Raw genomic sequence first — 144,179 nt, 5'->3', positions numbered from 1 at the left:
CAGGTGGAGGTATCCCATGGAGCAGTATCCTGGAGTGCCGCTTTGAGTTGGATTATGTGCATGGATTGCTCGTGGGCGATGTCCAGACAGGAGGTCAGCAGGGCCTGTTTATTCTGCAGCTCCTGCGAAAGTCGACGGATGTCTTCTTTGAGGTCAGTGATCTGTTTGTTTGCCTTGGTGAGAGAGGTGTTTTTGCAGGCCATGATTGTTGTGAGTGTGGGCTCCAGCTAACAGTGGAGCTAACAGCAAACAGCTAACAGCTCTCTGCTACCGGCGTTTGGTTGGAGCTTCACTGTAGTACTAACTAAGAATACAAACATAAAAGTTTGTGCTGATACATGAGGATTTAAAATATTCATGTGTCAATATCACTTCTGTGGGGTTGAAGCAGATAAAGTAGCTCTTTCTCCGGCGTGCAGCGTGAAGAGTATCGTGTGCCTCTCTCAGCCTCTCGTCACAACGTTCACCAGCAACATTCAGTGGAAAGACAATCTGCTGTAACAAATTGACTTTTCTGTCTGTTTATGTTTCCTTCTGAAAATGCTCAGGATGAACTGACAGCCAAAACAAGCTTTGCCATCATTTTCTTTATTACCATGGTGACAAGTGATGAGTTGTGACAGACTGACGCAGGGTTCAAGTTATAATCTGAGTTTTGTTGGGGTCACTAAATAACTTCTCTAACTAGTGGAGTGGTGATAGACAAAAAGATAATAGCTGAACGGGCCAGTTTACAAAATAATGAACTCACATACATCAGAAGACTGAATTTGCTTCCCCAGTTGTATTTGTGCCTATGAAGACAGTTTTGCATGGTTTCATAGAAAAATTACACTGGCACTGAGAATCAAACGCTGTGTGGACAGGGGCCTGTGTGTGTCTGTCCTGCAGGAGCAACATGCAAAGGTTTGAAACATGCAGAACATTCAGTCTGAACACACACTCATCATCACCACTCAGAAATATGATGAAGTCTGTATGATTCAGTTAAAACACTCTGATCAAGTAGTGAATACAAAGGGATGTGTTACATGTGTGACTTCTGTCTGATGTTTGCTCTGTCATGCAGCATGTTAACACCTTCTCTGCTGTTTGGTTTTGTCTTCATCACTTTGTGCAGTAAAGTGGTTAATGAACAGTGTTGTGTGCTGTAGAGACGATGTGCTGCTCTTTCTGTGGGTGCAAATATGTTTTAGTCTGAATCAGGATGCAACAGACAGGTTTTAGTTGTATCAGCCTTTATAGACTGAGCTCTTCTGGTTGTATCATGTTGTACAGGCAATGTTTTGTTCTTATTGTCTTTATGATGCAGAATGTTGCAAAGTGAAATTGTCGCAGTTTGTCCTTTTTGCTACTTCTAAGTTTTTAAAAGTCCTTTTTTGTCCTGGGAAAAGATGACCCACCCAAAGTACAGTTTCTGCTTCTCCACTGGAAGTGAAACTAAACTTGGAGGAAAGAGTCGAGTGGACTGTGAAGTTTAAAGAGTTTAAAGGTTTAAAATGTGATCTTACCTGGTGATGAAACGTGACATAAGAGAAGCAACAACAATAACATTCTCATCTTGATTTGATGAAGACGAGTGAGTGAAGGACCGAGCTGGATCAGCTGTTTACTGTTGTTTTATCCTGGCAGAGGGAGGAGAGAGTGTTTCTGTCCTAAGAAGAATAGGTCTGGCCTATTTTTGATAAGGACTTATCAACACTCCTCACATGCAATAAAATGTGAACAGTGAATAATTATTAACCCTGAGAAATCTTCAAACAGACCCGAGCCCAGAAAAGTATATTAAATATATTCAAAGTAAATTTTTTTTGGCCTTTTGGCTTAGTTGACAGAATGCTGCGTTTCACGCCTCCTCTCTATCCACCTGTTTCCTGTCATAACTTCAGCTTGGACTCAAACCCAGGGCCGCTGCAGCAAGGACAAAGCCTCTGTACATGGGAAGCCCACTCTACCAACTGAGCTAAATGGCGCCCAGGAGATAAGATTTTTCAGTGAACTCCCTCCTTTTTCACACAATAATGGTGATTGAAAAAAAAACCCCAGATCAACCAGCTTCGAGTCAGAGATTGTGTCAGACTAAAGAAGTTTATTTTCTCAGACTGTCTTTGAGTCCAAGTGAGTGACACCTGATGGTAAGACTTGCATTCATGCGCCTGTCTTGATGAACCATACATCAATAATTGTCTAATTTTACACATTAACCATGATAATAAAGATACGGAAAAATAGAGATTCATGGCACAAGAATATCACACTATCAATATTTTAGAGACTCCTCAGTTTTGCACTAATCATATTTAAGGGAAGCTCGTGTCAAGTGAAGCTCCTCCACAGGTCACACCTGAGTTTTATGGTTAAACTGTGTGATGGTAGAATCAGCTGAATCGAGACACTTTTTGGTGAATGATTCTAAAGACCATCTAAACCCACAGTGGGTCGTTTAACCTCTCACACAGACTGAGTATGTGTTCCAGATCAGATGACGACCTCTGTCAGTCCCCAATCAGCTGTTTGTATTAATGTTAAACTGCTTGATCCTCGTTCACCTGGACACAAGTGTTCCAGTTCCTGTTGAGCAACATCAGTACATTCCAGATGTTTTTATTCAAAGAGCCAGTTATCAGCAGGTCATAGAATTATGGTGCAATTACCATGTAGATGTTAATGAAGGATGATCACCAAACAGTCAGGAATCACACAGAAACAGGTGATATTGATTATATACAGTGTTATTATAACAATATTGAATCATTTTCTCTCAGGGTTCCTCTGTGTTTAAGTCAGTTTTATTATTGTATTGCTTGTACATTTCATCTATGTTAACTGTCAGCTCAGAGCTTTTGACAGTATTAGTCTCACAATGTTGCATTTAAAAGAATCAAAAAAAAAACTTTTTAACTAAATTTACATTTAACCAATTTTTCTGACTTATTTTTGCTTTGTTGATATTTTTAAGTTGATTTGTATGCATGCAGGACACATACGACTTGCAGACGTTGGCTCTGCGAATAGAATGTCTTTCCATGTGTAACCAGATGGTTTATATTGTCTATGCATTGCAGTTCTCTGGTGTCAGTCTGTTTATTTTGCAGCAGGTATGGTGATCGCGGTAGGTGGGTGACATGCCCCTTACTGGCACCTGTAGTGCAGCCGCGTCCTCGCCAATGCGGGGCGGTTCATATACCCCGCCCCCCCCTGGTCATTTAGTCTTTCTCTTTCCTCTGCCGAAGCGGGTGCTGCCGGCTCACAGCTCCACCACGCCGTAGTGTCCAGGCGTGTATGTGCCATGTGCCTTCTGCAGGTATGTAGCACAGTCTCGTGGCGTTTAGATGTGATACGATGCTGTGCTGACGTTCCTCATTTGTAGGTTGGCGCGTTGAGCCGAGATGGTGTTTGTTTGTTTGTTTGTTTCTCTGTTTATTCACCATTGCCACTTCAAACATAATATAATATAATACAGTTGGTATACAAAGTTAATTGGGTAGAGTGAATGGGTCCCCCAAAGGAAGCTAGAAAAGCTTATAGGTGGGGGCCCATAGTTCATGAGAAGGTAGTGGTACAGTCAAAAATATACACAGTTACCACCTGTAAGCAAAAATAATAAGTGAATGCACGCAAAAGCGCACCAGAACATACATAATTAATACATGACATACACATACAATCATACACATACATCCCAGTTGTCCATGAAGAAACAGTTCTATATTAGATATAGCTTGATAGGAAGTGATTTTTTAGTTGTCTTTTGAAGTTGGAGATAAAGGGCAACACCTTAAGGCCATCATCAATCCTGTTCCATATCTGCGGCCCCCTACAGACAATACTCATGCTGGTGCGTACATGTCGACAACATTTTTCTGATATACGTGATTTAATTCTCATTTGGTATGTGTGCTGGGGGCTGGAGATGGGAACAAGACTACACAGTCTAGAATTCAGCTTGTGGACAACTTGAAACATGAGGCAGGCATTATGATATTCGTTTAGCTCAGCCAGTCTTAGCAACTCAAAGCGATGGAACAGAGGGTGGGTGGGGGTATTTATCTCTGACCAGGACAAAGCCCGTATGACTTTCTTTTGCAGGGATATAAGTTTTTTAAGATGGCTGGGGAAGGTGTTGCACCATATCACATTACAGTAGTTAAGGTGTGGTTCAAAGAGAGTTTTGTACAGCGTGAGAAGGGCAGACAGAGGAAGGATATGTCTGATTTTGTAGAATAAGCCAACATATTTGGACAGTTTATGTATAAGGTGGTCGATATGACCTTTAAAGTTAAGAGAGTCGTCAATGAGGACCCCCAGAAATTTAGTGGAATACACTCTTTTTATCTCCTGCCCATTAATTTTGATCTGGCAGTAATCAGCATAATTAATTTTTTTGCTTGATTTAAAAGAGATGAAATTTGTTTTGCTGACATTTAGTGACGGTTTGTTACATTTAAACCAAGAGTCCACTTTGGATAATTCAGAATTTACTATATCTTGCAGAGTAAGTGGGTTCTTGTGAGATGTAAACAGATTCGTGTCGTCAGCAAAAATAATGTAATGAAATATTTTAGAGGAATTTATAAGATCATTTATATATAGGATAAATAAAAGTGGCCCTAAAATGGAGCCCTGGGGGACCCCAAGGATTATCGGCTGATAGTTAGAGTTATAATTATTGGCATGGACATACTGTTCTCTCTCATGGAGATAACTTCTGAACCATTTAAGTGCTATACCTCTGATACCATAGTGATGCAATTTGTACAATAGAATATCTGAGTCAATGGTATCGAAGGCTTTTGATAGGTCCAGGAAAATGCCAACACCATATTTTCCCTCTTCAGTGCAGTCATTGATTTGTTCTATTAGGTCAAGTATTGCCATACAGGTTGTGCTCTTTTTTCTAAAACCATATTGAGATGGAACAAGAATATCTAGTTTATCAAGGTAGTCACTTAGTCTCTTGTATACAACTTTCTCCATTACTTTAGAGAAAGTGGGTAGAATTGATATTTGCCGGTAATTGCTCATGTCATTACTGTCGCCGGATTTAAAAATAGGAATTATCTTAGCGATTTTTGTCATTTTAGGTACAGTGCCAGTGAGTAAAGAAAGGTTGATGCGTGTGTCCCTGTCCGGTTAGCTGCTGCTACCACCGCTAGCAGCTTCACGCACTGCCACAGGACACAGGTAACCAGTGCTATAAGCTAAATGCTATTGTGTCTGCTATTGTGGTTAGGTGTTGTCACTAACAGTTAACTTTGTTCCTTTTTAAAGGATGTCTGGCGCTAAGCTGCTGTTTGCCCTGCCTTGCCTCTAACCCAGGGGTCGGCAACCCAAAATGTTCAAAGAGCCATATTGGACCAAAAAAACAAAAAACAAATCTGTCTGGAGCCGCAAAAAATTAAAAGCCTTATATAAGCCTTATATGAAGGCAACACAGGCTGTAAGTGTATATTACAGGGTTTCCGCTGGGTCTTAAAAAGTCTAAAATTTGACGATTTCGGGGAAATATATTGGTGAGACTCACAGTCGGCTCAGTGTGTTGTACTTCTTTTTGAAGTATGAAGGAACGTAAGTGGCATTTTGCCAACAGCCCGGTCGGAATTTATCGCCGCACGCTTCACCAGTTCCGGAAAGACTTCGACTGAGGAGTCTACTACAACTATGTGAAAGTGTATATTTAACAAGTGTTGGCTTGAACATCCAGATTTCAGTTGGTTTAAAAGCCGTACTTGACAATGAGTCTGAAGCGCAGTGCACGCTCTGCAAGAGGACCTTCAAATTGGGCACACTCGGTGTGAAAGCGCTGGTGTCACACACAAAATCGGAAAAACACCGGTTAGCTTCTAAAAGTCTCCAGTGAAGTCATGCTATCACACACTGCTGTATGCCTTTGTCACCAATTCCCGGTCTAAGTTCGTCCACTTCTGCTCGACCCGCATTCTGACGTCTCATAGTCAAGCGACACTCAAACCTTCTTCAGCTCAACTCTGACGTTGAAATCGGAGGTGCTTTGGATTTTGAACACCGTGTGTGTGTACAGTTTGTGTGTGTGTGTGTGTGTGTGTGTGTGCGTGCTTGTGCGCGCGCACAAGTATTACAATCCTGGTGTTTGTGTACAAAATAAATGATTAATAAATATATAAAGAAAAACCCAGGGCTATTATAAAAAATAAAATAAAAACTACTGAAATTTTAAAACTATAATAACTGTGTAATTGCTCTGTGAATGGCAATATATTTAGTTATTTTTTAAAGTAATTCGGGGACTTTATTTTTCCTTGCTTTTTCGTACTTCGTGTAGGTCTTAAATTTCGTTGAAAGTGGTCTTAAAAAGGTCTTAAAAAGTCTTAAATTTGACTTGTTCAAGCCTGCAGAAACCCTGTATTAGCTATATTAGCCTACTATCAAAATGACTAAGTAGGCTACAAATACATAATGAGCATTCATGATTAAATGTTTAATTTCCCTGCAGCGCATCCTGGAGAGAATGACACACCATGTGACTACTCTGCTGTATGATATTTGGTGCTTTAAGTTTAACTTCCATTACAATATTAATGTATTATTTTTTGTTGCATTGATGAAATTATAGAAATACAGTAAAGAAATCCGTGTTTGGCCTTTCAGTGGTATTAATTCGATCATTTCTTCTTGCGGCCCATCAGAGTTCACATATCTGCATAACAGCGCTGTCTGTTCGATATCGATCACATCACACGACTCATCACAGGCAATTGAGTACGCTGGAGCTGAATTAATGTCCTTGATTTGCCGATTGGTGATGTCGCCTGCCATTTTAATGGCCCTTTCTTTCACCGTCTTTGCGGAGAGAGGCATGTCTTTAATTTTCTGGATTATCTCGGTTTTGTTTTTGAAGTCTGAAAATAGGTGCTCTGATATTTTGATGAATGAATCCTTCATGTAATCACCTTCCGTGAACGGTTTTCCACGCTTTATTATCTCTCGGGTTGCAACAAAACTTGCAGCAGTAGTGGAGTTTGGAGATGCAATCCACTTCTTAAATCTACCTTTGCGCTCCTCTAATTTCTCCAGAAGTACTGCAATCGCACGTTTTCTCTCACTCCCAACTGGGTAGTCGGCTGCAAATTTAGCATGCCTTCCCTGGAAATGTCTTTCCAAATTACTCTTTTTGTTGTTCGACAACTTCTCATTACAAAGCAAACATGCAGGCAATCCTTCCGCATTGGCAATGAAAGCAAATGATTTGGTCCATTCTTCCTTGAATCCTCTGTTCTCATCAGCTATCTTTCTCTTTTTCCCTTTGGGATCCATGGCCCTTGACACACCCACCGGTTTGTTTACAACAGCCACCTGCCTGGCACGGCGCCACGGTGAAACGTGTGTCGCAGGCTATGACGCAAATATTCGTTGACAGAAATGTTGAAATTTAATATTTATTATGCACATTTGTACAGCATTGGAAAACGTTAAGAATGTTTGTCCTCCTACAGAAACCATATTAAAAAAATATATATATCCCCCCATCCATTTTCATACATTCTCTAGATCTGCCACTCGCAGTTCAACTGGTATTGCCACACATGCATAGTTAATTTAGCGTACGACGTTAATGAAGAAACGCTCCTACCAAAATGATGTGCACATTTGTTTATTTGCTGTTGGTATTCAAATAGTATCCAGAGATGAAGATTATTGGCACACTTTACAGGGTGAGGGTTAGCAATTCTTTAAAAAGTCTGCAAATTAGGTGAAAATACAGATTTAAGGACAACTATATTATTGCAAAATCTGTTTCTGTTTCGAATAAAAAACATTTAGATTCAACCTTTACAATGGAGTGTCCTTTGATGTCCTTGATGCTCCCTGCTGTTCTTTGATGTTCTGAAATGTTCTAGAATATTCTAGAATGTTCCAACACTAAGCAGTACTCGGTGGTTGAGAGTGGGCGAGTTGCACTATTTACAGGGAAAATTAGGAAGACCACATAAGACATTCAAATATGTCCTATGGGGTCTTCAGACTGAGAGCAGAGGATTTAATTCACGGGGAAAAGAGACTTGTGTTAGAGTGTTAGAGGTTTGAAGAGTCGATGTTTTTGATGAATGAATGAGACTTAGAGCTATGATAGCAGAGGATGAAAACACAACGATACATGTCCTTCAATCAGAGACACAGCCGGTGAGAAGAACCAGTAGTTTGAGATCATTGTGGAAAAGATTCACCAAGCTCTTCAAAACCTGACGAGTGGAGGACAGTGCCTCTGACGATGCTGTTGCAGCTGATAACTACGACTCAGTGGTTCTAACTGTCACCTGAGTGGAGCGACCATGTTCTCTGGGTTTCTGTACGGGTTTTCACTGGGTGCTCCAGTTGTTTCTGGGCTGTCTTCCTCAAATGTGTCAGCGTGCAGTTTGTTATAAAGAATTCTGTGGAGGCAAGGCTGGGTGGAATGATAGAGCAATCTTTAAAGAAACAGATCTCAAGCCTACGTCTGAACCAGTGTGGCCACACCCAGTGTTCCCAAACCTATGGCAAAGTCTTGCCCTCTGCTCTACCAGAAATACTCTCGAACCTTCGGCCTAGGACTTCTACAAGTAACCACCCCACTTTCTCTGCCTGTGAAGTCCCTTCGCCCACACCTATCAAAAGGTAGTCACTTTGGTGGATTGAGGGTCCATCTATCCAATAGGCGAGAGAGGAATTGATCTGCCTCCACTCCATCTGGAAGCACTCATCTTCTGTACCTAACTCTACTGATGAAAGATTTAGAGCTTACAGCCTTAAGTTTGACCGGATTGTCTCTCTATACTTATATGGACATGTATACGTTAAGTCAGCTCAGAACCTCTGGAGTGAGAGCTGAACTCAGTTTCAGTTCCCTGTAGGGGCCTCGTCCTCTAGCTAACCTTTAACGGTCCCACAGAGCTGATTAATGGCTCCGGGGGCCCCTGGATATGTAGACCCCACACCGGCCACATTTCTTAACTCCTAGAAGCAGAAGCAAGCTGTCACCGTTAAATCATAGCTAAGAATGTGTAGGCCCAGATACCTCACTCCAGTTCACCCAACTAGCATTCGCTGTAAAAAAAAAAAGAATACATTAATAACAATCTGGAGATGTAAACAGTTAGACAGTTGGACGCCCAGCCATCCGTTGAGTTGGGTGGGAGTATTTCTCTTTGAATTGAGTGACCATGTTCTTCGGGTTTCTGTATGGGTTTTTCACTGGGTGCTCCAGTTCACGTACAACCATTTGCTGTAAAAGAATACTAGTGGGTACCTCTGCCATACAATATCTTTCACAACTGTGAAAATCAAAATAAACAAAGTTTCCCACCTCTTTCTATATTTGTCTGTCATTGAGGGAGCTTCAGAGCCATAGTCTGCTCGGTGTCCCTATTCGTAGATTTCACCACCATTCAAAAGCAGTTCCATGTCAGAACTTCCACATCTCGCAAGATGAACTGGACACACTCAATTACATTTTTCTTTTTCCTATTAAAAAGCAGAAGAACAAGAGCAATGGGACAGTGCAAAAATGATTCAGAGATTCAATCTTTTCAGCATTTACAAAAACAGAGAGGAAAACATATTCTTTAAAGTTACTCTAAAAATGTAAAGTCTTAACGTATTTATTTTTTAAACATACTGTGAAGTAAACATGGTGCTGGTAGGTGTGGCTTGTCTACATGGACATACACAAAAATAGCTCCATAACTATCAGGTGAATTTACATGATCTTGGTCTCAGTGGATAGTTAAGATCTCAGAGAATGTGTCCCCATGTACATTTGTATCACCACCTATAACTTATTCTAGATCAGACAGTAGATAACACCATGATAACAATGATCCTTTGCACAGAGATGCCACTGAAATCATTCAGCAGCTCCTCGACTTCAACTGAACCAAAGTAGATAGAAATACCACAGAGCACATATATTCTACAAAGGTTTCAGTTTGGACAGAACCAGTCAAACCTGGATTCCTTAAAGTACCCAGTGTGTGTGAGATATTTATTTTATCCACTTGAAAGGGAATCAGGCTCCACAATACAATCTGTAACAGTCTGTCAGATGTAATGTGGGTGCTAACTACAAACAAAAGTCATCATGTCAGAACAATGTTGTGTGTTGAAAACTTGCATGTTAAAGTAAACGTGTATACAACGCTGTGATCCGACACTCTCACTGAAGTTACATCATGCAGAAACAAGTGACAGAGACACCATTCATCTGTTACAAGACACTGTACCATCAAACTGATTCTGAAGCTGTTCTTTTAAGGTGAAAAAGTTCAGTTCAAACAACTTCAGTGTTCATGCTAAGCTAAGCTAACTTTGTCTGGGAGCTAACTCTGCTCAGAGTGAACACTGATATCAATCTCCTCATTCAAATCCTGAGAATTCTGAATGTTCAGGTAATATAATTAATGCAACTACAGTCACAAAGGAGCATGTGGACGTAGAAAAAGAGCCAAACTTTTTAACTTTGAGGATTTTATTGAATAAACAAACATCAGCACAGAAAGAAAGAACAATACATTTGACTTTGACATTCATTCATGTTCATCCCTGTAAAGGATTTTGGTATATTTAGATAAACATCCTCCACTCTGCTCACCCAGGAGGTACAGTCACCCTGAGGTCATGCTTGGGGTCAAAGGCTTCTGTGTGTGCAGAGGTTCCTTTTCCTCTTCCTACACCAGATCTCGTTGGTAGTGGAACAAACGGTTGTATTAAGCAGCTGGTCAGATAAGGTGCTGCCTCCCAAACAGGCCACATTCTGCTCCTCCAACATCCAACCTTCAATACATCTCAGAAGAGAGACGCACTGGCTCAAACTCCATATTCTCCCAACAATAACAACGTGACTCAGGTAAGCACATTTCCACAGAGTATTCTGTTGCAGGTTAAATAATCACAGACAGGAAGTTTGTCTCTGCAGAACTGGCACAGAACAACATTGTTACCACATGTACTGTCGAACCTGTTCTCCTCCATTGAGCTTCATTAAATACTTCAGCGTAAGCAATCACGTCTCCTGAATCTCCTTCCTCACCTGGTTAATCAGATGAACAGAAGCTCATCAACAATCAATACACAGTAAAATGTGCCAACAGTTGGTTTCACAGTATTCATGTTAAATGATGTTTGGACCATCATTGAACTGCAGTGGGTATCAGACTGGTCCACTACAAATCTACTGAGCCCTCTGACAGGAGACACTATTCTCTAACCCTGACCTCAACGTCTTTAAGCTGCCTTTAAAAAAGCCAAACAAACAACAAACGGCAGAAACTCTGCAGTATAATTTATCTCCAAGTTAAGGTTTTTAAGGTTTTTAAGGTGCAACGAGTAAGATTTGTTGTTGGAAACATTTTTAAAAACACAAGTAAATACAATTAACAACAGGATGTAAAGAAATGACAGATTTGACATTTCTTAACATTCATTAGTTTTTTCTGTTGCTAGTCACAAAATACTTCATTTCAAAGTTTAAACTCTGTTTAAGCAGAGGGAGTTTTGCAGAGTCAAACTGACAACCTACTTCTAAGATTAAAAAACAGGTGCAGTGATTTTTCCTGTACTTTTGGAAGCGTGTTTCTTTTTCTTTTTGCTAACAAACAAAGTGGAGAAAAAAAACATTAAAAGTGCATTTTTTTAACACCATAACATTCAGAACAGGTCAGACACCGGAAACATAAAAGTCCGGCCTTATATCTACACTGGAACTGCTCAGTTGAAACAACATTGCCTGGCCAAACTGGTTCAACTGGTTTCATTGGCAACTTCACATGAATGCGCGCTGATCAGTTCAACCACAATCACTGTCTGTCTGGTTTAACTAGTCTTACCATAGTAAGCAGCCCTGGTGTTATGGGCTGCTATCATACCTGGTGGTATGAGGAACCTTTCATGATAATCCATGAAAGGTTCCTCATACCACCAGGGTCCAAGTTAAATGTGCAATGTGTAAGAATTGTTGTTAGAAACATTTTTTTAAAAGACACCTAAATAAAATTTCCAATGGGATGTAAAGAAATCAAAGATTTGACATCATGATCTCTTTGTTCAGTTAGCTCACTAACCAGAAAGCCCAAGTTAGCAGCAGTTATCAGTTTCTCTGGTCATATGCTGTCCCCTGATTGTTATGGCAGATGGTCAGTTCTTCACACAGCACCTTGAAGTTTTCAATAATGGCCTCGGGTGTCGCTCATACAACTACCTCATGTCTTAAGCAATGTGTAGACAAACATGGAGTCTGTCTGATCATTTCATATGAGTTGAGTGAAACGGTTGGATTGTCATCTCTTTTTAGCTTAAATTTTAGTCAGTAGTCATTAACAACTCCTTAGGGGGCGGCTGTAGTTCAGTGGGTAGAGCTGGTGGACCAGTGATCGGAAGGTCGCTGGTTCGAGTCCCTGGCTCCCCTGGGCTGGGACTGAGCTACATGCCAAAGTATCCTAGAGCAAGATTCTGAACCCCAGATAGTAGAGGACTTGGCCCCAGTAAGCCCCGGAACCCCTCAGGGGGATAAAGAGCAGCAACATCCCGCAACCCTCGCGGAAAAGAAAACAAACAAACAACTCCTTAGAAACAAACTATTTGTTACACACAGAATGAGTCAGTACTTCCATTTAGTCTACACAGACAACTGACAGTACACCAACAAATAAGGTATTAGGGTAAGGGGTTAGTAAGTCCCCGAACCAAACTATCTTACTTTACTGTCTCTTCACATGGTGAGGTGTAGTGCTTTGCTAACTCTCTCTTATCTAATGATAATTAGAGCTGCATCATCTGGCATCACCTCAGCTGTACATCATTAGAGGAAGAAAACAACAATCAATTGAACAACCAATCAGAGCCCTGGAGCATAGAGCAGTCACACCTTTTCACCTAGTCCTTTTTTATATGTAACTTTGCTGTTATTACAAGAAGCTATTGCTAAATAAAGTGTCACCAGGAGAGTCACTGAGTGTGTTTGTCATTCAGGTCTCTGGATTCAGCTGCTCAGAGAGCTCTGTGCTGTTGTCAGGAGCTGCAGGTCAGAAACAAACATCCTGTATTGAACTTTTATAAACAATAAATACAGGAAACAGTGTTGAAAAGGTTCATCTGAACAATAATGTGAAACATGTTTTAATCTAAAACATAAAGTGTGAACCAAAGTAGGTTTTACTTACAAGATGGAGGGCTGATGGCTGAAATCAGAACAAGACAAATAATTTCAGTCACAGTTGTTAATGCCAGATTATCTTTAGTCACTTTATTCCTCTCTTCTACTCACTCAGACTGAGTATCTGTTTATACTCAGTCTGTTCAGTGCTGACTGTATTTACTTTCTCTGATGTTAATTTTAATTTTGCAACCTGAATTAAAGAAATCAACTCAAAGACTGAAATCAAAGTAGTGAAATCTTTCCTTTTTCTCTCTCACCTTTCTTCTTTTTGTAAACGATGAATCCAGCAGCACCGACGAGAATGAGAACAAGAGCAACCACTGCAGCAGTGACGAGGACGGTCATGTTACTGGGCTTCACTGTTGAACACAATAAATTAAGACTGGTGCAGATGAAGCAGGTTAGAAAAAATAAAAACAATAAGTTTATTATTATTGGGTTTTCCTCAGATGAATTCCCATGCACTCCCCTTCAGCACCCTCTGATCTCACTCTTACCTTCGTTGGTTCTGATCCGATCTTTCTCCAGTCTGGTGATGATTTCCTCGTTCACACCAGAGAGCTGAAACACACAGTCGTACCTCGTCCAGTCTTCAGGTGTGACTGATGAAAGGTTCAGGTCAACACTCATCTGGAAGGTTCCATCGTGGTTGGGGAGGATCTCTCCGTGGTCCACCTCCTCATGAAGCTCCTCTCCATCTTTCCTCCAGACGAGTGAGGCTCTGTGAGGGTAGAAACCTGTAGAGAGGCAGCTGACTGGAGAGGAGGGAGTCTTCTGGAGGAGAGACACTGAGGGAAGCTCTGGAGAGATTCAGTGAAATTATTTCTAGTTTGAAACACTGAGACAACAAACTTACTTAACTCATGCTAATTGAACTCTGGCAATCACAGTCTGAGCATCGATGGAAAGACATTTCAGAACAGCCAAAATGTCAGTGTCTACTTAGTCCCCCCAGGAATCTGCAGAGAAAAAGTTTAAATTCTGCGGAGAGCAATTCTTGCTTGAAAGTTAAAATTCCGCAAACATTAAAAAAAACCTACTTTTTTCATGTAATAAAGAATTAAATATTCTCTTATGAAATTAATTGCAATACCAGAACTAGGGCTTCACAATATATCGTTTGAGCATCGCCATTGCGATGTACGTGTGTGCAATAGTCACATCGCAGAGCCTGTGATGTAGGACGCAAATGAACTCATCTAATTTCAAGGGTACCTGACACACACTGTGCATGCAAACTGTGCATGCAGACACAGCATCCACCAATAACATTAGTTCTTAATCAATGTGCCGAAGCAGACCAGCCCCTGCTCATGGAGTGAGTTGCTGGTAACAACATTGAAAAATGAGCAACGAACAAGAGAAAATCGTGAAAACGAAGACTTGGTGCCAAAAAGAAAAGCAAGGTCACTTATCTGGAATTATTTTGGCTACAAGAAGGATGATATTGACCAAACACGTGTTCTGTGCCACAACGAGAAGTAACACAACTCATTTGTTTGACCATTTACGTCAGTACCACACAGCAGAGTCCTGCACAGGTCTTATTTTGAAAACTCGTCCATACACACTATACTTAAAACTGCATCCGACCCGTTTTCCTACAGTAACACAAATTACATTTCGCACCCGAGCCGATACGCCATAAATTGTTACTGACGCCCGACCCGCGCCCGAAGGAAAATTAGACGGACGTAACTTGTATAAATGAAAGTAAGCCAGCGTGGGGAACAGAAGTTCTGGGAGGGCGCAAGCACGCATGAATGAGCTCATATGAAATATAAATGCTTATCATTTTGAAATGCAGTATAACACTAAGTGCTATTCAGGTCATCTGATGAAAATTCTTTATATTTTCATATCTGAATATATATGACAGGGTTAAAAAAAATCGCAATGTCACTTTTTTCCAATATCGTGCAGCCCTAACCAGAACACTATTACTGGTTTTAAAATAATCAACATGTTGGGCAGATTTATTTACAATATAAATAGAGCAAAATTTTTCGCCAAACTATGGGTGAAGGTTTAGGAACAGAAAGTGCCTACTGCCTACTGCAGATAGTAAATGTAAACATTCAGTTAACAGCAATGAAATGCTGAAATAAAATGTGCAATCAAGTCCAAATTATAAACAGTTTTTTTCTTTTGTAAATGTTTCTCGCGTCCACCAGATGCAGTGGGTAGTGTACTTCTACTGTGAGTCTAGAGCCCAGTATATCTGACAGCGACATCTAGTGGCCGGGATGAAAACAACATGCAAAATGTGATATTCCGGGAAGGTCTTTGAATCTGCGGATGGCTGAGAAATCTGAGGTAATTTCCACAATCACGGAATCGCGGATTCCTGGGGGACTATCTACTGATTGGTTAGGACGACACTAAATCTTACAGCTACAGAAAATAAACAGAGACAACAATGTAATGTCAGACTGACTGGAGTGAAAACACAACAGCAGTTCAGTCTGAGCAGACTGTATGAACATGACTGTGTCCATTAAACTACATCAGGTCATGTGATTCTACCTGTTCTCATCTGAAAGCTCCTCCCATAGGCCAAATAGTTCTTCAGCCACTCAGGGAAAATCACTGTGAGGTAATTCTGATTGTACTTGATTCTAGCTTTGTCAGCATCCCATCTCAGTTTGGTGAGGACAGCCTGTTGTTTTGGAGCGATCCATGTCTCTGTCTTCAGGTCGATTGACAGGAAGTCTTCTCCATCATAACCATACTGATTAAAACCAATAACCTCTCCGGTCTCATCATCCCACTCACAGCCACTCAACCTCTGTAAAATGTGAACACCTGAGACAGAGACAGAGAAAGAAACACCTCACCTCATCACTTTAAGGTTTAACATGCCAACAATGAACAGTGATGCAGCGTCGCTGGTATGAGTCCAAACTATTACAGCAGGGACTAACACAAAAACAGTTTTCTCTAGTTTGAACTGTAATAGTTACATTCTTTGTGTTAAAAAATGTCAAGTCGAGCGTCAGCTCTGTGAGGCTTTGACTGGTGAAGAGATTCACCTACCTGTGTGCAGGAAGGAGTTTAGTAAGAGGAGGACATACACTACTCACAATAAGTTAGGGATAATGTTATTTACATGAGTGCTTCTCCTATTTGGTCTGCATTTTAATGAAATAAGTAAAAGTTCCCTTTGATATTGCTAATAATGAATGAGAAGAAACACCATTTTCATTAGTTTAATATTTATTACCCCAAAAATTTAGACAATAACAAGGATAGCCCCAAATAACAAAAAATGACAATGTCAGTAGCGGGTGTTTCCACCATTTGCCACAATGACAGTTTGACAGCGACGTCTCATGCTCCTCACTAGCCTCATGTTGTTCTGAGGGAATGCGTTCCACTCCTCCACAAGTGCTACACGCAGTTCTGCCAGGTCACGTGGGGGTGGGGTACGATCATCCAGTCTCTGCTTCAGCTGGTCCCAGACGTGCTCTATGGGGTTCAGGTCAGGGGACATTGCTGGCCATACCATATGAGGCACTCCGACTTCCAGAAGTCGAGCTGTGACAATTCTGGCACGATGTGGTGGAGCATTATCATCCATGAACAGAAAGTTGGGGGTGTGCTGGCGGAATTGGGGGATGATGATGGGTTCTATGATGTCTCTGAGGAAAGAACGTGCAGTGACTGAGCTATCTACAATATCCAAATCTGTTTTGTGCTTACTGGTGGTGCCTGCCCAGACTGTTGCACCTCCTCCACCAAAGGGAACCCTGGGAACCATGTTGACCTCGGCATATCACTCACCTCGCCTTCTCCAGCAACGCTGACGATCATCATTTCTGTGCAAGGTGACCCGACACTCAGCAGTGAACGGGACGGTAGACCACTGCTGCATTGTCTAGGTCACATGGTCTTGTGCCCACTGCAAACGTTCACGGCGGTGTCTTGGTGTCAGTGGAGTCACCTGCAACGGTCGTCTGGCATTCAACCCAAAGCGGTGGAGTTGGTTTCGAATGGTTTGTCTGGAAAGCCTAGTACCCCTCACATCTCGTAACTGGGCCTGCAGCTGTGTGGTAGTTGCATAACGATGTCTGAGTGCATAGGTCCTTAGGCACTGGTCATCGTTGCGGTCTGTCACTCGTGGGGCTCCACTATTGGGTCTGTCACAAACTCTGCCAGTAGTTCTGTGTCTTGATGCAAGTCTGCTGATGACACTTTGAGACACACCAAGTTCACAAGCAACATCTGACTGCCTGCCACCGACCCGAAGGCGCGCTATGGCCAGGTGGTGCTGCTCCTCCGTTAAGTGACGTTGTGTGTTCATGGCTGTTTGAATGATGAACTTGGAATGACTTACTGACAATACCAGCTTTTTATACCCACAGAATGTTGAAATTGATGCCACATTTAAAAGGGTTGTCTTTTAGTTTTTTGGTATTGGCCCCAATATGTAAGGCACACTGTACACAGTGAGACCATTACGTGGAAAACACAAAATGAGGTGTGTCTATCACCCCAATACAATTGCCTCCCTATCCCAAAACTCTCTGAAGTGAAAAAAACACCGTATGAAATCCACCGATTCTCTCACAATATCCCTTACTTATTGTGAGTAGTGTATATGCTGGGTGTGTCCTGTATGTGTCTCTGTGTAAGACCAAGCTGCCACATGCTAGTTTGTTTGAACTTATTCTGCCAATTTGTTCCTGATACAGTGTTGTTGTTGTGTCATTTAAGTTATATGTACATGCATCCAGATGACATATTGTTTATATCCTTTAAGTGATGTTTAAATGCAACCAGTATGTATAATGTGTATCTGCCTTCACACCAGACTGTGATGTATTATTTGGAGTTGTTTGATTCCTACTTCCTCTCCTGTGAGAAGTTTAACCCTGTAAATATGGTTCATGGAGTGTATTTAGATTCACAATCATTGTGTATTGTTATTCTGTATTTACTTATTGTCTTGAATAATAGAATCACAGTGAAGGATTACAGAAGACTCATCCTTCATGGATGTATTAATAATGTAAGCTACCTTTGTTCTCAATCACTTTCTGTGTTACTGAGTTTTGGCATGTATGTAAATATATTGATCTATATTTGCTGTTGTACAGAAATCATCCATCCTGTCATCCATCCATCTGATTGAGCATTCCCAACTCAATAAATGATTTAAAGATTTTTGGATCCTCGTGTTTAAATGTGCATATCAGTCAGATGTTCTGTGGTCCAGTCGTCCCCTGAAGCAGTATCAGTCAATAAAGTATTCAGTCTTTTTCACTGTGCATGATGGAAACTTTGTTTCAGCCCAGGGAGGTTGATCATATCAATCCAAATATTTCTGATACAAGTCTTACTAAAACATTTTTTTATAATTATGAAGAACAGCTCATGAAGTAAAAGGTGAAATAACATAGTACATACTGTACCTCCACTTTGGTTGAAGCGCCGTTTCAAACGATTGACTTCGGCTTTGAAATAAGGTGGCTCTTCATCAAAACATGTTATTTTGTAATACTCCAAGTGGTGAGGATCATTGTCGTATACTTTTTTCACCCAGTCATGTTTCGGTTCGATCATCTTGTTGCTGCCGTCACAGTAAAGCACCAGATCATCATCAACCACTACAACTGCAACGTACTCCGGTAAGTCTGGGAGTCCAGAAGATACAGTGGTGATATACTTCAGGGAGTGTTTCACTGCAGGACAGAAGAGGTTCATACATTCAGTAAATATAGAGTAAGATGTATACAAAATAATTTCCCATTATATTGAAATATAAAATACAATAACCCTAACTTTGTATGGCTCTCATAAAGGGGGCGTGACTGTAAAACTGAACTTTTCATCTCTCATTCTGAGATGATGTAACGGGCAATCACAGTCAGGAAACATTCAGTAGCCCTGGAGGTCCATCCATCACCAGTAAGCGCTACCTAGGCTGTCAGACAACTCTTTAACAATTACTCGTTGGGTCTCTTCATAAAGTGCAGGAATTACTGTGATTATTGTGTTTGCGGGAGGGGATTTTATATTGTGGCTCGAGTATTTAAATCATATAAGGAAATCCTGCACCCTCCACCATGGCAAAAGGCTGCATATCTTTGGCTATGAAATACCCCACTGCTTTCGTTATGCATGCTGCCCTGTCTGACTCACTGTAAGGCTGTTTAAAAGCTGCAGGGAGTAGGAGTTGTCCTGTCGACTCTCTCCCTTTTCCTCCTTGCGCTGCCAGTTGTCTCACTGGGATAATGTCTTCACAGATGAGCTGACATGTTAGTTGTGTTACTGTTAGCATAAACAACACTTGTTGCACACTGTCACACTTTTGTCGACAACTTTCTTACCACCGTCATCGTAGGACACTCTAAATGCAAAGTCGTTCCCATACAGCAGAACTATACAGGGCTGCTGGCGCATCTTCTAGCTCCAATGGCAAGCCGTTTTAACATGTAATAGCTAGACTGGATTTGTATTACAAATATCTGGAATTCAATTCTTCCTAGTCAAAAAGAACATTTCAGCTATCCACATTAACATTCTTCCTAGGACAAATTATGTCACTTTCGACATTCATGTATTGGGCTTTCAATTTCAGATATCACAATGACATTCTGGATATCTGGAATAGAATTCTTACTAGGAAAAACTGCCATTTCAGAGATCTTCAATCCAATTGTTACTAGTCATAATTGTCATTTCAGATATCCAAAATGAAAAACTGTTCCAGATATCCAGAATGTAATTTTGAATATCCAAAATACATTGTGGCTTGTAAAAATGCCATTACAGATATCCACAATTCGTATTATGACTAGTAGAAATGCAATAGTGGACATCTGTATATATATTGTGAAGATCCATAATGACATTTTTACTAGTCCCAATGTATTTTTGGATATTCAAAATTACAGTTTTTCATTTTGGATATCTGAAATGAAAATGATGACTAGTAACAATTGGATTGAAGATATCTGAAATGGGAGTTTTTCCAAGTAAGAATTCTATTGCAGATATCCAGAATGTCATTGTGGATATCTGAAATGTTCTTTCTGACTAGGAAGAATTGAATTACAGATATCTGCAATACATATCCAGTCTAGCTATTTATTTATTTATTTATTTATGTTGTTTATTTCGGGCATGTCAATTCATAAACATCACATTTCATCATTGTTCAAATAATACAATACACATGGCCGAAAGGGAAAAAAGCGGGAGAAGCCAAAGCTTATCAAGTCCCGCCCCCATTACCCACAGGATAAAATCTTCATCCTGATCTTTTCTTGTCTTTTGCATTTTACATTTTCTTTTCTTCTTTTTTTTTTTACCTAACCCAAACTAGCATATCCATCGAGTGTGCACTTAACAGGCTTAACAGGCTATTGTAAGGCTCATGGCTCATGACAGGCTGTAACATGGACATGTACATTATGAACATAAACACGAAAATGCTGGATTACGTTTCCGTCTCCGCCAGTGAGGGAGTAAATGCACGCTCGACGGATCAGCTAGTTTAGCCTAGCTACCGGAAGACGCCGATGTCAACAAACAGGTAAGTAGCTGCTTGCACAAAAACATTGTTTTAACTACTTTTTTATTCATTTTGAGTCATACACGCTACAGTGCTGTGTGCTAAGGTGTCTGCTGATGTTGCATAACTTTTGGTGTGAGATGTGGAGCATGTTAAGACGCTTAAAACACAGTCTAAAGTTCTGACCCCATGCTGTTAGCGTTCAATGCTACGTCTCCGTTCACGGAGCTCTGTAATGGCTGGACCAAATTTGTTCGCGTCTTCGGTACTGGCAAGTCAAGGGTAGCTTGAGCAATGAAGCTGCATGTTTAAATCGACCGAAGTTCTCCTTTAAGGTGATATCACCCAGCACTACCATCTTTGAGAGACACACAGAGGTCACAAACCAGTGTCCATCACCAACACTTGTTGGTGAAGTGAAGTGAGTTTACTGTTAGAAGACACACACTTAATCTGAAAGTTATAAAATGAACTGTGGTTTGTCTTTTCATACTGTATGTTTGCTATTGTGCAACGACTTTCAATAAAGTCACTCAATGACTGTTGTTTTTCAGTCCTCTACTGTTCATGACAGTTGTTCTGATCCTGTCACAGGGCAATAAAGCTAATCATCTTCTATAACTGCCTCATCATAAAGAAGCTTTTCTTCTCCCTGCTCTACATAAAAAACAAAGAACAACTCTGTGGAACAACAATGTCAGGCCACATCTACGTGAACTGTGTTGCTTCTGCCTGCCCCATCTGTTTACATGGAGTCTGTCACATATATGGTGACATAATCTGTTTTTAACCCGCTGAAAGAGCGAGGAAGCCGGAGAGTGAACAAGAGGAAGCGACAGAGACAAAGTGAAAGTAAAAAAAGGAGAGTGTCTTTCTGTCTTTGACATATTCTATACAGATATTAAAAACTGTAGTAAAATGTTGGTATGATGTCTGAAGTCCTCTGTCTTCTATGTTTCACCCCACACTTACAACATACAGCCTCCAGTAACACAGCACAGTAATACAGGCTTCAGGACTACAGTATGTTCCTGACATAGACTTTGATCTGTGCTTGTTCCAAAGTTAAACACAAATCAAAGTTATTTATGAACTATAGAGGAACATCCTAATTCATTTTCATATCATCTGAACCCTGAACTGGACAGACTGGTTGATCTGAAATATAAAGACAGGCAGCCTCCATCTTCAGGTCACTAGTTTACTGGTGAACTGTTCTATGATTCATAAATTGCTTTCAGGAAGTCATTCAAGGAAAGTTATCTTACCTGAAAATGTAAAGTGGCTCGAGACAAGCAAGAGAATGAAGATCTTCATTTTTTGATGAGAAGTAAGTTTCATCCACGTAACAGCTGAGTTGAGTCAGCTGAGTTGAGTCAGCTGAGTCTTCATGGTGTGAATAAATGGAGGAGGTGTTTTCTGTTTGGATAACACGCCTCCTTCCTTCCATCACTGTGTCTTTAGCTCCCTCCAGTGGGAATGACAGGTTTAGACAGGAGTAAAAGTTCTTCAACAGGTTTTCCTGTGGTCTTTGGTCTTTTATAAACTAAAAATAAACTGAAGTTCTTGTATTCAAATAATTTAGTTTCAGATAGAGGTGTATAGATATAGATAGAGGTGTTAAACATTATTTGATGGAGATCTGCCTCACTCCACAGTGAACAGTCCCATGTTTTACTTTATGCTGACAGAGTTTCATAACATCAAACAGCCGAACGGTGAAACAGAGAAGCATCAATGACGGTTTGGACTGGCCCGGCTTTGTCTTTGACAGGTACAGGATCAAAACACAATGTATATCTGTTTCAGTGGCTGAGGAGGACTTTAACACTGGACCAGTGTCAAACTGTAAAAGCTGTTTTCACTTTAAAGTCCAGACAAACTTTACACACACACACACACATATATATATATATATATATATATACATATATATATATATATACATATATATATACATATATATATATATATATATACACATATATATATATATATATATATATATATATATATATATATATATATATATATATATATATATATATATATATATATATATATATATATATATATATATATACATACATATATACACATTATGATTTTCATGAATACCTCTTTTATGTATCAGACTGCATGGGAGCAAATTGGTGAGAGCTACTAAAATGTATCATTGTTTTGCTTTATAATAATTTACACAAGTTGAAAATGACTCTGGCTAAATTACTAAAATATGCATACTGTTATTGAGCATTAATTTTCCCATGCAGTTTACTTTAACAGTAACTATAGATATTATTCAATATAAACATCATCAGCATGAAAAACACCTTCAAACAAGGATTTAGCAATAATAAACTGTTTTAATAAACCTTGCGGATCATATCTTTCTCCTTTGTTTTGAATCGCCTCATAACAGAAATACACACACGTTAGAAACCTTCACAATAGTAATACTCCGGGTTTTTGTACTGTTTCAGTTGGTACCACTGATGGTGCGCATGCCTGAGCTCATGTAGAAATAACCATTGAACCGCAGGTCAGGTTACTCACCCGAACCACGGAAAAGTAACCCAGCAGTTTCCTCCAAAACCTCTTTCCAGAGGCAGCGACTTCATCAGAGACCCGTTCTTAGGCTGGTTCTGTCCTGAGGCTCGGTCCATCACCGACTCCTCCGTCCTGCAGCAGCCCTGTCGACGTCCAACGTTGTCTCCTGATTAGCAGTTAGCGATGCTAACCGTTAGCAACAGTCCCATCATTGTCTTCAGTTAGCGCCAGTAACGAGCCCTCACTTCTAAAACACGCTCAGTTACACTTTTAACAAAATAAGCAAACACTCGCACTGGGGCGCCGAAAAGGGGGGAAAAGGGGAAGGATTCTAGGGGCCCATCACTGACAGGGGCCCAGAAAGGCCCCTAATAAAATTGTAATACTGACAAGAATAATATGACACTAATTTGTTATTTTATAATCATAAATATACATCATTTAATGCACTGATAATAAGTTTATTTTGGAAACATTTCACAACATTTCACAACTGCTGCGCGGTACCGTGTGTCAGTCAGTCAGTAAGGAGACCGAGAGAAGGCAAAGTGCCTCAGAAGTCGGGTAGCCAAAAAAGGAAAGACAATAAGATAAGGCAGGGGAGAGAAGTAAAGGGGCATCGGTATGTCACCCAGTTTTTCCAGAAACAAGGTGGGTTTGGTTCATGTGGTGGAAAGTTCTGGAACACATTAGTCTGTTGTTTGTCTTAACGTTAACCTTGTGGTTTTTAAGCTAGCTCACTTTTCTCACAAACTGGATTTTTAGATTTCACTGTTCACGTTTAGCAAGCTGCCCATATTTAATCAGTTGACCACCCCTCCTGTCAAAAATGATGCATGTTTGAACAGATAGTCAAGTGCAGCAGCAGCAGCTGTCTGTGAGCCCCGTGAGCCCCCTACCCCTGAACCAGCCCCAGTAGGCCTACCCACAACTGAGGATGGAGGTGAGCAGCTCTGTGTTGAATTAATCTATTAGTATGGAAAAAAAGATAAATTGAAATTAATGAATAAAGATCATTCTGAAATAAAAAAACATACTCTGTATTTATTTCAGAATGATTTAAATGGTTTAAAAAGCATATAGCCTATAACTTTATTTTGTTTTGTTTAAATTTAGCTATCACTGAAACTGAACTATAAACACACTGAAATACTGTTTGGTCAGTAGTTTGGGACTCTCACCGCTTGCTTTGCAGTAGGAAAAGAGGAGAAATTATCTGGTGCTTGCAGACTAAGTGACTGCTCTCAATCCAATCAGAGAAACGTTAACAAAATTAAATTGCAACGACCATAGAGCCTCATTTATGTATTTCTTTCCACCCCAACTCTAATTCCACCACGTACAGTTTTGGAGATAAATTATTATTATTATTATTTTTGATAGATTTTTTTTTAACAAAATATAAATGTATATAACAAACTTAATAAAAACAACAACAAAAACATAATGTAAGACAGCATACAGTTTTTACATTGAGTGCAGTGGCTGGTCTAAGTGTGTGTGTGCGGGGGGATGTGCATGTTTGAAAGAGAAATTGTGTGGTATTGCTATAATAGTAATTTTGAAGATAAATTAGACCTAAATGCAGGGCTACAAGAGGGAGACAGTGAGCAGTGGGGTACTGGTTGTGAAAATCACATTTTCTTTTGTTATTTTTGATCAAATCACTGACAGTAAAACAGAATGGTGCGAGGAAACCTGAATCTGGTGATGGTGATGCTATTTCAAATGGTATTACAGGAAATTCTATATAATTCATGTATGTCATGCATTTGTATTTTTCAGGTAATTTAATTTAAGAGAATTTTATATTTTGACCAATAAAGTTGCAGACTTGCAGACAATTAATCTAAATTCCATTGTATTCTGAGTTTTCACTGCTTCCCCTACCAAGTAACTGTTGTGTTGTTCTTTTCACACATATAGGAAATTATAGTCAAAAATATCATTAAAATGCACAGTTTTATGTAAACAGCATAACAAATTTTCGCCCACCTTATGGCCGGCTATACAGGGGCTCAGTAATATTTCTTTTCATGGGGCCCAAAATCCCTGGCAGCGCCCCTGCACTCGCACAAACTTCCGGTTTATAACGGTGAATAATAATTTTCCATAAAGTTATTCTAAAGTTTTCTCGGACTTAATGTCCTTCCGCTTCTCTCTGCAGCTCTTTCTCTCCTCATTTCCCTCGCTTTCCCTCTACTCCCGCCCCTCTAACAATCCAACTGTTAATCCCCAATAAAGACAAATGATTGACACCTGCCCAAACAAATGAGAACCCAAAGGCCTTTTAAAACATAGGACATTTTGGTATCATTTGCCACATTAACCATAGAAATACTAACAGCAGCAATACATTTAAAGGCCCACATCAGAACACTTTAACAAATGAAGTACATGTAATAAACCCATATAAACAGTTTATGCAACAGTCAGGAATCACAGAGAAACAGATAATATTGATTATTTTGTGTATTATATAGCAACATTAAATCATTTTCTCTCAGACTCTGTGTTTAATCCTGAAAAGAAAAACATCAAAGACACAAAAACAAAGAAAAATATGTTAAGAGACATTCTTTATTGTGTGTACTCAGTGATTGTGACTTTACTGCTGTTTTACTGAGGTGCAGTATTTTATGTTCACCACAGCGTGGTGCAAGTTTACAGGTTAAAGGCTCATGCAGCATCACTGAGTTCAGAGTTCATTTCTGCATTGTGAAGACAAGGTGCAAGACTGCTTTGTCTCAAATAAATACGCCAGAGAGGCTAAAGATGGTTTCTTCTTTAGTCAACTTATCCCCCTGAGTTCAACGCTGGTGATGCTGCAAAGCTCTACAGGTTATGGGCCCAGGAGCAACTCGGGGAAGAGTTTTGTGGATGTTTTACCGCTGATAGAAAGTCACGACGAACTGTGTGCTAACGGCTAATATAGCATCATGGAGCTACGGGGGACAAGCAGGTTGCCCCGACTCATGTTCGACGGAGATGACACCAAATATGAACTGTGGGAGACTAAAGTGTTGGGACATTTGCACTTATTAGGACTAAAGAATATGGTTCTGAGAGAACCCGATGGCGAAGCCAAGGTAGCAGCAGATGGTAAGAAGAACGCCGATGCGTACGCCAAGTTGATTCAAATTTTGGATGATATGAGCCTCTTGTTAATTATGAGAGATGCACCCGACAATGCAAGAAAGGCACTTAAGATATTAAGGGGGTACTATGCCGGGAAGGGGAAGCCCCACATTATCAACCTTTACACCATGCTGACATCGCTTCAGAAGACGAGCATCACCAGGGCAGAGACCGCCATTACAGCGCTACGTAACGTGGGTGAGACGTTAGGAGATGGTCTGCTGATTGCTATGATCTTAAAAGGACTGCCCGAAAGTTTCAAGCCATTTGCCATTCATGTGGCAAACAATGAGGATAATATAACATTTGCAGAATTCAAAACAAAGCTGCGTAGTTTAGAAGACATAGAGAAGTTAACCGCGGCAGAGTCCAGTGATAATGTGATGAAGACTGTGGCGGGTGGAGGCCCGCCAAGTCAAGTTCACAAAACAGAGACAATGGAGACGCTGACATTATGTGTTTCAAGTGTGGCATTAAAGGCCACTGAGCAAGAGCATGTCGACGGAAGACATGATGCAGTCACTAGCAGCCAATTTGTCCGTCCTTTTGGCGGCTCGGTTCGCGGTTTCAGACAGAGACCAGCAAATTGGGGGTCTGTTTTGGTCCGCCAATTTTCCGCCTCGGAGGGTACACTTATTTCCGCCTCGCCTGCTATCTAAAAACAAGGCGGCAATGTGCCGCCCTCTACGTGAGGTGGGCGGAGGTGTCGATGACCTGCGCTGATGTGCGACCCACAGCCGGGAAGTTTTAAAACCAGGAAACAGCTGATCACAGCAGTCAGTCCATCATTTCATCCGCGGACATTAAAATGAGCAACTGGACAGCCGCTGAGATCCAGGAGATGCTAGTGTCTCCTCGGTCTCTGTAGCTGTTTGGTTGTGTTAGCTTGTTGTCGTGTCGGCAAGCTAACACCGGTCACTACTTTCAAATTAAAAGCCCCTGGCTAAGTTCACAGTTCTAAGCTCCAATGGGGTGCAATGTAAAGCTCTTATTTTGAAGAAAAATGTGTTGTTATTGTTCACAGCCCAAGTTCGAGCTTCACGTCATGTCACATGTTTACGCCTACTTCAGAGGCGGCTTTTGGAAAAGGAGGAATATTACGCCTCCGTTTTAGAAAGACACCTTGGAGCAAATGTGCTCCCTTTTCTATCTAAAAAGGGCTATTGTAAGAGTGACACCCACAGTGATGCCACTTGTAGACGTAAAGAAAAACAAGATGGAGCGAGGAAGGTCGCAGATGAGAGCGGCAACGGATCTGGAGCGGATTATGCTTTCTGGATCAAGGACGCAGACATCAGGGTTCAGCAGCAGCCAGCGTGCAGCATCAAGGAGAAGGGCTTTGGTCAACATGGGAGCTACTTCCCACATCGTTACCAATGTGACCAAGTTTAAGAGCTTCGATGACACATTCAAGCCGGAAACACACTGCTAGGAGTTAGCGGACGGTACCCTGTGCAGATGTGTTGCTCAACGCAAAGGGAAAGCAGAGGTGTTTCTGATCGACAGCACAGGGCAGCGATGCAGAGCAATGCTGAGAGACGCGTTGTTTATACCGTCATACCCCCAAGACATTTTCTCGGTGAAGTCAGGCACCGCTTTTGGAGCAACAGTCACCTTTAAACAAGGACAAGACACCTTGACACATAAAGACGGTACCAGATTCAACATTCATGTGTACGGCAAGTTGTATTATCTGCACACTGAAGGTGAGGATAGTGATAAGTCTAACACCTGTCACGACATGCAGACATGGCATGAAATACTAGGCCACTGCAACTATGAGGATGTACTAAGATTGCAAAATGTGGTTAGTGGTATGCAGATTAAGGGCAAGACAGATAGGCCTGACCAAGAATGTGAGGTATGTATCCTGGGAAGTTTGTACAGACCCGAAATAGAGACCCTGATACAAGAGCAGTGGCTCCCTTACAGATGGTGCACACAGACCTAGCAGGTCCAGTAGCTACTGAGTCTACTGATGGATACATATGTGCAGTCCTTCACTGACGATTATTCTAATGCAATGTTTGTATACTTTCTGAAGACAAAGAGTGATATGCTGCAGTCAACGGAAAAGTTCGTGGCAGATACAGCCCCTTATAGAAAGGTGAAGTGTATCAGGTCTTACAACGGGACAGAGTTTACATGCAAGGATTTCCAGACCCTGTTAAGGAAGAATGGTATTAAGCATGAGACATCAGCCCCGTATTCACCATACCAGAACGGAACCGCAGAGAGGGGCTGGCCTACTCTTTTTGAGATGGGCAGATGTATGCTAATTGAAAGTCAACTACCCAAATGTCTATGGAACTACCCTGTCCAAACTACAGCCATGGTACAAAACAGATGCTTTAATAAGCGAACAGGGAAGACCCCTTACCAGATGCTGACAGACAAAAAGCCAAATATATCTAAAATGCAGAAGTTTGGATCTGTATGTTACACATACAAACAGGACAAGGGAAAGCTCGATTCCAGATGTGAACAGGGACTTGTGTTGGTCATGATAAGAACAGCCCCGCCTACTTGATTTATCATCCTGACACAGAGAAAGTTCAAAAACACAGACTTGTCAAATTTGTGAACGAGGTAAATGTGGAAAAACAAACACAGACAGTTGAGACAGAACCAAACGACAATTATGACACAGTGAGACAACCTGTGGCTAGCAGAGTCAAACAGGGCGTTTATGTGGAGAAGGCTTAGGGGCCAAGGGAGAGAAACAAAAATCCACAAGGTGGTACATCTGAGTGTAACCAAAAAGAGTCAAGTGTGACAAATGGTGAATCTGTCAGTGGGAGGTATCCTACTAGAGAGAGGAGAACACCTAGTCATTTAAAGGACTTTGTAACTGACAACATTGACAGTGATGAGGTCCATACTACCATTTATTACTGCTACAGAGCAGTGTGTGGCGTTCCACATACATTTAAGGAAGCCATGGACTCAGTTAACTCAAAACAGTGGGTTAAAGCAATGAACGAAGAAATCCAGTCATTAAAGGAAAACAACACTTTTACCCTGACTACTCTGCCAAAGGGCAAGAAAACAGTTGGGGGTAAGTGGGTTTATTCTGTTAAAAATTACATGGAAGGAAACGACAAATACAAAGCAGGGTTTGTAGCCCAGGGTTACAGCCAGAAGATTGGAGTTGATTATGGCGAAACCTTTTCCACAACAGCCAATTTGACCAGTGTGAGGGTATTGTTACAAAAAGCAGCACAGGAGGACCTGTTACTCCACCAGATGGATGTAAAATAGCTTACTTACATGCCCCCATTGACTATGAGATCTATACAGACCAATCCGAAGGTTATGGAGAAGGAGAAGGTCGTACCTGAGAAGGTAGCTGCCGCAGAAAGAGTCAGTTAAAGAGGAAATCCGGCTTGTGTGCTCCCATGAGATCCAGCATCCTGTCCATGAGTTCAGATGGCTTGTTGTCGCCGAGGCAATGGATGGAGAAAAGCCGGCCGGCTCGTTCTGTGTCGGAAAGCTCGAAAGCTTTCAACAGCTGAGTTTTGAATGTTTTATATTTCTCCTCAGGTGGGTTTGTGAGGAAACTCGCCACTCTCCTGGCTGTTAAATTTCCAGGTGCCGACACCACATAATAATATTTCGTGGCATCTGCGGTAATCTCCTGGAGTGCAAACTGCGCTTCTGTTCGGGCGATCCAGGCTGAGGCAGACGATTCCCAGAAGTCGGGCAGCTTAAGGGAGACGGTGTTAGTCGACATATTCATAGAGATGTCTGTGGAGGCGTCCAGCAAACATCACGTCGGGGTCACCATTGAAGAAGTCTTCTCTCTTTGACTGCCTTACAGTCGTTTATTCAACACCAGAACTCTAAACTCCAGTAATGGCTGGAAAAACGGCTGGAGAAACCACTAAAACTCACTCTTCTCCTCCGTTGCCAAGGTAACCCACTGACGCTTATGCTGAGTTACTGGGCGCCTCTGTTGCCATGGTTACTCACTGACGCTTACTAGGTGCTTAGCCTAAGAATAAACAAAAGAAGAGCAGACTCCCAGACCAACCCACCAGGGCCGTCGGAACTGGGGGTTAACCCTCTACACTAAACCAACAAAGCAACTAATCCTAATTGAAATAAAGCCACGAAAACTGAACTACCGCACCCATCAGAATAACATAAATCAAAGGCATAATCCCTCAGCCAGCCTCCTGGCTGACTGACAGCACTGCTGGTCCGGTGTGCAAGGTGAGAGAGAGAGACCAGAGCCTAGTGCCCTACCCCCTCTTATTGAATCTTCCCAATCAACCAGACTGCTATCACCTGGCAGGCAAGCCAATCACCAGCCATAGTGACACATCCTGGCCAGCAGACAGGGAGCATGTAACAGTCAGTGAGAAAGAAACTAACCAAATGGTGAATTATGTCTGCTCAATCCACTACAACATAAATAAATAACAAGAAGCAACGTCCATCCTTGATCTTCCAATTTCCGGCCCCGCCACCAACCATTCCTTTCCTCCATGTCGACTCCACCTTCAACTACTCCAGTAGCTGGAGCAAGAACATGGCGCCAATTCTGCTCTTTACAGAACATCTTGTTTCTTTTAGGACAACCAACTCTTCCCCTCATCCAATCAGATTTTACAAAAAGTCAACAGAGAGGAAAAAATATGTTCTTTAAATTCTTGAAGTTGTTCTAAAAATGTAAAGTGTAAACGTATTTACTTTTTAAACACAACTATCAGGTCAATTTACATGATCGTGGTCTTAGTGGATAGTTAAGATCTCAGAGAATGTGTCCTCATGTACATTTGTATCACCACCTATAACTTATTCTACATCAGACACTTAAAAGGGAATCAGGCTCCACAATACAAGTGTCACCGCCCTGTTTGTAATACTGTATATAATACCACTAAACAGCCGTTAGATGGCAGCAAAGACATGTATGAAATAGAGGCTGAGAGTTTCACAGCTGCCCGACCCAAAGCTCTGGTATTTAATGACCTGGGAATGAGACTCAACAATCAACTATGTTTCTCCAGAATCATGTGCTGCATGTTTGAAGTGGGCAGAGCTCTAATGGGGGAAAAACATGTGATGTCACATATTTCCATGCACCTATCAGGATCAGGCTACAGGTTTTTGGTTGCTTGGTTGCTGTCAATCATGTAACGTGCTGCTACCATAACAATATTAATTAACATTGATTTAGATGAAGCAGACAGATTTCTAAGTATTAGCATGGAGATGTTAGTGAAGGATGAGCAGCAAACAGTCAGGAATCACACAGAAACAGGTGATACTGATTATTTAGAGTATTATATAGTAACATTTAATCATTTTCTCTCAGGGTTCCTCTGTGTTTAAGTCATTTCTATTATTGTTGTATGTTTCTTGTACATTTAATTTGTGTAAACCATCAGCTCAGATCACTACTGAGAATAAACATGTTTCAACATGTATCTCACTCTGAGTCTCTCAGTCTCAGTTTGTTTCTCTTTCTTTCTAAACGTATCTTATGACCTCCTCACAGGTGAAGCGTTACAGGACATCAGTCAGTCAGCTGTTTAGTTGTCAGAAGGCTCCTTTAACAGAGATACTGGCTCTCTGTTTAATCTCTAACTTCAGTGTTCATGCTAAGCTAAGCTAACCTTGTCTGGGAGTTAACTCTGCTCAGAGTTCACATTGATATCAATCTCCTCATTCAAATCCTCTGTGAGAATACTGAATGTTCAGGTAATATATTGAAGTGTCATCACAAATGAGCATGTGGACCAAACTTGTTAAAATGTGAGGATTTTATTGAAAAGACAAACATCAGCACAAAAACAAAGAACAACTCATCTGAGTTTAACATTCATTCATGTTCATCAGTGTAAAAGAATTTACATGTTTAGTCTCATAAGTTCATAGTTGTAAATGTGTCGATATACATCTCCCACTCTGCTCACTGCTCATATGAGAGACACACTGGCTCCATGATAGACCAAACTCCATATTCTCCATCTATAGAGTGGTGCAGCAATAACATGTTTTTGGAGGCTAACCCTGAAGTTAGCATCACCCTGGTTCCCTCCAGAAGAAGTCTACATTTTTTAGTCTAAGATTTTAGAATATCGCCTAAAATAATCTGACAGACACAAGTTTATGATTCTTACATATTTCTTACATATTCTTATATATGAAGATAATCTTCACAGTGTATAATGTTAGACAGAGAACAACAATTAATGAAACAACCAATCAGAGTCATAGAACATAGAAAAGTCATTTTTATATAATGTTACTTATAATGCAAGAAGCATTTCTGTCTTTTAGTTCATCAAAGCTAAATAAAGTGTCACCAGGAGAGTCACTGAGTGTGTTTGTCATTCAGGTCTCTGGATTCAGCTGCTCAGAGAGCTCTGTGCTGTTGTCAGGAGCTGCAGGTCAGAAACAAACATCCTGTATTGAACTTTTATAAACAATAAATACAGGAAACAGTGTTGAAAAGGTTCATCTGCACAATAATGTGAAACAGGTTTTAATCTAAAACATGAAGTGTGAGTCAGATCAGCTGAAATAGAACCAAAGTAAGTTTTACTTACAAGATGGAGGGCTGATGGCTGAAATCAAAACAAGACAAATAATTTCAGTCACAGTTGTAAATGCCAGATTATCTTTAGTCACTTTATTCCTCTCTTCTAGTATTTACTTTCTCTGACACTCGTTTTAATGTTGCAACCTGAATAAAATAAATCAACTCAAATACCGAAATCAAAGTAGTGAAATCTTTCCTTTTTCTCTCTCACCTTTCTTCTTTTTATAAACGATGAATCCAACAGCACCGATGAGAATGAGAGCAAGAACAACCACTGCAGCAGTGATGAGGACGGTCATGTTACTGGGCTTCACTGTTGAACACAATAAATTAAGACTGCTGCAGATGAAGCAGGTTAGAACAAATTAAAACATTCAATTAGTTTATCATTACTGTTATTGTTGTTGTTCCCATGCACTCCCCTTCAGCACCCTCTGATCTCACTCTTACCTTCGTTGGTTCCGATCCGATCTTTCTCCAGTTTGGTGATGATGTCCTCCTTCACACCATAGAGCTGAAACATACAGTCGTACCTCGTCCAGTCTTCAGGTGTGACTGATGAAAGTTTCAGGTCAACACTCATCTGGAAGGTTCCATCGTGGTTGGGGAGGATCTCTCCGTGGTCCACCTCCTCATGAAGCTCCTCTCCATCTTTCCTCCAGACGAGTGAGGCTCTGTGAGGGTAGAAACCTGTAGCGAGGCAGCTGACTGGAGAGGAGGGAGTCTTCTGGAGGAGAGACACTGAGGGAAGCTCTGGAGAGAGATCAGTGAAACTATTTGTATTTTCAAACACTGAGACAGCAAACTTACCTAACTCATGCTAAGTGTACACTGACTATCACAGTCTGAGCAGCGATGGAAAGAAGTTTCAGAACAGCCAAAATGTCAGTGTCTACTGATTGGTTAGGACGACACTGAATCTTACAGCTACAGAAAATAAACAGAGACAACAATGTAATGTCAGACTGACTGGAGTGAAAACACAACAGCAGTTCAGTCTGAGCAGACTGTATGAACATGACTGTGTCCATTAAACTACATCAGGTCAGGTGATTCTACCTGTTCTCAGCAGAAAGCTCCTCCCATAGTCCAAAAACTTCTTCAGCCACTCAGGGAAAATCAATGTGAGGTAATTCTGATTGTACTTCATTCTAGCTTTGTCAGCATCCCATTTCAGTTTGGTGATGAAAGCCTGTGGTTTTGGAGCGATCCATGTTTCTGTCTTCAGGTCGATTGATAGGAAGTCTTCTCCATCATAACCATACTGATTAAAACCAATAACCTCTCCGGTCTCATCATCCCACTCACAGCCACTTATCCTCTGTAAAATGTGAACACCTGAAACAGAGACAGAGAAAGAAACACCTCACCTCATCACTTTAAGATCACCAATTTGTTCCTGATACATTGTTGTTGTTGTATCCTTTAAGTTATGTGTACATGCATCCAGATGACGTATTGTTTATCTTTTAAGTGATGTTTAAATGCAGCCAGTATTTATAATGTGTATCTGCCTTCACACCAGACTGTGATGTATTATTTGGAGTTGTTTGATTCCTACTTCCTCTCCTGTGTGAAGTTTAACCCTGTAAATATGGCTCATGGAGTATATTTAGATTTACAATCATTGTGTATTGTTATTCTGTATTTACTTTTAGTTTTTAATAACAGAATCACAGCGAAGGATGAATGAATATTTATCCTTCATAGATGTATTAATAATGTAAGATACCTTTGTTCTCATGCACTTTTTGTATCACTGAGTTTTGGCATGTATGTAAATATATTGATTTATATTTGCTGTTGTACAGAAATCATCCATCTGATCGAGCATTCCCAACTCAATAAATGATTTAAAGGTTTTTGGATCCTCGTGTTTAAATGTGCATATCAGTCAGATGTTCTGTGGTCCAGTCGTCCCCTGAAACAGTATTAGTCAATAAAGTATTCAGTCTTTTTCAACGTGCATGATGGAAACTTTCTTTCAGCCCAGGGAGGCTGATAAAATCAATGCCAAATATTTCTGATACAAATCCTACTAAATTATTTGTATAATTATGAAGAACAGTTCATAAAGTAAAAGGTGAAATATAACATAGTGTCAGGCGGGGGGTTAAAGGGAAGACTAAGGAAAGGGGAAGGTGGACCCAAATGCAGTTATACACGAGAGGCAAGGCTGGGGGAAACAAAAAGCGAGCTTTATTGTAAGGCTGATCATGAAAAACAGGAGCAGACAAAACGGGGGCAAGAGACAAAGTATCAAAAGAAAGCAAGGCGAAGTAGCAACAAAAACTGGGCAAAGTACAAATGAAAACCAAAGTTCAAATCAAAAAATGCAAAATGCAAAACTCAAATCCAGAACACATACCGTGGGGAACAAGGAACTGACAGGAGCAGGCACATGGACAGGAACATGGACAAGACAGAGGCTGACAATTACAATGACCAGACAGGGAGTGAAGGGAAACACACAGACTAAGTACACAGACACTGATGACGAGACGAGGAACAGGTGAGGTGGACCAACAGGTGAGGTAACGAAGGGGAGGAGCACATGAGGACATGAGGGGAACAAAACAATAGACAGAGGGAGCCAGAGGGAACATAGGAAAAGACACAGGAGAACTTAAAGGACACATGAGGGCATGGAAAAACAAGACACAAGACACGATACAAAGACATGGAAATCAAATACAAGAAGCAACAAGACAAAACCAGACAAGAACACAACAGACAGATTTACAGTCATGACACATAGCACACACTGTACCTCCACTTTGGTTGAAGCGCTGTTTCAAACTATTGATTGTGGCTTTGAAATCAGTTGACTCCCCCCGAAAACATAATCTTTTGTACAGCTCCAAGTGGTGAGGATCGTCTTCCAATAATTTTTTCACCCAGTCATGTTTTAATTTGAGTAACTTTTTGCTGTCGTCACAGTGGCCCAACAGATTTCCATCAACCACTGCAGCTGCAACGTACTCTGGGAAGTCTGGGAGTCCAGAAGATACAGTGGTGATATACTTCAGGGAGTGTTTCACTGCAGGACAGAAGAGGTTCATACATTCAGTATAAATACACATCATCATCATCACACTCATCATAAATATGATATCATCGTAACACTTTAGGTTAAGGCCTGCCATCTACAGCATGAATCATCTCATGTAACTCATCTATTACCTATTCTATCATTACAGGGTTACAGTACGGCCCACCAACTACTGAGAAGCATTTTGGTGTTTGAACAGACTTTAAAGAGAAGTTACACTCAAAGTACTTTAACTATCAGGTCCCCCTTCTAATATGAATGTGAGCATCCCTTACGGCTGCAATATATTGATATTATACTGTAACTATGATAAGAGACTATATGTCACCTTAGATTATGGATATTTTTATATCATGACATAAGTGTTGTCTTTTCCTGCTTCAAAGGTTTTACACATTCTAATACTTGTCTTCACCCATGTCATCATTATATCCACATTACTGGTGATTACTGATCACGATACTTAATTTTGTTATCAACTCCTAGCGTTGATGTGCTTTTGAGGACATATTTCAAAATGTAAAGATTTATATTATGTGTAGTAACACAGCCTACACATAGCCTATTGTGGCATTATTTTAAGGTGATATCAGCCAGCACTATCATCTTTGAGAGACACACAGAGGTCATAAACCAGAGTCCACCACCAACACTTGCTGGTGAAGTGAAGTGAGTTTACTGTTAGAAGACACTCACCGAGTCTGAAAGTTATAAAATGAACTGTGGTTTGTCTTTTCATACTGCATGTTTGCTATTGTGCAATGACTTTCAATAAAGTTTCTCAATGACTGTTGTTTTTCAGTCCTCTACTGTTCATGACAGTTGTTCTGATCCTGTGACACGGAATTAAAGTTGATCATCTTCTATAACTGCCTCATCATGAAGAAGCTTTTCTTCTGCTTGTACTCGATGAAAAACAAATTACTCTGTGTAACAACAACATCAGTCAACATCTACTTGAACCGCCAAACAGGATGGACACAGTGGATGCCTGTGTACTGTGTGGCAGCTATGTTGCTCCTGCCTGCCCCGTCTGTTTACATGGAGTTTGACTTTCTAGATAATTCTAGAAACACATGATGACGTAATTTGTTTTCACCATGCTGAAAGAGCGAGCAAGCCAAGGGGGGGGACCAGAGGGGGATACGGAGAGAAAGTGAAAGTAAAAGAGTATCTTCGTGTCTGTGACATATTCTACATATACAGATATTAAACGGTAGTAAAATGTTGGTATGAAGTCTGAAGTCCTCTGTCTCCTATGTTTCACCCCACACTTACAATATACAGCCTCCAGTAACACAGCACAGTAATACAGGCTTCAGGACTACAGTATGTTCCTGACAATATACTTTGATCGGCGCTTATTCCAAAGTTAAACAGAAATCAAAGTTATTTAGGGACTCTAGAGGAACGTCCTAATTCATTTTCATATTATCTGAACCCTGAGCTGGACAGACTGGTTGATCTGAAATATAAAGACAGGCAGCCTCCATCTTTAGGTCACTAGTTTACTGCTGAACTGTTCTGTGTTTCATAAACTGCTTTCAGGAAGTAATTCAAGGAAAGTTCTCTTACCTGAAAATGCAAAGTGGCTCGAGAGAAGCAAGAAAATGAAGATCTTCATGTTTTGATAAGTAGCAAGTTTCATCCACGTAATAGCTGAGTTGAGTCAGTGAAGTTGATTCTTCATGGTGTGAATAAATGGAGGAGGTGTTTTCTATCTGGACAACACTTCTCCTTCCTTTCCTCACTGTGTCTTTAGCGAGAGTTTGAACCCTTTTAGAGAGAGTTTCTGTTCTGAGAAGAAAAATAAGCCAAACTGCCTCTAAGTGATCCAGTCCTCACACACCTCACATTAAGTAAAGTGTTAACATTGAATACTACAGTTTATTTGGCAAAGTCCTTATCTTAAGCAACACCCGACCACACAAACGATGGTGATATCTAAACAGCTGCCATTCAGAGATTGGGTCAGACTGAGACTGTCTTTGAATACAAGTGAGCGACGCTTGATGGTAAGACTTGAATTCATGCTGGTTTCTTTTGAAAGTGAGTTGGTTATAAACCACCCTCATGAATGAACCATACATCAATAATTGTCTAATTTTACACATCATCCATGATGATAAAGATCCAGAAAAACAGAGATTCATGACAAAAAATAGCATCCTGTCAGTATTTTAGAGACTCCTCAGTTTTGCACAAATCATGTTTAAGAGACGCTCGTGTCAAGTGAAGCTCCTCCACAGGACACACCTGGGTTTTGTGGTTAAACGGTGTGATGGTAGAATCAGCTGAATCAGTCCAACAACTGATTCAGGAGAACAAGAATAAACTCAGACTGGAGTTGATGGCTCAATCCAACATGGGTTTACAGCTCAAGAGCACGTTCAGCTGCTATGACGGACTGCTTCACCTCTATGACTCAGACAACCAGGAGACTGCAGAGCTCAAAGCTGAATGTGTCCACCTGAAAGACATCGTCAAGGACGACGATGAGACGTTTGAGGAGGAATTACAGGCCATGGTGAGCGAGAGCAGAACCCTGACTGCAAACCTGAAAACACTTGAGAGGTTTGATGAGTCGATTTTGTTGAAGGAGAGTCTGGTGATGAGACTTAGAGCTCTGATAGCAGAGGAGGAGCAGAGAGTCGCTGAAGACGAGAACACAACGATACATGTCCTTCAATCAGAGACACAGCCGGTGAGAAGAACCAGTAGTTTGAGATCATTGTGGAAAAGATTCACCAAGCTCTTCAAAACCTGACGAGTGGAGGACAGTGCCTCTGATGATACTGTCGCAGCTGATAACTACGACTCAGTGGTTATAACTGTAACCTGAGTGGAGCGACCATGTTCTCTGGGTTTCTGTACGGGTTTTCACTGCCTGCTCCAGTTCACCCACTAGCATTCACTGTAAAAGAAAACATAAATAAATAAATAACAAGAAACAATGTCCATGCTTGATCTTCCAATTTCTGGCCCCGCCACCAACCATTCCCTTCCTCTGTGTCGACTCCACCTTCAACTACTCCTGTAGATGGAGCAAGAACATGGCGCCAATTCCATTCTTTATGGAACAGCATCTTACTTATTTTATATCTTGTCCCCATGTACATTTGTATCAGCACCTATAACTTATTCTACATCAGACAGTATTTAACACCCAGTGTTGGGAAGATTACTTTGGAAATGTAGTTGGTTACAATTACAAGTTACCCTGTTGAAAATGTAATAGTAGTGTAACTATTTCAATTACTTTCTCAAAGTAATGTAACTAATTACATTTGATTACATTTTGATTACTTTTCTTAATTTTGAATGAAATCTCTCAACTGCTAACCATTTTCACATTTTAAGACCTATAGTGTGATAAGCCTTTCAGTTCAAAGGTTTAACCATATATTATGAGTCTGACCTTCGGCCTGTACTAAAGGAGGCTCACTTCCTCACTAAATGGAGCGACAACGGGCTGATTTCAGCCAAGAGGAGCAGGTTGTTTTAATGGAGAGAGTATGAGCGATACAAAAAAGCCTGATCACAGCCTGAAGCAACAGTGTTGCTGCAAATATGACAAGAGGAGGCTGATTTTAATTTCTGACAGCTCTACATTGAGCTGCTTTTAAATATGAAGCTTTAGAGCAACAACAACTGTTGTTTTGAACTGTGTTTTATATTGTTTTCATATATTTCACTGATCGCATTTATAAAATGCCAGTGTGTGTTTTATTGAAAGCGAGGCTGGTGTGCGTATGAAAATAGGTTACAGTGGGTTTTTTAGGTGCTGTAGCTACAAGCAAATCTCATGTTGTCTCTGTACAAAGACCTTCTTAAATGTGAGAAAACAGAGTAGACCTACTCAAGATTTGCGTTTGGGCAACACATAACAGGCGAAACAATTAATTTATTCATCGCCACAACATTAAGTTAAAGTATCTGTCCCGCTGCGAGCGCACAACTTCTTTCAGTGGTGACTGACTGTATATAAAAGTAAATAAATGACCTTCTGACGCGAGTCGGATCAACAGCTGAGCAGCGTATCCCCTCAGCTGAACATCTGTAGGCGGAGACGCTCAGAGAGAAAGTAAACAGCAGCGGATCAGCGCGATCTCTCGCTCCCCACAAATGCTCCGTTCTGATCCAGCTCCACTGGACTTTCAAAGTAAAGGTGACGTCAGCTGTAAATGAGTTAAATAGTGAAATAGCGGCGCTTTTATAACCGATTTTATGATTAAACTCTGAACAGAACCTGGTCGGGACCAGGTTATGAGCTAAGCATAAGTTACCAATGGTGATCTAGCCGGGTAAAAAGAGAGCCACCTTTGTAATACGGGGAAGCCTGGCTTCTGTCTGTATTAAGTGTTTTTTGTATTTCCAGCCCAGGAACATCTTGTGCGCCGCCGACACTGTTGCTGCTGAGTCTGACTGCCGCCGTACGGTTTGTCGGTTGAGTCGAATGGCACATGACCAGAGAGAGTCAATCATAAGCATCAGTTTTGGAAGGAGGATGTTGATATGAAAAAAACTAAAAACAAACATGAATCCAGGGGGGCGAAAAACTATTTAATAAATCTGAGCTTTGGCGGCGATTTTTCAAATGTAACTTAAGTCGTAATCATTGAAATTTCCAAAAGCAACTGTAATTTAATTACATATTTTCTCCCAGTAATGTAACGGATTACAATTACGTACATTTTGTAATTAAATTACGTAACGTCGTTACATGTAATTCGTTACTCCCCAACACTGATAACACCATGATAACGATGATCCTTTGCACAGAGATGCCACTGAAATCATTCAGCAGCTCCTCGACTTCAACTGAACCAAAGTAGACAGAAATACCACAGAGCACATATATTCTACAAAGGTTTCAGTTTGGACAGAACCAGTCAAACCTGGATTCCTTAAAGTACCCAGTGTGTGAGAGATATTTATTTCATCCACTTGAAAGGGAATCAGGCTCCACAATACAAGTGTCACAGCCCTGTTTGTAATACTGTATATAATACCACTAAACAGCCGTTAGATGGCAGCAAAGACATGTATGAAATAGAGGCTGAGAGTTTCACAGCTGCCCGACCCAAAGCTCTGGTATTGGATGACCTGGGAATGAGACTCAACAATCAACTATGTTTCTCCAGAATCACGTGCTGCATGTTTGAAGTGGGCAGAGATCTAATGGGGGAAAAACATGTGACATCACATATTTCCATGCACCTATCAGGAACAGGCTCCAGGTTTTTGGTTGCTTGGTTGCTGTCAATCATATAACTTGCTGCTATCAATTAACAATATTAATTAACATTGGTTAAGATGAAGCAGACAGATTTCTAAGTATTACCATGTAGATGTTAGTGAAGGATGAGCAGCAAACAGTCAGGAATCACACAGAAACAGGTGATATTGATTATTTATCATATGGTAACATTTAATCATTTTCTCTCAGGGTTCCTCTGTGTTTAAGTCATTTCTATTATTGTTGTATGTTGCTTGTATATTTAATCTGTGTTAACCATCAGCTCAAATCACTACTGTGAATAAACATGTTTCAACATGTATCTCACTCTGAGTCTCTCAGTCTCAGTTTGTTTCTCTTTCTTTCTAAATGTATCTTATGACCTCTTCACAGGTGAAGCGTTACAGGACATCAGTCAGTCAGCTGTTTAGTTGCCAGAAGGCTCCTTTAACAGAGATACTGGCTCTCTGTTTAATCTTTAACTTGCCGCTGCCAATGACGACGAGGGAGAAACGCTGAGGCCTACGCGGAGCTTATTCAGTTCCTTGTTGATCAAATCCTATCGTTGGTGAGATGCGGCAGATGATGGACGCGTGGCACTGAAGACTCCACCTTCAACTACTCCTGTAGATGGAGCAAGAACATGGCGCCACTCTAAGTTCTTTACGGAACAGCATCTTGTTTCTTTTAGGACGACCAACTCTGTCCCTCATCCAATCAGATTTCACAAAAAGTCAACAGAGAGGGAAAAAATAGTTAAGATCTCAGAGAATGCGTCCCCATGTACATTTGTATCACCACCTATAACTTATTCTAGATCAGACACTTGAAAGGAAACTTATTCAGTTCCTCGATGATCAAAGCCTATTGCTGGTGATGCGCGACGCGGCAGATGATGGACGCGTGGCACTGAAGATACTATGCTGGAAAAGGAAGCCCAGGGTAATAAACTTGTACACAGAGTTGACCTCTTTGCAAAAATTGCCCACTGAGAATGTCAATGAATATGTCATCAGGGCCTAGACTGCGATCACGGCCTTACGAAGCGCCGGGGAAGAACTCAGTGACGGCCTTTTGATAGCGATGATTTTGAAAGGGTTACCAAAGACATTCAAACCGTTTGCAATACATCTGACTCAGACTGATGATAAACTGACTTTTGCTGAGCTCAGGACAAAGCTCAGGAGTTATGAAGATGTTGAAAGTATGCGCACAACAGCGTTTGAAGATAGAGGGCGAGAGGGCATTTTGGCACATAGTACGCGCCAGATGGACTAAAGGACAGTGGAGAAATGGACATTGTGTGTTACAGATGCGGCACCAGAGGCCACATAGCCAGAGTCGTCTGTGCAAACAGTGGTGCAACCACTGCAAAAGTAGCACACACAACAATGCAAGCTGCAGACAGAAGAAACAGTGGGACAACACGCGGAAAGGCTCCGACAAGACGGGGGATAGGCAATATGCATTCTAAGTGAGCGACGCGCCGGTGCGAGTGCCAGATGTTAGGAGGAGAGATCTAATGGTCGATGCGGGCGCTACATCCCACATAATCACTGACATCTCAAAGTTTAAGAAGTTTGACAGCGCTTTCCAGGCTGGGACACATTGTGTGGAGCTGGCAGACGGCTCCAGGTGCACCAGAGTGGCCAAGAGCAGAGGTGATGCAGAGGTGTGGCTACTTGACAGCAGGGGACGGCGTTTCCGAACAACACTGAGGAGCACCCTGTACATCCCAACATATCCCAAGGATATAATTTCTGTGAAAGCTGCTACCTCAAACGGAGCCACGGTGATTTTCAGTGAGAGGAAAAATGTTCTGCTCCATAAAGACGGTACTAAATTTCCCATACATGTACATAACAAACTTTATTATCTGCACACATCAGAAAATGACTGTGATGATCACTGTAAGAAAAGTCTTGATTTGCAGAGTTGGCATGAAATCCTAGGACAATGCAATTATGCTGATATAAAGAAACTGAGAAAAGTTGTTAATGGGATGGACATTAAGGAAGAGCGTAAAAACCCTATCCCATGTTGTGAAGTCTGCACTCAAGAGAAGTTTGTAGGCTATGATAAGAATAGTCCAGCCTATATGGTGTACTACCATACTACTACTACAGGAAAATACAAAAACACAGACTTGTGGAGTTTACATCTAGAATTGATAAAGAAATGCTGAATGCTGCAGATTTATGTTGATGACGTAATGTGGTCATGTGATTCACCTGTTCTGTTGATTACCTGCAGCTGTACAGAATAAAATCCATGTCTGCCATGACTTTGGTTGTTCACACAAAGAGAGCAAACGTGTGCGGTGTGATACGTTAAACGCTGTGAAGAAAACTCTGTTAACAGATTTTATTGAAAAGACAAACATCAGCACAAAAAGAAAGAACAATACATTTGAGTTTAACATTCATTCATGTTCATCAATATAAAGGAATTCACATGTTTAGTCTCATAAGTTCATAGTTATACATTAGTCGATAAACATCTCTCTCCTCCCTTCTCCAAGACATCTCACACGACATCTTGCCATTCCTCACCACCCTGGTCAACTCCTCCCTCACTTTAGACCTTATTCCATCTCCTTTCAAGACAGCTACTGTAAATTCACTCTTAAAGAAACCCACCCTACACTCATCTGACATCCGAAACTACAGACCTGTATCTCTTCTTTCATTGCTCTCTAAAACCCTGCAACGTGCCGTCTGCAACCAACTATCCTCCTTGACTCCAGTCAGTCAGGCTTCAGGACTGCTCACTCCATTGAGACGACCCTCCTCACAGTGATCGAGTCACTTCGTGCTGCCAGAGCCTTGTCCCATTCGTCTGTCCTCATTCTCCTCGACTTATCTTCTCCCTTTGACAAAATCAACCACCAAATCCTCCTCTCTGCTCTGGCTGAACTTGGCAACGCTGACTCTGCTCTAACCTGGTTCATATCATACCTGACAAATTGCACCTTTCAGCTCACATGGAATGGCTCCTTGTCCAAACCCTGCTTTCTGGAAACTGGTGTCCCTGAAGGCTCAGTACTAGGACCACTTCTGTTTTCACTATACACTAGATCACTAGGCTCTGCAATCACATCACATGGAATCTCTAACCACTGTTATACAGATGACACCCAGCTGTTCCTCTCTTTTCCCCACCCTCCTCCAACACCCAGGTTGCAATGAGCATGTCAGAATGAACTCCTCTTCATCCCTGGGAAAGACTGCCCTTGCATGGCACTGTCAGTCAGTGTCGAGGACATTAACGTATCGTCTTCATCAACTGCGAGGAATCTGGGCATAATCCTCGACAACAGAATATCTTGCAACCCCAGCATCACTGCTGTAGCCCAATCATGCAGATTTGCCCTCTACAACATCTGCAGGATCTGATCTTTCTTCAGAAAGGACGCAATGCAACTCCTGGTCCAAACACTGGTCATCTCCCGCCTGGACTACTGCAACTCACTTTTGGCTTGACTCCGCGCCTCTACGACAAAACCGTTGCAGCGTATCCAGAACACTGCAGTGCACTTTCTGTTGCAGGCTGTATCTGATTCAAGATGATGGTGCTGGCCTTCAAGGCCGTCAATGGAATTGCACCTATGGACCTCAAAACACTGGTCATAACACACACTCCAGCGCGAGCACTTTGCTCCACTACATCAGCAGGCCGGCTGGTACCACCATCACTGAGAGCAAACAAAGGTCGCGCAGCGAAGTCACGACTCTTCCTTGTTTGGGCGCCTCAGTGATGGAACAAATTCCTGACCAATGTCAGGACAGCAGAGTCACCTGCCATCTTCCAAAAAAGACTCCAGACTCACTTTTTCAGAAACAACCTCAACCCTGCATAGCCCCTGCATACCTCCCACCCCCCTACCTCCCACTCTGCTTACTGCTCATACAAGGGATGCACTGGATCCATGATAGACCAAACTCCATATTCTCCATCTATAGAGTGGTGCAGCAATAACATATTTTTGGAGGCTAAACCTGAAGGTTGCATCGCCCTGGTTCCCTCCACAAGAAGTCCATGGGATTTTTGAATTAGATTTTGGATCTGTGACAAACACAAGTTTGTGATTCTTACATGTTTTGTTTGTAACTAAAGTCTGGTCACATGCTGTCCCCTGATTGCTTTGAGTATATATTCGACAGAAAAAACAAATAAAAAAACAACCAGTCAGAGTCACAGAACATAGAACAGTCCCACTTTTTTTAATCAGTCCTTTTTTACATGTAACTTCACTGTTTTTGCAAGAAGCCATCTTTTACTCTTTTAGTCTATTTTAGTTCATCAAAACTAAATAAAGTTTCACCAGGAGAGTCACCGAGTGCGTTTGTCATTCAGGTCTCTGGATTCAGCAGCTCAGAGAGCTCTGTGCTGTTGTCAGGAGCTGCAGGTCAGAAACAAACAACCTGTATTGAACTTTTAAAAACAATATTTACAGGAAACAGTTCTAAAAAAGGTTAAAATGACTGAAAGACTTAAATCAAAGTGCTAAAAACTTTCCTTTTTCTCTCTCACCTTTCTTCTTTTTGTAAACGATGAATCCAGCAGCACCGATGAGAATGAGAGCAAGAACAACCACTGCAGCAGTGACAAGGACGGTCATGTTACTGGGCTTCACTGTTGAATACAATAATAGTTTATTATTACTGTTTTTGTTGTTGTTCCCATGCACTCCCCTTCAGCAGCCTCTGATCTCACTCTTACCTTCGTTGGTTCTGATCCGATCTTTCTCCAGTTTGGTGATGATTTCCTCCTTCACACCAGAGAGCTGAAACACACAGTTGTACTTCGTCCAGTCTTCAGGTGTGACTGATGAAAGGTTCAGGTCAACACTCATCTGGAAGGTTCCATCGTGGTTGGGGAGGATCTCTCCGTGGTCCACCTCCTCATGAAGCTCCTCTCCATCTTTCCTCCAGACGAGTGAGGCTCTGTGAGGGTAGAAACCTGTAGCGAGGCAGCTGACTGGAGAGGAGGGAGTCTTCTGGAGGAGAGACACTGAGGGAAGATCTGGAGAGGAAAGAGAGAGATATTCTGTTCTTATGATTCACAGTCAGGTCGTCAATCACAGTGTCAATGTTCAGTGGAACTATTTCTGTTGTGAAACACTGAAACTGTAAAATCACTTTCTTTAAACTAACTGTGACATCACAGTCTGAGCTTTGATGGTGAGTGATGTCACCCGAAGATGTCTGTGATTGGTCAGGACTAAAACAAATGTAAGCACTACAAAAACAGCTGATGTCAGACAGGTTGGATTAATAATACAATCAGGGTTGGGAGGGTTACTTTAAAAATGTAGTCCGATACAGTTACTAATTACCTGTTAAAAAATGGAGTCAGTAACGTAATCCAAGAACCACAATATTAAAGTAATGTAACTTGATTACTTTAAATTACTTTTGGATTACCTCAATACAAATGCAAATAAAGACTTCCTCTGAGGAACACATAAAGCAAATTAAAAATTTAATTAATTGTAGGGTATGTTAGATTCATTCAGTTTTATTCATTGACTACTAACTATTCAGCTGTATTCAAGAATTACATCACATATTATAATAATAATAATAATAATAATAATAATGGTAACAATTATTATTAGTGTTATTGTAACTACTAGGCCTATTTCTAGTAATAGCAGTAGTAAAACACCCCCACATACAGGATGTGTGTCACTTATTTGTCCCCCAAAGAATGATGTGGACTGGCAGTTGGAGAGTGCTTGTTCACATCCTGGGCATTGCCGAGGTGCCCCTGAGCAAGGCACCGACCCCTAACACTGCTCATTGGGCGCCGTAGCATGTGTGGCTGCCCCTTCGCTCATCTCCTCTACACTGCATGTGTGTGTTTGTGTGTGCGCACCTGTGTGTAATGTGAGTGGAAAAAGGAATTTCCCAATTTGGGATTATAATAGTATATAAAAAAAAAAAATAAAAAAAAAATAATAATTACCCATACAATTTCCTAATATAATCATGCTATTTTAATATCTTGTTGTGATCTAAGTGTTAGTGACCCATTTCAGTCACTGCAGGTGTTTCAGGCAATTTTGTAACGTACAAGGCTCACAAGGTGGCAGTAGCTACATTTCAATTGCCTATGGGGCCCTCGCAAGTCAACAAGTTTTCCACAATGAAGTCCGTGCAAATGTTTCACAATAAAAGCCTACTGAGCTATTTATGCTAGAGGACTTTTAATTTGAGACGGACACAGGAAGTGTTGAGTTTGTATTAACAATGTAATGTCTTTATTTTAACAGGGCAAACGGGAGCGAACCAAAACGAAACTTCAAAACTACCAAAAAACCTAAACACGTACCATCCCAGTCACCAGCAGCACCACCCACAGACCCAGTAGTAGTACCTAGTTGCAGCAGCAGCAGCAGCAGTAGTTGAAACAATCAAAGCCCGAGCCTGGTTAGCAGGCTAACTAATGTTAACTTTAGCTAGCAGAATTTCTGTGTAGCTAGCTAACGTTCGCAGTTTCGCTTACCATTAAATGTTTCTTTAAATTAGATGTGGAGTCCTTGGACGATGACAGTGTGTGCACAGCTGGGAGGCACAGCTTGCACTGTACAGTGATGTTGTTCCCCCTTACTTCTTTAGAAACCGAGTAATGGCGAAATTTCCACGCAGTGAAAGCATTTTTTCTCTAGTGCTCGAGGCCATAATGAGCCGCCTGGCTTCACTTGAGAGCAGAGCGTGGTTGTGACTGACTTGTTGTGAACTGTAGTAATGTGTGCGTGCGTGCATACGGCATTGCCGCATTGGCAAGTGTTAGATTAATTCATTCACATTTATTAATCATTCATCATTATATATTTTAATTGTAATCCAACTAATAATCCCAATTTTTTCCAGTATCTGTAATCTGATTACGTCTTTTTTTTCTGTAACTGTAACAGAATACAGTTACTGTTTCTTTGTATCCTAATTACGTAACGCCGTTACATGTAGTCCATTACTCCCCAAGCCTGAATACAATGACAGTTCAGTCTGAGCAGCCTATATGAAGATCACTGTGTCTAATAAACTACATCAGGTCAGGTGATCCTACCTGTTCTCAGCAGAAAGCTCCCCCCATACTCCACGTACGTCTTCAGCCGCTCTGGATGAATCTGAGTGAAAGCAGTCTTATAGTGTTCTCTCATATCTTTATCAGCTTCCCATATCTGTTTGGCGATGACAGCCTCAGGTCTAAGAGCGATCCATGTAAATGTATTTGGATCCAATTCCAAGAGGTCTTCTCCATCATAACCAAACTGAGCGAAACATTTGACCTCTTCAGTCTCATCATCCCACTCAACACCTCCCATCTCTTGTAAAACATGGACTCCTGAGACAGAGACAGAGACTGTAATTAACACTGATTCACAACTGAAACATTCAGTGGAAAGGTGATCTTAAAAACATTGTACATTGTGTGATGACTGCTATTTTTTTAGTTGTTTGTTCATGAATCAGATTATTATCAGTAGTTTGTGTTTAACAGCTTCAGCAACAAGTCTAACTAGCAGCTGATTAATGTTGACATGATGAATGACAGGTAGTGGCTGGACCACTGAAGACAAACTGATATGATGGTTTACTTTACATGAATCTCTATTTCAGGTTATGTGTAAAATAATGTTAGAGTTTGAACTGATTGGTATCTTAAAGGAGAACTTCGGTCGATTTAAACATGCAGCTTCATTGCTCAAGCTACCCTTGACTTGCCAGCACCGAAGACGCGAACAAATTTGGTCAAGCCATTACAGAGCTCCGTGAACGGAGACTTAGCATTGAACGCTAACAGCATGGGGTCAGAACTTTACACTGTGTTTTAAGCGTCTTAACATGCTCCACATCTCACACCAAAAGTTATGCAACATCAGCAGACACCTTAGCACACAGCACTGTAGCGTGTATGACTCAAACTGAATAAAAAAGTAGTTAAAACAGTGTGTTTGTGCAAGCAGCTACTTACCTGTTTGTTGACATCCGTGTCTTCCGGTAGCTAGACCAAACTAGTCGATCCGTCGAGCGTGCACTTACTCCCTCACTGGCGGAGACGGAAACGTAATCCAGCATTTTCGTGTTTATGTTCATAATGCACATGTCCATGTTACAGCCTGTCATGAGCCATGAGCCTTACAATAGCCTGTTAAGCCTGTTAAGTGCACACTCGATGGATATGCTAGTTTGGTCTAGCTACCGGAACACACGGATGTCAACAAACAGGTAAGTAGCTGCTTGCACAAACACACTATTTTAACTACTTTTTTATTCATTTTGAGTCATACACGCTACAGTGCTGTGTGCTAAGGTGTCTGCTGATGTTGCATAACTTTTGGTGTGAGATGTGGAGCATGTTAAGACGCTTAAAACACAGTGTAAATTTCTGACCCCATGCTGTTAGCGTTCAATACTACATCTCCATTCACGGAGCTCTGTAATGGTTGGACCAAATTTGTTCGCGTCTTCGGTACTGGCAAGTCAAGGGTAGCTTGAGCAATGAAGCTGCATGTTTAAATTGACCGAAGTTCTCCTTTAAGGCCCTGGGTCACTTTGCAACTAAGATGCAGAACAGTGAAAAGTTAAACAGACTATAACATGTTTCATACTGTACCTTCACTTTCAATGAAGTGACTCATCAAACTGTTTGTGTAAGCTTTGAGGGAGTTTGGCAAAAAGTGGATACATCTTTGTTTGTGCCACTCGAACTGCTCAGGATACTTTGTGAAGAATAATTTAGCAGTGTCATGTTTCACGTCCACCTTTTTGTTGCTGTCACAGTACCCCACCAGACGTTCATCAATCTCCAGTGTCCCCACAAATTCTGGGAGGTTTGGGATTCCAGTTGATGCAGTTAGGAAATACTTCATGGAGTGTAGCACTGCAGGACAAACAAATGGGATCATAAATAACACTAATCATAAGTATGAAGCTAAGAGAAAATATAAATATGATATGAAGTGTGTGTGTTTGCTGCAAAGGATCAAAATGCAAAAGTTTTAAATGTAACTTGCAGAACAAACAGCCTCCATTCAGTATGAACACACACTCATCATTACACTCAGAAATATGATGAAGTCAGTGTCCATCCATCCAACCATCCATTTTCGTCCGCTTATCTGAGGCCGGGTCACGGGGGCAGCTGCTTGAGCAGGGACACCCAGACTTCCATCCAGCTCTTCCGGGAGGATCCCAAGGCGTTCTCAGGCCAGCTGGGCGAATATAGTCGCTCCAGCGTGTCCTGGGTCTTCCTTGGGGTCTCCTCCCGGCGGGACATGCCAGGAACACCTCCCGAGGGAGGCGTCCCGGGGACATCCGAAACAGATGCCAGAGCAACCTCAGCTGGCTCCTCTCGATGTGAAGGAACAGCGGCTCTACTCCGAGCTCCTCCCGGGTGGTCACCCTATCTCTGAGGGAGCGCCCCGCCACCCTGCAGAGGAAACTCATTTCGGCCGCTTGTATCCGGGATCTTATTCTTTCGGTCATGAACCCAAAGTTCATGACCATAGGTCTGACTTACTGCCGGCAATGCGAACCAAGCTCCTGCTCCGGTCGTACAAGGACCGTACAGCCCTTAGCAGAGGGCCTCCAACCCCGTACTCCCGGAGCACCCCCCACAGAATACCACGAGGGACAAGGTCGAATGCTATCTCCACGTCCACAAAACACATGTGGACTGGTTGGGCAGACTCCCATGAACCCTCGAGCACTCTGCGGAGGGTATAGAGCTGGTCCAGTGTTCCACGGCCTGGACAAAAACAACATTGTTCCTCCTGAATCCGAGGTTCGACTATCGGCCGAATTCTCCTCTCCAGTACCCTGGAATAGACTTTCCCAGGAAGGCTGAGGAGTGTGATCCCCCGATAGTTGGAACAAATCACTACCACTACCCCGGTCTGTCAGTCCAGAGGCACTGTCCCCAACTGCCACGCGATGCTGCTGAGACGTGTCAACCAAGACAGCCCCACAACATCCAGAGACTTGAGGTACTCAGAGCGGATCTCATCCACTCCCGGTGCTTTGCCACTGAGGAGCTTCCGGACTACCTCAGTGACTTCAGCTTGGGTGATGGATGGGTCAACCTCTGGGTCCCCAGCTCTGCTTCCTCTATGGAAGGCGTGTCAGTGGGATTGAGGAGATCCTCGAAGTATTCCTTCCACCGCCCGACAATGTCCCCAGTCGAGGTCAACAGCTCCCCACTGTAAACAGTGTTGGTGGAGGACTGCTTCCCCTTCCTGAGGCGCCGGATGGTTTGCCAGAATTTCTTCGAGGCCGACTGGTAGTCCTCCTCCATGGCCTCCCCAAACTTTTGGCCTGCCGGTACCCGTCAGCTGCCTCAGGAGTCCCCCGGGCCAACCAGTCTCGATATGACTCCTTCTTCAGCCTGACAGCAACCCTTACTTCCGGGGTCCACCACCGGGTTCAGGGATTTCCGCCACGACAGGCACTGGAGACCTTACGGCCACAGCTCCGGACAGCCGCGTCAACAATGGAAGTGGAGAACATGGTCCATTCGGACTCAATGTCCCCAGCCTCCCTCGGGATCTGGTCAAAGCTCTCCCGGAGGTGGGAGTAAAAGACCTCCCTGACCGAGGGTTCCGCCAGACGTTCCCTTCAAACCCTCACAATACGTCTGGGTCTACCAGGTCTGTCCAGCTTCCTCCCCTGCCAGCGGATCCAACTCAGCACCAGGTGGTGATCAGTTGACAGCTCGGCCCCTCTCTTCACCCGAGTGTCCAAGACATACGGCCGGAGGTCAGATGACACGACCACAAAGTCGATCATTGACCTCCGGCCTAGGGTGTCCTGGTGCCACGTGCACATATGGACACCCTTATGCTTGAACATGGTGTTTGTTATGGACAAACCGTGACTAGCACAGAAGTCCAGTAACAAAACACCACTCGGGTTCAGATCGGGGAGGCCGTTCCTCCCAATCACACTCCTCCAGGCAACACTATCGCTGCCCACGTGGGCATTGAAGTCCCCCAGTAGAACAACGGAGTCCCCGGTTGGAGCACTCTCCAGTACTCCTCCCAGGGACTCCAAGAAGGCCGGGTACTCTACACTGCTGTTCGGCCCATAAGCCGAGACAACAGTGAGAGCCCTATCCCCGACCCGAAGGCGCAGGGAAACGACCCTCTCGTTCACCGGGGTAAACTCCAACACATGGCGGCTGAGCTGAGGGGCTATAAGCAAGCCCACACCGCCTCGCCGCCTCTCACTGCGGGCAACTCCAGAGTGGAAGAAAGTCCAGCCTCTCTCAAGGAGTTGGGTTCCAGAGCCCAGACTGTGCGTGGAGGTGAGCCCGACTATCTCTAGCCGGTACCGCTCAACCTCCCGCACCAGCTCAGGCTCTTTCCCCCCCAGCGAGGTGACATTCCATGTCCCTATGGCTAGAGTCACCATCCGGGGATTGGGTCGCCGGGGCCCCCGCCCACGACAGCCACCCAAATCGCACTGCACCAGCCCCTTCTGAACCCTCCTGCAGGTGGTGAACCCACTGGAGGGCGGGCCCATGTCGCTCGTTCGGGCTGCAACCGGCCAGGTCCCGTGGGGCAAAGACCCGTCCACCGGGCGCTCGCCTGCGAGCCCCAACCCCAGGCCTGGCTCCAGGGTGGGGCCCCGTTGACGCCATTCCGGGCAACGTACACTTCCTCGATCTTAACTTCTTCATTAGGGGCTTTTGAACCGATCTTAGTCTGACCCGTCACCTAGGACCTGTTTGCCTTGGGAGACCCTACCAGGGGCATTAAGCCCCGGACAATATAGCTCCTAGGATCATTCAGGTGCTCAAACCCCTCCACCACGATAAGGTACCGGTTCAAGGAGGAGTGAAGTCAGTGTGACTCAGTTAAATCAGTCTGATCAAGTTGAAACAGGTGTATAGTCAGTAATGGGCCAAGTTTAGACAAAATACATTTTCAGTCAATGTAACATTACTGTCACAACAATGTCTCAGACAATGAACCGTGATGCCATCAACTATTCATTTATCCAGAGGAATCAGGACCGTCTAAAAGTTATTTTGGATTTTGTACTGTTGTGTGTCAAACAAACAGAACTTTGATGAGCCCAGTTGTTCAAGATGAGCTGCTGGAGTCAGCAGCCTCTTTGCTGTTCAGGATCAAAGCTGAAGTCCTTGAACCAGGCAGCTATTATGTCCCGATGGCAGACGGGTATGAGGATGAGTCAAAGCTTGAACTCGTAGCTGTTAGTGTGAGATTTGTTCATGCAGGGAAAATAAAAGAACAGACAATCAGATTCAGGGACGAAATTATGTCAGAGCAGATATTACAGGTGATTGAACCACTGCAACTTGACCCATCTCTGTGTGTTGGATTTAGTTTAGACGGTGCCTCTGTTGTGTCAGGAAACAAGGGAGGTGTGCATGTGATTATAAAACAATCTTTTTCTCGAGACGTGAACGTCCACTGTCACTCTCACAGACTGAATTCGGTGTCTCGCAGCACATTAACACATTCTTTGATACAGTGAACAATATGCACAGTTTCATGAGAGGCAGCAGCAGACATGCAGGTTTGCGGAAGTGCAAAAAGAGCTCCATCCACGACACCATGCTCGAAACTTGAGCGATTTGTGGACACAATCTGGATTTACGAATCTGGAGCAGTGAACAGAATTTCAGAATTTTTTTTTGAAAGGGAGAATTATTGAAGTTGAATGATTTTGACACACAGGGTTTACAAAGCCCAACATGATCAATCTCTGAGTGCATTGACCTATTTGAGGGACTAAAGGAGAGCCATGCTCAGTTTAGAGATGATTCGGAGTGTGATTTTATGCCCTACATAACCAGGCCCCTTCCTACCTCACAGACTTGCTCCACCACCACACTCCATCCCGCAACCTCCGATCATCCGACGCTAACCTCCTCTCACACCCGCTCAGGACCAAGCACTGCACCTGGGGCGACAGAGCCTTTTCCATAGCCGCCCCCTCCCTCTGGAACGCCCTCCCCAAATACATCCCTGACTGTTCTAACCCATCCACCTTCAAATCATAACTCAAGACCCACCTTTTTAAATCTGCCTTTAACCTGCAATAATAGATATTTTCTCTGTGCCCCCCATCAGTTTTTGTAATCACAAACACACACAGTTATTTGCACATTGTTTGTTTGTCCTTATATGTACTTTTCATTTATTTCTCTATGTATTTTTCCTCTGTTTTTGGTTTTATGTAAAGCGTCTTTGAGAGCTGTAAAAGCGCTGTATAAATAAAATGTATTATTATTATTATTATTATTATTAACTTATGAAGCTAACAGAACAGCTGATGCAGAAAAATGAAATCAAGAGCTGGGACCAGAGAGAAACGGCTTGTTGGATCTGTGCCCACAACTGGTTTGAGAAAAGCAACAAGTGTGTGAAATAATGATGACATGACTCAAACACATCTGGAATGATATCCTGACAGACAGCTGACAGAGCTGGACTCTTGTTTCCAGGAGGATCAGTACAGTCCAAGACATTTACACAGAAGGACTCTGTGGACCTGTGTGATCACTATCTCATCTCGGTTGAGGATGCTGAATTAACAGTCACAAAGTGCAATAAAGTGGTTAATGAACAGTGTTGTGCGCTGTAGAGACGATGTACTGCTCCCCTGGAAGTGAAACTAAACTCAGAGGAAAGAGTTGAGTGGACTGTGAAATTTAAAGAGTTTAAAGGTTTAAAATGTGATCTTACCTGCTGATGAAACGTGACAGAAGAGAAGCAACAACAATAACGTTCTCATCTTGATTTGATGAAGATGAGTGAGTGAAGGACCGAGCTGGATCAACTATTTCCTGTTATTTTATCATGGCAGAGAGAGGAGAGAGAGTTTTTGTCCAGAGAACAAAAATAGTCCAAACCACCTACAAGTGATCTGGTCCTCACCAACACCCCTCACCTTAAGTAAAGTGTTAACAGTGAATAACAGTTTATTCAGCAACATGGTTACCTTAAAATAGCCCCGACCACAGAACGGGGGGATCAGCTTTTCCAGTGAACTCCCTCACTTCCTTCCTTTTTCACATAACTATGGTGATTTAAAACAAAATGATCAAAACAGCTTCGAGTCAGAGATTGGGTCAGACTGAAGAGGTTTTTTTTTCTGAGCCTGTCTTTGAGTTCAAGTGAGCGACACTTGATGGTAAGACTTGCATTCATCAGGTGGAGGGAGCGTGGGGATCCTCGTGCACAGAGATGCATCTCTTGGCCTCTCGCTTGAAATCAGACCACTTTTTTTAAACTCTTCCAAAGTCTGCGGCTCTGAACTCACAGCGCTTAAAGCTTCTGTCACTTTCTGCCATTCCAGTTAATTCACTTTGTTGCTCAGGCAAAAAAAAAAAATGAATTGGGGGAGGGTCCAAAGAACAATATTAGTAATGTCGGATGGTCTCGCTTTCTTATCACATGAAACGGTAGATTCACCCCCCTCCCACCACAGTACATTCTGAACAGTCACTCCTTCAGTGAGTCTGAACTAGAGAGAGGTGGATGAAGCCTTATGGAGCTTTTGGGCTTCAAACTCTGCAGCATATTGACATCTGGTGGCTTGTAAAGATACAGCAGCCCTTCATGACTGGAGTCTCAGCACCACAACACTCTGATCTGAACAGTTTGTGTGTTATCATCAAATCTGTCATACTGTTGCATTACATGTAGATATTATTGTGCATTATGTTACAGTAAAATAATGAATAAATGTCCAAGAAGCCTGTTATTGGTGTAGTTGAGCCTGTTGTTGGCTCATCGTGTGTTCTAGCTTCGTCTTGAGTGACCAGTGCTCATTAGAACAAACAGATACACACTTTTTACACAAAGAAAGAAAAATCTTCATGTATAACATTTGCCAAATTAACAAGCAGGCTCAAATATGAAAGAATGTGTTGTATACAGCATTTCACTAAATGCATCACATTTCAAAACTGAGCTTTTTTAAAGGGAGTCCGGAGAATTTCTCCGCTTCTGTCGCCAAGAAGTAACAGGCTTTTACAGCGATGGTGACACTTTTTACAAGGAAAGAAACACCTCAATATTTTGTACTCAATGCCGAATTTACAAGAAGGCACCAAGGATTTAAAATTTGCTGCAGCCATTTCACAGAGTTTATTAAGATTCTCCTTGTGATGCAACAACTCCTAAAATCACTGGATTTTAACGGAGTCTGGCATGTTACTAGTGATTTCACACGGTTATACACACACAAACACACACACACAGCAGCCTGTGTAAAGTAGATCACAACAACAGCTTTATAATTTGAATATGGAAAGGTATGACAGAGAGAGAGAGCGACATGGTATATATTACATATGGACATGCACAATTCTGTTCAGTCAAAATGTATTCATGTTGCACATGTCACGAATTGGCAAAATCTGACACTGCACTTCCTTAAGTCCTCAGCAACAAACCTGCCAAGTGTGAAGTAGAGTAACATATTAACAATTATAAGATTACTGTCACTTAACTAAATATTTAAATATTGTATATAATGACTGTGACATACTTAATATCTAAGTGTTATTATCTTAATTACGGGACAAACACATGTAACGGAACATTTATCAACATTCATGCTCATACGAGAGACGCATTGGCTCCATGATAGACCAAACTCCATATTCTCTATCTATAGATTGGTGCCGCAATAAACTATTTTTGGAGACTAACCCTGAAGTTAGCATCACCCTGGTTCCCTCCACAAGAAGTCTGTGAGATTTTTGAATTAGATTGTAGAAAGAAATGCAGAAAATAATCTCTGTGACAAACACAAGTTTATGATTCTTACATGTTTTGTTGATCAAGATAATCTTCACAGATGAAATCAACTTTTGTGATTTTCAAAGCATAAATTAAATCTCTATTAGTAAAAAGATAATGTTAGGCTGTAAACAGACGACATCACAGTCACATGACTTAAATGTCACCACCACTAAGTGTCTTATTATATGATTACTATACATGTTTTCTATAAACTGATCAATGAACAAGTTGTACAGTTAGAGATAGAATAGTTTGTAACTAAAGTCGGCCTGTAAAGATGGACTAGTGAGATTCATCAAACACTTCAACGTATAGCATCACATATTTTGAATCTCCTTCCTCTCCTGGGTTAATCTGATCAGATCAGATCAGAAGGAAAATTCATCAACAATCAGTACACAGTAAAATGTGGCAACAGTTGGTTTCACAGTATTCATGTTGAATGATGTTTGGACTATCATTGAACTGCAGTGGGTATCAGACTGGTCCACTACAAATGTACTGAGCCCTCTGACAGGAGACACTATTCTCTAACCCTGACCTCAACATCTTTAAGCTGCCTTTAAATCCTTCACTCAGCCAAACAAACAGCAGAAACTCTGCAGTATGACTTATCTCCAAGTTAAGGTTTTTAAGGTGCAATGTGTAAGAATTGTTGTTGGAAACATTTAAAAAAACACAAGTAAATTAAATTAACAACAGGATGTAAACACAGTAAATGACAGATTTGACATTTCTTAATATTCATTAGTTTTTTCTGTTGCTAATCACAAAATTACTTCATTTCAAAGTTTGAACTCTGTTTAAGCAGAGGGAGTCAAATTGACAACCTACCTCTAAGATTAAAAAACAGGTGCAGTGATTTTTCCTGTACTTTTGGAAGTGTCTTTCTTTTTAAAACTAACAATCTAAGTGGAGAAAAAACAACAGCATTTTCTTCTTCATTTTCACTTCCATTTACTCTACGCAGATAACTGACGGCACACCAACAAATCAGGTGCTGTATCGTTGGCAACTGGACTTGGTTCAGTACCACGTCTCACCCAAGAGGCTTCTTCAGCTCTAACTAACTGGAGGGGAGCTGCAGGCTTTTAAACTCTGTATGGGAGTGTCCTTACAGAGTCATTAAGGACACTTTTGAACTCTGAGTTTCAGAGTTCTTAGGGCCACTTGTGGTTTGTCGGTCAAACTGGCCTTCGTGTGGGTTTCTAAGACTAGGTGAGTCCAGATGTGAATGGTTGTAAAGCTGTCTGAAGAGAGAACTCAGTACAGCTTGTAGGTGGGTGATAAGGAACTTCTTAGGCCAAGATGTTTATATTGTTGTCCTTAAAGGAATGATGTTTCTCCATGAGATGTAAGTGGACAGCAGAGTCCAAACTATCTTACATTCACATGGTGAGGTGTAGTTTTTTCTAACTCTCTCTTACTTAATGATAATAAGGGCTGCATCATCTGGCATCACCTAAGTTGTACATCATTAGAGGAAGAAAACAACAATCAAACAACCAGTCAGAACCATAGAACACAGAACAGTCACACCTTTTCAATCAGTCCTTTTTATATGTTATTTTCTGCCTTTTCACCTTCATCACCAGAAGAGTCAGTGTGTTTGTCATTCGGCGTTTGATTCATCAGCTTCAATTTCTCTCTCCCTCTGTAGTAGATAAAGTGTTATCAGAAGAGTCACTGGGTGTCTTTGTTGGTAGGTGTCTGTTGTTGAGCTGCTCAAACAAGAAATACAGGAAACAGTGTTGAAAAAGTTCATCTGCACAATAATGTGACACATGTTTTAATCTAAAACATGAAGTGTGAGTCAGATCAGCTGAAATAGAACCAAAGTAAGTTTTACTTACAAGATGGAGGGCTGATGGCTGAAATCAAAACAAGACAAATAATTTCAGTCACAGCTGTAAATGCCAGATTATCTTTAGTCACTTTATTCCTCTCTTCTACTCACTCAGACTGAGTATCTGTTTATACTCAGTCTGTTTACTGCTGACTGTATTTACTTTCTCATCACTTCTGTCTTTAATTTATACTGAAATCTTTTTCTCTCTCACCTTTCTTCTTTTTGTAAACGATGAATCCAGCAGCACTGATGAGAATGAGAGCAAGAACAACCACTGCAGCAGTGATGGGGACGGTCATGTTACTGGACTTCACTGTTGAATACAATCAATTAAGACTGGTGCAGATGAAGCAGGTTAGAACAGATCAAAACAATGAAATAGTTTTTTATTTATTATTGAAGATGATCTCACTCTTACCTTTGTTGGTTCTGATCTGATCTTTCTCCAGTTTGGGGATGATGTCCTCCTTCACACCAGAGAGCTGAAACACACAGTCGTACCTCGTCCAGTCTTCAGGTGTGACTGATGAAAGGTTCAGGTCAACACTCATCTGGAAGGTTCCATCGTGGTTGGGGAGGATCTCTCCGTGGTCCACCTCCTCATGAAGCTCCTCTCCATCTTTCCTCCAGACGAGTGAGGCTCTGTGAGGGTAGAAACCTGTAGCGAGGCAGCTGACTGGAGAGGAGGGAGTCTTCTGGAGGAGAGACACTGAGGGAAGATCTGGAGAGAGTTCAATGAAACTATTTCTACTTTTAACAGAGACAACAATGTAATGTCAGACTGACTGGAGTGAAAACACAACAGCAGTTCAGTCTGAGCAGACTGTATAAACATGACTGTGTCCATTAAACTACATCAGGTAAGGTGATTCTACATCCTGTATGTGGGGGTGTTTTACTACTGCTATTACTAGAAATAGGCCTAGTAGTCACAATAACACTAATAATAATTGTTACTATTATTATTATTATTATTACTACAACTTTTATTGTAATATGTGATGTAATTCTTGAATACAGCAGAATAGTTAGTAGTCAATGAATAAAACTGAATAAATCTAACATACCCTACAATTAATTACATTTTTAGTTTGCTTTATGTGTTCCTCAGAGGAAGTCTTTATTTGCATTTGTATTGAGGTAATCCAAAAGTAACTTAAAGTAATCAAGTTAAATTACTTTAATATTGTGGTACTTGGATTACGTTACTGAGTACATTTTTTAACAGGTAATTAGTAACTGTATCGGACTACATTTTTAAAGTACCCCTCCCAACCCTGTATATATATATATATATATATATATATATATAAATATATATATATATATATATATATATACATAAATATATATATATATATATATATATATATATATATGTGTGTGTGTGTGTATAAAGTAAAGATAAGAATAAAAGTATAACATAAAATTCATGGAAAATAAAATCAAATAAGATAACTGTAGAGAACTGTAAAGAGGATGAATATAGATAAAGATAAATATATAGGACTGTATATGGCATTGTGTTTTCATACAGTGGATAAATGACATTAGCAGAAATTATCAGTTGAATTAAATTTAATTATTGCACTTAAGACTTAGACTTAGACAACTTTATTCATCCTTTTGGGAGGTACCCTCAAGGAAATTGAAGCTCCATGTCACACACAGCACTGTTACATGTAGAGGATCAAGAAAGAAGAGACACCAAGGTACCCGACACCCATATAAAGATAGAAAACCAATACAATATATTATACATAGATATATAAATATATATATATATATATATATATATATATATATATATATATATATATATATATACATAAATAAATATATACATATATAAATATGCAAGAAATATACATACATACATTTAAAATATACATGTAAATATACATATAAGTACATAAATACAAAATAACACTGTAAGAATATAAATATATATATGTACATACATATATACACACACACGTAAAACTGTACACAGGTACACAGTATCTGCTATGGTTCTGTTATTATTGCACATGGTTTTTCATGAACAGTCTGGCATATCTATAGTTTAAGTATATATATATATATATATATATATATATATGTTTAAGTATATATTATAGTTTAAGTGGTGGATCAAGTTATTGCACAGGTATGTATGAGTAGATTATTAATTTATTAATTGCACAGTGCTACCACTCCTTCCCTTCTGTCCTCTTTACCCTATTTCCTATATTTCCCCTATTTCCTCCTCCCCCGAGAGAGGAGTTGTAAAGTATAATGGCATGAGGGACAGAGGAGTTCTTGAGTCTGTTGTTCCTACACTTGGGAAGGAGCAGCCTTCCACTGAACAGGCTCCTCTGGGTGCTGATGACGGTGTGCAGGGGGTTGCTGGCATTGTCAATAATGTCCAGCAGTTTGTCCAGTGTTCTCCTCTCTGCCACCGTCACAAGTGAGTCCAGCTTCATGCTGACCACAGAGCCGGCCCGCCTGATCAGTTTATCCAGTCTGGAGGTCTCCTTCTTGGATATGCTGCCCCCCCCCCAGCACACCACAGTGTAGAAGAGGATGCTAGTAACCACAGACTGGTAAAACATCCACAGCAGTTTGCTGCAGATGTTGAAAGGCCACAATCTCCTTAGGAATTACAACCTGCTTTGTGTCTTCCTGTACAGGTGGCTGGTGTGTGTTGTCCAGTCAGGTTTATTATCCAGCCACAGCCGGAGGTCTTTGTATGATTGTACAGCCTCCACCTCAGCAGGACTGGTCGTGGTCTTGGTCTGGACCTCCCAAAATCAATGACCAGCTCCTTCGTCTGAGAGGTGTTGAGCTGTAGGCAGTTAGTGTGACACCAGAGAGCAAAGTCCTTCACCAGACTCCGATACTCCTCCTCTCTGTCACCCCGATACATCCGTATGTATCGTATTTCTATGTAACACAGCTCTGAGTTGTAACAGAAGCCGAGGTGTACAGGGTGAAGAGAAGAGAGGCCAGCACTGTGCCCTGGGGGGCTCCAGTGCTGCTGACCACAGTGTCAGACGTGGTGTCCTTCAGCCTGACGTACTGTGGCCTGTCAGTGAGGTAATCTTTGATCCAGTCCACCAGATAAGGGTCCACTCCAATCCTGTTCAGGTTGTCCTGAAGTATAGGGGGCTGGATGGTATTAAAGGCACTGGAGAAGTCCAGGAAGAGAATCCTCACTGTGCTGCTTCCCTTATCCAGATTGGAGTGGACTCGGTGTAGCATGTAGAGGATGGCATCCTCTACACCAACATCTGGCTGGTACACAAACTGCAGGCAGTCCTGGGCGTGTTGTACCTGGGGTCTTTTAGTGGTTCCCCCAGTTCTGCAGCGCAGGTCTTCAGTAGTCTCGGACACACTTTATCTGGGCCTGCTGCTTTCCTGGGCCGGAGCTTCCTCAGCTGTCACCTGACCTGGTCTGCAGTGATGTGAGGCAGGGATTGTGTTGAGGTGGGGGAGGAGGAGGGGGGTGTTGTGGTGTCAGGGGGGAGGTGTGTAGATGGAAAAGTCGAACGGCTTGAACGACTGATTCAGGACAACAAGGATAAACTCAGACTGGAGTTGATGGCTCAATCCAACATGGGTTTACAGCTCAAGAGCACGTTCAGCTGCTATGACGGACTGCTTCACCTCTATGACTCAGACAACCAGGAGACTACAGAGCTCAAAGCTGAATGTGTCCACCTGAAAGACATCGTCAAGGACGACGATGAGACGACTGAGGAGGAATTACAGGCCATGGTGAGCGAGAGCAGAACCCTGACTGCAAACCTGAAAAAACTGCAGAGGTTTGATGAGTTGATGATTTTGATGAAGGAGAGTCTGGTGATGAGACTTAGAGCTCTGATAGCAGGTGATACCTGATAAGAACCAGTAGTTTGAGATCACTGTGGAAAAGATTCACCAAGCTCTTCAAAACTTGACGAGTGGAGGACAGTGCCTCTGACGATGCTGTCACAGCTGATAACTACGACTCAGTGGTTCTAACTGTCACCTGAGTGGACCGACCATGTTCTCTGGGTTTCTGTACGGGTTTTCACTGCCTGCTCCAGTTCACCCACTAGCATTAGCTGTAAAAGAAAACATAAATAAATAACAAGAAGCAACGTCCATCTTTGATCTTCCAATTTCTGGCCCCGCCACCAACCATTCCCTTCCTCCGTGTCGACTCCACCTTCAACTACTCCTGTAGATGGAGCAAGAACATGCTGCCACTTCTGCTCTTTACGGAACAGCATCTTGTTTCTTTTAGGACGACCGACTCTCCAAAGTCAACAGAGAGGAAAAAATATGTTCTTTAAATTCGTGTTATTCTAAAAATGCAAAGTGTAAAAGTATTTATTTTTTAAACACAACTATCAGGTGAATTTACATGATCTTGGTCTCAGTGGATAGTTAAGATCTCAGAGAATGTGTCCCTATGTACATTTGTATCACCACCTATAACTTATTCTACATCAGACACTTGAAAGGGAATCAGGCTCCACAACACAAGTCACAGCCCTGTTTGTAATACTGTATATAATACCACTAAACAGCCGTTAGATGGCAGCAAAGACATGTATGAAATAGAGGCTGAGAGTTTCACAGCTGCCCGACCCAAAGCTCTGGTATTTGATGACCTGGGAATGAGACTCAACAATCAACTATGTTTCTCCAGAATCACGTGCTGCATGTTTGAAGTGGGCAGAGCTCTAATGGGGAAAACATGTGATTATTTGTATTTTTTCTTTTTACTCTTTGGTTGATTTCATTATTGTTGATTGTTGCTCGTACATTTAATGTTTTAATGTTTTACTGACTACAGTGAATGAACATGTTTCATCATGTTTTTCACTTTGAGTCTCTCAGTTTTCTACGTCATCATTTGTTTCACTTTCTTTCTAAACAGATCCTCTGACCACCTCTCAGGCAAAGAACAACAGATTTGTTTGTACAGTATTCATGTTGAATGATGTTTGGACCATCAGTGAACTGCAGTGGGTATCAGACTGGTCCACTACAAATCTACTGAGCCCTCTGACAGGAGACACTATTCTCTAACCCTGACCTCAACATCTTTAAGCTGCCTTTAAATCCTTCACTCAAACAAACAACAGACAGCAGAAACTCTGCAGTGTGACCCGGCCTGATATCTACACTGAAACTGCTTAGTCTAGATTACAGTGTCTGGCCCAACTGTTTTCATTGGTAACTTCACATGAATTCCTGCTGAGCAGTCCAAACACCATGTCTCACTGTCTGGTTGGAACAGACTCACCATAGTTAGTAGTTGTGTAAGAATTGTTGAGCACCTGAATAAAATTACCAACAGGATGTAAAGAAATGACAGATTTGACATTTTAATCTCTTTGTTTAGTCAGCTCGCTATCCAGAAAGCCCCAGATACACACCAACACTCCCCCGGTGGTCTGAGTCCGAACCGCTAGCTGCACCTTTAAGTTTTTAATATTGGCCTCAGCTGCTTCTCCTACAACTATGTCAAGTCCCGCTCACATGTAAGAAAACACTGAACATCATCAAAAGTAGATATATAAACCAGCTGTTCTGCACAGATGATCTGATAATGTGCTGCACTGAACTGCTGACAGACTCGTCAGAGCCTGTAACTACACCAGTCCAATTAAATAAAGGCCACGAGTCATACAGATGTCTTTTCAAGGTTTATTCCCTCCCTCTCTCTGTCTCAGCAGACACCCAGACACAGTGAAAACTACAACAAAAATGAAGGACATAAAAGTTTCACAAATCACATACAGATTTCCCTCACTGTCAAAGTCTCACAAGCCAGTGTTCATTAAACAGTGGGAAACATATTAGCATAACTGAAATGTGCTGAAATAAAATAAAACAACTTAAAATGCACCATTAATGTCCATACAAAGGTGTATTAACAATATTACACATAAGCATTAAACATATAATGAATATTACCATGTGTGCCTCTTGGTCCACATGAAGAATACATTTACTGTTTACATACAACTTTACATATTCATATTCATACACTGAGTCTATTTATTTTTAAACACTGTATTTAAACACTATTTATTTATGCATCCAACCTTCAACAAAGCAATACTCTGACACTTTATTTAAATGTATATAATGCACATTTTTTGCCTCCTGTATATATAATGTACATGACATCCTTTCTATATTTTATCTTTTATACTTTTTTTAGTATTTTATTTAGTGTTCTAAGTCCTGTACTCACTGTATGTCTGCATGTCTGTCAACCTGCTATTGTGACAAGTGAATTTCCCAGATGTTGGATAAATAAAATTCTAAAGTCTAAAGTTGCTTCTTCATCATCCACAGCCGGGCTGTTCTGACCCAAAATGCCACTGAAGTGACCTCATCATATGACATCACATTTCCCAAAATGCTAATCACCTAAACAGGCATTAAATTCTGCAATATACTCTTATACAGATGTTCAAGTATCTTTTGAACTGGTTATTATACATTTTTGATGACTTTATGAACTTAAATGATCATGTACTTATAACAGAAACATGTACAATAAACACATCAATTAAAGTGTCTCTGAGACAGTTACAGGGCCGCTCCCATGAGATCAAACAGGTTTTCATGTTTACTTCCTTCAGTCCTCAGCAACAAACCTGCTGAGTGTGAAGTTGATGATGTGTCTGTCTGTAGCCTACAGACATACAGAGATTGGTGGCTCTACAATTAGATGAATGTAACGTAACAAACATGGCTATTGTTGGTGCTCATCACTGTCAAACTAGCATGTTAGCATTGGGAAACTTGGCTGCACTTCCTTTGCCATTCTTGTGCATCAGCTTGCTAATAGCTTAGGCCAGGGGTTCTCAACCTTTTGCAAGCTGAGCCCCCCCAAAGCTGGTTCATTGCAGTTGCAGTTACAATACTGTCACAGTTGTAAATGCCAGATTATCTTTAGTCACTTTATTCCTCTCTTCTACTCACTCAGACTGAGTATCTGTTTATACTCAGTCTGTTTAGTGCTGACTGTATTTACTTTCTCTGATACTCTGAATAAAAGAAATCAACTGAAAGACTGAAATCAAAGTAGTGAAATCTTTCCTTTTTCTCTCTCACCTTTCTTCTTTTTGTAAACGATGAATCCAGCAGCACCGATGAGAATGAGAGCAAGAACAACCACTGCAGCAGTGACGAGGACGGTCATGTTACTGGGCTTCACTGTTGAATACAATCATAGTTTATTATTACTGTTTTTTCCCCCAGATTAATTCCCATGCACTCCCCTTCAGCACCCTCTGATCTCACTCTTACCCTCGTTGGTTCTGATCCGATCTTTCTCCAGTTTGGTGATGATTTCCTCCTTCACACCAGAGAGCTGAAACACACAGTCGTACCTCGTCCAGTCTTCAGGTGTGACTGATGAAAGGTTCAGGTCAACACTCATCTGGAAGGTTCCATCGTGGTTGGGGAGGATCTCTCCGTGGTCCACCTCCTCATGAAGCTCCTCTCCATCTTTCCTCCAGACGAGTGAGGCTCTGTGAGGGTAGAAACCTGTAGCGAGGCAGCTGACTGGAGAGGAGGGAGTCTTCTGGAGGAGAGACACTGAGGGAAGCTCTGGAGAGGAAAGAGAGAGATATTAAAGAGGAGAGAGAGGAAAAGAAACAAGGTAAAAGATAGATTAAGAAATTACATTTGGAATCAATAACAGAAGGTGTGAAAGTGCTTTTTGTGACTATTTTGTTACAATACTATGTTTGTTGGCACATCACTGCTGCAAACTGTTGATCAGGGGAATAGTGTGAAACCAGCAGCATGATGTGAATCATGTCATGTGCTTTTGACAGTTTGTAATAGTGTCGGCCGACTAAATATTGATTTTTAAAAAGCAGGAGGACAGTGTTGATGGTGGCCAAGTAATGTCCTAATGTAACCACTACAAAAAAGCTGATGTCAAACAGGTTGGATTAATTATACAATGACAGTTCAGTCTGAGCAGCCTATATGAAGATCACTGTGTCTAATAAACTACATCAGGTCAGGTGATTCTACCTGTTCTCAGCAGAGAGCTCCTCCCATACTCGACGTACTTCTTCAGCAACTCTGGATAAATCTGAGTAAAAACAAACTTATGGCCTTCTATTAAATCTTTATCAGCGTCCCATATCTGTTTGGCCGTGACAGCCTCAGGTCTTAGAGCGATCCATGTAAATGAATTTGGATCCAATTCCAAGAGGTCTTCTCCATCATAACCAAACTGAGCGAAACCTTTGACCTCTTCAGTCTCATCATCCCACTCACAGCCGCTCACTCTCTGTAAAACATGGACACCTGAGACAGAGACAGAGACTGTAATTAACACTGATTCACAGATGAAACATTCAGTGGAAAGATGATCTTAAAAACATTGTACATTGTGTGACGACTGCTGTTTTTTTAGTCGGATGTGTTCATGAATCAGATTATTATCAGTCCACTTCTTTATGCAGGCTAAGCAATGTAACACAGTAAAACGGTTGATATTCTTGGTGGCTAAATAACTTTATGTTTAACAATGCCAGCAACAACAGTCCATGTGTCATCCATCCATTTATTTATTCAATTCGAGCTGGAAAAGTATAAATTAAAAAAACAGGGAGAATCTCTTTAAATCTGATGAATAATGAAACAAACAAACAAAAAAAAATTGGCTTTATGCAGAACTGCTGTCGTAATCTACACTCAGGGCCTACGTTGTCATGAACATTTATACATGTGCAGTGGCGACGAAGAGAGGCTCTGTTAGTCAGCTATTAGTCAAACTCTCAAGTGTTACCAGGGGAACAGAGTTACTGCTTTAAACTTTAATCACAAAACACAAAAATATACTGTTTTGTAATTGTCTTTGGCAAGTGGCCACGCTTTAAGACACTGTCAGAGCACGGCTGGCATGACACATTTTTGTGTCCTAAACCAGATTAGCATTTGTTTCCCCCAAATTGCATTTCATCTCATCAGCTCACCACCATGTTGTCAGTTGGCTTTTTTTTAAACTAGTGCAGCATTCAGGGTTAGGGTTAGATGTGCCTGTGTTTTGTTTTCAGATTTGATTTGATTGGTTTTCAAAACTTTTAAATGCATTTCCATCAACCATATAACTATGATTATAACCATAACACATCAAACATTAATTTTACTCTACAATTTATCAGAAATCACGCATTTTATCGGGGACACACTGAATTTCCCTGAGACCCTCTCAAATGTCCTGAGGTTTCACTATATCAAAAATTTAGCAACATGACGTCAGAGTGTGAACTGATTGGTATCTTGAGGCCCTGGGTCACTTTACAACTAAGATGCAGAACAGTAAAAAGTTAAACAGGCTAACATGTTACATACTGTACCTCCACTTTGGTTGTAGAGACGCATCAAAGTGTTAGTGAAAGCTTTGAAGGAGTTTGGCAAACCCTGGAAACACTCTTGTCTGTACCACTCCAACTGCTCAGGATCCTTTCTTGAGAATTCTTTTGCCCAGCCTTGTTTCACTTCCACCTTTTTGTTGTTGTCACAGTAACCTGCCAGAAGTTCATCAACTTCCAGTGTTAACACAAATTCTGGGAAGTTTGGGATTCCAGTTGATGCAGTCATGTAAGTCTTCATGGAGTGTAGCACTACAGGACAAAGGAGCTTATAAATAACATTAATTATAATCAAAATTCAGTATAACTCAGTTAAAACATAGGCTGGTCTAGTCTTAGGCCCTGTCCACACCAGACCAGGTCATTTTGCAACCGAGAAGTTATGTGCGTTGTAAAGTGCATGAACTGAGCATAAGGAAACTCAGGAAAGCTGTGGCTGCCACATCTCCCCGTGGGACGTCTGCTGGAGAGGAGAGAGAAAGATTAAATGAATGACTAGTGGGTTTTATAATCTCAGGACATTGGGCCCAGGTGTTCCTGGTCAACCAAACTCCTCCCACAAACCTAAGTCACATCAGAAGGCTGCTGCCTCAACAGCAGGGGTCATCACACCCTCCCCCTTGAGACGGGGACCCGACAGGGATCGCCGCAAACCCAAAAAAACACAACTACTACCTTACAGACACCCCACCCCTCTGCAAGCGGGTACCTGTAAAGGAAGCATTTTAATAGGGAGATGAGAATAGTGGTGTGGTTTCCGGGCTTCTCTCCTTTAGGTGTCGGCGTGTAGTTTGATCATAAAAGGAGTCTGCGGAGTCAAGGCGGGTGGAGTGAAGAAGCAATCTTTATTGAAACAAAATCTAGCGCCTTGAGTCCTGATCAGAAGCGGCCGCGTTCTGATAGTTTCAAATCTGTGGACAAAACTATGCCAAAAAATGCTCTGCCCTCTGCTCCCTCAAAACCTCAGCCTGTTGCTCTTAGGAGGTTTTTCCAAGTGCCACCCCCTGTCTCTACTCGTAGGGGCCTTCTTAAAGTCCCTTGGGCTGTACCTGCCTAATCCTAATTGGTCATTGCGGTGGGTTGAGGGTCCATCTATCCAATTGACATGAAAAGGAGGTGGTCTATCTCTCTGCTCATCTCCCATAAATGGCTAAATCTGTTACTGTCCCTCCTTGGGTGTTATACTCCAAAATTACCTAAATGATCTCTCTATCCTTTTCTGGAGATGTACACGTTTAGATATCTTCCTCCACCTGACATAGGAGTCAGGCTCTGTTTTAGTCCCTATTGTGGCCTTGTCTCCTGCTAACCTTTGACCCACACACAGCTGAATGCTGCCTCCAAGGTCTCTTGGAGCTGTGAGCCCCGTATTGTCTACATTCCTTAGCTTACTCAAGGAGGAGCAGGTTAAATTTAAACTTAGTTGAATTAAAGGCCAGAATGTGTTGCAGTCCAGACACCTCAGTGGAAAGGACAATAGGATTTGCAACAATTATCACATTAACCACAGAATTTATTCTCACACTTTTATCCAACTACTATTTAGCCCACCGGGGCACGAGAAAAACATCTGCGATTAAATTGGCCTTGCCCTTAATGAGTCTGACCTCTAAATTATGGCCCTGCAAGAACAAAGTCCACCGCATCAGACGCTGGTTTGGGCAGTGCAGTGAACTCAAAAAGGTCAATGGGTTATAATCAGTATACATGACTACTGGTTCCCCCCAGTACCAAATTAAACCTCAAAGTGTTGAAGTGCCCAAATGAGGGTCAGCGCTTCCTTCTCTATTGTTGAGTAGTCCAGCTGGTATGAGTTGAATTTTTTCGAGAAGTAACAAACACTCCGCTCGAGGGATGGACGGGGGAAGATCAGGTAGAGGAATCACAGCTTTCGTCTCCTTTTGCTCTCCACTAACACCCACGTCTGAAGCAGCCCTAGCACGCTGTGCACGGGTCACGGCGCAGGATGGAAACACATCGGGATATTTCCAACCACACTCATCCGGCCCAACCGTTACTATCAGCTTAGGTGTCACTAAAGGAGACGGCAGCGGACTAGCCCACACCGCGCTCCCAGCCAGATCATTTCCCAGAATCAAGGCCACCCCATCAACTGGCAACGCTGGACACACACCAACGGCAACAACACCTTGCACCAGATCACAATCAAGCAGCATATTGTGCAGCAGTACAGGTACCAATCCCATCTCCATACCTCGCATCAGAATAAAATCCCCTGTTTCTGTTGCAGGCGAAAACAGCAATACTGATCCCAAAATGAACGAATGCTTAGCGCCTGTATCTCTCAGAAATTTTACAGGCACACACTCCTCACTGCCCACCAGAGAAACAACAGCATTCACAATGAACAACTCAAAATCACTCTTTGGACCACCACATTCAGGACCCAGCCCATGAGCACTGGAACACGACAAGGCTGGAGCAGGAGCAGTTGGATAATATTTACGTTTATTCACACTCCGCAACACCGGACATTGATCCTTCCAGTACTATCAAGCTTCGAATGAGTTTTAAGGAGTAATCAGTAATCAGATTACTTTTTCAAGGTAACGTAGGCAACACTGCGCGGGGCTAAAGCCCCGGATGTTTTGCACTCCCAGCGACACCCCTGGGTTGAAGGTAGAAATGGAGCAGCAGCAAACAGAAAAAATGAAACTGGACTTGCAGCAGTATGAACTGAAGTTGATCCATGATGGTACACTTTCAGTGTTGCCTCACTTACCTTGAAAAAGTAATCTGATAATCTGATGTGATTGGGAAGATGCTCTCCTGCAGTGTCAGGACCAACAAAACCCAAACAGCAGTCTCACAGCTCTTTGTATCCGAAGCATCTCCTGAAGCTGATACAGTAAGTTTCTTAATCACTTCTATGATGGGACATGTCGTTCTATTCAGATTATATTTAATCTCTGGCTGTATTGTTGTTTCTGGGCTTCTCTCCTAAAAGGTGTCGGCGTGTAGTTTGATCATTAAATGATCCTGTGGAGGCAAGGCTGGGTGGAATGATGAAGCAATCTTTATTAAAACAGAATCTAGCGCCTTGAGTCCGGATCGGAAGCGGCCGCGTTCTGATATTATCAAATCTGTGGACAAAACAATGCCAAAATGCTTGCCCTCTGCTCCATCAAAACCTCAGCCTTTGCTCTTAGGAGGTTTTCCAAGTGCCACCCCCCTTCTCTCTGGTGTGTCGGGCCTTATTAGAGCCTATTGTCCATAACCGCCCACTTCTCCTAATTGGTCACTTTGATATATTAATGGTACATCTATCCAATGGGAAAGAAAAGAAGGATGGGTCTGCCTCACATTCCCTATGAAATAACTCTTGTGGGGGTTACTTAACTTTGCTGATGTCAGCTAAAGTAGACAGGATGGTCTCTCTTAACAGTTTAAATGTTGAAAATAAATAATGTTTTCTCAGATATATGAAGAGGCTGTTTGTGTGACTACTTTTCAGTATTTAGGAAAGACAGCGGACAATCATTTCTGAGTGATATATCATCAACAGACATTAATAATCAGGAAATAGTTCAATATGATATTGATACTCTTATTCATGATTTCTTCAGAAAACAACAGGAAGAAATTCTTTGTTTGTTTTTTTCTCACCCAGATAATTTTGCACTGCAAAAAATGAAAGGTCAAAAAGAAGAATCAACTAAAAATACCATAAAAAACACAGTTTAGTGTAATATAGCAGGTTTTTCCAGGGCAGAGGAAGTCGTTCACTCTACAGATTGATCAATACATTTCATCCAGATTTCAATGAACAGTATGTGGTTGATTTAACAATAATAAAGCAGATTGTTGTTCTCTATTAATTCAAATAAGCATGCAAATATGTTTTAGTCTGAATCAGGATGTAACAGACAGGGTTTTGTTGTATCAGCCTTTATAGACTGAGCTCTGTTGAAACTGTTGCTGCTGCTTCTGGGTTTTTATAAGTCCTTCTTTGTTTTGGGAATAGATGGCCCACATCATTCTGCACTGACCCACACAAAGTCCAGTTTCTGCTACTCCACTGAAAGTGAAACTAAACTCGAAGAAAAGAGTCGAGTGGACTGTGAAGTTTAAAGAGTTTAAAGGTTTAAAATGTGATCTTACCTGGTGATGAAACGTGACAGAAGAGAAGCAACAACAATAACGTTCTCATCTTGATTTGATGAAGACGAGTGAGTGAAGGACCGAGCTGGATCAGCTGTTTCCTGTTGTTTATCCTGGCAGAGGGAGGAGAGAGTTTCTGTCCTGAGAACAAAAATAATCCAGACCGCCTCCAAGTGACTCTGTCCTCACCAACACCCTTCACATACAGTAACGTATTAACAAAGAATAAATACTAACTGGGAAAATCCCTTATCTTCAAAAACACCACAGAGCCCAAGGATGAGCTTCTCCAGTAAACTCCCTCACTTCATTTTTCATATAACTATGGTGATAAAAAACAAAAAAAACAAAAAACAGGACTAAACAGATTTAGAATCAGAAACTGGGTCTGACTGGAGAATTAGTTTTGTCTTATCTCTGAGTTCAAGTGAGCGACACTTGATTTCTGTCTGACTGCAGGTTGGTGGATGATTCCCACATTGTTTCTCTCCCCTGTGTAGAGCTCTGATTCAGTTCATCCTGCAGACCCAGTCATGGGCGAGAACCAGAGGACCATCCAGGAATCTGGCCCTGCCAAGAGAATTCAGCATTATTATGACTGTAATCATATCACTATCTTGCATCATTATTGTATGAAATATCACTTTATTGTGGTATGAAAGACAGAACTGGCTCCCTTTTTAATGATAATATGGTTGAAGTCCTCCCTCTGCTGGTGATTTGACAACAGTAACTTAACATTACTTCAGAAACAGCTGAAAAGCAGCATGATGTAACAAACAGTTGAGTTAATTTAATTTAAGTATTTCAAGTTCATTCTTTTAGCTTGTTTATTAATAAATACAGAGCAGCTGGAGGTTCATGTTTTTTCCTCTAATTTTTACTTACTAGATCCCAACAGCACAGAAACTGATTCTTTTTGAATTTACCAGTTGTGTTTAATGAGTATTTAGATGAAGAGCTGCAGGCGACAGGCTGAACACCTCCATCTCAGTGATGTAACCGACTCTTGTTACCTTATTAAATGTGCGTGCTTGAGATGTTCTGTGCAGGAGAAGAGAACTAACAGGATGTTTCTGACTTTTCAGCTGCTGTCAACAGACTGAATCCAGAAACATGACTGACAAACACACCGCCCTGCTCACAGAGACGTCATGAGGAACAACAGATACAACGACAAGACAACAAAAGTATTCACTCCTCTACAGCTGCTTTAATTTAGTTTAAAGTACATTTCATTTTCTGGTGTTCAAATCATAAATAGATAACAAAGTACAAAACAAACGTCTACTCAGAATAATCCAAAGTCTTTGCTGCTGATGGTTTTTTTTGGTAACTTTTTCTTCTTAATATAAAAATGATAAAACTTTATTTTGCTTGTATATTTCTTTAATCTGTGACAGCAGCTGGTGTTGAAATCACAAACAAGTTCTATATAATAATCATCACATTAAGAAAAATATAGAATTGTCTATACAACAATAATTTACAGTGATTTACTAATTGAAAATCAACAGTATAAAAGGGTATAAACAATTTTTGCACTGAGTACAAATGATTCTATATTAATCATTTATTGTCATATGTTACACTTGTTTAATTGATTATCAGGACAAAACTGTGAAGTGAAGGATTTGTCTGATGTGACGCTGATGACTAAGTGATCAAGATGATGAGTGACAACGAACACCAGAAACACTGAGCAGTTTTATACTTTGTTCCTCACTGGTAACTTTGAAAAGTCACGTATTCCTGTGCTTGTGTTGTTTGCAGCCTCCCAGAGGAAAATTTTACTGCTCTTTTTTGGTCTCAAACATTTCTCATTTGTTTCTCCTTAAATTCCTTAGGAGCAATAGGTGAGACTTGAGACTTTACCGCTTAAACCTTGCTCCTTTACAGGACTGGGGAGACATTCTGAAACTTCATTGAGAGCTTGATGAGATGTCCTTTGAAACTTACAGGGAGCCCAAGTTGAGATTTTCTGCACCTGTTTCTCAGGAGAAACAATTGAGAAACAGGAGAAATCAGCCACAGCCTCACTTTGGTCTCACATAGATCTCGTAGTTGTCTAGGAGAAATGAGTGAGACACTACTGAGATCTCTTTTCCAATTTTCGTTTCCTCTGGGCTGTCACGTGCTCCCCCGTCTGTTTTCTCCTCCCCTGTTCTCCTTCCTCCTTCTCAGGTGCTGCTCACCAGGTGATTAGCCCCGCCCCATATTAAAAGGAGGGTGGAGGAGAAGAAGCTCTCTGCTTCCACAGACCAAACAGTCCTGTTCTTAGATTGTCTCTGTGTCTGTCCTCAGTTAGTGTTTGTTTTCTGTTGAGGATGGAGGTCTATTGTCCTGTTTTCACATCTTTGTTTGTCACTTTAGTTGATGTCATCTTTTCTTAGTTTAGGGAGGGAAGTTCTGGGTCCTACAGCCAACTGTGTGGCTGGAGACCTCCTCCATCCTTCTGTTCACTTCGGCCTCCAGACTCTCATAGTTTTGGTTAATTTAATGTATTCTTTGTAAATAAACTTTCACTTTCTTTTGCAAACTTGTTCTCGGGTATGTCGTCCTGTTTTAATATGTTGCTGGTCCCAAAGTAGAGTCTAGTGTTGTGGCTGTTACGCAGCGTTTTAGATGGGCCAACACAGAAAGGGACATTCCTAGATTGGACTCAGGAAAATGTGAACGCTGCATTGTTTGCAATTTAGGGAAATGATCAGTTTTATTCTTAGCTTCACATTGGTGACTTTGTTATGTTATACAGGAAAACAAGCCCATCATCCCCTCATGAGGACATCTTTTTTTTTCTTCCTGTTCAAAGATGACACTTAGTTTTTATACAAAACTATATAAAATAGGAAATAACCACACGGAGGCTCCATTGTGGGAACAGGTGTGGGTCAACTTTTTATTCTGCTTACATGTCAAGTTCAGCACATCACCTCACATGACTTTTTTTTTATGTTGACTTCCTCTTTTTTCCCCCATGTCTTGTGATTGTTACAGAGAAACACGTGACATCTCTCAGGACTTTAACACAAAGCTACTTCACTTTGCTGTGAGAAAGTAACTTTTGCAAAGATTTTCTGGAAGTTCTGGAATTAATTTGGAAACAATTGGCTCTCTATCTTATAATGTCCATGCTGTTCACCTGGAGGTGTGAATAGGTCATGTCACAGAATTTATAGTTTTTTTCGTCTCATTTGAAGTCATCCAGATTGGGGAAAAAACATGTGACATCACATATTTCAATGCATTTATCAGGAACAGGCTACAGGTTAGTGATGGGAACGGCAGTTCTTTTTACTGTACTGAATCACTAGAATCCGTTCATTAAAATGATTCGTTCAAAAGATTCGTTCACCGAATCGTTCAGTGCTCTCCAGCTCCCTGAACTGATAAGTAGCCAAACGATCTGTCATTCAGTTCATGATTCAGCCCTGAGGTTCACGTTTACTTACTGAGGGACGGTGCGTTCACGGACTATAGTACACAATCATTCGTGGGAGACACAGTGCTGCTTTGAGTGGTACACATGCACTAAAATTATTACACAGTGAAAGTGTCCTCTGTGCACAGTAAAATCACTTAACATGATGCTACACAGATGTTAGCAACACAGCGCTAATTTTAGCAGTACGGTTACTGAACGTGAATCAACTCCTCTGCCCTGAGTGAGTGACACAGCGCCACTTTCAGCACAGTACGTGAACGAGAATCACGTTCTCAACCACGCGAATCATGAGTGAGTGACAGCGCAAACGTGATTCACGTCCTGGCGTCCCTCGTTCGTGAACGACCTGCTGAGGACGTGAATCACGTTCATGCTGTCACTGGAATCAGTGAATCAACGTGAGTGATGGCGCGAACGTGATTCACGTCTTCAGCACCTGCTGAGAATCACGTTCGCGAACGTGAGTGACTTTTACTGTGCAGTAAAATCACTTAACATGATGCTACACGGATGTTAGCAACACATCACTAATTTTAGCAGTACGGTTACTGAACGTGAATCAACTCCTCTGCCCTGAGTGAGTGAGTGACACGGCGCCACTTTCAGCACAGTACATGAACGAGAATCACGTCCACAGCGACGTGAATCATGAACGAATCACAGCACGAACGTGAATCATGTCCTCACAGTTCTCTGAGTGAGTCGCGGCAGTCCCACTCCAGCATGCTCGTGGCTGAGCTCAACTGATCTGAGAAAGGAACGAATCAGTTCATGAAGTGATTCCGTTCACTTCGTTCACTCAAAAGATTTGTTCGTTCGAACGACATGTTCGCGACCGACACAACACTACTACAGGTTTTGGGTTGCTTGGTTGATGTCAATCATGTAACAAGCTGCTACTAATTAACAATATTAATTAACATTGATTAAAATGAAGCAGACAGATTTCTAAGTATTACCATGTAGATGTTAGTGAAGGATGAGCAGCAAACAGTCAGGAATCACACAGAAACAGGTGATATTGATTATTTAGAGTATTATATAGTGACATTTAATCACAGGGTTCGTACACATTTTTAGAGGTCAAATTCAAGCACTTTTCAAGCACTTTTAAGGGTCATTTTCACATTTTTCCAGCACCTTATCGCTGGGGTAAAATACATATCTACAGGAACATATATACTCATACTTATTTTTTTTTCACTTTTTATCACAATTATGTACATTGTATTATGCTGAAAACATCTAAAATTATGTTTCATAACAGCAAAAAGTTTAGAAATTAAAGGTGAACAAAAAGTTTTATCCAAAAAAGAGGGAAGCCACTTGGCGTTCTTCAGGCACACTTGCACCGAGACAAAGAGAGACCTGAGAGCACCCAGTAATTTCCTTTTTTAACATACATTTTTATGTTCAAAATGCAGTGTTAGGAGTAACACGTTACAAAAGTAATGCAATTACTGAAGTGCATAACTTTTTGCTGTAACGCAGTAATGTAAGGCATTACAAAAAAAAAAAAAGGTAATTTTTTCCTCGGTACAAATCTCAGTAACGCACGTTACTGTGCATTTTAAACCCAAAATTAAGTGGTGTGTTGTTTTTATACAAATTTGCCAACACCGCGAGATTAGCAGGGGAGGAAAAATCTGTGCAAATGTTTACACAGTAATATTATAATGTAATAAAGTTACTGAAATGACAGTAACAAGTAATAAATAAATAATGTGATACATGTTTGGAGTAACTTGCCCAACACTGTCAAAATGTGTCACCTATTTGTAAGAAGTCTTGGCTTCCATCTAATTTTACTTTAATAGAAGTAAGTAATGAAAAGTGGAGAAAAGTGAACATTCCCTTTTCACACTTCCACTCCTTCTCCTCAGCCATACTTCTCTATTGCTACCAGGCTGCATGTGTGACGACACACAGGCCACAGACTGCATACAGACAATCAAGCACTAACCTAACGAGGTCACGTAACGTGATTAATGGTGCGTTAATTATTCTTTAGCATATTATGGTTTCCATATTAATATATTAATCACATGCGTTAACGCGTACGTTTTTTCTATAGTTTAGTAGTTTATGTCTATAATTACCAGTTAACTTTGACAACCCTACATTTTATATAATTTAGTCTGTAAAAACGCTAATTTAGCAAACGTTAGCGGTTAACATAAACAAAGTGTTAACGTGCAGCGTTGGCCTTAGCAAGACTGCCCTTGCATGGACCTGTCAGTCACTGTCAGGGACATTACAGTATGGCCCTCTTGAACTGCGAGGAACCCTGGACGTAATCCTCAACGACGGACTATCCTGCACCCCCAACATCACTGCTGTGGCCCGATCATGCAGATTTGCCATCTACAACATCCGCAGGATCCGGTCTTTCCTCGCAAAGGACACAATGCAACTCCTGGTCCAAGTGCTGGTCATCTCCCGCCTGGACTACTGCAACTCCCTCTTGGCTGGAATCGCAGCCTCTGCGACAAAACCGGTGCAGCTTATGATAAGCTGCTTATCCAGAATGCTGCAGCGCAACTTGTTTTCAAGACCAAACTCCATATTCTCCATCTATAGAGTGATGCAGCAATAACATGTTTTTGGAGGCTAACCCTGAAGGTAGCATCGCCCTGGTTCCCTCCACAAGAAGTCTAAGGGTTTTTTTTTTTTATTGGAATTTAGAATATCGCCAAAAGTAATCTGACAAACACAAGTTTATGATTCTTACATATTTTGTTCATCAGGATAATCTTAACAGATGAAAACACACAATTTTTTAAGTGTAAATTAAATCTTGATGAGTAAAAAGCTAATGTTAGGCTGTAAACAGACGACATCACGATCACATGACTTAAACGTCACCACCATGTCTTACTACAAATTTAATATATACGTTTTCTATAAACTGATCAATGTAAAAGTTGTAAAGTTATAGTTAGGAAAGTTTGTAACTAAAGTCTGGTCACACACTGTCCCCTGATTGTTTTGAGAATGAATTAGACAGAAAACAACAATCAATAAAACAACCAATCAGAGTCATAGAACATAGAACAGTCATTTTATATAATATTACTTATAATGCAAGAAGCATTACTGTCTTTTAGTTCATCAAAGCTAAATAAAGTGTCACCAGGAGAGTCACTGAGTGTGTTTGTCATTCAGGTCTCTGGATTCAGCTGCTCAGAGAGCTCTGTGCTGTTGTCAGGAGCTGCAGGTCAGAAACAAACATCCTGTATTGAACTTTTATAAACAATAAATACAGGAAACAGTGTTGAAAAGGTCAATCTGCACAATAATGTGAAACATGTTTTAATCTAAAACATGAAGTGTGAGTCAGATCAGCTGAAATAGAACCAAAGTAAGTTTTACTTACAAGATGGAGGGCTGATGGCTGAAATCAGAACAAGACAAATAATTTCAGTCAGAGTTGTAAATGCCAGATTATCTTTAGTCACTTTATTCCTCTCTTCTACTCACTCAGACTGAGTATCTGTTTATACTCAGTCTGTTTAGTGCTGACTGTATTTACTTTCTCTGATACTTGTTTTAATGTTGCAACCTGAATAAAATAAATCAACTCAAATACCAAAATCAAAGTAGTGAAATCTTTCCTTTTTCTCTCTCACCTTTCTTCTTTTTGTAAAAGATGAATCCAGCAGCACCGATGAGAATGAGAGCAAGAACAACCACTGCAGCAGTGACGAGGACGGTCATGTTACTGGACTTCACTGTTGAATACAATAAATTAAGACTGCTGCAGATGAAGCAGGTTAGAACAAATTAAAACAATCAATTAGTTTATTATTACTGTTTTGTTGTTGTTCCCATTCACTCCCCTTCAGCACCCTCTGATCTCAGTCTTACCTTCATTGGTTCTGATCCGATCTTTCTCCAGTTTGGTGATGATTTCCTCCTTCACACCAGAGAGCTGAAACACACAGTCGTACCTCGTCCAGTCTTCAGGTGTGACTGATGAAAGGTTCAGGTCAACACTCATCTGGACGGTTCCATCGTGGTTGGGGAGGATCTCTCCGTGGTCCACCTCCTCATGAAGCTCCTCTCCATCTTTCCTCCAGACGAGTGAGGCTCTGTGAGGGTAGAAACCTGTAGCGAGGCAGCTGACTGGAGAGGAGGGAGTCTTCTGGAGGAGAGACACTGAGGGAAGATCTGGAGAGTAAAGAGAGAGATATTAAAGAGGAGAGAGAGGAAAAGAAACAAGGTAAAAGAAAGAAGAAGAAATTACATTTGGGTTAGGGTAAAATATTAAAAATGATGCATCATATACATCCTTTTTTACTTGCTAGCAGACTTCGTCTGCACTATTTTGTTTCAATACTATGTTTGTTGGCACATCACTGCTGCAAACTGTTGATCAGGGGAATAGTGTGAAACCAGCAGCAGGATGTGAATCATGTCATGTGCTTGTGACAGTTTGTAATAGTGTCGGCTGACTTAATATTGAGTTTTAAAAAGCAGAAGGACAGTGTTGATGGTGGCCAAGTAATGTGCTCCATGTATCCAGACCACAGTGTAATAATGACAGGGTACATAACAACACATCTGCTACACAGCCTCCACATGATCTGTACACAGACAGAGGAGGGAACTACACCACCACTAAAGACACTCACTACAGTCAGAGAAGAACAATGTCTGTCTGTTCTTATGATTCACAGTCAGGTCGTCAATCACAGTGTCAATGTTCAGTGGAACTATTTCTATTGTGAAACACTGAAAATGTAAAATCACTTTCCTTAAACTAACTGTGACATCACAGTCTGAGCTTTGATGGTGAGTGATGTCACCCAGAGATGTCTGTGATTGGTCAGGAACTAAACAAATGTAAGCACTACAAAAAAGCTGATGGATTATTAATCCAGGTTGGATTAATAATACAATGACAGTTCAGTCTGAGCAGCCTATATGAAGATCACTGTGTCTGATAAACTACATCAGGTCAGGTGATCCTACCTGTTCTCAGCAGAAAGCTCCTCCAATATTTCACATACTTCTTCAGTTGCTCAGGAAAAGTCTGAATCAAAACAGTCTTAATTTTTATTCCTAATTCTTTATTGGCGTCCAATAATAGTTTGGCGGGGAAAGCCTCAGGTCTAAGAGCGATCCATGTAGATGTATTCGGATCAAATTCCTTAAAATCTTCTCCATCATAACCAAACTGAACGAAACCTTTGACCTCGTCAGTCTCATCATCCCACTCACAGCCTCCCACCACCTGTACAACATGGACACCTGAGACAGAGACAGAGACTGTAATTAACACTGATTCACAGATGAAACATTCATTAGAAAGATGATATTGAAAATATTGTACATTGTGTGATGACTGCTGTTTTTTTAGTCGTGTGCGTTCATGAATCATCAGATTATCATCAATAGTTTGTGTTGTGGAGGTGAGTGTGGTCGAGGCACGGCTGCGGGAGAGAGAGAGGTGGAGAGGGCTCAGGAGAGCAGCGCCAGGTGAGTGATTGGCAGAGCTGGCATCAAGTTATTAATCACTCTTTCCCTATATATGCAGTAGCGTGCTGGACCTCAGATGGAGGAGGCATGGGAGATGCTCCGGAGAGAAGATAGGAAGGACGAGGATGGGACGCATTAGCCGCGTTCGGTCCCCCAGGCAGTATTATTGTGTAGCTGGTGTTATTAATCAAATAAAAGAGGCTTAAACACCAGAACTGTGTGCTTGTGTGTGCGAGAAGAACTCACGGTAGCCTGGAAAAGGCTACATTGGCGCCCAACTCGCCTTAGTGGGCGTGCGCACGGAATGACAGAGATACAGCACCTTCAGCCAGTCACGGCACTTGGTCAGATGCTAGGGGAGATTGCCGCGATGCACTGAGAGCAGGCGGAGGTGAATAGCCGGCAGCTAGAGGCGCTCCGCGCACAGACAGAGGGGCAGACCCAGCAGCTACAGCCCGCCGGAGAGCCGTCCCACTGCCCGAGGCCCCTGGTCCATACCACGAATTCACTCGGCCCTCCCCTTCACTCCGCTATAATCCTCTCTATGCTTCCCCTCAATCCAAGGTTCCAGCCGCTACAGGCGCAGGTCTTGACCCACAGGGGGTTCCTCAAGCGCCAGGGCAGGAGTGCTGGAGGTGCGGGCAGCCCAGACACTCCCTCCGGGAGTGCCCCCTCATGGAGGTCAGCCAGGTGATCCGGGTCGCTGGCCCCCCTACACCCTCCCCCGGTCCAAGGGGGACATACAGGGTTCCAGTAAGGATTCAAGGGGAGAGAGAGATAAGCGAAACTCTGCTGGCAGCAGGAGAGCATTGATGTGTGGAGTGATTTTGGTAACACTACAGTGAATATTAGTGTAGTTAATGAATTTTATTCCCAATGATATTATTCCCGCTCGTTTTGATGAAAATACGGTTGTAGCTCGTTGTCTACCTTACTACAGCAGTTGGAAAGAGTCCTCTCTCTCTCTCTCTCTCTCTCTCTCTCTCTCTCTCTCTCTCTCTCTCTCTCTCTCTCTCTCTGTGATTTATTTTCATCACAAACACTCGGTGAGTTAAAGTTTTTTGACGGTGACGGATGCTGTTTTTTAGGCAGACGAAGAGTCGGTAGGACGGGTAGGAGGACGGATGCTTCCCCATGTATATCTGCGGTATTTTTTTCCTCATATAAGTTGCCAAAGACAGTTACAGTTACTACGTTACCTTTGTTTGGTCATGTAATGTTGCTTTGTGGGACATTTCTCTGTGTTAAGTTGAGGGAAGGACCAGTGTAGTTAACTGACCGTCCAATCGACACGCCCCCGATACGGGGACACTGAGGGAAGATCTGGAGAGTAAAGAGAGAGAGATTAAAAAGGAGAGAGAGGAAAAGTAACAAGGTAAAAGAAAGAAGAAGAAATTACATTTGGGTTAGGGTAAAATATTAAAAATGATGCATCATATACATCCTTTTTTACTTGCTAGCAGACTTCGTCTGCACTATTTTGTTTCAATACTATGTTTGTTGGCACATCACTGCTGCAAACTGTTGATCAGGGGAATAGTGTGAAACCAGCAGCAGGATGTGAATCATGTCATGTGCTTGTGACAGTTTGTAATAGTGTCGGCTGACTTAATATTGAGTTTTAAAAAGCAGAAGGACAGTGTTGATGGTGGCCAAGTAATGTGCTCCATGTATCCAGACCACAGTGTAATAATGACAGGGTACATAACAACACATCTGCTACACAGCCTCCACATGATCTGTATACAGACAGAGGAGGGAACTACACCACCACTAAAGACACTCACTACAGTCAGAGAAGAACAATGTCTGTCTGTTCTTATGATTCACAGTCAGGTCGTCAATCACAGTGTCAATGTTCAGTGGAACTATTTCTATTGTGAAACACTGAAAATGTAAAATCACTTTCCTTAAACTAACTGTGACATCACAGTCTGAGCTTTGATGGTGAGTGATGTCACCCAGAGATGTCTGTGATTGGTCAGGAACTAAACAAATGTAACCACTACACAAAAGCTGATGTCAGACAGGTTGGATTAATAATACAATGACAGTTCAGTCTGAGCAGCCTATATGAAGATCACTGTGTCTAATAAACTACATCAGGTCAGGTGATCCTACCTGTTCTCAGCAGAAAGCTCCTCCAATATTTCACATACTTCTTCAGTTGCTCAGGAAAAGTCTGAATCAAAACAGTCTTAATTTCTATTCCTAATTCTTTATTGGCGTCCAATAATAGTTTGGCGGGGAAAGCCTCAGGTCTAAGAGCGATCCATGTAGATGTATTCGGATCAAATTCCTTAAAATCTTCTCCATCATAACCAAACTGAACGAAACCTTTGACCTCGTCAGTCTCATCATCCCACTCACAGCCTCCCACCACCTGTACAACATGGACACCTGAGACAGAGACAGAGACTGTAATTAACACTGATTCACAGATGAAACATTCATTAGAAAGATGATATTGAAAATATTGTACATTGTGTGATGACTGCTGTTTTTTTAGTCGTGTGCGTTCATGAATCATCAGATTATCATCAATAGTTTGTGTTGTGGAGGTGAGTGTGGTCGAGGCACGGCTGCGGGAGAGAGAGAGGTGGAGAGGGCTCAGGAGAGCAGCGCCAGGTGAGTGATTGGCAGAGCTGGCATCAAGTTATTAATCACTCTTTCCCTATATATGCAGTAGCGTGCTGGACCTCAGATGGAGGAGGCATGGGAGATGCTCCGGAGAGAAGATAGGAAGGACGAGGATGGGACGCATTAGCCGCGTTCGGTCCCCCAGGCAGTATTATTGTGTAGCTGGTGTTATTAATCAAATAAAAGAGGCTTAAACACCAGAACTGTGTGCTTGTGTGTGCGAGAAGAACTCACGGTAGCCTGGAAAAGGCTACATTGGCGCCCAACTCGCCTTAGTGGGCGTGCGCACGGAATGACAGAGATACAGCACCTTCAGCCAGTCACGGCACTTGGTCAGATGCTAGGGGAGATCGCCGCGATGCACTGAGAGCAGGCGGAGGTGAATAGCCGGCAGCTAGAGGCGCTCCGCGCACAGACAGAGGGGCAGACCCAGCAGCTACAGCCCGCCGGAGAGCCGTCCCACTGCCCGAGGCCCCTGGTCCATACCACGAATTCACTCGGCCCTCCCCTTCACTCCGCTATAATCCTCTCTATGCTTCCCCTCAATCCAAGGTTCCAGCCGCTACAGGCGCAGGTCTTGACCCACAGGGGGTTCCTCAAGCGCCAGGGCAGGAGTGCTGGAGGTGCGGGCAGCCCAGACACTCCCTCCGGGAGTGCCCCCTCATGGAGGTCAGCCAGGTGATCCGGGTCGCTGGCCCCCCTACACCCTCCCCCGGTCCAAGGGGGACATACAGGGTTCCAGTAAGGATTCAAGGGGAGAGAGAGATAAGCGAAACTCTGCTGGCAGCAGGAGAGCATTGATGTGTGGAGTGATTTTGGTAACACTACAGTGAATATTAGTGTAGTTAATGAATTTTATTCCCAATGATATTATTCCCGCTCGTTTTGATGAAAATACGGTTGTAGCTCGTTGTCTACCTTACTACAGCAGTTGGAAAGAGTCCTCTCTCTCTCTCTCTCTCTCTCTCTCTCTCTCTCTCTCTCTCTCTGTGATTTATTTTCATCACAAACACTCGGTGAGTTAAAGTTTTTTGACGGTGACGGATGCTGTTTTTTAGGCAGACGAAGAGTCGGTAGGACGGGTAGGAGGACGGATGCTTCCCCATGTATATCTGCGGTATTTTTTTCCTCATATAAGTTGCCAAAGACAGTTACAGTTACTACGTTACCTTTGTTTGGTCATGTAATGTTGCTTTGTGGGACATTTCTCTGTGTTAAGTTGAGGGAAGGACCAGTGTAGTTAACTGACCGTCCAATCGACACGCCCCCGATACGGGGACACTGAGGGAAGATCTGGAGAGTAAAGAGAGAGAGATTAAAAAGGAGAGAGAGGAAAAGTAACAAGGTAAAAGAAAGAAGAAGAAATTACATTTGGGTTAGGGTAAAATATTAAAAATGATGCATCATATACATCCTTTTTTACTTGCTAGCAGACTTCGTCTGCACTATTTTGTTTCAATACTATGTTTGTTGGCACATCACTGCTGCAAACTGTTGATCAGGGGAATAGTGTGAAACCAGCAGCAGGATGTGAATCATGTCATGTGCTTGTGACAGTTTGTAATAGTGTCGGCTGACTTAATATTGAGTTTTAAAAAGCAGAAGGACAGTGTTGATGGTGGCCAAGTAATGTGCTCCATGTATCCAGACCACAGTGTAATAATGACAGGGTACATAACAACACATCTGCTACACAGCCTCCACATGATCTGTATACAGACAGAGGAGGGAACTACACCACCACTAAAGACACTCACTACAGTCAGAGAAGAACAATGTCTGTCTGTTCTTATGATTCACAGTCAGGTCGTCAATCACAGTGTCAATGTTCAGTGGAACTATTTCTATTGTGAAACACTGAAACTGTAAAATCACTTTCCTTAAACTAACTGTGACATCACAGTCTGAGCTTTGATGGTGAGTGATGTCACCCAGAGATGTCTGTGATTGGTCAGGAACTAAACAAATGTAAGCACTACAAAAAAGCTGATGTCAGACAGGTTGGATTAATAATACAATGACAGTTCAGTCTGAGCAGCCTATATGAAGATCACTGTGTCTAATAAACTACATCAGGTCAGGTATTCCTACCTGTTCTCAGCAGAAAGCTCCTCCAATATTTCACATACTTCTTCAGTTGCTCAGGAAAAGTCTGAATCAAAACAGTCTTAATTTTTATTCCTAATTCTTTATTGGCGTCCAATAATAGTTTGGCGGGGAAAGCCTCAGGTCTAAGAGCGATCCATGTAGATGTATTCGGATCAAATTCCTTAAAATCTTCTCCATCATAACCAAACTGAACGAAACCTTTGACCTCGTCAGTCTCATCATCCCACTCACAGCCTCCCACCACCTGTACAACATGGACACCTGAGACAGAGACAGAGACTGTAATTAACACTGATTCACAGATGAAACATTCATTAGAAAGATGATATTGAAAATATTGTACATTGTGTGATGACTGCTGTTTTTTTAGTCGTGTGCGTTCATGAATCATCAGATTATCATCAATAGTTTGTGTTGTGGAGGTGAGTGTGGTCGAGGCACGGCTGCGGGAGAGAGAGAGGTGGAGAGGGCTCAGGAGAGCAGCGCCAGGTGAGTGATTGGCAGAGCTGGCATCAAGTTATTAATCACTCTTTCCCTATATATGCAGTAGCGTGCTGGACCTCAGATGGAGGAGGCATGGGAGATGCTCCGGAGAGAAGATAGGAAGGACGAGGATGGGACGCATTAGCCGCGTTCGGTCCCCCAGGCAGTATTATTGTGTAGCTGGTGTTATTAATCAAATAAAAGAGGCTTAAACACCAGAACTGTGTGCTTGTGTGTGCGAGAAGAACTCACGGTAGCCTGGAAAAGGCTACATTGGCGCCCAACTCGCCTTAGTGGGCGTGCGCACGGAATGACAGAGATACAGCACCTTCAGCCAGTCACGGCACTTGGTCAGATGCTAGGGGAGATTGCCGCGATGCACTGAGAGCAGGCGGAGGTGAATAGCCGGCAGCTAGAGGCGCTCCGCGCACAGACAGAGGGGCAGACCCAGCAGCTACAGCCCGCCGGAGAGCCGTCCCACTGCCCGAGGCCCCTGGTCCATACCACGAATTCACTCGGCCCTCCCCTTCACTCCGCTATAATCCTCTCTATGCTTCCCCTCAATCCAAGGTTCCAGCCGCTACAGGCGCAGGTCTTGACCCACAGGGGGTTCCTCAAGCGCCAGGGCAGGAGTGCTGGAGGTGCGGGCAGCCCAGACACTCCCTCCGGGAGTGCCCCCTCATGGAGGTCAGCCAGGTGATCCGGGTCGCTGGCCCCCCTACACCCTCCCCCGGTCCAAGGGGGACATACAGGGTTCCAGTAAGGATTCAAGGGGAGAGAGAGATAAGCGAAACTCTGCTGGCAGCAGGAGAGCATTGATGTGTGGAGTGATTTTGGTAACACTACAGTGAATATTAGTGTAGTTAATGAATTTTATTCCCAATGATATTATTCCCGCTCGTTTTGATGAAAATACGGTTGTAGCTCGTTGTCTACCTTACTACAGCAGTTGGAAAGAGTCCTCTCTCTCTCTCTCTCTCTCTCTCTCTCTCTCTCTCTCTCTCTCTCTCTCTCTCTGTGATTTATTTTCATCACAAACACTCGGTGAGTTAAAGTTTTTTGACGGTGACGGATGCTGTTTTTTAGGCAGACGAAGAGTCGGTAGGACGGGTAGGAGGACGGATGCTTCCCCATGTATATCTGCGGTATTTTTTTCCTCATATAAGTTGCCAAAGACAGTTACAGTTACTACGTTACCTTTGTTTGGTCATGTAATGTTGCTTTGTGGGACATTTCTCTGTGTTAAGTTGAGGGAAGGACCAGTGTAGTTAACTGACCGTCCAATCGACACGCCCCCGATACGCGAAGCCGGCTTATCCGTTAACACTGGTTTGGTTCGCCAATAATATGGCCCTGGTACTACCTCCAGAGGCGTATCAGGGCTGAAGCGAAATTTCACCCCTCGCCGCCTCCGACAGATTCACACTGAGAGGGAGGCGGGGAATTGCCGTACTAAAGCTGCGCCCAAAAGCCAGTGTGAATGGGGCTAGTGCCTGGTGTAGCCCCATAGTTCTGGTGGCCAAGACGGATGGGACTGTCCAGTTCTGTGTGGACTATCACAAGGTGAATGATGTTTCACAATTTGACGCCTACCCGATGCTCCGGGCTGACGAGCTCCTGGATTGGTTCGGCACGACTCGCTTTTTCACAACACTGGATTTGACCAAGGGCTACTAGCAGATTCCCTTGTCTCCAGGGTCTAAGGACAAGACGGCCTTCTCTATCCCGTACAGTTTGTACCAATTCGTTACGCTTCTGTTTGGGTTGTTCGGGGCTCCAGCCACAACGTCTCATGGATCGGGTGCTGCGCCTGCATGCTGCATATGCGGCCGCCTACTTGGATAATGTGATCATCCACAGTGGCGGCTGGGCCGAGCATATGCAGCAGGTGTCCGCAGTGCTCGAGTCACTGCAGCGCGCGGGGTTCACGGCCAACCCAAAGAAGTGTACAGTTGGACAGGGGGAGGTACGGTATCTGGGGTACCACTTGGGTGGCAGGCAGGTGCGTCCCCAGGTAGATAAGACAGCTGCGATTGCTGCCTGCCCGAGACCCAAGACAAAAAAAGAGGTGAGGCGGTATGTGGAGGTGAGTGTAGTCGAGGTGCGGCTGCGAGAGAGAGAGTGGTGGAGAGGGCTCAGGAGAGCAGTGCCAGGTGAGTGATGAGCTGGCACCCAGTTACTAACCACCCAGAGACTATTCACAGATGAAACATTCAGTGGAAAGATGATCTTAAAAACATTGTACATTGTGTGATGACTGCTATTTTTTTTTAGCCGTGTTTGATCATGAATCAGATTATTTTCAGTAGTTTGTGTTTAACAGCTTCAGCAGCAAGTCTAACTAGCAGCTGATTAATGTTGACATGATGAATGACAGGTAGTGGCTGGACCACTGAAGACAAACTGATATGATGGTTTACTTTACATGAATCTCTATTTCAGGTTATGTGTAAAATGATGTTAGAGTTTGAATTGATTGGTATCTTGAGGCCCTGGGTCACTTTACAACTAAGATGCAGAACAGTAAAAAGTTAAACAGGCTATAACATGTTACATACTGTACCTCCACGTTGGTGCAAAAGACGCATCAAAATGTTTGTGTAGGCTTTGAGGGAGTTTGTCAAAAAGTGGAAACACATTTGTCTGTACCACTCCAACTGCTCAGGATTCTCTGTGCAGTATGATTTAGCAATGTCCTGTTTTACTTCCATCTTCTTTTTGCTGTCACAATACCCCATCAGAAGTTCATCAACTTCTAGTGTCGCCACAACCTCTGGGATGTTTGGGATTCCAGTTGATGCAGTTATGAAAAACTTCAGGGAGTGTAGCACTGCAGGACAAACAAAGGAGCTTATAAATAACACTTATCATAAATATGATGCTAACTGAAAATATGAATATGATATGAAGTGTGTGTTTGCTGCGAAGGATCAGAATGCAAAAGTTTTAAATGTAATGTACAGAACAAACAGCCTCCATTCAGTATGAACACACACTCATCATCACCACTCAGAAATATGATGAAGTCAGCATGATTCAGTTAAAACAGTCTGATCAAGTTGAAACAGGTGTGTAGTCAGTAATGGACCAAGTTTAGTCAGAATGTATTGTATCACAGAAAATACAAAAACTATTGTAAGCGACAGAGAAAAATAAAAGACATGAATATAAAATTGATCTTTTTGTTGACTTGTTGTGTGGTTAATTTGTTGAAACAAGTTGAAGGAGCCTTCGATCTGGACTGAGATTGGTTGTTATGATTCTGTCAGGAGTCTCTTGGCTGCACACAGCTGGATTTCAGTCGATGTTATGTTGCTGCCACAACACTGGTTAAACAAAGTTCTTTAATGAGTTATTTTAAAAAAGCTAGTGTTGAGGAAGAAAACATGCCAATGCCTCCATCGACTGAGTCCACTCAGCCCAGTCCTTTAGCCTAAATCACTCAGGAGATGGTTAGAGCGGCTGTTTGCTCCCCTGATGCAGGTTTACTGTTATGTTAGGTAACAAGGGAGGTGTGCATGTGATTCTGAAACAACACAGTCTCATGAGAGGCAGCAGCAGACATGCAGGTTTGTGGAAGTGCAAAAAGAGCTCCATTCAGGACACCATGCTTGGAACTGAGCTAATTTGGTTCTATCATGTTGAACAGGCAATATTTTGCTCTCATTGGCCCTCATTTATCAATCTTGCGTGAAAACAGGTGCAGATCTGAGTGCAGAATTGGTCGTATGACAGGACACACTTGTGATTTATAACTTCCTGGCAGCGCCGGCACATCAAAGGCTCCGTTCACTAATGCAATGTTGTGCAAAACTGAACAGGCCAAAATAATATGGCACACTTTCTCTGGGGTATACAGCAGTGCTCCCCCTGCTGGTCTGAGACGGAGCCACCTGCCCTTCAGTAACCCGAAGCAGCTCCACTGTGACCCGTGTGAGTGTGTGCGCACTATTGAATCTGCGTTCCTGCTCTGTAGCAGGTTTGCCAGTGGGGTTATTAGGTATTCCGTTAATTAGTTGTCATATTTTAGTTTACAAAAAAGTGGTATCAGTAAAAACGTGGGCTTTTAAAACATTTTTTGTTTGTTTTATTCGTTTTGAGAATCCATTTTGATCTGATCTAAATATGTGACTGCTTACGCTTAATGACAGCTGAGGTTTGTTAATTTCAGACTCAGCCAGATTTTGCTGCGCTGCACCGCAAATCCACAGACTCAGATTTGCGTACACAAGCTCAGACCTGACGTGAGATCTGATTGTAGCTTCCGCTCATGTCCAAATTGATAAATGCCGAAGTTTGCGTGGAAATGGTCGTCCGCACGGTTTTCTGCCATACGTTCGTTTGATGAATGAGGGCCATTGTTTTTGTGATGCAGAATGTTGCAAAATTGTCGCAGTTTGTCTCTGTTTGTAATTTTTGCAACTTCTTAGTTTTTATATGACCTTCTTTATTCTGGGAAAAGATGGCCCACATCATTTTGCATTGACCCAGACAGTTTCTTGCGACTCCACTGAAAGTGAAACTAAACTTGGAGGAAAGAGTCGAGTGGACTGTGAAGTTTAGAGAGTTTAAAGATTTTAAATGTGATCTTACCTGGTGATGAAACGTTACAGAAGAGAAGCAACAACAATAACGTTCTCATCTTGATTTGATGAAGACGAGTGAGTGAAGGACCGAGCTGGATCAGCTGTTTCCTGTTATTTTATCCTGGCAGAGGGAGGAGAGAGAGTTTCTTTCCTGAGAGGAAAAATAGTCCAAACCACCTACAAGTGATCCAGTCCTCACCAACACCCCTCACATTAAGTAAAGTGTTAACAGTGTCATCAGCTTTTTCAGTAAACTCCCTCACTTCCTTTTTTCACATAATAATGGTGATTAAAAAAAAAAAACAGATCAAAACAGCTTCGAGTCAGAGATTGTGTCAGACTAAAGAGTTTTTTATTTCTAAGCCTGTCTTTGAGTTCAAGTGAGCGACACCTGATGGTAAGACTAATTTTACACATTAACCATGATGATAAAGATACAGAAAAACATCATACTGTCAATATTTTAGAGACTCCTCAATTTTGCACTAATCATGTTTAAGAGAAGCTCGTGTCAAGTTGAGCTCCTCCACAGGTCACAATCTGAGTTTTGTGGTTAAACTGTGTGATGGCAGAATCAGCTGAATTGAGACACTTTTTGGTGAATGATTCTAAAGACCATCTAATAATCTCTGCATGAGATCTAATAATATTTTATTCATCCCCATTGGTCACTTAAATATCCATTTAATGTAGAAATGTGACAAAGTAATTCCTCTATAGTTGGAGTAAGAATACCTTCAGGTGTGACCTATTATCAAGTCCTTTAAACGGCACTAAGGGCTGTAGCTGTATGTAATGACTGTGCCATATTATACAACAGCTGCTTTGGTGTTGTTAGAGGACATTGTCAATGTGCAATTTAGGTGAGAGTTCTTTTCAGAGACCGTACTGACCCTTTTTAAAATCTTCCAAAGTCTGCGTCTCTGAACTCACAGCGCTTAAAGCTTCGGTCACTTTCTGCCATTCCAGTTCATTCATTTTGTTGCTCAGGCCAAAATAATAATAATAATAATGCATTGGGGGAGGGTACAAAGAACAATATTAGTAATGCCGGATGGTCTCGCTTTCTTATCACATATACATTCTGTACAGTCACTCATTCAGTGAGTCTGAACTAGAGAGAGGTGGATGAAGCTTTATGGAGCTTTTGGGCTTCAAACTCTGCAGCATATTGACATCTGGTGGCTTGTAAAGATACAGCAGCCCTTCATGACTGGAGTCTCAGCACCACAACACTCTGTGATCTGAACAGATTGTGTGTTATCATCAAATCTGTCATACTGTTGCATTACATGTAGATAGTATTGTGCAATATATTACAGTAAAATAATTAATAAATGTCCAAGAAACCTGGGAAAAATTGCTGACATGAAATCTGAATGTGTCTTATTGGTGTAGTTGAGCCTGTTGTCACTTTTGGCTCATCATGTGTTCCAGCTTCATCTTCAGTGACCAGCGCTCATTACAACAAACAGATACACGTTTTTTACACAAAGAAAGAAAAATCTTCATGTATAACATTTGCCGAATGAACAAGTAGACTTAAATATTAAAGAATGTGTTGTATACAGCTTACAACGCAACATGTTTAAAAATTGGGCTTTTTTTTAAATGGAGTCCGCCGACTCTCTGCTTTCTTCTGTCGCCAAGAAGTTACAGGCTTTTACAGCGATGGTGACACTTTTTACAAGGAAATAAACATCTTAATGTTTTGTATTTTATGGCAAATTTAAAAGAAAGCTACAAGGATTTAAAATGTGCTGCAGCCGTTTCACAGAGTTTGTTAAGTTTCTCCTCATGATGCAACAACTCCTAAAATCACTGGATTTGTAAGGGAGTCTGGCATGTTGCTAGTGACTTCACACACTTATACACAAACACACACACACAGCAGCCTGTGTAAAGTAGATCACAACAACAGCTTTTTAATTTGAATGTGAAAAGGTATGACAGAGAGAGAGAGCTACATGGTATATATTACATATGGACATGCACAGTTCTGTTTAGTCAGAATGTATTCATGTTGAACATGTTGCAAATTGACAAAATCTGACACTGTATAATAACTAATAACACTAATAATTATAAAATTACTTTCACTTAACTAAATGACTGTGACATATTTGATATCGAAGTGTTATTGTCTTAATTAAGGGACAAACTTATGTAATGGAACATTCATCAACATTCATGCTCATACGAGAGACGCACTGGCTCCATGACAGACCAAACAACATATTCTCCATCTATAGAGTGGTGCAGCAATAACATGTTTTTGGAGGCTAATCCTGAAGTAAGCATCGCCCTGGTTCCCTCCACAATGTGCCAACAGTTGGTTTCACAGTATTCATGCTGAATGATGTTTGGACCATCAGTGAACTGCAGTGGGTATCAGACTGGTCCACTACAAATCTACTGAGCCCTCTGACAGGAGACACTATTCTCTAACCCTGACCTCAACATCTTTAAGCTGCCTTTAAATCCTTCACTCAGCCAAACAAACAACAAACAGCAGAAACTCTGCAGTATGACTTATCTCCAAGTTAAGGTTTTTAAGGTTTTTAAGGTGCAACGTGTAAGAATTGTTGTTGGAAACATTTTTAAAAAGACAAGTAAATAAAATTAACAACAGGATGTAAACACAGTGAATGACAGATTTGACATTTCTTAACATTCATTAGTATATATAGTATATCGATATATCGTTTGAGCATCGCCATCGCGATGTACATGTGTGCAATAGTCACATCGCAGAGCCGGCGATGTAGGACGCAAATGAACTCATCTAATTTCAAGGGTACCTGACACACACTCTGCATGCAGCGATTCACCAATCACGTTAGTTCTTAATCTGTGTGCTGAAGCAGACCAGCCCCTGCACATGGAGTGAGTCACTGGTAACAACATTGAAAAATGAGCAATGAAGAAGAGAAAATCACGAAAACGAAGACTTGGTGCCAAAAAGAAAAGCAAGGTCACTTATCTGGAAGTATTTCGGCTACAAGAAGGATGATATTGACCAAACACGTGTTCTGTGTCGACAGTGTGTTGCATCTGTTGCCACAACGAGAGGTAACACAACTAATTTGTTTGACCATTTATGTCGGTACCACACAGTAGAGTCCTGCACAGGTCTTATTTTCAAAACCCGCCCGTACATACCATGCTTACAACTGCATCCGACCCGTTTTCCGACAGTGGCACAAATTACATTCCGCACCCGAGCCGACCCGCTATAAATTGTTACCTACGCCAGACCCGCACCCGAAGGAAAATTAGATGGACGTAATTTTTAAAAATGAAAGTAAGCCAGTTGGGGAATGGAAGTTCTGGGAGGGCGCAAGCACACATGAATGAGCTCATATGACATATAAATGCTTGTATAATTGTATAATTGTATATGTCCTGTATTTTTTCATATCGCAATATATATCGCAGGGTTAAAAAAAATCGCAATGTCAGTTTTTTCCAATATCGTGCAGCCCTAGTTGCTAGTCACAAAAATACGTCATTTCCAAGTTTAAACTCTGTTTAAGCAGACAGAGTTTTGCAGAGTCAAACTGACAACCTACTTCTAAGATTAAAAAACAGGTGCAGTGTTTTTTCCTGTACTTTGGAAGTATGTTTCTTTTTCTTTTTGCTGTGAAACTAACAAACGAAGTGGAGAAAAAAAATACATATAAGTGCATTTTTTAATCCAGCCTTTCAAAAAAAGTAGCTGAAGAGGCCTGATGTAGCCAGTCTGATCACTTCATACTGGTCGAGTGAAATGGTTGGATTGTCATCTCTTTCTAGCTTAAATTGTTCATTAACAACTCCTTAAAAACAAACTATTTGTAACAGAAAGAACACAGAACGGGTCAGTACTTCCATTTACTACAGCACACCAAAACAATAACGTATTAGAAATCCCAAAACCAAACTATCTTAAATCTCGGTGCTGTATCGTTGGCAACTGGACTTGTTTCAGTACCACGTCTCACCCAAGAGGCTTCTACAGTTCTAACTAACTGGAGGGGAGTTGCAGGCTTTCAAACTCTGTGTGGGAGTGTTCTCAAAAAGTCGTTAATCAAATAAACAACCAGACAGAGCCATTGAACATAGAACAGTCCCACCTTTTCAATCAGTCCTTTTTATATGTTACTTCACTGCTACTGCAAGATCTGTCTTATCTTGATTCAGTGGCTTAGAGGAGTCTTCATCTGTGCTGTTGTCAGGAGCTGCTAAACAATAAACAGAGGAAACAGACTTGAAAAGGTTAATATGCACAATCATTTTCACATTTTTAATCTATATCATGAAGTGTGAGTCAGATCAGCTGAAATAGAACCAAAGTAAGTTTTACTTACAAGATGGAGGGCTGATGGCTGAAATCAAAACAAGACAAATAATTTCAGTCACAGTTGTAAATGCCAGATTATCTTTAGTCACTTTATTCCTCTCTTCTACTCACTCAGACTGAGTATCTGTTTATACTCAGTCTGTTTAGTGCTGACTGTATTTACTTTCTCTTCACTTCTCTCTTTAATGTGTACTGAATTTTGTTTCTATCTTACCTGTGTTCTTTTTGTAAATGATGAATCCAGCAGCACCGATGAGAATGAGAGCAAGAACAACCACTGCAGCAGTGACGAGGACGGTCATGTTACTGGGCTTCACTGTTGAATACAATAATAGTTTATTATTACTGTTCTTGTTGTTGTTCCCATGCACTCCCCTTCAGCACCCTCTGATCTCACTCTTACCTTCGTTGGTCCTGATCTGATCTTTCTCCAGTTTGGTGATGATTTCCTCCTTCACACCATAGAGCTGAAACACACAGTCGTACCTCGTCCAGTCTTCAGGTGTGACTGATGAAAGGTTCAGGTCAACACTCATCTGGAAGGTTCCATCGTGGTTGGGGAGGATCTCTCCGTGGTCCACCTCCTCATGAAGCTCCTCTCCATCTTTCCTCCAGACGAGTGAGGCTCTGTGAGGGTAGAAACCTGTAGCGAGGCAGCTGACTGGAGAGGAGGGAGTCTTCTGGAGGAGAGACACTGAGGGAAGCTCTGGAGAGGAAAGAGAGAGATATTAAAGAGGAGAGAGAGGAAAAGAAACAAGGTAAAAGAAAGATGAAGAAACTGTAAAATCACTTTCCGTAAACTAACTGTGACATCACAGTCTGAGCTTTGATGGTGAGTGATGTCACCCAAAGATGTCTGTGATTGGTCAGGACTAAAACAAATGTAACCACTACAAAAAAGCTGATGTCAGACAGGTTGGATTAATAATAGAGCTCAACAGTGACCGCCCACTTTTTTAATGGCTCCGGTTCCAGAAGTGAATTTGCCATTCATTCACTCCATTGACGTTTCATAAAATCCTTACATCAAGAGTTTTAAGACTGGAACCAAGCCAATTAGCTACAAGATGAATCGTGACCATAAAACATTTAATTCGGCGCAAAAAAAATTTGCAAAATGGAGAAAAAAGCAAAGGTACAAGACTGTGTACATAATTATCTTAAGAGTAAAGCAACTACTCATCCCATAAACCATTGCGAATGTAACAGCGACGTCTCTGATTGGTGGAGCTCGCTTGTTACCATGGAAATGTTTACCAAAAAACCATCTCTAAAAAAACACAGTAAGTGAAATCACGGTCGCTCTGTGGTAAACGATTGTAGAGTTCAGTGGTAGCAGTAACTAGCGAACATGAAATTTGCGGGTTTTACCAGGGACGTGCACATGATTATAGAGGGGCAGGGGCTCAAAGTCAGAAAAGGGCAGTACGTGTGCTCGCTATGCGGGCGGAAAAAAAAATTTCCGCCCTTAATAGCCCCATATGTAGATTAATTAATGTAAAATTAATTAACAAAGTACTTATAGAGAGCTAAACTCTTAACTGTGTATCTTGTGTAGCTGTGACTGATATGTAACTGCCATTTCATTTGTGTCAACAAATTATTGTCAACATGAGTTTATTCACATTATCATAATACTGAGGTTTGGAAGACATGTAATTCAGCTGTGGTTCTTAAAAAGCAATAAAACACTGGTTTATTATTAGGCTATTTATTGGAGGGCAAGTGCAAACCAGAAATACAGGCTACACATCTAAACATGTAACAAAACCAAGAAATGACTACTGTGACTGTTAGTAGGAACAGCAATGTTTACAACAGAAAAGTCAGAGTAAACTCAATATCTGGAAGTAGCTGAAGATTTGTTGCAGATAAACAGCCAACACAGAGAGCTGTCAGATTATTTTTAACTCTCATTAACAAGCGGTTAGTTTAGTTTTAGTTTAACAAGCACAAATGGACACTCTTCTGAAATATGACTCATATTCAAGCACGTTGAATAAGTGGAAGGCGACTTGTTAGCCCCCACAAGGAAGTTATGTTGATGGATTTATAACTCAAAGGTTCAGGTCGCTCCGTTCAAATGAGGCAGCGGCTTCTGTCATTCTTTGTCCTCAAAATAAGAGCTTTACATTGCACCCCATTGGAGTTTAGAACAGGGTTCTTAGCGGGGGGGTTTTAATTTGAAAGTAGCGACCGTTCGTAGAGAGAGACAGATCGGAGCCGCAGCGGACAGAGAAGCGACAGAGAAGCCTGATTTATGCTTCTACGTCGTGGCGACGGCGTAGCTACATCGTCGACGCAGACCCCTACGTGGACCCTACGCCGTAGCCTGACGTGCGCCTCCAAAAAATCCTGACTACGCGTCACGTCGATGCGTCAAGACGCGAACGGCAAGGACTGTGATTGGTCCGCTCAGAACTTCATTTCCGGCAGTTGCTTTTCCGGTCAACAGTATAACAGCATTTGTTGTTCAATATCCACGAGCTCCATCTCCAAAAACACCCGCTCCATCTCAGTTGCCATTGTTTACTGTCTGACCGGAAGAAAACCAAGGAATCCGATATGAACCCTCCGAAACCAAACAAAGACACAGCCACACCCCCCTAGCGGCTTGGCGGTGAATTGCAGAACAACGCGTTCCCTCGACGCAGAACTTCGAATGCTCAATGACGGCGTAGGAACGACGACGTAGCTACGCCCTCTCCCCACGACACAGAAGCATAAACCAGGCTTTAGGCTCAACACACACACACACAACACCATATTACATACGAAGTGCGTACGGTAGATAACAGTGGCGTTTTTATATATATTTTTTGACATCCCTTTGCAAAACAGTAATTTATTTATTCATCAAAAACACACACAAAAAGGGCACTTTATGATAGGAGGTAAAAAGGGCAGGGGCTCAACTTCAAGCACCCTTTGGGCCTTATGTGTGCACGTGCCTGGCTGTTGCACTATAGGATTGTGGGTAGTGTAGTACTTTTCCATGACATCGCAAATAAAACATGTTTTTCTCAAAACAAGATTGATATCATACGGACTTGTGGCTTCTACAGGATCATATATCATCGTTTCACAATCTCATAACTCATGGTAAGTCTATTTTTGATGGTTACGACATTATGGTCAATAATCAAAATCTCTATGCAGAGTATGAATGGCATTTTCACTTGCGGAACCTCACTGTTGAGCTCTATACAATGACAGTTCAGTCTGAGCAGCCTATATGAAGATCACTGTGTCTAATAAACTACATCAGGTCAGGTGATCCTACCTGTTCTCAGCAGAACGCTCCTCCCATATTTCACATACTTCTTCTGGTCTACTGGATAAATCTGAGTCAAAGCAGTCTTATAGAATTCTCTTAAATCTTTATCAGCATCCCATCTCAGTTTAGCGATGACAGCCTCAGGTCTAAGAGCGATCCATGTAAATGTTTTTGGATCCAATTCCAAGAGATCTTCTCCATCATAAGCAAACTGAGTGAAACCTTTGACCTCTTCAGTCTCATCATCCCACTCACAGCCACTCACCACCTGTAAAACATGGACACCTGAGACAGAGACAGAGACTGTAATTAACACTGATTCACAGATGAAACATTCAGTGTGAAGATGATCTTAAAAACATTGTACATTGTGTGATGACTGCTGTTTTTTATTAGCGATGTGTGTTCATGAATCAGATTATTATCAGTAGTTTGTGTTTAACAGCTTCAGCAACAAGTCTAACTAGCAGCTGATTAATGTTGACATGATGAATGACAGGTAGTGGCTGGACCACTGAAGACAAACTGATATGATGGTTTACTTTACATGAATCTCTATTTCAGGTTATGTGTAAAATGATGTTAGAGTTTGAACTGATTGGTATCTTGAGGCCCTGGGTCACTTTACAACTAAGATGCAGAACAGTAAAAAGTTAAACAGGCTATAACATGTTACATACTGTACCTCCACTTTGGTTGTAGAGACTCATCAAAATGTTGGTCAAGGATTTGAAGAAATTTGGCAAAAAGTGGAAACACTGTTGTCTGTACTGCTCCAACTGCTCAGGATTCTCTGTGAAGAATGATTGAGCAATGTCCAGTTTTACTTCCACCCTTTTGTTGCTGTCACAGTACCCCACCAGAAGTTCATCAACTTCTGCTGTCACCACAAGTTCTGGGATGTTTGGGATTCCAGTTGATGCAGTTGTGAAATACTTCATGGAGTGTAGCACTGCAGGACAAACAAAGGAGCTTATTAATAACACTAATTATAAATACTAGTGCATTGCCCGTAGGTAATATGTGTTCCTATAGAAAAGTGGGAGGTTAAGGAGCTTTTTCATGGATAGCCAAATGAGGCTGTGTTTGAAGGTGGGGCGTCAGGGATATTTAGGTTTGTTGTGAAATCCGATATTCCAGGGTATAATTGGCCGTTTTTGACTATTTTTGATTTTGCCATTATATTTCATCTTAAAAGCTATTTACTTGGTGTCATTATTTTCAGCACAACCTCACATGTGTGACTGTACAGTTATTTTTTTATTTTGACATACTGTATTAACACAATGGACCTAAAATCACAAAAAAAACATCAAATCCGAGTAGGAAAAGTTAGATTTTTTTACTGTGAAAACCACAAATGTGTTTAACAAACCATTGTTTTTTTTTACTTATAATGCAAATATAAATTGTTGTTTGCTAAATTTGTGCATACATTTAAAACATTTACTAAGTTATATGTAACTATCTACATTTAAATGCAGGCAATGCTCAGGTCTGCCTGAGCTCCTTCCTGCTGAATGAAGAGCTGCACTGCCTGCTCCACATTCAGCTTCTCCTCATTATTCTGACTCATTAAACAAAAAAACGACTCCACTACACACTAAACACACCACACCAAACACTACATAACACACTAACTACACACTCCAAACACGCTAAATGTCACAAATCTCTCAACTCTCAATATCGCTGTCTCTATCGCTGTCTCTACACACAGACCGTCGTTGCATGTCAATCATCCGCTAGCAGCTAGCTACACACGAACATCCACAGATTCTGATTCCACTTTGTTGTCCGCGCGTCTCCGGATCTCCTCAGACCCGAACAGACTCGGTCCGGACTCGTTTAATCTCATTAATCCACAACAGTCAGTTTAGATGCACAGAACAGAACAGAACAGGACCGAACCGCCGGCAAAATCCCGGTCCAGCTTGCGCCGCTGCAGGTATCAATCCACTTGTTTCTTCAGGTATGTCGTGGGCTTGAGCTCTGCAGTGATTGGCTCTGGTGCGCACGTGGCCACGGTGTGCAGTGATTGGCTCTGGTGCACGCATGACTGTGGTGGCTCCGGTGGACAATGCTCGGCGGAATTTGTAAAGCATTTATGAAATAATTTATTCACGGTATCATTGCAGTCCACACGAATGCTTAGATGCACACCACTGAACCACGCAGCAGCCATGTTGAAAGTCTCAGGTCAGTCTGACCCTGATCCGCAGAGATATTTGACTAACAGAAACACACACACAGACAGACAGACAGAGATTCCTTGCTTTTATAGAGAGATGATGCTAAGTGAAAATATAAATATGATATGAAGTGTGTGTGTTTGCTGCGAAGGATCAAAATGCAAAAGTTTTAAATGTAATGTGAAGAACAAACAGCCTCCATTCAGTATGAACACACACTCATCATCACCACTCAGAAATATGAAGTCAGCATGATTCAGTTAAAACAGTCTGATTAGGTTGAAACAGGTGTGTAGTCAGTAATGGGCCAAGTTTAGTCAAAATACATTTCATCACAGAAAATACTAAAATGAATCTTATAAACACATGGCTTTACAGTCAATGTAAGTCTGCTGCTTTACTTCCAGAGGAATCAGAACCATCTAACAGTCATTTTGGAAATTGTACTGTTGTGTGTCAAGCAGGACACAGGAGAAAATGCAGACGCTCTCCATAATGAAAACTTTCTCGAACAGTTCAAGTCCATGTGTAAATATGATCCAAGGATCCAAAATCATCTGGAGCAGCTGCCCAGAAACAGAACTTTGATGAGTCCAGATGTTTAAGATGAGCTGCTGGAGTCAGCAGCCTGTCTGCTGTTGTTCAGGATCAAAGCTGAAGTCCTTGAACCAGGCAGCTATTATGTCGTGATGGCAGACGGATATGAGGATGAGTCAAAGTGTGAACTCGTAGCTGTTAGTGTGAGATATGTTCATGCAGGGAAAATAAAAGAACAGACCACCAGGTTCAGGGACACAAGTATTTCAGAGAAGATATCACAGGTGATTGAACCACTGCTACTTGACCCATCTCTGTGTGTTGGATCTAGTTTAGACCAGTGGTTTTCAAAGTGGGGGCCACCAGGGGGCGCTAAGGGGGCCTCAGAAAATTGGAGGGAAGATAAAAAAATATATATATATATATTTTTTTTAATAAACATTTGTCCTGTACGATGGAGTATTAGGACCAGACTAAGAGAAAAAAAATATATATTTTTTTAAATAACGAGAATAAAGCAGTCATTTTATGAGAACTCTTACAAGAAAGAGCAGTCTTCCCCCTGCATTAAAATGATGAATGTTGAGCATCTTGTGAAGTTATACTTTGGTATCGGTTTCACAAATAAGGAAATACTTAATCTTTTGGTATCAGGACTTTGAAACGATCACGTCAGATCTTGATAACTCTATCGAAGCTTTTATCTCATCAAAATGACTAGTTTTTCTTGTGTTATTATTACATTATTCTCATATTATTAGGACTTTATTGTCGTAACATTGCGGCTTTTTTCTTGTATTGTTACAATTCTATTCTGGTAATATGACTTTATTCTTGTAATTTCTTTTATTTTTTCCCTCTTAGTATAGCCCTAATACTCTGTTGTAGTCCTGAACCATAAAACATGTTGTTTTGTTGATTGCTGCTGTAATCGTCGGGTCTCAGGTTCAGCTGCAAGTTCAGCATGACTACGTCATAATCTGTGTTGACCTGGCGGTTGTTATCAAGCTGCTCTGCTCCTCAAGCTAGCGTGTAGCTAGCTAGTACAAAATGGACATGTTTTTGACAACAAATAGACTGAAGGAGCAGACCAACAGCCCTGTCGTGGAGGACTCTGCGGCAAAAAACCTAAGAACTCATGGCAAACTAAATCCAAAAATATGAGGCAGCATATATTAAGTATGGCTTTGCAGCCGTACAGAAAAATGGCCACGATTGCCGGAAATGCGTTCTCTGTCTGGAGACCCTCTCAAATGAGTGTTTAGATGTTCGTTATCAATTTTCTTATGCTAAACAAATGTAGTAATTATTGAATAGTGAATAAAAGTAAGAAAATACATTCATGTTTCTTTATCTATTTTGTAGCATTGTCTGTGGGTTTGGGGGTCCCCGACCAGAAGCAAATTCTGTTTGGGGGGCCTTAACATGGAAAAGTTTGGGAACCCCTGGTTTAGACGATGTCTCCGTTGTGTCAAGAAACAAGGGAGGTGTGCATGTGATTCTGAAACAATCTTTTCCTCGAGCTGTGAACGTCCACTGTAACTCTCACAGACTGAATTTGGTGTCTCTCAGCATGTTAGCACATTCTTTGATACAGTAAACAACATGCATAGTTTCATGAGAGGCAGCAGCAGACATGCAGGTTTGTGGAAGTGCAAAAAGAGCTCCATCCAGGACACCGTGCTCGGAAGTTGAACAATCTGTGGGCACATGCTACAGACCTGCCAACACGTATGCATTTTTCGCACTTGGCACGCATTTTGACCCTTAAGTACCCTTGTACGCATTGCTGCTCTCCAGGTATGCATTTTGTATCATCTCGCAGTTCACGATTTCAGTTTCCATGCAAGTTCAATCTATGAAGTTGATTCTGCTGCTGAGCCACAACAATCTGCATGTAAGTGGAGTGAAAAGCTTTTGGCCAATCAGAGTGCTGCATTTTAACACCCTTGCCCACCTGCCCCTCACAGCCAAATGCGCCGTGCATTTAATTCAATTCAGTGCCTCAAGCAAGCCAGGGTGGCCGGATAACTGATCCCTCTTCAGCCGCATGCTGCCAATGCAAACAGCATTGAAAAGGTAAAATTGAGACGTTGAGTTTACCCGACGGTGTTGATAACCACTCGTCAAAGTTACCGTTCACCGATGCTGTGTGTGTGTTGCAAACATTTCCCCAAATCCATCACTACTACGGACAAAACTGTAGGCTTGCGTGCCATGGTGGCGGAACTGCCTCAAAAAAAGCTTTGGAAACCTCAAAGATTTCTTGACAGCTATCAGGGAGATGGCCTTGCCTCCACATGTCCAGGCTACCCCATCATGCGTTCTGCACCTTGTGCAAGACAGACATTAACATCAGTCACCAAGGGGCAACTGGTAATGAGCACAGTCCCACACACAAATAATCCCAAGGCCCTCAAAACATAATGATATTAAAAATTAAAGGATGATAAGAAAAAACATTCTTAGTGTCAATAGGCTAGCCTATCACACCCACCATCCTTCCCATTAGTGGGGGGCAGTTAGAAAAGTGATGAAATGTCCAGAAATCTAGAAAGTTTTAGACAGGCTAGGTGCTCATAAAATTTCTTCAAGCTTGGCAGGTTTGATGCTGGAGCTCCGAATCTGGAGCATTGAGCAGAAAACTACCGTTACTCGATGTAACGTGTGTTGAAAGCAGCGGTCAAACAAAGGTTGAGGCTCAGTCCCTGCTGCAACAACTACAAACAACACAGTTTAAATATTTACACGTCACATTTGGGAAATTATTTAAGTTGAATGATTTTGACACACAGGGTTTACAAAGCCCAACATTATCAGTTGTTTGAGTCCATTGACCTAATTGAGGGACTACAAGAGAGCCATGCTCAGTTTAGAGATGATTCAGAGTGTGAATTTAAACAAGTTATGAAGCTAACAGAACAGCTGATGCAATAAAATGAAATCAAGAGCTGAGACCAGAGACACATCTGGAATGATATCCTGACAGACAGCTGACAGAGCTGGACTCTTGTTTCCAGGAGGATCAGTTCAGTCCAAGACATTTACACAGAAGATCTCTGTGGACCCGTGTGATCACTATCTCATCTCAGTTGAGGATGAGTTAGGATAAATTAAAAGCAGTATTCACTGAGCAACTGCGTCGGAAAGTACCCAGTGGGCTGGAATTTCCATCCCTCATGGAAGTATTCGACGATTGTTTGTAGTTTGTAGTTTTAGGCATGAGGAATGAGAGATCGACAGTGATAGTACGAGAGAGTGCGAGCCTCGTGGTGGCAGGTCTTCTCGCAGGAGGCCAGTTGGGACGTGTCTGCTGCTGCCCAAGGTAGATATATTAAATCAGGCTGTGACCAATACTCTGATACAAGCAACAGATGCAGAAATACAGATGTGAGTAAGAAGATGCATTCCTGCAGTGTCAGGACCAACAAAACCCAAACAGCAGTCTCACAGCTCTTCTATCTGAAGCATCTCCTGAAGCTGATACAGGAAGTTTCTTAATCACTTCTATGATGGAACATGTCGTTCTATTCAGATTATATTCAGATTATATTTAATCTCAGGCTGAATTTACTAGCAAATAAATGAATCACACAACATACAAGGGACTGATTTCCTGGTTAAATGTCAGTCTCTGAGGTGGGCGTGTCCTCATGTGGACTGGCCTCAATAGAAGGCTGTGTGATGCAGAAACACTGATTGATTTAAATATGAATCAATATAAATGCATTGCCCTAAATGTGAAGAAAACACACAACTATAATATGTTATTAAATAATGATTCATCACTCTGAAGAACTGCATCCTTCAGTACTAATGAATTAACAGTTAAAATGTTGAAAATAAATAATGTTTTACTAAACATATTTTTCTCAGATGTATGAAGAGGCTGTTTGTGTGACTACTTTTCATATATAAGACAGCTGACAATTATTTTAGAGAATTCTAAAGGAATATTATCAATACAACATCAAAATATAATAAATAGACATTAATACATCAGGAAATAGTTCAATATAATATTAATACTATCATTAGTGATTTCATCAAAAAACAACAACGACAGAAAGAAGATTAAAAACATAAAATTCACACTGTTTATGGTTTTATGGTTTTTGAATCGAGGGTCAAAAGACAGAGGAAGTTGTTCTCTGTACAGATTGATCAATACATTTCATCCAGAGTTGATTGTACAGTATGTGGTTAATTTAACAGTAATAAAGTGTTATTCTCTCTTAATTAAAACAGCTCTGCTGGCTGTTTTCATTCTTTGATTCATTTTACTGCTCATTTGTGTAAACAGCTGAGCTGATCAATACTGAAGCTACAGTGACTGTAATGAACACAAAGGGATGTGTTCCATGTGTGACTTCTGTCTGATGTTTGCTCTGTCATGCAGCATGTTAACACCTTCTCTGCTGTTTGGTTTTGTCTTCATCACTTGCAGTAAAGTGGTTAATGAACAGTGTTGTGTGCTGTAGAGACGATGTGCTGCTCTTTCTGTCAGTGAAAATATGTTTTAGTCTGAATCAGGATGTAACAGACAGGTTTTAGTTGTGTCAGCCTTTATAGACTGAGCTCCTCTGGTTGTTTCATGTTGTACAGGCAATGTTTTGTTCTTATTGTGATGCAGAATGTTAAATTGTCGCAGTTTGTCCTTTTTTGCTGTTTTTAAGTTTTTTGTTCTGGGAAAAGATGGCCCACATGATTCTCCTCTGACCCACCCAAAGTACAGTTTATTTTACTCCACTGAAAGTGAAACTGAACTCAGAGGAAAGAGTCGAGTGGACTGTGAAGTTTAAAGAGTTTAAAGGTTTAAAATGTGATCTTACCTGGTGATGAAACGTGACAGAAGAGAAGCAACAACAATAACGTTCTCATCTTGATTTGATGAAGACGACTGAGTGAAGGACCGAGCTGGATCAGCTGTTCACTGTTGGTCATCCTTCGCAGAGAGAAGTGAAAGTGTTTCTGTCCTGAGAACAAAATAGTCCAGACCGCCTCCAAGTGATCCAGTCCTCACCAACACCCCTCACATACAGTAACGTATTAACAAGGAATAAATACTAACTGGGAAAATCCCTTATCTTCAAAAACACCACAGAGCCCAAGATCAGCTTCTCTAGTGAACTCACTCACTTCATTTTTCAAATGTTTACTGTTCTTTATCCTGGCAGAGGGAGGAGAGAAAGTCCGACACTTCATAAGGACAAAAATAGTTCAGACCGCCTCCAAGTGATCCAGTCCTCACCAACAGCACTCACATACAGCAAAGTGTTAACAGTGAACAATACAGTTAGTTCGGCAAAGTCATTATCTTAAAACAGACCACAGAGCCAAGGTCCGCTTCTCCAGTGAACTCCCTCACTTCGTGTTTCATATAACTATGGTGATAAAAGAAACAAAACAAAAAACAAATCAGAACTGAACAGATTCAGAGTCAGAAACTGGGTCTGACTGGAGAATTAGTTTTGTCTTATCTCTGAGTTCAAGTGAGCGACACTTGATGTCTGTCTGACTGCAGGTTGGTGGATGATTCCCACATTTTTTCTCTCCCCTGTGAAGAGCTCTGATTCAGTTCATCCTGCAGACCCAGTCATGGGCGGAACCAGAGGGCCATCCAGGAATCATTAGTGTATGAAATATCACTTTATTGTGGGATGAAAGAACGACTCCCTTTTATATGATAATATGGTCTAAGTCCTCCCTCTGCTGGTGATCTGACAGACAACAGTAACTTAACATAACTCCAGAAACAGCTGAAAAGCTGCATGATGTAACAAACAGCTGAGTTAATTTAATTTAAGTATTTCAAGTTCATTCTTTTAGCTTGTTTATTAATAAATACAGAGCAGCTGGAAGTTCATGTTTTTTCCTCTCATTTTAACTAACTAGATCCCAACAGCACACAAACTGATTCTATTTGAATTTATCAGTTGTGTTTAATGAGTATTTAGATGAAGAGCTGCAGGCGACAGGCTGAACACCTCCAACTTCTCAGTGATGTAACCGACTCTTGTTACCTTATTAAATGTGCGTGCTTGATGGTTCTGTGCAGGAGAAGAGAACTAACAGAATGTTTCTGACCTTTCAGCTGCTGTCAACAGACTGAATCCAGAAACATGACTGACAAACACACCGCCCTGCTCACAGAGACGTCATGAGGAACAACAGATACAACGACAAGAAAACAAAAGTATTCACTCCTCTACAGCTGCTTTAATTCAGTTTAATATACATTTCATTTTCTGGTGTTCAAATCATAAATAAATAACAAAGTACAAAACAAGCGTCTACTCAGAATAATCCAAAGTCTTTGCTGCTGATGTTTTTTATTGGTAACTTTTTCTCCTTAATATAAAAATAATCAAACTTTATTTTGCTTGTATATTTCTTTAATCTGTGACAGCAGCTGGTGTTGAAATCACAAACAAGTAAGTTATAGCTATTTAATAATTATCATATTAAGAAAAATATAGAATTGTCTATACAACAATAATTTACAGTGATTTACTAATTGAAAATCAACAGTATAAAAGGGTATAAACAATTTTTGCATGGAGTACAAATGATTCTATATTAATCATTTATTGTCATATGTTACACTTGTTTAATTGATTATTAGGACAAAACTGTGAAGTGAAGGATTTGTCTGATGTGACGCTGATGTGATCAAGATGATGAGTGACAACAAACACCAGAAACACTGAGCAGTTTTATACTTTGTTCCTCACTGGTAACTTTGAAAAGTCACGTATTCCTGTGCTTGTGTGTTGTTTGCAGCCTGTCACGTGCTCCCCCGTCTGTTTTCTCCTCCTCTGTTCTGCTTCCTCCCTCTCAGGTGCTGCTCATCAGGTGATTAGCCCCGCCCCATATTAAAAGGAGGGTGGAGGAGAAGAAGCTCTCTGCTTCCACAGACCAAACAGTCCTGTTCTTAGATTGTCTCTGTGTCTGTCCTCAGTTAGTGTTTGTTTTCTGGTGAGGATGGAGGTCTATTGTCAGTGGCGGTTCTAGACCAGTTTTAATAGGGGGGCCAGGTCGGGACCGGCTTTTTTGTTTGGGGGCACATACAACCCGGAAAAAAGGATAAATCCCTCATTCAGACATAGCAGTGTTTACAATTTCAACAATTTTGATTGGGTAGTAAACTGCTGAGACACTTTATTTCTGCCTTTCCCTTCAGAACAAAATCATTGCAAGAAATCTGTCATTGTATTATTCAGGGGGGCCACAGGGGGGTCCAGACTCAGAGTTACGGGGGCACTGGCCCCTGTTGGCCTCCCCCTAGAACCGCCCCTGTCTATTGTCCTGTTTTCACATCTTTGTTTGTCACTTTAGTTGATGTCATCTTTTCTTAGTTTAGGGAGGGAAGTTCTGGGTCCTACAGCCAACTGTGTGGCTGGAGACCTCCTCCATCCTTCTGTTCACTTCGGCCTCCAGACTCTCATAGTTTTGGTCAATTTAATGTATTCTTTGTAAATAAACTTTCACTTTCTTTTGCAAACTTTTCCTCAGGTATGTTGTCCTTGTTTTAATGTGTTGCTGTCCCAAGGTAGAGCCAAGTGTTGTGGCTGTTACACAGTGTTTAAGACGGGCCATCACAGAAAGGGACTTTCCTAGAGTGGACTCAGGAAAATGTAAATGCAGCATTGTTTGCAATTTTGTTTTAGTGCAGCAACATTCAGGAAAATGATCAGTTTTATTCTTAGCTTCACATTGGTGACTTTATTATGTTATACAGGAAAAGAAGCCCATCATCCCCACATGAGGACATCTTTTTTTCTTCTTCCTGTTCAAAGATGACACAAAATAGGAAATAACCACACAGAGGCTCCATTGTGGGAACAGGTGTGGGGTCAAGTTTTTATTCTGCTCAAGTTCAGCACATCACCTCCAGACTGTTACCCTTCAAAATAACAGTCCGGGATATACCAGTGTAAAAACATATAAAAGGAACTTAAATGTCAAAAGCTCATCTGCCTGTCACTGTGTAGACTCAACTAAATTAATGACAACCAACAATACAATAATTGCACCCTAAGTTTAAGTGAGACATTTAACTTAAGTTCACTGAGTTACCACTAATAATTCAGTGATGGTGTCTCTTCTTCTTTATAGCTCCACAGTTTGGAGCACACTGATTTAATCTCACTGATTTAAGAGAAAACTCTTTTCTTGACTTCATCTTCATCAGACATTCAATCTTTTCAGTGTTTACAAAAGAAAACAATTCTTGAAGTTATCCTAAAAATGTAAAGTGTAAAAGTATTTATTAAGCATATTGTGAAGTAAACATGGTGCTGGTAGGTGTGGCAACTGAACCAAAGTAGACAGAAATACCACAGAGCACATATATTCTACAAAGGTTTCAGTTTGGACAGAACCAGTCAAACCTGGATTCCTTAAAGTACCCAGTGTGTGTGAGATATTTATTTTATCCACTTGAAAGGGAATCAGGCTCCACAATACAAGTGTCACAGCCCTGTTTGTAATACTGTATATAATACCACTAAACAGCCGTTAGATGGCAGCAAAGACATGTATGAAATAGAGGCTGAGAGTTTCACAGCTGCCCGACCCAAAGCTCTGGTATTTGATGACCTGAGACTCAACAATCAACTATGTTTCTCCAGAATCACGTGCTGCATGTTTGAAGTGGGCAGAGCTCTAATGGGGGAAAAACATGAGACTATATGTAATTTTTCTTTTTACTCTTTGGTTGATTTCATTGTTGCTGAATGTTGCTCGTCCATTTAATGTTTTTGGGTTTTTTTTTTTGCTCCCAACTCACTACAGTGAATAAACATGTTTCATCATGTATTTCACTTTGAGTCTTTCAGTTTTCTACGTCATCATTTGTTTCACTTTCTTTCAAAACAGATCCTCTGATCACCTCGCAGGCAAGAATAACAGATTTGTTCTGACGTGCTGAAGCTTCTGAGTGCAACACCACTATTATAAACACAGATCTCAGGTCTGTCACAGTCTGTCAGATGTAATGTGGGTGCTAACTACAAACTAAAGTCATTACATCAGAACAATGTTGTCTGTTGAAAACTTGCATGTAAAAGTAAACGTGTATACAACGCTGTGATCTGACACTCTCACTGAAGTTACATCGTGCAGAAAAGTGACAGAGACACATTCATCTGTTACAAGACACTGTACCATCAGAATAATGCTGAAGCAGTTTTTTTAAGGTGAACAAGTTCAGTTCAAACAACGTCAATGTTCATGCTAAGCTAACCTTGTCTGGGAGCTAACTCTGCTCAGAGTGAACATTGATATCAATCTTCTCACCCAAAATCCTCTGTGAGAATACTGAATGTTCAGGTAATATAATTGGTGCAACTACAGTCACAAAGGAGCATGTGGATGAAGAAAAAGAGACAAACTTTTTAACTTTGAGGATTTTATTGAATAAACAAACATCAGCACAGAAAGAAAGAACAATACATTTGACTTTGACATTCATTCATGTTCATCCCTGTAAAGGATTTCAGTATATTTAGATAAACATCCTCCACTCTGCTCACCCAGGAGGTACAGTCACCCTGAGGTCATGCTCGGGGTCAAAGGCTTCTGTGTGTGTAGAGGTTCCTTTTCCTCTTCCTACACCAGATCTTGTTGGTAGTGGAACAAACGGTTGTATTAAGCAGCTGGTCAGATCAGGTGCTGCCTCCCAAACAGGCCACATTCTGCTCCTCCAACATCCAACCTTCACTATATCTCAGAAGAGAGACACACTGGCTCAAACTCCATATTCTCCCAACAACAACAACAACATGACTCAGGTAAGCACATTTCCACAGAGTATTCTGTTGCAGGTTAAATAATCACAGACAGGAAGTTTGTTTTTGCAGAACTTGCACAGAACAACATTGTCACAACATGTACTGTCGAACCTGTTCTCCTCCATCGAGCTTCATTAAATACTTCAGCGTAAGCAATCACGTCTCCTGAATCTCCTTCATCACCTGGTTAATCAGATGAACAGAAGTTTATCAACAATCAATACACAATAAAATGTGCCAACAGTTGGTTTCACAGTATTCATGTTGAATGATGTTTGGACCATCATTGAACTGCAGTGGATATCAGACTGGTCCACTACAAATCTACTGAGCCCTCTGACAGGAGACACTATTCTCTAACCCTGACCTCAACATCTTTAAGCTGCCTTTAAATCCTTCACTCAGCCAAACAAAGAACAAACAGCAGAAACTCTGCAGTATGACCGATGATATCTACACTGTAACTGCGCAGTTGAAACTACTTTGCCGGGCCGAACTGGTTCAAGTGGCCACTTTACATGAATGCCTGCTGAGCAGTCCAACCACCATCACTGTCTGTCTGGTTCGACTAGTCTCACCATAAATAGCAGCCCTGGTGGTATGAGGAACCTTTTATGATAATCCATGAAAGGTTCCTCATACCACCAGGGTCCAAGTTATACGTGCAATGTGTAAGAATTTTTGTTGGAAACATTCTTTTAAAAGACATTTTTTAACCCCAACCCTTAATAAAATAACAGGATGTAAAGAAATGGCCGATTTAACATCATGATCTCTTTGTTTAGTTTACTCACTAACCAGAAAAACTCAGACACACACCAACACTTCCCCAGTGGTCTGAGTTCACATTCCTAACCGCTAGCTGCATTGCTACCTAACTAGCTAGCTAATAGCAGTTAGCGGTTACATATACTGTCCCATGACTGTTTTAAGTATGAATCCAAGAGATGGCCAATTCTTCACACTGCACCTTTAAGTTTTCAATATTGGCCTCAGCTGCTTCTCCAACAACTACCTCATGTCTCGCTCATTTGTATTAAAACACAGAACATCATCAAAACTAGTTATATAAACGAGCTGTTTATTCACAGATGATCTGATAATGTGCTGCACTGAACTGCTCACAGACTCATCAGAGCTCCGATAAGATCAAACATGTTTGATGGCAAGGCAAGGCAAGTTTATTTGTAGAGCACAATTCAGACACAAGGTAACTCAAAGTGCTTTACAGGCACACACAAATTACGTTAAAAGACATCAACATTTTATTTAAAAGACATTAAAAATTGAATTAAAAAACATTAAAAAATAGCATTTTAAACCCAGTAAAAACATTAAGAAACAAACATCAAAACAAGTAGGCTGAAATAGAAAAGCTTTAAAAGAAACAAGACTGTAGAGTCAGAGTCATAATGCAGTTGTAAGACTTTGCTTCAGTTAAAAGCAGTGGCAAAAAGAAATGTTTTAAGTCTTGATTTAAAAGAGGTGAGAGTTGGAGCAGACCTGCAATTTTCAGGGAGTTTGTTCCAAATATGTGGCGCATAGTAACTGAAGCTGCTGCTCCATGTTTACTTCTGACTCTGGGGACTGAAAGCAGACCGGTACCTGACGATCTCAGAGGTCTGGATGGTTCATAGCGCGGCAGCAGATCAGAAATGTATTTTGGCCCGAAACCATTCAATGCTTTATAAACCAACAACAGGATTTGGAAATCTATTCTTTGATAGACAGGAAGCCAGTGTAAAGATCTAAGAACTGGAGTGATGTGATCTACTTTTTTGGTTCTTGTTAGGAATCGAGCAGCAGCGTTCTGAATCAGCTGCAACTGTCTGATGGAGTTTTTAGGGAGTCCTGTAAGGACACCATTACAGTAATCGAGTCTGCTAAAGATAAATGCGTGAACAAGTTTCTCCAAATCCTGCCGAGACATAAGCCCTCTTATCCTGGATATATTCTTAAGGTGATAGTAGGCTGACTTTGTAACTGTCTTAATATGGCTGCTGAAATTCATGTCTGAGTCCATGATTACACCAAGGTTTCTGGTATGGTCTGTGGTTTTCAACATTACAGACTGAAGCTGAGCAGAGACTTTAAGTCGTTCTTCCTTGGATCCAAAAACAATTATTTCAGTCTTGTCTTTGTTTAACTGAAGAAAACTCTGACACATCCAACCATTGATTTGTTCAATGCATCTACTCAGGGTATGTATGGGATTATAGTCCCCTGGTGATATGGTTATGTAAATTTGTGTGTCATCTGCATAACTATGGTAGCAAATTTCATTGTTTTCCATTATCTGAGCTAGAGAGAGCATGTAAATGTTGAATAGTAGAGGGCCCAGAATTGAGCCCTGGGGTACTCCGCTTGTCATTTTCATCCGTTCAGATGTGTAATCACCAATAGACACAAAGTAATCTCTCTCATTTAGATAAGATTTAAACCATTTTAGTGTTGTACCAGAGAGTCCGACCCAGTTTTTCAGTTGGTCCAGTAGTATATTATGGTCGACTGTGTCAAACACAGCACTGAGATCCAGTAATACTAAGACTGAGATTGTCTGTGTTTGAATGAATGTCGTTGAAGACCTTAACGAGGGCCGTCTCAGTGCTGTGATGTGGTCGAAATCCAGATTGGAAAACATCAAAACAGCCATTTATTATTAAGTAATTGTTCAGCTGTTGAAAAACAGCTTTTTCGATTATTTTACTTAAAATTGGGAGGTTTGAAATGGGCCTATAGTTATTCATTACTGATGTGTCTAGAGTTCTCTTCTTCAGGAGTGGTTTAATGACTGCAGTCTTCATGGCTTGGGGGAAGACACCTGAGAGAAGAGACGCGTTAACAATCTGTTGCAGATCTGGAATCATGCAGTCTGAAACTTTTTTGAAGAACCCTGCTGGTAAAATATCCAGGCTGCCGGAGGAAGACTTCAAATGCTATATAATCTCTTGCAGGTTTTTGTCATTGATTGGATCAAATTGTGTCATGGTGTTAGAGTTGGGTTTAGGTGGACAAAACGACAACACACCTCCTGTACCTGATACGGTAGCACTGACCGCTTGTCTAATGTTCTGAATTTTGGCAGTGAAGAATGATGCAAATTCATTACAGGCCCTGGTAGACAGATGTTCAGAGGCTACTGGCACAGGAGGGTTTGTTAACCTGTCGACAGTAGCAAACAAGGCACGAGCATTATTTTTGTTCTTGGTGATAATGTCTGAGAAGAAGGACTGTCTTGACTTTTTAAATTCTAAATTAAAAATGTAAAGTCTCCCTTTAAAAATGTCAAAATGAACTTGGAGATTTCTTTTTCGCCACCTGCTTTTCGACATTCCCTTTTTTCCATCTTGACAAGCGTGGCGTTTCTCCAAGGAGATTTTTTCTTACCAGAGACCACCTTCACTTTAGTGAGTGCAATGGCATTCATGACATTTGTAATTTTGGAATTGAAATGATGTACAAGGTCATTGACAGAGAACCTAGAGAGGGGTGGTGTGAAAGAGAAAGCCTCAATGAATGTGTCACCAGTGTTTTCAGTGATGTATTGCTTTGATGGTTACAAGTTACAATCTGTACTTTCTGAGCTGGTTCACAACCAATGAGAGAAGCATCCTGAGAGTCTGATGGTGCGACTGAGAAAACCTGCACTCACTGCACTTCCCCACTCATTCAGACTCTCAAACTTTCTGCTTTCAGTTTTTTGTCTCTCTGCAATGTGACATCAACTTCATCTAATCTCTCATCTTTTTACATCTGCTTCCCCATGACATCACCTGAGAAAGATGAGCCAGTTTGAGTCATGTCGTTTGTCAAAATTGCTACAAATTTGACACTGCGCTTCCTTGAGTACTCAGCAACAAACCTGCTGAGTGTGAAGTAGAAGATGTGAATGACATATAACCTACATACAGACAGACTTGCTCTACAGTTAGACGAACGTAAACAACAAACATGGCTGATGTCAGTAGTCAGTGTTGTGCCTGAATGCGTTCAATGAACGATCGTTCATGAACTCGTTCATATTTTGGGAAAACGTGAACTGAACGCACGTATTTCTGCCTGATGAACGTTATTGTGAACGCGTACATTCGAAACTTAACTATTTCAGACAGAAACAGCTGCATACCAAACATGCAGTGAGGCATTACCAAACGAACACAGATGAATTCGTCCTGAACGGACACAACACTGGCAACACCAGCCACCACAGAGTCGCACCGCCGCATGCGTCATCAATGTGCTAAGCATGGAGGCAAAAAGTGAGTGATGTTGAATCAAATTTTTTTGATGCTGCTAACTCTGTCCATTCTCTTACCGTTAAACATGTTATTTACTATAACCAGAATATAATGCTCTTGAACACATGATGAACTTTGTTATCCTATGCAAGATGTTTTATTCACAAACAAAAATTTGCAAAATCACTACCTAAATTTGCTCCTTTTCTGCTGGAACTGAGCTCTTTGCTTAAATCTCTGATTTTGTTAAATAAAAAAAGTAATACCTTACTGAGTCATTATGAAAAGTTTTTCCCTGAAGCCACTGTCAGGACTATCTATTTATTTATTATTTTATTTTTCCCTTTCTTCTTCTTCTTTTTTAAAAAAATGATTTATTTATTTACTTATTTATGTATTTTATTTTTAATTTGAACTCTATCCTGTACCGCAAACCTGAAACGGCACATTGAACTAAAGCACCCGGCGAGCCTTTCAAGCATAGGCGGAAATCCCAGGGGGGACATGTCCCCCCCTCCAGTAAAGCTGTCCCCCCCTAGAATAATTTGAGACACAATTAATAATTTTTGAACAATGCAGTAGCATTTATTGAAAGCACAATGTAAGCGGTGCTCATTATAATCGTGCAATAATGTGCTATTTGCATCTGTAAAGATTTTGTTCCCCCCCCCCCATTCCCAAATGGTTGAGTCCACCCCACACTCTTTCCAACGGGCAGAGCTAGCAGCTGCAGCAGCGGTTAGAACAGTGAACAAAGGTATTATGTCAGATGTGTTCACATAAAGTGTATTATTGCCACCTTCCACCTAATACCATTGTTTTGTATTGCTGGGTGAATAAACAAGAACTTGTATACAGGTAGGGTAAGGACTAATATAGTATGATGCAATTATTGTAATTATCATTACTTTTGATAACAGTTTTTAAAACATTTGATTTGAACATGTTGACAGTGCAAGAGTGCAACACTGCGAGAGAGAGAGAGAGAGAGAGAGAGAGAAAATATCATAATCTGATATCTTTCATCTGGAAAAAGGCAGTTATCTGATTATGAGAAATCTGATAAACAAACTTAGATGTTTGCCTGATAATTTCATTTATTCATTGCATGTGTACATGTTAATTTGATTTCAATCATTTTGTTTTAAATCTAGACATGTGCAGGTGGACTCAGCCAGTGCTAAGAAAGGTCTTCTGCCTGCCTGTTGGAGAGATAGACAGACGAAAGCATCAAATTGAATTATTCTCTAAAATTGTACTGTTTATTGTCCCCCCCAACTATGAAATGGGATTTTCGCCCCTGCTTTCAAGGTATGTGCAAGTGAATAACAAAATCAAAAGACACGGCAACAGCGAGCCAAAACAGATCCTCTACCACCCAAATTGCATTAACAGCGTACAGTAGCGGCTCCGTTGTCTTCATCTCCCAGCCGCAGCTGGACAACCTGGTTTTGCAGAATATTGTGGGAGAGCTGCAGTTTCAGTGTTAAAACTAATAGAATAATAGCCGTCTGTGGTTCTATATGGGCTGTGGCAATAATTTTGAAAAATAATAGCTCGCATCAACATATTGAAAAAAAAAAAGAACTATGAACTAGTTCATTTTTGGAACTGTGAACTTAGTTCAAAATTTTGAATTATGATCTATGAACTATGAAATAAAATTTGTGAACTGAACTTTGAACTAGTTCATGTAGAAAGTGAACTTTCCCAACACTGTCAGTAGTCACCACTGTCATACTAGCATGTTAGCATTGGGAAAATTCTGGCTGCTTCTTGTTTGCCATTCTTGCTCGCTTGCTTATATCTTTAGCAGAGGGTAGACAGACATTAGTCCAGAGCTATTCAACTGGTGCCCCGTTGGCCAGATGAAGCCCTTTTACAACCTCATTCCAGCCAATTGATAATTTTGTTGGAGGCTACTTGGCCAATTCATTAGTTTTTTCTGTCATTAATCTTTGGACTTCATTACAAATCAACATGTGAATCATACCTTATCTGACCCGAACGAAGGAATTGACCCGGATAATCACTTCTGTTTCAACATGACTGGGAATTGCAAGTATTATACTGAAGTTCAATACAGAGACAGCGCTGAGATGGACGGGAAACTGTCTCTAATTCACTTTAACAGCAGGAGTCTATATACCAACTTCGGCCACATCAAGGAATACCTAAATCACTTCAAAACCCCTTTCACCATCATTGCAGTGTCGGAAACATGGATTAATGAAGACAAAGGCACAGATTTTTTTCCTGGATGGATATAATCTAGTAAAAAGTATGTACATTCAATCGTTGACCAGTACAGATCAATACAGGAGGGTTGATAAAGGTCAGAGGCACGAATCAACAGACACTGTGCAGACACTGTGTTGAGACGGCATGTGAGCATAACAAATACCATTTGTACCCAAACAATAAGTTGAACCTGAGAAAATTGTATGGTCCAAGGCCAATGCCAGTTGTACATAGCAGGATGTTGTTATAATGTGTATCAACAATGTGAGATAACTTGGGTACGAACACTGTGACACTACTGTGAGTTATCACAAGTTCTTCTGAGCTGTGAAGAACTCAACTAGCCCTGTAAATCGGCACACAACAGTAGACACACATGTAATCTGTATGTACTGTCTAGAGCTTGAATTCAGCTCTGTATGCTACTGCTGTAATATGTTTTGTCAAAGGTCATAACAAAAGAAGTTGAAAAAAAAAAAAAAAAAAAAGAGAAAAGAAAATGTAAAATGCAAATGACAAGAAAAGATCAGGATAAAGATTTTATCCTGTGGGTAATGGGGGCGGGACTTGATAAGCTTTGGCTTCTCCCGCTTTTCCCTTTCGGCCATGTGTATTGTATTATTTGAACAATGATGAAATGTGATGTTTATGAATTGACATGCCCGAAATAAAAAACATAAAAAAAAAAAAAAAAAAAAATCACAAAAATACTTCATTTCAAAGTCCTTCTCAAAAAAGTAGTTGAGGCCCGATTTCATACAAGTTTCATAGAAGTCGAGTGAAACAGTTAGATTTTCATCTCTTTCTTTTTAGCTTAAACTGTTCATTAACAACTCCTAAAAAAACAACTATTCGTAACAGAAAGAACACAGAACGGGTCAGTACTTCCATTTACTCTACACAGACAACTGACAGCACACCAACAAATCAGGTGTTAGAAGTCCCAAAACCAAACTATCTTACATCAGTCTCTTCACATGGTGAGGTGTAGCGCTTTGCTAACTCTCTCTTACTCATAGATAATTAGAGATGCATCATCTGGAATCACCTCAGCTGTACATCATTAGAGGAAGAAAACAACACTCAGTAAAACAACCAATCAGAGAGATAGAACATAGAACAGTCCCAACTTTTCAATCAGTCCTTTTTTATATGTAACTTAACTGTTATTGCAAGAAGCCATCTTTTACTCTTTTACTGTATTTTAGTTTTGCAAAGCTAAATAAAGTGTGACCAGGACAGTCACTGAGTGTGTTTGTCATTCAGCTCTCTGGATTCAGCTGCTCAGAGAGCTCTGTGCTGTTGTCAGGAGCTGCAGGTCAGAAACAAACATCCTGGATTGAACTTTTATAAACAATAAATACAGGAAACAGTGTTGAAAAGGTTAATCTGCACAATAATGTGAAACATGTTTTATCTAGAATATGAAGTGTGAGTCAGATCAGCTGAAATAGAACCAAAGTAAGTTTTACTTACAAGATGGAGGGCTGATGGCTGAAATCAAAACAAGACAAATAATTTCAGTCACGGTTGTAAATGCCAGATTATCTTTAGTCACTTTATTCCTCTCTTCTACTCAGTCAGACTGAGTATCTGTATATACTCAGTCTGTTTAGTGCTGACTGTATTTACTTTCTCCGATGCTTATTTTCATTTTGAAACCTGAATAAAAGAAATCAACTCAGACTGGAATCAAAGTAGTGAAATCTTTCCTTTTTCTCTCTCACCTTTCTTCTTTTTGTAAACGATGAATCCAGCAGCACCGATGAGAATGAGAGCAAGAACAACCACTGCAGCAGTGACGAGGACGGTCATGTTACTGGGCTTCACTGTTGAATACAATAAAATGAGACTGGCACAGATGAACAATGAAATAGTTTATTACTGGTTTTGTTTTTTCTAACATGAATTCTCCCCTTCAGCACCCTCTGATCTCACTCTTACCTTTGTTGGTTCTGATCCGAACTTTCTCCAGTTTGGTGATGATGTCCTCCTTCACACCAAAGAGCTGAAACACACAGTCATACTTCGTCCAGTCTTCAGGTGTGACTGATGAAAGGTTCAGGTCAACACTCATCTGGAAGGTTCCATCATGGTTGGGGAGAATCTCTCCGTGGTCCACCTCCTCATGAAGCTCCTCTTCATCTTTCCTCCAGAAGAGTGAGGCTCTGTGAGGGTAGAAACCTGTAGCGAGGCAGCTGACTGGAGAGGAAGGAGTCTTCTGGAGGAGAGACACTGAAGGAAGCTCTGGAGAGAGATCATTGAAACTATTTCTATTTTCAAACACTGAGACAGCAAACTTACTTAACTCATGCTGAGTGTACACTGACTGTCACAGTCTGAGCTTCGATGCAAAGCAATTTCAGAACAGCCAAAATGTCAGTGTCTCCTGATTGGTTAAGACTATGGGCTTCGGAAGCATTTTCTGGGTACAGGGCAATTTTATCAGAGGTTTTGAGGTTCTCCCTTAGAATTCTTGGGTATTTGTGTAAGTGAATTTGTCATATGTATTATGGTGCATTTTAAAAGGGGTTGGGCCTACACCCCCCCATTTTTTCTGTTCCTACAGCACCCTTTACCACTACCTCTAGCAACTTCACCTTGGCGACAGCACCCCTCTGGTCTGTCCCCCTCCAGCCACATGTCGTTCACCCATTTCAACCTCCCTCAGGCAGCAAATCATATCAGGTACTTACACCGACCTCGCACAATTGCTCCAACCATCTAAATGCCCCTCTGCCAACCCCAGGGAGCTCCCCACACCCTCCAACACAGCCCAGCTGAGGCACCCCCCACTGCCACGTTCCCGCAAACTCACTCCAGTCGAGTTTGCTTTCGCTTTCTCTCTCTACAGAGACACACTCTGTTCAGTCTTTCCTTGCGTTTCGGTGGCGCAGGTTTCTATACCTATCACGTCTTGTTCACCTCCCAAGCCTCAGGCCACCTCCATCAATTCAACCAGCGCACACAATGGGGAGCCCTGGACTCTGAGCTCTACTGCAGAGTATTTGTGGCAAGGCCCTCCCTTCCATGCAACCTTTGCGGGGCTCTCTCACACCCAGCCACCAAAAGCGTCATCACTGCCCCACTTCCACGTCCTGTTGCCTCAACCTCACGCCCCCGCCTCCCCACTGACCACCGCATGCTGCACCACCTTCTCCCATCACCCCCAACCCACCAACTTGTTACCATCAACCCATGGCACCCTCCCATGTGCCATCGACAAAAGAGGGAGGCTGGTACTCTTCCAGGGTGGCAGGATGGTCTGCAACAATTTTAACAATCTTGGTTGCAACCTCTCAAGCTGTTGGCTCCTCCAAACTTGTTCATTCTGCGGCAGCACCCACGCCAGATCAACCCCATAACCCGATCAAACATGCACCTTGACTAAGCCACCACCTACAGGCACCCATCAAAATCCCTGCCCTGAAGACTGCCTTGACTCACCACCCTGACCATTCCTTTGTCCACTACCTCATTCGTCTTTCATCCAGGCTTCTTCACCGTCCCTGACTCGTGATTCACCTGCAACAGCCTACAATCCGCATTCACCGAACCTGACACAGTGGACACATTACTCCGTAAAGAGCTCAAGGACGGCTTCATGATAAGACCATTTTCCAGCCCCCCCTTCCAAATCTACTGAATCAGTCCCATTGGCATCGCTACAAGAAAATATTCTGGTAAAAAGAGGCTCATCATTGACCTCTCTGCACCTCACGGCACCACCACCCCAAGCATCAACAACCTCAGCCCAGATTTTTCCATGAATGACACCACTATTACCCAGGCCTTATACCTGATCTGTCTCGCTGGCCTTGGCACCTGGCTGGCAAAGGCGACGTCACCAGTGCCTTCAAAGTCTTGCCAATCTGTCCAGAATTCTGGAAATTCTTGCCTTTTCCTGGAAAGGCCAATTCTATTTCACAGTCTGCCTCACTTTCGGACGCAGGAGCAGTCCTAAAAAATTAGACTCACTCTATGAAGCGCTCTGCCGGATACTGCTCAATAATCACAACCTCCCTTATGTCATCCACCTCCTGTACGATTTCACCTCTGCCATCCAAGTATACCTCAGCACCATCAACTTCCTTGCCAAACTGCTCTCTGGAACTCTGGCCCCCTCCGTTTCCCATCCCCATGTCACCATGCTGATCAAAGTGTGCCTATGCGAAGCAGAACCACAGCTCGCACCTAAACGCTTACCCTTAACTACAGATCTCCTATACTGCTGCATCCTTACTCTCCCCTCAGGATATTCGTCTCCATTCATTGACTCAACCCTGGAGCTGATGTTCCTCCTGGCATTCATCAGCTTTCTAAGATGCTAAGAATTCACCTCCGCCACATCTACCCAAGACCCCTTACGACACGCAACCGTCTTGGACATCTCCTTCCATTCCCACGACACCCTTTGGTTCAACCTCAAACGAAGCAAGACTGACCAGTTTGGCCTCACTCATCCACCATCAAACTCCTGGCCTCTGGTCCTTCCAGACCTATAACAACTACATTCGAAGCCACCTTTTCGATATCCGTCAAGCCCACATTCACATAACTCAGTAACACCTTTGGGGGAAGATGATGATTAGGACGTGTGCCCATCGAGACGTACCCCCACTCTGAGTCTCGACCACCCCCCTGGTTTCTAGACAGCCCTGCAACCCGCAGCCCCTCTAAAAGACCCTCTTTATCCACTGACCTTGACCCCTTTTCCTCATCCAACCACCCTGACCCCTCTTTACTATCCTCTCCAAATTTTCCCAACATTTAAATAAACTACTTTAAACAGTAAAACTTGGTGTGGTCTTGTTAGTGAAATGGAGTCAGTATAACTAAGGTTCAGGAACTGGACCACGCCAAACCTCTCACCGACCTGCCACCCAGGTCCAGCCAATCAAACCACTTGCGTCTCATCAAACGAACCATCTGTGCCTAATCAACTCAACCACCTCCACCGCCCTGATCCCATCACCTGTGAAACCTACATAGGTAAGTCAAACCAGCTCTCTCCTGTTCGTCTCAAGTTCGTATAACTCTCCCCTCAGACCCTCTCTTTCTCTACCATCCTTTATCACAGGATCACCGGCAGCCTAGTCTTCACCATCCACGGCAAGAAGGTACGACAGAACAGAGACTCGGGCCATCCAGCACAGGAACTACGGGGGGAAGATGAAGCCATGCCTATTAGGACGTGCGCCCATCGAGACGTACCCCCACTCGGTTTCTAGTTGGCCCGGCAACAGGCACTTGCACACATAAGGCCCAAGGGGTGCTTGAGCCCCTGCCCTTTTTACCTCCTATAAAAAAGTGCCCTTTTTGTCTGTTTTTTAAATGAATAAATAAAATCCTGTTGTGCAAAGGGATGTCAAAAAAAAGACGGTATAAAAACGCCACTGTTATGTACCGTACGCATTTCGTACGTAATATGGTGTTGGGAGTGTGTTGAGCCTAAGCCGCTTCTCTGTCCGCTGCGGCTCCGCTCTGTCTCTCTGTACGAACAGTCGCTACTTTCAAATTAAACACCCCGCCCCCCCCGCTAAGAACCCAGTTCTAAACACCAATTGGGTGCAATGTAAAGCTCTTATTTTGAAGACAAAGACAGAGAGAGAGAAGCCACTGCCTCATCAGAACTCCACCATGCACATAGATGAGACTTGACAGTGGAGCGACTTGAACCTTTGTGAGTTATAAATCCATCAACATAACTTTCTTGTGGGGGCTAACAAGTCGCCTTCCATTTATTCAACGTGCTTAAATATGAGTCATATTTCAGAAGAGTGTCCATTTGTGCTTGTTAAGCTAACTGCTTGTAAATGAGAGTTAAGAATAATATGACAGCTGTCTGTGTCGGCTGTTTATCTGCCACAAATCTTAAACTCTGCAGCTGCAGGAGAGAGAGAGGTGGAGAGAGCTCAGGAGACCAGCTACAGGTGAGTGACATACTGGCATAAATCTAGATCTGCATGCGTGGTACTTGCCACGGTAGCACAGGAAAAGGCTACACTAATCTTACTGCTACAGAAAACAAACAGACAAAACAATGTAATGTCAGACTGACAAGGTTCATAACACAATGACAGCTCAATCTGAGCAGACTGAATGAAGACTGCTTGTCCAATAAACCACAGCAATTCATGTGATTCTACCTGTTCTCAGCAGAAAGCTCCTTCCATACTTCACATACTTCTTTAGCCAGTGTGGAAAAAGCTGAGTAGCAGTAAACTTTAAGCTTCTTTTGTACTCTTCGTCAGCGTCCCACCACTTTTTGAAGGTGACAGCCTCAGGTCTTAGAGCGATCCATGTAAATGTATTTGGATCCAATGCTATGAAGTCTTCTCCATCATAACCAAACTGAAAGAAACCTTTGACCTCTCCAGTCTCATCATCCCACTCACAGCCTCCCACCACCTGTACAACATGGACACCTGAGACAGAGACAGAGACTGTAATTAACACTGATTCACAGATGAAACATTCAGTGGAAAGATGATCTTAAAAACATTGTACATTGTGTGATGACTGCTGTTTTTTAGTCGTGTGATCATTAATCAGATTATTATCATTAGTTTGTGTTTAACAGCTTCAGCAACAAGTCTAACTAGCAGCTGATTAATGTTGACATGATGAATGACAGGTAGTGGCTGGACCACTGAAGACAAACTGATATGCTGGTTTACTTTACATGAATCTCTATTTCAGGTTATGTGTAAAATGATGTTAGAGTTTGAACTGATTGGTATCTTGAGGCCCTGGGTCACTTTACAACTAAGATGCAGAACAGTAAAAAGATAAACAGGCTATAACATGTTACATACTGTACCTCCACTTTGGTTGAAGAGATCCATCAAATCGTTAGTGAAGGATTTGAAGAGGTCTGGCAAATCCTGGAAACACATATTTTTGTACCACTCCTGCTCAGGATGATCTTTAAAAGTTTTATTCGCCCAGTCCTGTTTCACATCCAGCCTTTTGTTGCTGTCACAGGACCCCATCAGAAGTTCATCAACTTCTGCGGTTGCCAGAAATTCTGGGAGGTTTTGGATTCCAGTTGATGAAGTTACGGAATACTTCAGGGAGTGTAGCACTGCAGGACAAACAAGGAGCTTATAAATAACACCAATCACATTATTTTCAGTATAATTCAGTTAAAACAGGCTAAACATCAGCCAGTAAAAGTAAAACTAAGTGTTACTGCGCAGGAGCAATGCGAAGGTTTTAAATGTGCAGGACAGACTCCATTCAGTATGAATACACACATCATTATCAGCACTCTCAGAAATATGATGCATTCAGTAGGATCAGGGGTGAAAGTAGGCTGGTACCGTCAGGTACCACTCAAATATTTGAGCCTGCAGCACTGGGAAAAGGGGACACAAGCTGCTGGCCAAAACCCAGATACGATCACATTTTCAACAAGAAAACGCATCAGCTAACTTCATGCCATCTTAAACATGTGGTTTCATTAGACATTGCTTCTAAATTGCCTCTTACCATCTGTACATTTATCATGCAGTCAGCTGCGACATACAAACAATTTTACTGTTAGATCTGAGTGGTGTACTGCGAAGCCAGTTTAGTGGGTTAGTGAGGTATGTTGAGTCTAAAGCCAGGCTTCCCTGTACTACAAAGGTGGCTCTCTTTTAACCCGGCTAGATCACCATGGTAACTCATGCTTAGCTCATAACCTGGTCCCGACCAGGTTATGTTCAGAGTTTCAGCTTAAAATCAACTATGAAAGCGCCGCTGTTTCACTGTGTAACTCATTCGGAGATGGCGTCACCATTCATTGAGAACCCGGTGGACCTGGGAGCAAGAATAATTCGGGCAGCACTACGACGTGAGCGGCGCTGATCCGCTGGCATTTCCTGATGAAATTCTCTATGAGCGATATAGATTTTCAGCCGAGGGAATACCGTACACTCAAATATTGAGCCGAGTGTCAGGAATGCCACTCGAAGAAGCTGTGCGCTCACTGTCGGGCAAACTGTTTGTGTAGCTCTTCGTTTTTTTGCCACATGAACCTACTTACATTCAGTTGGTGATGCAGAAAATCTGAGCAAGAACACACACTGACAAAATGATGGGGGAGCTTGGCTACATACCACTTTGAATGATGTTTTTGTATTTGGCTCTAACTTGCTGCCATGTCCGACTGCTGCTTCCACATCTTAATAAAATGCAATATGAAATATTAATTAGGCCAACCTAGTATTTATCTGTCACAGATAATGAGTAAAGTTAATTATTTCTTTGATGTGGCCATGAATAAACTGATGAACTGACCAATGTTTCACCCATTGTAGGGCAGTGTACGCCCAAACACAAATCTTACAGGCTTGAGCTATTTTCACCGTCAAAAAGCTCTTTATTGTCATTGTACAGGGACAGTAGCTACATTTGCTTGTTCATCCCGACACAGTGATACAATAAAAAAAAACACTGAACATTTATAGCCTACGCACTCTCAGCCTCACTTTCAATAAAACACACACGCGCATTCTATAACTGAGATCAGTAAAATGTGAAAACAATATAGACATCATTCAAAAATGAAAAAAGATAGTTGTTGCTTCAGTTTATTTATTTTTTTAATTAATGAGGGTTAATATGTAAAAGTTGCACAATGTTGAGCTTTCAGAAATGAAAACACTAAAGGATTAATATAATATTGATCATAATATTAATCATTGTTAACTTATGCATTTACACGGTCAGCAATTTTCTGCCAGCAGCCCTCCCTCGCTCTATTGGCGGCGACAGTGTTACTTTTTGCCGTGATGGTTTCTTTGAATTCTTCATAGCCTTGCATAATGAGAATCTGATCATCTTGAATAAAATATGTGGCCCGGGATCGATCCATTTTCGCACGGAAGTAGAATAATATGACGCCAAACGCCCCCTTCTGTGTGAACGCGCGCAGAGCACAAAGCAGAGAACCGGACTTGACAAATTAAGTTGATAACCACCGTCGCAGTACCGTTTAACTCTGATTGGGGACTTGGGGCTTTGTTGAGCTGCATCATGAGCACAAAGCCGGGCTATGTTGAGCCCCCTTCGCAATACAGGCCTCTGAACTGGTTGTTGTTGTTGTGTTTTCTGTTTTATTTTGATATCATACCCTGTCACTTCTTGCTTTTCAGTTCCTCCTCTGTGTTTTTCCCTCTCAGTGTTTTTCTGTTCATTACCTCACCTGTCCTTTTCCCTCCTCACTCCACTTGTTCCTCATCCTATCGTTAGTGTGTCTGTGTATATAGTCTTTGTTCTACCTCAAATCCTTGTCAGTTCCTTCTGTCAGCCTCCGTCTGTGTTCTATGTTGTTCCTTCTTCCCTGTGTTCCTGCCCATTCCTGCCTGACCCCCTGCCTGTTTTCCCAGTGTTTCTTTGGATTGTACTTTATTCAGTTGTTGCTTTTTTGTACTTCTTTATTTTTTGTATTTGCTCCTGTCTGCTCCTCTTGTATCACCCTGGTATGTTTCTGGTGTATTTGGTGCTCTTGTTGGTCATTGATTTGTACTTTACCTTTGTTGCACTTTAAGCTTTTTGTTGCTACTTTGTTTTTTGTCCTTATGACTTGCTTTTGGTTTATCTGGATTCCTTTGTTTTTTGTATACTCAGCTTTGTTTAATTAAAGCTCACCCTTTGTTTACCTGATCCTGCCTCCTGTGTGTATGTCTGCATTTGGGTCCTAATCTTGTTCTCCCCGTTATTGTAACACATGAAATACTATAAAAAATGTTAAATGCCTTAACAACTTGACCTTAAAGGAAAACAGACTTGATACGGTTTTGCTTTGCTTGAAGCTCGAAAGGTGGCAGGGTCCGCCACATAGTAAGTAAGCTTTATTTGCACAGCGCCTTTCACAGACCAGGGTCACAAAGCGCTTTAACAACAAAAACAATACACAGTTAAAAAAGCACATACACATTTAAAACTTAAAAAGCCAAGACAACTCAGTGGCAATCATAGAAGCCCCAAGACAATTAAGCAAAAGCCTGCACAAATAAATAAGTCTTAAGTTGCCTTTTGAAGGAGTCAGCAGACTCTATCGAACGCAGAGAGAGCGGAAGATCGTTCCAAAGCCTGGGAGCAACAGCCTGGAAGGATCTGTCTCCTCTGGTCCGGAAACGAGTGCGGGGAACCATCAGCAGATTCTGATCCACAGACCTCAGAGCCCGAGCTGGGGTGTAAGGCTGGATCAGATCACTGATGTAAGGTGGAGCCTGACCATGTATAGCTCTGAAAGTTAAAACCAGAATTTTAAAATTGATCCTCGAGGAAACTGGCAGCCAATGAAGAGCTTTAAGAATAGGGGATATGTGTGTCCTCCTATTAGAGCGGGTCAGAATTCTTGCTGCAGAGTTTTGCACTAACTGCAGGCGAGACAGCTCCTTCTTGTTCAGACATGAAAACAAACTATTACAATAGTCTAAACGCGAAGACACAAATGCATGAACGATCAGCTCTAAATCATTTTGTGACACCATTTTCCTTAGTTTAGAGATTTTCCTCAGTTGGAAAAAACAGTTTTTAGTCAGTTGTTTGCAGTGTTGCACTAATGACATGTCTTTGTCCAATACAACACCCAGGTTTCTTAGGCTCGGTTTAACAGACTGGCCTAAGTCACCCAAGTACTGGCTCAACCCTGGAATTGAGTCATCAGGGGCAATAACCAGTGTTTCTGTTTTGTCCACATTTAGCTGCAAGGTGTTATCACTTAGCCATTGTTTAATCTCCATCAAGCAATGAACTAAGGAATTTAGTCTCTGGAGCTCAGTTGGCTTAAAAGAGCAGTAAAGCTGGATATCATCAGCAAATATGTGGTACGAAACATCAGAAAATCTCTGGATGATTTTTCCCAAGGGGATCAAATATAACAAAAATAATACAGGACCCAAAACAGAACCTTGAGGGACTCCACACAACAGATCCGCTGACTCAGACCTTATTTGATTAGCCGTGACACTAAAGCTACGCCCAGATAGGTATGACGAGAACCAATGTAAAACTGACCCTGACAGTCCTACTTCATCCCTCAGTCTTCTCAGCAGGATCTGGTGGTCGACTGTGTCAAATGCTGAGGACAGATCTAAGAGAACTAGAACAGTGCACTTTCCCGAATCAGCAGACATCATAATGTCACTGGACACTTTCAGTAAGGCTGTCTCCGTAGAGTGATGTTTGCGGAAACCAGACTGAAACTTCTCATGGATGTTATTCTGATCCAGGAATAATGACAGCTGTTCAGAGACCACCTTCTCTAAGATCTTGGACAAGAGTGGGAGCTTTGAAATAGGCCTGAAATTACTGAGGTCAGTCGGGTCTAAGCCTGTCTTTTTGAGTAAAGGCTCCACTATGGCATGCTTAAATGCATTGGGAAAAACACCTGTAGAAAGGGAGAGGTTAACCATTTGGGTAACCCAGGGGCCAATTACATCAAACACTTTCACAAAGAGCCTACACGGAAGGACGTCAGATGAGCAAGAGGAGGGTTTCATCTTGGTCACCAGTGCTGAGTCACAGACTTAAATGAGGACCACAAGCTGGAGACAGGCTCAATGAGAGCAGGGGTTCCACACAAAAGGGGAGGGATTTGATCCTTGATCATCTTAATTTTGTTAGTGGAAAATCTCAACAATGCATTGCTGTCAGCTTCACAAAAGACAGGGGTAATTGGAGCAGCAGGACAAACAAGAGAATTGATCGTGTCAAACAACACTTTGGGGTTTTTCTTATTCACTGTTACCAGTTGGCGAATATAGTCAGATCTGGCATTTTCCACCATCTCATTGTATGAGGACACAAGATCCCTGAGATAAAGTCTGTGCACCTCAAGGTTAGTGGATTTCCACAGACGCTCAGTCTTTCGACATAGTCTCTTCAGACTCAGGGTATCTTCATTTGTCCAAGGGCACAGTTTTTTCTGTATTGACGAGTTCGATTTAACAGGTGCCACCTGATCCAGAATTTCAACACAATGACTGGTAAAACAGTGAATGAAATTGTCCACATCAAGGCAATCCTTGAACAAAAGAGGGTCAAACAGAGCAGAAAAACTGTCTGCAGTATTAGCAGAGATAACACGCCTCTGAGACCTAACTTCTAAGGGCATAGGCTCAGGGCTAAAGTGCAGATTAAACAAAACAAGACAATGATCACTCAGATGGACGTCCTGCACAGACACATTTGAAATGTCTAGGCCAAGCGTAAAAACTAAGTCTAAGATGTGGCCTTTTTGGTGTGTGGGCTCAGAAACATGTTGCTCAAAATTAAAAGCTTCAGTCAAAGTTAAAAGTTCCTTTGCGGAGCAAGATGAGCTGTCATCAACATGAAGGTTAAAGTCTCCAAGAATTAGAACAGATTCCAACTTTATTATGGAGGATAAAAAGTCACTAAAATCCTTCAAAAACACAGCAGCAGGACCAGGAGGACGGTAGACTGACACACAATAGAATGGACTTGAAGAACCCACCATGACCATCTGGGACTCAAATGAAGTGAATTCCTGTGATTGAATCACTTTGCATGTGCAACTGTCCCTGAATACAACAGCCAGACCCCCCCCACGACGACATGGGCGGGGCTTCCCGACAGCAGAGCAGCCTGCTGGACAAAGTTCATTAAGATGAATAAACTCTTTCTCTCTCTGCCATGTCTCCGAAAGACACATTAAATCCAGCTTTTCTCTTGTGAAAAGATCGTTCAGAGAGAAGGATTTATTTGCAATGGACCGAGCATTCAACAGGCCGATATGCAAAGTTGATGACGTCACGGAGGCAATGTCCACAGAGCGCAGCGGGATTGGTCGAAGGCATGTCCAGCAGTCACTTGGCCTCCAGCTGGACCGTGCGGGCAGAACCGGTGTAAACACGGAAGAGCGTGGAGACGATGAAAGCCGGTGACCACCACTCCAGCGCTGTGTAGGCTCCAGGACCTCCGTTGTGGCCCAAGCAGACGGCAGCGTGGACGTGCTGTCACACACATTGAGGAGAGGAATCCGGTGCAGACACCTTGCGCGTCCTCCATGGCCAAGAATGGCAGAGCCCAGGCGTGTTACTCAGCAAATACTCAGGTGAGTCGGGGTCGATGATAAAGGGAGGGGGAAATGCTTGTTTGTACCTGCCCCCTGTGAAGAACAGGCCCTCCATAGACTCTCTGATACTAAACAGAGAGTCCCGATCATAGATCCGCAAGGCTGAGACACATCCATTAGAAATACGGGCTGATATGATCACATATGTTGTAAATATGACCATTAGCAAACTATACAGCAGGAGACGAGCCGTGGCACTGCCAGTCACAGGCGCAGGCGCCAACATAAACAGTGTTCTGGAGAACTTATTTTCCTCTGAGAACAGCTTGCTCATTCACTTATGAGAAAAATTAGTTTGTATAATCCCCTCACTAATATTGTAAATATTAAAATTCTGAGTTTTACTTTCTTCTCTAAAACTACTCAATGCCCCTTTTGATGGAGAGCTCCTCATCCCTGATCAGTGTACTTTATGATAGACCCAAAACACACCCATGACTTATTAGTAGTCTAAATAGAAAACCTTTGTGCCATGTGAAACTGACCAAAGCGAGTTGGACCAGTGTGGACGCACCACAGACTGTAGAGCACGCACTACAGATCGTTCAGATAAGGCTCAGGGACTTAAACTGTTCAGCTGTTACAGATGAGGTGTGTTGTATTAATTCAAAACAAGTTGTTGGAATTTTGAAATTTTTTGTCAATATTCAATAATCTATGGTAAACAGTTTAAACAAATATTTTAATTGTTGTCAAGTGTGATGCCAGGGGCCGAGGGGAAGTGATGAAAGCTGGAGTAGAACCATCAAGAATTAAAAAAACTACTTTCACCCCTGATGATGATTCAGTTAAAACAATCTGATCGAGTTGAGATGAAAGTGAAACCAAACTTGGAGCAAAAGAGTCGTGTGACCATGAAGTTTAAAGGTTTCAAATGTGATCTTACCTGGTGATGAAACGTGACAGAAAAGAAGCAACAACAATAACGTTCTCATCTTGATTTGATGAAGACGAGTGAGTGAAGGACCGAGCTGGATCAGATGTTCACTGTTGTTTGTCCTTGCAGAGTCCTGACTGGAGATAGGCGGGTCATTTAGTCTAATACCATGTGAACTAAAAAAGGAACCACAGAGCAGATCACCTTCCTTAGCCAGCTAACTGCCTCACTTCCTTATTGACATAACCTTGCTTTCAAAACAGCAAAACTGTTCAACTGAAGGTTTAAAGGATTCACTGACAGAAGAGCCAGGTAAGAGTGCAGGTGAGTGGCTGGCAGGAACTGAGGCTTCATGAGTTACTTGAGGTTGAACTCGGTTTATAAGGTCAAAATAGAAAATTTGACCAAAACAAATGTAAAGTTGCAATATAAAGAAACATCCCCCTTTAGATTTTTGAGGTTTTGCAGAAACATACTTACCTAACACTGATTCTTTAATTATGTTTAAATTAATGAGCTCATGCAGGCCCCGTTGTCTCACAACATAAACTGTACAGTGATATCAGTGTTCTGGCAGTCAGATAAACTGGCTTTAGGACATCAGTGCGGAAGAACAGACTGTAAAGTGTGTGTGCTCACATCAATCCTGGACTGAAGAAAACATATTTTACTATTTACAATATTAATGAGAAAAAACTCAGGAGTATTTATTTTTTTCCCAAAACTGAATAAACAAGCTGTTCTAAGAGGGAAACAAGGTTCCAGAACACTGTTTGAAGTTAGAAAAGTGGCAGGGTCCGCCACATGTAAACACAGTAAAACAGTATAAACTGTGTCATCCTTTAAGGTCAGCTTGTTTATTTAGTTTATCATGAAGACTTTGTTCATTTAGTTTGTTTAGGCATAAAAAAGTCACATTTTTTAAAATTGTTTTGCTTGTTTATTTCTTAAATCTGTGATAACTTTTTTGAAATCACAAGTATGTCAAACCTGCTTTATAATAAAAAAATATTCTTCTATATTTGGTCACAGAAATATATAATTAGAATATAATATTTGATAATATAATATAATATAATTTAGATTTTTGATTAACTACAAAAAGGTGAGAGCAATGTTACTGTTTTTTTTCTGTTGAATTTCTGTAAATACTGAATGCATGTAAATCAGAAAATCTACTTCCTTGTTACGACTGAACTAGGACTTTAACTCAAATGCACAACTCAGGAGACAAAGTGAACAAATAAAAAAATCTTTATTTAGAAAAGTACAACAGAAAATCACTTACAAGGAGGGGAAAAACACTGCAACAGCTAATAGACAAAAAAACACATAAATATCAGTGGTAAGAAAAAAATACATTCATGACAATTTAGTCTTTAAACAGTATTTAAACCTAAAATGTACAAATGAACGATAACAAGTGATGTCATATATGTTAAGAAGCAACATTTTAAAAACAGACAGCAGGTGAACAATGTCTCCACACATCAGATGTTACTGTTAAGTACTGAACTTTCCTTTCAGCTTGACAGTTTCAGGGATTACATTCACCCTCATGTAGCAGCAACATGTCATCAGTGATTGTGTCCCTTCTTCTTTATAGCTCCACAGTTTGGAGCACACTGATTTAATCTCACTGATATAAGAGAAAACTCTTTTCTCACTTCATCTTCATCTGACATTCATTCTTTTCAGTGTTTACAAAAAATCAGCAGAGAGGTAAAAATATATTCTGTAAATTCCTGAAGTTATTCTGGAAATGTAAATTGTAAACGTATTTATTTTTAAACATGTTGTGAAGTAAACATGGTGCTGGTAGGTGTGGCTTGTCTACACAGACATACACAAAAATAGCTCCACAACTATCAGGTGAATTTACATGATCTTGGTCTCAGTGGATAGTTAAGATCTCAGAGAATGTGTCCCCATGTACATTTGTATCACCACCTATAACTTATTCTACATCAGACAGTAGATAACACCATATTTATTTTATCAGGCTCCACAATACAAGTGTCACAGCCCTGTTTGTAATACTGTATATAATACCACTAAACAGCCGTTAGATGGCAGCAAAGACATGTATGAAATAGAGGCTGAGAGTTTCACAGCTGCCCGACCCAAAGCTCTGGTATTTGATGACCTGGGAATGAGACTCAACAATCAACTATGTTCCTCCAGAATCACGTGCTGCATGTTTGAAGTGGGAAGAGCTCTAATGGGGGAAAAACATGTGATTATATGTATTTTCTTTTTACTCTTTGGTTGATTTCGTCGTTGTTGAATGTACATGTTTTTTTTTTTTTTTGCTCCCAACTCACTACAGTGAATAAACACGTTTCATCATGTATTTCACTTTGAGTCTCTCAGTTTTCTGCGTCATCATTTGTTTCACTTTCTTTCTAAACAGATCCTCTGATCACCTCTCAGGCAAAGAATAACAGAACTGTTCTGACGTGCTGAAGCTTCTGAGTGCAACACCACTATTATAAACACAGATCTCAGGTCTGTAACAGTCTGTCAGATGTAATGTGGATGCTAACTACAAACAAAAGTCATCACACCAGAACTATGTTGTGTGTTGAAAACTTGCATGTTAAAGTAAACGTGTATACAACGCTGTGATCTGACACTCTCACTGAAGTTACATCGTGCAGAAACGAGTGACAGAGACACATTCATCTGTTACAAGACACTGTACCATCAACATGATTCTGGAGCTGTTCTTTTAAGGTGAACAAGTTCAGTTCAAACAACTTCAGTGTTCATGCTAAGCTAAGCTAACTTTGTCTGGGAGCTAACTCTGCTCAGAATTAACATTGATATCAGTCTTCTCATGTAAATCCTCTGTGAGAATACTGAATGTTCAAATAATATGATTAATGCAACTACAGTCACAAAGGAGCATGTGGATGAAGAAAAAGAGACAAACTTTTTAACTTTGAGGATTTTATTGAATAAACAAACATCAGCACAGAAAGAAAGAACAATACATTTGACTTTGACATTCATTCATGTTCATCCCTGTAAAGGATTTCAGTATATTTAGATAAACATCCTCCACTCTGCTCACCCAGGAGGAACAGTCACCCTGAGGTCATGCTCGGGGTCAAAGGCTTCTGTGTGTGCAGAGCTTCCTTTTCCTCTTCCTACACCAGATCTTGTTGGTAGTGGAACAAACGGTTGTATTAAGCAGCTGGTCAGATCAGGTGCTGCCTCCCAAACAGGCCACATTCTGTTCCTCCAACATCCAACCTTCACTATATCTCAGAAGAGAGACGCACTGGCTCAAACTCCATATTCTCCCAACAATAACAACATGACTCAGGTAAGCACATTTCCACAGAGTATTCTGTGGCAGGTTAAGTAATCACAAGAAACAGGCATGTTTGTTTCTGCAGAACTGGCACAGAACAACGTGGTTACCACATGTACTGTTGAACCTGTTCTCCTCCATCGAGCTTCATTAAATACTTCAGTGTAAGCAATCATGTCTCCTGAATCTCCTTCCTCACCTGGTTAATCAGATGAACAGAAGTTTATCAACAATCAATACACAATAAAATGTGCCAACAGTTGGTTTCACAGTATTCATGTTGAATGATGTTTGGACCATCATTGAACTGCAGTGGGTATCAGACTGGTCCACTACAAATGTACTGAGCCCTCTGACAGGAGACACTATTCTCTAACCCTGACCTCAACATCTTTAAGCTGCCTTTAAATCCTTCACTCAGCCAAACAAACAACAAACAGCAGAAACTCTGCAGTATGACCTGGCCTGATATCTACACTGGAACTGCTCAGTTGAAACTACTTTGCCGGGCCGAACTGTTTTCATTGGCAACTTCACATTAATGCCCGCTGAGCGGTCCAACCACCATCATTCAGTGCGTTTACATGCACAGCTTAGTCAGATTACAGCCATAGTTCGACTATACTGCTCAACCAGACAACTGCAATTGTCCGAGTATACATGCCAGTGAGAAAATCAGATTATTGGGCCAAAGCGTGTCATGCCCTGGTACGCTAGGTGGCGCTGTACCCATTTCAACTAGTGGTAACAGGGCCACCTCCGGCTGACCTCATTACGTCACCAGCTGCCTCGGCATTCAAGAAAGATGGCGTACGAAGAGCGAGACGGAGCTACATCTTTGTACACTTCGTATATGGTGTACATGATAATTACACAAACTAGGTGCACAATGGCGCTCTTGCTTGCAGTGATTTCGGAGGAAAGATGCCGCCGCCGCTGTCCGTCTGATTTGACATCATGATCTCTTTCTTCAGTTAGCTCGCTAACCAGAAAGCCCCAGACACACACCAACACTCAGATAGATAGATAGATAGATAGATAGATAGATAGATGGACCACTGTCAAACTAGCATGTTAGCATTGGTTTATTTGGGCTGCTTCTTTTTTGCCATTCTTGCTCACTTCCTTATAGCTTTAGCAGTGGGTAGACAAACATGTAGTCCAGACCTATTCAACTGGTGGCCCGTTGGCCAGATGAGGCCATTTAACAACCTTTTTCCAGCCATTTGATCATTTTGTTTGGAGGCCGATTAATCAGTTTTTTTTCATCCGATATTCACAAAAATACTTCATTTCAAAGTGCTTCTAAAAGAGAAGTTGAAGAGGCCCAAAGTAGCTGGTCTGATCATTTAATACCAGTCGAGTGAAACGGTTGGATGGTCATCTCTTTTTAGCTAAAATGATTCAAAAACAACTCCCGAAGAACAAATTATTTGTAACAGAAAGAACACAGAACAGGTCAGTACTTCCATTTTCCGTTAAAAGTCCCAAAAGGTGTTGAGGTGTAGCGCTTTGCTAACTCTTTCTTACTTAATGATAATTAGAGATGCATCATCTTGAATCACCTCAGCTGAACATCATTAGGGGAAGAAAACAACAATCAGTAAAGCAACCAATCAAGAGACAGAACATAGAACAGTCCCACCTTTACAATCAGTCCGTTTTTTATAATGTCACTTATGATCCAAGAATCAATTTTTTACTCTTTTACTGTCCTTTAGTTCATGAAAGCTAAATAAAGTGTCACCAGGAGAGTCACTGAGTGTGTTTGTCATTCAGGTCTCTGGATTCAGCTGCTCAGAGAGCTCTGTGCTGTTGTCAGGAGCTGCAGGTCAGAAACAAACATCCTGGATTGAACTTTTATAAACAATAAATACAGGAAACCGTGTTGAAAAGGTTCATCTGCACAATAATGTGAAACATGTTTTAATCTAAAACATGAAGTGTGAGTCAGATCAGCTGAAATAGAACCAAAGTAAGTTTTACTTACAAGATGGAGGGCTGATGGCTGAAATCAGAACAAGACAAATAATTTCAGTCACAGTTGTAAATGCCAGATTATCTTTACTCACTTTATTATTCTCTTCTACTCACTCAGACTGAGTATCTGTTTATACTCAGTCTGTTTAGTGCTGACTGTATTTACTTTCTCTGATGCTTGTTTTCATTCTGCAACCTGAATAAAAGAAAAACACAAATTAAAATAGTGAAATCTTTCCTTTTTCTCTCTCACCTTTCATCTTTTTGTAAACGATGAATCCAGCAGCACCGATGAATATGAGAGCAAGAACAACCACTGCAGCAGTGATGAGGACGGTCATGTTACTGGGCTTCACTGTTGAATACAATAAATTAAGACTGGTGCAGATGAAGCAGGTTAGAACAAATTAAAACACTGAATTAGATTATTATTACTGTTTCAAGATGTTCTCACCCTTCCCTTCGTTGGTCCTGATCCGATCTTTCTCCAGTTTGGTGATGATGTCCTCCTTCACACCAGAGAGCTGAAACACACAGTTGTACCTCGTCCAGTCTTCAGGTGTGACTGATGAAAGGTTCAGGTCAACACTCATCTGGAAGGTTCCATCGTGGTTGGGGAGGATCTCTCCGTGGTCCACCTCCTCATGAAGCTCCTCTCCATCTTTCCTCCAGACGAGTGAGGCTCTGTGAGGGTAGAAACCTGTAGCGAGGCAGCTGACTGGAGAGGAGGGAGTCTTCTGGAGGAGAGACACTGAGGGAAGCTCTGGACAGAGATCAACAAAAATATTTCTAGTTTGAAACACTGAGACATTAAACTTACTTAACTCCTGCTGAGTGTACTAGTGTGCTATCACAGTCTGAGCATCGATGGAAAGAAATTTCAGAACAGCCAAAATGTCAGTGTCTACTGATTGGTTAGGACAACATCGAATCTTACAGCTACAGAATATAAACAGAGACAACAATGTAATGTCAGACTGACTGGAGTGAAAACACAACAGCAGTTCAGTCTGAGCAGACTGTATGAACATGATTGTGTCCATTAAACTACATCAGGTCAGGTGATTCTACCTGTTCTCAGCAGAGAGCTCCTCCCATAGTCCAAATACAACTTCAGCCACTTAGGGAAAATCACTGTGAGGTCATTCTGATTATACTTCATTTTAGCTTTGTCAGCATCCCATTTCAGTTTGGTGAGGACAGCCTGTTGTTTTGGAGCGATCCATGTCTCTGTCTTCAGGTCCAATGATATGAAGTCTTCTCCATCATAACCAAACTGATTAAATCCAAGAATCTCTCCGGTCTCATCATCCCACTCACAGCCACTTATCCTCTGTAAAATGTGAACACCTGAGACAGAGACAGAGGAAGAAACACCTCAGCTCATCACTTTAAGGTTTAACATGCCAACAATAAACAGTTGCAGCATCACTGGTTTGAGTCCAAACTATTACAGTGGGGACTAACACAAAAACAGTTTTCTCTAGTTTTGTACTATAATAGTTATATTCTGTGTATTAAAAAATGTCAAGTCGAGCGTCAGTTCTGTGAGGCTTTGACTGGAGAAGAGATTCACCTACCTGTGTGCAGGAAGGAGTTTAGTAAGAGGAGGACATATATGCTGGGTGTGTCCTGTATGTGTCTCTGTGTGAGACCAAGCTGCCTCATGTTAGTTTGTTTGAACTTATTCTGCCAATTTGTTCCTGATACACTGTTGTTGTTCTTTCCTTTAAGTTAAGTGTACATGTATCCAGATGACGTATTGTTTATCCTTTAAGTGATGTTTAAATCAGGGCTGTCAAAGTTAACTTAATAATAACACGTTAAAGGTCCCATATTATAATGTTTTTCATCAATTTCACACAGCTGTCAGAGGTCCAACAACTCTGTATTCGATATGTATTGCCCCAAACACATCCGTGGTCCTGAACTCCAGCTGTCTAAAAGTCGCTCTGCTGAGCTCTATTCAGAGCACTCTGTTTCTGTGCCTGCACCTTTAAATGCTAATGAGCTGCGTCTGTCAACGCCTACTTGGGGAGCCTTGCCTGCTACATCACTCTCAGGGAGAGGAAGCCCCTTATGCTAACGGTAGCATGCGCTAATGTTTACGGTGGATGTAACACTATGGCTCGCGGAGATTTTTTCGTTCAACCGAACCAGTTTGACCCAGTATTGGACCCACAAGGAGAGGCTCCGGAAGTAGCACAGACTTTGCGACTGCAGCAGGACGTTTCAGAATGGTTATTTTGGCTGAATAATGTTAGTTTGTTTGTATGTGTTTTTACAGTTACTACAGTGTAGCTAATGGCTAACACTCAGCGAAAGCTGTGTTTGTCTCCAACACAGTCTCCAAACTATTGGACACTGTTCGCATCGTCTCTGTCTCCAGTCTGCACACGTTTCCAGACTTTTTACTGTGACAACCAAGCTCCGTCGTAATATTATTAACATCAAACTCGCTTCAAACACCATTGCATAGCGGACCGAAGTGTAGCTAACTAGTTAGCCAGTTTCCAGCTGACTTCACCATACTCGTCGGCAACTGTAAATACTATCAAACCGCGGCAACACTTTTCGGTGGCTCGGTTGCAGTTGCTGGGTCCGGTATGGTTGGGACTGATCCTTTTATGAGGATCAGTGTCGAGGCAAAGCCAGCTTTGTGCTGACCCTCGTTACTGAAGCAGTCCGATGTGACGGGTTAGCACACACATACAAGCTAACACGAACCGCAGACGGCACGTTGTCGTTAAAAATGAAACGCAACCACGGTCTCTTCTGTTGTTCTGTAGCTTGGACAGAATATAGGCACCTATGTTGATCATTACAACCAACAAGAGAGCAATTTGCGTGTCTAGCTCTGAGCGACAACGTTTTGAAACACTGCTGTCTCTCCGCTGGACACACCGGAACTTCACCTCGGGGATGAACGCCCCCCTCTCGGATATCTCCTATCATCGCGCAGTGGAGGCCGGCCTATGATAATGACTCCTTTCGTTACATAACGAAAGGAGCAGAATCTGAACAGCCTGTAGGAGCGCTGTTTAACCAGTGGGTAGGCTGCAGAGAACCATGCAGGAATCACTTGTTTTCCTCCTCATTCTTGGAGTTGGCAGGCTCAGGGAAGACCAGCATATATATCTAGAGAGCAGAGAAAATGTGTTTTTTATGATATGGGACCTTTAATAACGCAACATCCTCTTAACGCTGTTAATTTTTTTAGAGCGCGATTAACACTCGGTATTTTTAAAACAAAGAAACGCGCATTGTTTGATTTACGGCTGTCGGTGGCACCTGTAGTCTTGATCCAAGGGTGGCAGAAGAATAAGAAAGGGAATCAGAAGAAGAAGAAGCAGGGTTGGCGTTCGGGAAAAAACACAGGTGTGAATGACAAGCGAAAGTGAAAGGAAATGGAGAGAAAGGACTTGATGAACGGAAAATTAACTTTCAAAACACTGCCAGATGGTTCGGGCTCGATAGGACAAAAGGTATCTGCACGTACTGTCGACATGAAATGAGTTACCACTGAAGTACGTCGAGTCTCAATATCATTTGCAAGCCAAACACACGGCAGATGCAGAGAGCCTACGATTGTTCGATTCCTACTTTCTCTCCTGTGTTAAGTTTAACCCTGTAAATATGGCTCATGGAGTATATCTAGATTCACAATCATGTGTATTGTTGTTCTGCATTTACTTTTTGTTTTGAATAACAGAATCACAGTGAAGGATTACCGAAGACTCATCCTTCATGGGTTCATTAATATTGTAAGCTACCTTTGTTCTCATGCACTTTTTCTGTTACTCAGTTTTGGCATGTATGCAAATATACTGATTTATATTTGCTGTTGTACAGAAATCATCCATCCTGTCATCCATCCATCTCATCAAGCATTCCCAACTCAATAAATCAGATGTTCTGTGGTCAAGACATCACCTGAAGCAGTATTAGTCAATAAAGTATTCAGACTTTTTTACTGTGCATGATGGAAACTTGCTTTCAGCCCAGGGAGGCTGATAAAATCAATTCCAATATTTCTAATACAAATCCTACTAACTTATTTTTATAATCATAAATAATAGTTCATGAAGTAAAAGGTGAAATATAACACAGTACATACTGTACCTCCACTTTGGTTGAAGCGCTGTTTCAAACTATTGATTGTGGCTTTGAACAAAGTTGGCACCCACTCAAAACATGCTCTTTTGTAATACTTCAACTGGTGAGGATCATTCCAATACTTTATTCACCCAGTCCTGTTTAGATCAATTATCTTTTTGCTGCCGTCACAGTAGCCCACCAGATTATCATCAACCACTGCAGCTGCAAACGTACTCTGGGAAGTCTGGGAGTCCAGAAGATACAGTTGTGATAAACTTCAGGGAGTGTTTCACTGCAGGACAGAAGAGATTTATACATTCAGTATAAATAAACACATAATCATCATCACACTCATCATAAATATGATGTCATGGTAACACTTTAGGTTAAGGCCTGCCATCTACAGCATGAATCATCTTATGTAACTCATCTATTACCTATTCTATAATTACAGGGTTCCAGTACGGCCCACCAACTACTGAGAAGCATTTTGATGTTTGGACAGACTTTAAAGAGAAGTTACACTCAAAGTACTTTAACTATCAGGTCCCCTTCTAAATATGAACATGAGCATCCTTTATGGCTGTAATATATTAATATCATACTGTTACTATGATAAGAGACTATATGTCATTTTAGATTGTGGATATTGTTATATCATAATATAAGTGTTGTCTTTTCCTGGTTTTAAAGGCGACATTACTTGATGCCATTTTCTAAACTTACCAGACTGTTGCACTTGTTCTGATACTTCCATTTGTTTATATCCACATTACTGATGATTACTGATCAGGAATCTCATTGTGTTTATTTGTATTTGTGTGCAATATTGATACCAATTTATTTAGTTAAATATAGTGTGATACTTAATTTGTTATCCAGTTCTAGCATTAATGTGTTTTGAGGAAATTTTTAAAATATCATGATATATATTTGTATGTAGTAAAACAGCTTACAAATACTGTGGCATTATTTTAAGGTGATATCACCCAGCACTACCATCCTTGAGAGACACACAGAGGTCACAAACCAGAGACCACCGCCAACATGTGTTGGTGAAGTGAAGTGAGTCTACTGTTAGAAGACACACACTGAGTCTGAAAGTTATAAAATGAACTGTGGTTTGTCTCTAATAAAGCAATAAAGTTAATCATCTTCTATAACTGCCTCATCATAAAGAAGCGTTTTTTCTTCTTGTACTCGATAAAACAACAAAGAACTCTGTGTAACAACAACATCAGTCAACATCTACTTGAACCACCTAACAGGCTGGAAACAGTGGATGCCTGTGTACTGTGTGGCAGCTATGTTGCTCCTGCCTGCCCGTCTGTTTACATGGAGTTTGACTTTCTAGATAATTCTAGAAACATATGAGGACGTAATTTGTTTTTAACCCGCTGAAAGAGTGAGGAAGCTGGAGGGGGAAAAGAGGAAGCGACAGAGACAAAGTGAAAGTAAAAAAAAGAGAGTGTCTTCCTGTCTTTGGACATATTCTATACAGATATTAAAAACGGTAGTAAAATGTTGGTATGATGTCTGAAGTCCTCTGTCTCCTATGTTTCACCCCACGCTTACAACATACAGCCTCCAGTAACACAGCACAGTAATTCAGGCTTCAGGACTACAGTATGTTCCTGACATAGACTTTGACTGTGCTTGTTCCAAAATTAAACACAAATCAAAGTTAATTTAGGAACTATAGAAGGAAACATCCTAATTCATTTCATATTACCTGAGCCCTGAGCTGGACAGACTGGTTGATCTGAAATATAAATACAGGCAGCCTCCATCTTCAGGTCACTAGTTTACTGCTGACTGTTCTGGTGTTTCATGAACTGCTTTCAGGAAGTAATTCAAGGAACGTTATCTTACCTGAAACTGCAAAGTGGCTCGAGAGAAGCAAGAAAATGAAAATCTTCATGTTTTGATGAGAAGTAAGTTTCATCCACGTAACAGCTGAGTTGAGTCAGTTGAGTCTTCACGGTGTGAATAAAGGGAGGAGGTGTTTTCTGTTTGGATAACAGCCTCCTTCCTTCCATCACTGTGTCTTTAGCTCCCTCCAGTGGGGATGAGAGGTTTAGACAGGAGTAAAAGTTCTTCAACAGGTTTTCCTGTGGTCTTTGGTCTTTGTTAAACTCAAAATAAACTGAAGTTCTTGTACTCAAAGTATTTTCAGATATAGAGGTGTAGATAGATATAGATAGAGGTGTTTAACATTATTTGACTGCAATTCAACTTCATGAAGGATAACTTAACACATTTAATGTACATGTGTGTCTGAACTTTGTCTTTATTACGCCATCCTTCAGTTGTAGCATGAGATCAGCTGAATTCACTGAGTGAGCTCAGAATGGAAATTGGTATTTCTTTAAAATGCAAAAGAAATAAAGGTTTATTTTATCTTCTTTTATATTACCTGACATTTTGTTACCTGTGTGCATTCAAAATCTGCCTCACTCCACAGTGAACAGTCCCATGTTTCACTTTATGCTGACAGAGTTTCATAACATCAAACAGCTGAACAGTGAAACAGAGAAGCATCAGTGCCGGTTTGGACTGGCCCGGCCTTGTCTTTGACAGGTACAGGATCAAAACACAATGTATATCTGTTTCAGTGGCTGTGGAGGACTTTAACACTGGACCAGTGTCAAACTGTGTAAACTGTTTTTCACTGTGAAGTCCAGACAAACTTTACATTGGATATATCAACTTATATTCTAACACAGATGGACTTCACTTTGATAACTCTCCTGAACATATTTTAACACAGCTCTTGTCTTAAAAGCATCACACACCTACAGCAACTCACTGCCTTTTTTTGAATTGATATTATATTCTTTACTTTTGGAAAGTATTGTGTTTAGAGAGCGTTTCATAAAGAGGAGCGGTCTCAGAGAGTCTAAACACACCTGAGATGATTATCTTTTTAAAAAATGTGTTCAAAATGGTTCTCTCTCTTTTGGTACAATATCTATTGTAACTCTCTCACTCAACTCTGATTTATGATTTTCATGAATACCTCTATTATGTATCAGACTGCATGGGAGCCAATTGGTGAGAGCTACTAAAATGTATAATTTGGGA

At 41.5% G+C, this 144,179-nt stretch overlaps 4 protein-coding genes and 1 pseudogene across 9 annotated transcripts; all 5 read right to left on the bottom strand.

Annotated features, from left to right (window-relative positions):
* Nucleotides 1-12,603: 12,603 nt before the first annotated feature.
* LOC115578589 (major histocompatibility complex class I-related gene protein-like) lies at nucleotides 12,604-22,090 on the bottom strand. Its single transcript, XM_030411633.1, has 7 exons — nucleotides 21,953-22,090; nucleotides 18,580-18,849; nucleotides 15,692-15,970; nucleotides 13,663-13,965; nucleotides 13,423-13,524; nucleotides 13,170-13,187; nucleotides 12,604-13,024 (listed from the first exon to the last, which is right to left on the bottom strand). The coding sequence occupies exons 1-7, from the start codon at nucleotides 22,023-22,025 to the stop codon at nucleotides 12,975-12,977; spliced, it is 1,095 nt and encodes a 364-aa protein (XP_030267493.1). The 5' UTR covers nucleotides 22,026-22,090; the 3' UTR covers nucleotides 12,604-12,974.
* Nucleotides 22,091-32,125: 10,035 nt separating this feature from the next.
* Nucleotides 32,126-37,952, bottom strand: LOC115578591 (major histocompatibility complex class I-related gene protein-like). Of its 2 annotated transcripts, XM_030411635.1 has the most exons (7): nucleotides 37,553-37,952; nucleotides 35,696-35,965; nucleotides 33,985-34,263; nucleotides 33,376-33,678; nucleotides 33,137-33,238; nucleotides 32,933-32,950; nucleotides 32,126-32,767 (listed from the first exon to the last, which is right to left on the bottom strand). In XM_030411635.1, the coding sequence occupies exons 1-7, from the start codon at nucleotides 37,623-37,625 to the stop codon at nucleotides 32,718-32,720; spliced, it is 1,095 nt and encodes a 364-aa protein (XP_030267495.1). In that variant the 5' UTR covers nucleotides 37,626-37,952; the 3' UTR covers nucleotides 32,126-32,717. The 2 variants fall into 2 exon arrangements, with proteins under 2 accessions (XP_030267495.1, XP_030267497.1); XM_030411637.1 differs by lacking the exons at nucleotides 32,126-32,767; nucleotides 32,933-32,950 and having other exon boundaries at nucleotides 33,220-33,264; nucleotides 37,553-37,945.
* Nucleotides 37,953-45,490: 7,538 nt separating this feature from the next.
* Nucleotides 45,491-95,899, bottom strand: LOC115578593 (major histocompatibility complex class I-related gene protein-like). 5 transcript variants are annotated; one of them, XM_030411639.1, is made up of 8 exons: nucleotides 72,358-72,412; nucleotides 68,227-68,496; nucleotides 66,893-67,171; nucleotides 66,136-66,457; nucleotides 65,960-65,963; nucleotides 59,067-59,163; nucleotides 58,860-58,877; nucleotides 45,491-45,618 (listed from the first exon to the last, which is right to left on the bottom strand). In XM_030411639.1, exons 1-8 carry the CDS (start codon nucleotides 72,410-72,412, stop codon nucleotides 45,569-45,571), a joined length of 1,095 nt encoding a protein of 364 aa, XP_030267499.1. In that variant the 3' UTR covers nucleotides 45,491-45,568. The 5 variants fall into 5 exon arrangements, 1 of the variants encoding a protein (XP_030267499.1); XR_003983487.1 differs by lacking the exons at nucleotides 58,860-58,877; nucleotides 59,067-59,163; nucleotides 65,960-65,963; ... (2 more) ...; nucleotides 68,227-68,496; nucleotides 72,358-72,412 and adding exons at nucleotides 95,457-95,474; nucleotides 95,664-95,765; nucleotides 95,853-95,899 and having other exon boundaries at nucleotides 45,538-45,618; XR_003983488.1 differs by lacking the exons at nucleotides 45,491-45,618; nucleotides 58,860-58,877; nucleotides 59,067-59,163; ... (3 more) ...; nucleotides 68,227-68,496; nucleotides 72,358-72,412 and adding exons at nucleotides 78,902-79,019; nucleotides 95,457-95,474; nucleotides 95,664-95,765; nucleotides 95,853-95,899.
* A 23,557-nt stretch (nucleotides 95,900-119,456) lies between these two features.
* LOC115579197 (major histocompatibility complex class I-related gene protein-like) lies at nucleotides 119,457-126,957 on the bottom strand (the record flags this gene model as incomplete). The annotated part of the gene is made up of 5 exons (XM_030412758.1): nucleotides 126,942-126,957; nucleotides 124,552-124,815; nucleotides 123,878-124,156; nucleotides 119,652-119,975; nucleotides 119,457-119,557 (listed from the first exon to the last, which is right to left on the bottom strand). Coding segments are annotated over exons 1-5 (984 nt in total), but the record flags the coding sequence as incomplete, so codon positions are not given.
* A 10,294-nt stretch (nucleotides 126,958-137,251) lies between these two features.
* Nucleotides 137,252-143,646, bottom strand: LOC115578594 (major histocompatibility complex class I-related gene protein-like; annotated as a pseudogene).
* Nucleotides 143,647-144,179: the final 533 nt, after the last annotated feature.

Source organism: Sparus aurata, chromosome 3, assembly GCF_900880675.1.
Source record: "Sparus aurata chromosome 3, fSpaAur1.1, whole genome shotgun sequence".
In the NCBI taxonomy this organism is placed as follows: domain Eukaryota; kingdom Metazoa; phylum Chordata; class Actinopteri; order Spariformes; family Sparidae; genus Sparus; species Sparus aurata.
This window is presented reverse-complemented; position numbering and strand designations above follow the sequence as displayed.

Excerpts from the sequence above, each read along its gene's own strand:
- LOC115578589 (XM_030411633.1), bottom strand. The coding sequence starts at position 22,025 with ATGAAACTTACTTCTCATCAAAAAATGAAGATCTTCATTCTCTTGCTT. Across the intron at positions 18,850-21,952 it reads GAGCCACTTTACATTTTCAG|TGAAACACTCCCTGAAGTAT; the intron begins GTAAGATAACTT and ends TCTGTCCTGCAG. Across the intron at positions 13,525-13,662 it reads TCGGATCAGAACCAACGAAG|TGAAGCCCAGTAACATGACC; the intron begins GTAAGAGTGAGA and ends TGTGTTCAACAG.
- LOC115578591 (XM_030411635.1), bottom strand. The coding sequence starts at position 37,625 with ATGAAACTTGCTACTTATCAAAACATGAAGATCTTCATTTTCTTGCTT. Across the intron at positions 34,264-35,695 it reads GCGCTTCAACCAAAGTGGAG|GTGTTCACATTTTACAGAGG; the intron begins GTACAGTGTGTG and ends TCTCTGTTTCAG. Across the intron at positions 33,239-33,375 it reads TCGGATCGGAACCAACGAAG|TGAAGCCCAGTAACATGACC; the intron begins GTAAGAGTGAGA and ends TGTGTTCAACAG.
- LOC115578593 (XM_030411639.1), bottom strand. The coding sequence starts at position 72,412 with ATGAGAACGTTATTGTTGTTGCTTCTCTTCTGTCACGTTTCATCACCA. Across the intron at positions 68,497-72,357 it reads CGTTTCATCACCAGGTAAGA|TAGTGCTACACTCCATGAAG; the intron begins TCACATTTTAAA and ends TCCTTTGTCCTG. Across the intron at positions 66,458-66,892 it reads GAGCTCTCTGCTGAGAACAG|AGCTTCCCTCAGTGTCTCTC; the intron begins GTAGAATCACCT and ends TTTCCTCTCCAG.